This window comes from Mus caroli, unplaced genomic scaffold (assembly GCF_978045245.1).
Source record: "Mus caroli unplaced genomic scaffold, Mus_caroli_1 scaffold_7, whole genome shotgun sequence".
Taxonomy (NCBI): Eukaryota; Metazoa; Chordata; class Mammalia; order Rodentia; family Muridae; genus Mus; species Mus caroli.
This window is the reverse complement of record NW_028227262.1, coordinates 39527485-39671663: the sequence shown is the minus strand read 5'-3', so window position 1 is coordinate 39671663 and position 144179 is coordinate 39527485. Positions and strand designations below refer to the sequence as shown.

The following is a 144179-nucleotide window of genomic DNA, read 5'->3' as shown; positions in this document are numbered from 1 at the left end:
AATGAGGAGGAGTTTGTCACATTGCTGTTAGTAAAGGACAGGGTGTTCAAATATAGAAAGCTATGATTCCTGGCCTATTTCTCTAAGTGTAGAAGTAGAGATTGGTTGTAGCATAGGCTGGGCAGGAGGGGGAGAATGAAGGGGAGGAGGAGGAGGAGAAGGAAGGGGAGGAGGAAGAGCAACATGAAGAAGATCAGGATGAGGAGGAGGGATTTGACGTCAGCTGAAGAAGTATGGGTTTCATTGCTGGGGTAGGCTTGGGTGTGAGCATGTGATGTCTGCAGGCTGAGTATAACTTCCACAAGGTCTAGTGAAAGACCAGCACTGCCAAATCTCTTGTGCTCCCATTTCCCATCACTATATTCTATGTGAATTGTACTTTTATTTTATTTTTTACATCAATAAACAAAGAACCCATCAACTGTCCCTGAGTGCAGCCACTTCCCAGCATATGAACACTCCTTTCTCCCCTAGCCTGAAATTCAAGCATCTTTGTTATTGCCTAGACAACACATAGGTTTACTTTAGCTTGTAGTCTTTGCCTGTTTTTCCCCTTACAGTTTAGGAAATGGATGGCAGTTCTTGAAGTGTGTAGTATAGATTGTGTGTCTGATTTACTTAGTTTTCCCAGAGACATACAATATAAACACAGTAAGAAATTCCGTTCTCTAACCCACGCCCCACCCCAGAAAAGACAAAAAGAGAAAACAGCAAAAGCCCTTCATCCTAGATGTCAGGAGGATTATTGTGTCAGGGTGTCTGTGGAACTCTGTTGCTTATAGAAATACAAGACTGCTTGGTTTACCCTCTGGGTTATTCTGAGGCCCAATGTTTCAGCTTTCTCTATGTTCTTAGAGATTGTACCACATTTACAACAATTGCACATCAAACACTTCGCTTTAAAATTGTGCATTTTAAGTGTATGAATGCTCATTATATTTTGCAGAGGATAAATAGCTAGAGTGATGAATAGCTGAAAGATCATTGTATTTTTTTCCTATCTTTATAATCACTGAAGTAGAACACATATAACGGAAAGGGGATAGGTCACCATATATACAGATGAGTGAATTAATCAATAATTGTCGCACATATGTGCCTAAACTCCAGCTGAAGGAACAGACCATTACCAGGAACATACCAGGGCTCTCTGGGGTCCCTGACCCCCGCTGTTCCACCTCCCTCGGAGATGATGAGTACAGGTGAATTTTGCCTCATTCACTGCTTCATTTGTCAGACATACCTGTGTTGAGTGCGTTTATTCAAATCACTGTCCCACAGTTTATTGATGAGCAGATTGTAATGTGTTTGCACCAATCACAGTGAATGACCATTAGGGATGTTTTTCTTTGTTTCGCCAATATAAGATGCTGCTCAGAGCATTATTGGTTACAGCAGATGTGGTTTGTACATTTAGTCTCATTGTCTTTATGTCATAATTCTTCAGGGAAGCAGCATGTGTGTGTGTGTGTGTGTGTGTGTGTGTGTGTGTGTGTGTCTGTCTGTCTCTCTCCCTCCCTCTCTCTGTATGTTTCATGCCTAAGAAATTTATCCACATTATGAATCAAATGGATCTGGCAGATATCTACAGAACATTCTATCCTAAAACAAAAGGATATACCTTCTTTTCAGCACCTCATGGTACCTTCTCCAAAATTGACCACATAATTGGTCACAAAACAGGCCTCAACAGATACAAAAATATTGAAATTGTCCCATGCATCCTATCAGATCACCATGGACTAAGGCTGATCTTCAATAACAAAATAAATAATAGAAAGCCAACCTTCACGTGGAAACTGAACAACACTCTTCTCAATGATACCTTGGTCAAGGAAGGAATAAAGAAAGAAATTAAGGACTTTTTAGAGTTCAATGAAAATGAAGCCACAACATACCCAAACTTATGGGACGCAATGAAAGCATTTCTAAGAGGAAAACTCATAGCTCTGAGTGCCTCCAAAAGGAAACTAGAGAGAGCACACATTAGCAGCTTGACAACATACCTAAAAGCACTAGAACAAAAGGAAGCAAATTCACCCAAGAGGAGTAGACGGCAGGAAATAATCAAACTCAGGGGCGAAATCAACCAAGTGGAAACAAGAAGAACTATTCAAAGAATCAACCAATCAAGGAGCTGGTTCTTTGAGAAAATCAACAAGATAGATAAACCCTTAGCCAGACTCACTAGAGGGCACAGGGAAAGCATCCTAATTAACAAAATCAGAAATGAAAAAGGAGACATAACAACAGATCCTGAAGACATCCAAAACACCATCAGGTCCTTCTACCAAAGGCTATACTCAACAAAACTGGAGAACCTGGATGAAATGGAGAAGTTCCTAGACAGATACCAGGTACCAAAGTTGAATCAAGATCAGGTTAATGATCTAAACAGCCCTATATCCCCCAAAGAAATAGAAGCAGTCATTAATAGTCTCCCAACTAAAAAAAGCCCAGGACCAGATGGGTTTAGTGCAGAGTTCTATCAGACCTTCAAAGAAGATCTAATCCCAGTTCTTCACAAACTATTCCACAAAATAGAAACAGAAGGTACTCTACCCAACTCATTCTATGAAGCCACAATTACTCTGATACCTAAACCGCAAAGAGACCCAACAAAGATAGAAAACTTCAGACCAATATCCCTTATGAATATTGATGCAAAAATCCTCAATAAAGTTCTTGCTAACCGAATCGAAGAACACATCAAAACAATCATCCATCCTGACCAAGTAGGTTTCATCCCAGGGATGCAGGGATGGTTCAATATACGGTAATCCATCAACGTAATCCAGTATATAAACAAACTCAAAGACAAAAACCACATGGTCATCTCGTTAGATGCGGAAAAAGCATTTGACAAGATCCAACACCCATTCATGATAAAAGTCTTGGAAAGATCAGGAATTCAAGACCCATACTTAAACATGATAAAAGAAATCTACAGCAAATCAGTAGCCAACATCAAAGTAAATGTTGAGAAGCTTGAAGCAATCCCTCTAAAATCAGGGACTAGACAAGGCTGTCCACTTTCTCCATACCTATTCAACATTGTACTTGAAGTCCTAGCCAGAGCAATTCGACAACAAAAGGAGATCAAAGGGATACAAATTGGAAAAGATGAAGTCAAAATATCACTTTTTGCAGATGATATGATAGTATATATAAGTGACCCTAAAAATTCCACCAGAGAACTCCTAAGCCTGATAAACAGCTTCGGTGAAGTAGCTGGATATAAAATTAACTCAAACAAATCAATGGCCTTTCTCTACACAAAGAATAAACAGGCTGAGAAAGAAATTAGGGAAACAACACCCTTCTCAATAGTCACAAATAATATAAAATATCTTGGCGTGACTCTAACTAAGGAAGTGAAAGATCTGTATAATAAAAACTTCAAGTCTCTGAAGAAAGAAATTATAGAAGATCTCAGAAGATGGAAAGATCTCCCATGCTCATGGATTGGCAGGATCAACATTGTAAAAATGGCTCTCTTGCCAAAAGCAATCTATAGATTCAATGCAATCCCCATCAAAACTCCAAATCAATTCTTCAAAGAATTAGAAAGTGCAATCTGCAAATTCATCTGGAATAACAAAAAACCTAGGATAGCAAAAACTCTTCTCAAGGATAAAAGAACCTCTGGTGAAATCACCATGCCGGACCTAAAGCTTTACTACAGAGCAATTGTGATAAAAACTGCATGGTACTGGTATAGTGACAGACAAATAGACCAATGGAATAGAATTGAAGACCCAGAAATGAACCCACACAGCTACGGTCACTTGATCTTCGACAAGGGAGCTAAAAACATCCAGTTGAAGAAAGACAGCATTTTCAACAAATGGTGCTGGCACAACTGGTTGTTAACATGTAGAAGAATGCGAATTGATCCATTCCTATCTCCTTGTACTAAGGTCAAGTCTAAGTGGATCAAGGAACTTCACATAAAACCAGAGACACTGAAACTTATAGAGGAGAAAGTGGGGAAAAGCCTTGAAGATATGGGCACAGGGGAAAAATTCTTGAATAGAACAGTAATGGCTTGTGCTGTAAGATCGAGAATTGACAAGTGGGACCTCATGAAACTGCAAAGCTTCTGCAAGGCTAAAGACACCATCAATAAGACAAAAAAAACCACCAACAGATTGGGAAAGGATCTTCACCTATCCTAAATCAGATAAGGGACTAATATCCAATATATATAAAGAACTCAAGAAGGTGGACTCCAGAAAGTCAAATAACCCCATTAAAAAATGGGGCTCAGAACTGAACAAAGAATTCTCACCTGAGGAATACCGAATGGCTGAGAAGCACCTGAAAAAATGTTCAACATCCTTAATCATCAGGGAAATGCAAATCAAAACAACCCTGAGATTCCACCTCACACCAGTCAGAATGGCTAAGATCAAAAATTCAGGTGACAGCAGATGCTGGTGAGGATGTGTCGAAAGAGGAACACTCCTCCATTGTTGGTGGGATTGCAAGCTTGTACAACCACTCTGGAAATCAGTCTGGCGGTTCCTTAGAAAATTGGACATAGTACTACTGTAGGATCCAGCAATACCTCTTCTAGGCATATATCCAGAAGATGTCCCAACCGGTAAGAAGGACACATGCTCCACTATGTTCATAGCAGCCCTATTTATAATAGCCAGAAGCTGGAAACAACCCAGATGTCCCTCAACAGAGGAATGGATACAGAAATTATGGTACATTTACACAATGGAGTACTACTCAGCTATTAAAAAGAATGAATTTATGAAATCCCTAACCAAATGGATGGACCTTGAGGGCATCATCTTGAGTGAAGTAACACAATCACAAAAGAACTCACACAATATGTATTCACTGATAAGTGGATATTAGCCCAAAACGTAGGATACCCAAGATATAAGATACAATTTGATAAACGCATGAAACTCAAGAAGAATGAAGACCGAAGTGTGGACACTGTGCCCCTTCTTAGAATTGGGAACAAAACACCCAGGGAAGCAGTTACAGAGACAAAGTTCGTAGCTGTGATGAAAGGATGGACCATTTAGAGACTGCCGTATCCAGGGATCCATCCCATAAGCAGCTTCTAAACGCTGACACCATTGCATACACTAGCAAGATTTTGCTGAAAGGACCCAAATATAGCTGTCTCTTGTGAGACAATGTCGGGGCCTAGCAAACACAGGAGTGGATGTTCACAGTCAGCTATTGGATGTATCACAGGGCTCCCAATGGAGAAGCTAGAGAAAGTACCCAAGGAGCTAAAGGGATCTGCAACCCTGTTGGTGGAACAACATGATGTACTAACCAGAACCCCGGAGCTCTTGTCTCTAGCTGCATATGTATCGAAAGATGGCCTAGTTGGCCATCACTGGAAAGAGAGGCCCATTGGACTTGCAAACTTTATATGCCCCAATATAGGGGAATGCCAGGGCCAAAAGAATGGGAATGGGTGTGTAGGGAAGTGGGGGGCACTATGTGGGACTTTTGGGATAGCCTTGGAAATGTAACTGAGGAAAATATGTAATAAAAATATTAAAAATTAAAAAAAAAGAAATTTATCCATGATATTATGGAGGTGCAGTTCTGAAGTTTGCAAGAAAGGACATCAGGCTGGAGCCCTGGAAAGACTTGAATCCTAGTTCAAAAATCCCTGCTGCATCTTAGAGGAGATCAGCCTTTTTTTGTTAAGATATTTAGTCAGATACTGTGGGTTTACTTCTGATGAGTCAGAGGCAGAAACAGGATGATCTTGAGTTAGATGCTAGCTTGTGATACATAGTAAATTCTAGTCTTCCCTGGACCCATTAGTGAGACCTTATCTCAAAAAACCACAGGGCTGAGGATGCAGAGCAGACACACACACACACACACACACACACACACACACACACCTAAAAGTCAGAAGCCGAGAGACAAACCTATTTAGTGAGGTCCATCTTTGTTAAAAAGAGCAATCTGTTCTGTTCCAAGCTGACCAATGCATATGTTAATCTTATCCAAAGTAAGTTATTAGAGACAAAACAAGTAAGCTAACTTTCAACCAACTAGTTGGCCACCTTGGTTCTGTCAAGTTAATAACCATTAGTTATCACAGTAACTTACTATCTGCTATATGACCTCGCCTATACTGGTGGTGGGGGAATGGTTCAGTAGTGTGGGAGTGCTTTGAAATGTAGTTTATTGCTAAAAGATTCGAGGTATGTTTAGGCCATCAATGGAGAGGAATTCCCATTGAAGAACTAGTTAATAACTATTCTCAATAGCAGAGGGCATGCCTTACTACACTGTGGAGAGCTACATTAAGCATTTGGCTGCATCAGGAGCACAGGGGAAATATAGAAAATATTATAGTTATTTTTTTTCATAAAGAAATAGGTGAGGCAGGACAAGAAATTCCATGATTGGTTAGTTTGGGTGATTCCAGGGGTGTTGGGGGGCCACAGAGTTAGTGTTAAGTTGTTTGATTTCTAGGCTGAGGGTAATGAGGGCAGGTAGTAGTATATAAGTTTATAAGAGCTAATAAAGGAGGTGTGTGGGTCTGGCATCTGGATGGATGGATTTGCATTGGCTGAGCATGCTCCTAGTTGTTCCCTGTTGGTAGAATTAGTCAGCTGTGGGAAGTGCAGTCACAAGATCTGAATACAGAAAAAAAGAGAGGGTGCTATAACAGTAGGGTGGTGATTGCAAGAGTTTTGGAACAGGACTCAGGCGATCTAGAGTGACAATCATGACATCTTGTCTTAGTCACACCCACTTTCTCAATGGAGAAGCAGAGGCTCATGTTACTAGTATTAAAAAACAGAACGGAGGCTTAATTTTGAATCTCTTTGAGTCAACATTCTCAACCTTTATGTTTTCCTCCTCTCAAGGCTGTTCAATATACTTTATTTCTGCCTTTCTAACTCCAGAAGGTTATTAGACGATAATGAATTTATATAAGTGAATATTCTCTGTGACCAATGAAGAACTAGAGAAGTAGAAGTTAAATTTTTATGAGCATATATTGCAGAAGTGCTGCTGTGATTCAACACAGATATATAAATTCATCTCCTAGGATCTTAGAACCACAAGGTATATTTGAGGATCATTGCTCCTTGGCTTTGTTCTCAAATAGGTGAGAGCTGAAATTTCCTGTCTTCTCAAAAGCAGCCAGGCTAGATAGCTTTGTGCATTATTACTGTGATGGTCAAAAGCTCAACTGATGAATATTTAAGAAGAAAATCTCAGTCAATGGATGCTTATTTCACAATGACTTTGCAAGTAAGTTACTTTTCTATTGTTCCTAACAATACACCCATGATCTGATGGATTTGAACAAACATTCAAGGTATCCCCAGTTTACCCAAAAGATATGATTCACACTGAGATGAGTTCAGTGTATGCTACTCAGATCAGCCTAACTGGTGTAGCTAATTAGCAGTCTCACAGTTCAGAGGTTTTTGACATAGAAATTAGGGAGGAGAGTCCTAGGCTATAGGCAAGCAACAAGTACTGTGCTGCTTAGCTGCAAATGAACTGGGTGAGCTTGGCTAGTGACTTGAAAATTTAGAGCATACCCTTTTTTTTCCCACTTGCAAAACCAGACTGTTAGGTTAAATTATGCTTTCAGTTCCTTTTGGACAAACAGGCAACATTCAATGATTTAGAATTTGGATGGTTAATGGCATGTTGACAGAGGTGCAAAGTACATATAAGTAGCCAGGAATCTGGATGTCTTTGATGCCCCATAGTTAATAAAACAGAAGAAGATTTACACGAATAGCTGCACTCATTGCTCTCTCTCCTGCCAGCTATCTGCTGATTCCACTTCCTTGGTTAGCCCCGGGTTACTATAAATTAAACTGACTGCATTTTCCTGGGAATAGGGATCTGTAAATCAACATGAGAGGAGAGAAGCTCTGTCAAGAGAGCCTTTCATGGGATACTGTAACCATTGGAAAGACAACACATTATTTGGCAACTCCTTCTAAATATTAGTTTATGCCCCAGTGGTTGTTTCCTTAATAACTCAAATCTGTCAATAAAACAAAGCTTACGTGGCTTGGATAGTCTCCTTACCTTTTTGGCTTGCTAGAAACACTCACTGTTTTCTGTCCTCTCTACTGAAACTTCCTTTCTATACTGCCATAATTAAAGGAGCAAGCCCATTTCCTAGAAAATTAGATCATGAAGCACACTTCCCACAAAGATTTAAAAAAAAACCAAGGAGATAATTCTGCCTGATATAAGGTCATACATTAGTACCTGCTTTGGTAGTCAAGTCTTTACAGTTCCATATGGCTGGCCCATGGCTGGTGGGTGGATGTTTCTTTCAGCCCTAGAGCTTAATCTGGCATGCTTCCATGCTTGCAGATAGTCAATATTTTTGCTTTAATTATATAGTCAGAAATATGGAAGTCAGATCCGTGTTAGCTGGAATATCCACACTGAACTAGAAGAATGACGTAGTCTGTGCCAATCTAAGCTGGTGTGCTGAGCTTAAGGATTTACTGGAGCTCAAGCCATTTTCTCATTAAAACAGGAGCTAGAAAAGGCAGCTTAGAGACAGAGCCCTTTCTTGCTTAGAAGGTTCCCCTAACTCCCCTAGTTTGATCCCAGAACTGTTACTCCCAAGCCCCAATCCAAAATAAAACTGCAGTAGGGACTAATGTTTCCACACAATTCTAAATCCTGCCTTCATCCAAGCTAAATAAGGTCCTGGAAGAACTGTATCTGCACTGACTTTCCAGAAGCTTCCTAGGTTGCCTTACCAAAAGAAGAGAAAAGTAACAGGCTCCCCAGCACGCCTTTCCAAGCCACAAAGCCTCAGTGGATAATTGCTATGGCCCAGGCGCACTCAGCAGCTCTGAAGTCATTTTAATGAGAATGAGCCACCCCTGACAATTATAAGGGTGACAGACATAATCACCTCTCAGTAGGCAAAATGTACTGGATTAGGCAGTTCATTATAGCAATGCAACGGAGGCTTGTTGTAAGAGAGCTCTCAGCATAGGATGTAAGTGCTGTTGATTATGTATCAGCTGCTTCTGAGCATGTCAGGGTGGCTCAGCTATGGTGAAGGCCACATGATGCCAAGAAACCCAGAGGGAAAGGAGTCCGTTAGGAGGCATTTTCTGAGTAGATAGAACACTGGCGTAGTCAATCCACCAAGAATGACTCAAGTTGGGAAATGAGACCATACGTTCTAAATTGACAAAAAAACAAAAACAAAAAAAACAAAAACAAAAGCCAAAAACCAATAGATGGAGATTCATTTTCTTTTCTCTGACTTGTATTTGTGACAGAGAGTTTAAGTTTTCGAGGTGACATTAAATAGAGGGACCTAGTGCATCCTGTTTGGAGGAAAAAGCGAGGTCTTGTGAGAAAGACTTCATAGGTGGTTAGCATAGGTTTGTCAGCCACGGAATTTGTATATGGAGACCATAGATGATGCTGGATATGCCTTACACAGGCTTTTGTCATTACTTTTGTGCCCAATGCACACAAAAGTGATTACCTGTGAGCATACTCTCTTTGTGAAAACGGTAGTGGGTGTTGCCTTACTTGTGTATCCAAGTCAAAGTGTTGGGGAATATGTTGGAAGCCCTTACAGAGAACTTGAAACACTGGTCATGCTCTCTCTGATGGTGTTATCTGTTCTCTGCTCTCTTAAAGTGCCCTGGTTGACTCAGACCTTACCGCATTGCTAACTTGCTCAATGATGCAGTTCAAGCGGAACTTCTCGTCTGCATCCCAATTCTCTACATGGTTTCAGGTTTGCTTTTTAAGTAAACTTAATATAAAAGGTGAGGTTCCCTGACAGCAAGACAGATTTTTAAACCACACTGTCATAAAGTAGTAACTGTCCCCACTTCCTCTTCTAATATCACAGAGGACGATAGTTCACCATGATAACGCGTGTCTGGTTGCTTCATGGGAAAACTGGGGTTAGAGAGATTCTTTCTTCTTAATGCTCATCAGAGTGCATAGTAAATTGCTGAGTGACTTAGGCTAACTCTGGGTTATGTTGCAGTAGCTTGTAAATGAGACCACAGTTGAATGCTGGCTAGGTAATTCTCTTAGGAGACATTCTCAGATGAGTGACTCAGGGGGAAGCTGAAGTGAATGGTAGGGTTAGCAGCTGAAGTTTAAGTATCAGCAGCCAGTGTTCCCTGCAGAGTGATGATGCAGATATGATGGGTGGGTGGTGATGGAGAAATCTGGAAGCAGCATAAATAGGCCCAGAACAGGTGGTAAATGTATCTGCAGGCAAGGTTTTTGTTAAACATATGTGCTGGAAGTAAAATAGGAAGTGGGGAATTGCATATCAGAAAATATGCTGTTTGAGTGCTAATATTTCAGTCTCTCATGTTTGGCATCCTCTCACCCTAGAAAATCTTGAAAGATTCTGCACAGTCGGTATGCCTGGGACATGACTGGTACCTGTCCTGCTGTAGGAAATGTAGAGTCAGGTACATCTGATTGTACAAAATAACAGGAAATGGAAGTGTATCTTGGTTGTAGTGTGTTCTGCAGGTTCTGGCTCCTGAATATAATTCCAAGCCCCCCACCCCCAGCAAGAAAAGATAAGTGGTGGTGTGCCCACCTTTCTTTATAACCATGAATGTTTGTGGAATGTAGTTCTCATTAAGTCCTGGTATTTGGAAGTCAGTTTGGCAGACTTTCATAGAATTGATGATCTAGGGTCTTTTCTTTTAAAACCAAGACATATAGGAATAAAAATATGAAAGATGTACTTTGAAGGATACAGTTCTTCAAACTGTTGTGCTTTTAGATGGGGAGCAGGGCATGGATATAGCATTTTGGTTCAGATATGTCTGTCATATCATTTGAGCAGTCTCTCACCTCCCCAGCTCCAGGTTTCCCTGATCTGGAAATGGGATGCTGATAGTCCCTGGGTCTCAAATATGATGTGAAGGTTAAATGAAGACACAGCACTTGGCATGGTACCTGACATGCAGCAAGGCTCAATAATGGCAGCTATTATAACTTTATCTCTTCATGTATAAAATGGGCCTTTAGTTTCTTATCTTTTGTTCCAGCAAATATGTATGGAAGATCTACTGAGAGGTAAAGATGATGCTGATACTGGGAACAAAATATGCAGTACAAATCTTAGCCCAACCCAGCTTTGATCCGGTCAAGCAGGAAGACCCTGGATTGGAAAACTTTTGTTCATCTGTTTCTGATGGTATTTTAGGTTATGTGATCCTAAGAGTGGGCTTGTTACAGCAACCTGTCTCATCCATTATGGCAGAAAAGCAGCCTGTGGGGAATGTGTACATGAATAGACATAGCTGTGTTCCAGTAAAGTTTTACTTGCTCAGAGAGCCAGAATTGTTCCACACCCATCATTTTATGATCCTTGTGATAGCTAGTAGTAGAAACTAATTGCTTTTGTTTACTGAGCACTTACCATGTACTTACTTTTCATTAAATTAACTTTTAGTTTTGAGTTAGCATGAGGTATTAGATGTCCTTAGGACAATTTCAAGCAAAGTGTGTTTTAGAAGATGCTATTCAGCACATCACCTCCTCCAGCTCCTCTTTTCTTTGTTCCCTGGTAGCCTCCCCTAGCTCATATTTGCTCCTCCCTACCTCTTGCTCACCATCTTTTTCTTATTCATACAATTTAGAAGATAAGCTAGGGTTTACATAGGAAAGATAACATACAGTATCTATCATTTTGCATTTGAGTCACCTTACTTACTATGGTGCTTTTAAGAGCTGTCCATTTTCCAGCAAATTTCATTGGACTGTTCTTTACCACAGATTAAAATTCTATTGTGTGTATGTGCCTCATTTTCATTATCCACTCGTTTATTGATGGGCATCTACACTGGTCCCATTTTCTTGCTGTGAATGAATAGAACAGCCATAAACATGAATGTACGAGTATCTGTGTGATAGGCTATGAAATTCTTTGGGTATATGCCCAGGAATGTAAAGTTGTTACCATGTATTTTCTTGCTTGCTTATTTAACAAACACTTAAATAGCAGTTAACAGGAGCCTGGCAATGTTCAAATCACTTCATATGCATTGACTCATTTAACATGTTCTATAACGATCAAAGGAGACCAGTGTTGCTGCTGTTGTACAAAATGGTAGTGGTACTTATATCCCTTTTGTTTTATAGAAGAACCAAAGTCATTCAGAGCTTGAACAAGACAGGTAGTGTTGAGATTTGAAACAAAACAATGTGCATCCTGAGTCAGGATTAACCATTACACGACACTGCCACTCACATACTATCAGGTACAAACTCAGATAAGTGAGTCCAGTAAGGAGATGTCAGCAAAGTCTGCTACCTAGATTGCTGTAGCCTGCAAAGGATTGAAATTGTGACAGGTAATGAAAGGCTTGGTGTTTTTCCTTCTGTCTGATGCAGCCACCATCGCCTGCTTCAAGAGAAGTTCAGCTTTAGATTTGAACTGAAGAATAGAAGCAGCCCGAGGAGGACTTGTCTGCAAGCCTCAGAAAGGGGAGATAAGACTGAGGCCACTTGCCATCAGTTTGCCTTTATATGTCTTTGAACTTGAGTAGTTTAAACATTGGTCCTGATGTAAGGTCTGGTCCTAAGTCATTCAAAGGCATGAGGGCATTGTATCTGCAGAAAAATCATTGGAAGCGAGCACTCATAATTAGAAGTCTGATGGAGCAACAGAGAAGGAGTAGAGAGACTAACCCATATCCCATAGTTGAAAGTGGATGAATCAGGATTTGAACTTGGTTTCTGTCATTCTGATGCATGTTATTCTTGACCATGTCGGCAAGGATTAGGGCACATACATCATTCCCCAGGGCACACTATGTTTTCTTTAGTTGATCAGATTAGAGAATAAGTGAGAAGACACATTAATCCAGACATACTTGATAAGAAGATGGCTTTGCCTTATCCAGACACTGCCAATGAAACAGAAAGGATTTAAGAAAACAGTAGTATGCCCATCCTGGTCATTAAGGCTTCTGAAAAATAATGACTGCCCAGAGGTATCATTACTTGGAACATCAGCTTAGTGTCTCTTTAAAAACAGTGATAATTTTTATGCTTTGCCATAAATGATCACTTAAGCAGCTTGAAATGACAACAGGCCACAGTATCCCTGTGCTTGTGGGCATTGTGCTTTGTGGCTAAACTTGCTCTTGAGATGGTATGTGCATCTGTGCTGAAAACTTTTCATTAACTCTTCTGTGCTTCAATAAATTGTGGATCTATTGGTTGCCAGTGCAGAGAGACCATCCCTGAAGTCATATAAACACAATCAACAAAATCTGACTCAATAGGTTGCATTTATATAGGCATGTTTGTAAAAACAACAATTTAGGAGACAAAGGCTATCAACTTGAGAGTGGAGGGAGGAGACTGAGAAGGAGATGGTACCTGGAAGAGGCTGGAGTAAGGAAAGAGATTGGCGGAAGTAATATAAGTCTACGTCAATTAAAAATATAAGAAACTACAAATTGTGGCCTCTCAAAGGCTTATCCCTGGTAGGGGCAAAGAAAGCACAGGAAATGCTTATGCCAGGTGAAAAAAGAGTATGAATGAGGTCTGAGTTTGTTTCAGAACCACATGGGTTTTAAACCATGAGGGTTGAGTTTTATCACCCAAGAGATAGTTGCCTCAGTTTGGGTTTCTATTGTTGTGATAAAACATCATGACCAAAAGTGATTCAGAGAGGAAAGGGTTTATTTTAGTTCTAGCTTCCACAATACACTCTACTATCCTGGGAAGCCAAGACAGGAACTCAATACAGCAATGTGGAGGCAAGAACTGATGCAGAGACCATGGGGGAGTGCTGCTTACTGGTTTGCTCCCCAAAGGATAGGTTGCCCATGGATAGCACTATTCATAACGATCTGGGCTCTTCCACATCAATTACTAAGTAAGAGAATACACTACATGCTGGCCTACATGCCAACCTGGTAAAGGCATCTTCCTCTATTACTTTGGCTTGTGTCAAGTTGACATAGAGCAGCACCAAACATTGTTTGGAAACATGATCTTTGTAGTTGTTACAAAGATGTAAGTTTAGAAGATGCCATATTGGGTGTAAGGCAAACCCGTACTCTAATATGAATGGTTGTTCTTATTAGAAGAGGAGAGAAGTACATAGAGGCAAAGACAGCCATGTGCTGGTGTCTGAGGAACCAATGCAGCTATAATCCAAGAGTCAGGGATGTATCCTCTGGGTTGTAGATACCTTACTCTTAGATTTCTAGCTTCCATTAGCTTAGATTTTTAGTGTGCCTAAGCAACCCTGTCTGATGGCTCATGATAGCAACCTAACAAAACCCTACCTTTGTATGATTTCTGAGAAGGAAAGCAGCATGCCTTTGTCCAGATGATGAATTGAAAGTATTAGCTTGCTTGTCTTTCCTTACTTGTTTGCTTCCCATTCAGACAGAAGATAATGTTATATGGCAGTTAACAGAAAAGCTCAGGAATCAGACAAATACACAAATGAATTTTATCTGACACTTCAATATTGGGTGTATTTCGTCCATACTCAGCTCTGTTATTTGGTTCTGTGCCTTAGGCTGAACTTTTGTTGCCTCCATTTTATGGGTGAGGGAGGATCCTGAGCACAGAAAACTCTGCTATTGGGCAGATAGTTGTATAATTAGACACTAGATATTTTGGCTTGAGTGACTTTGCTAGTAAGTACAACAGAATGATACTCAAGGCTCAATGTTGCTAATCGCTAACTGATGAGGACCAAAATAGTTCCAGAATATCCTAAATGTTCCACCAAAAAGAATTTGGCCATATATGTAGAGGAGGAAACACAGTTATTCATCAAAACTCTTAAGTTTCTTTCTGGAGGCACTTAGAACCATGAATTTTCCTCTTACTACTGCTTTCATTGATTCCCTTAAGTTTTGGTAAGATGTGACTTCATTTTCATTAAATTCTAAAATGCCTTAATTTCTTTCTTTATTTCTTCCTTGACTAAGTTATCATTCAGTAGAGTGTTGTTTAGCTTCCATGCGTATGTGTGCTTTCTGTTGTTTTTGTTGGTATTTAAGAACAGCCTTAGTCCATGGTGATCTGATAGGGTGCATGTGATTATTTCAATCTTGGTATCTGTTGCCTTCTGGTATCTGTTGAGGCCTGTTTTGTAACCAATTATATGGTCAATTTTGGAGAAGGTACCTTGAGGTGCTGAGAAGAAGGTATAGCCTTTTGCTTCAGGATGAAATGCTCTGTAGATATCTGCTAGATCCTCTTGGTTCATAACTTCTGTTAGTTAAATTGTGTCTCTGTTTAGTTTTTGTTTCCATGATCTGTCCATTGCTGAGAGTTGGGGTATTGAAGTCTCCCACTATCACTGTGTGGAGTGCGATGTGTGCTTTGAGCTTTAGTAAAGTTTCTTTTATGAATGTTGGTGCCCTTGCATTTGGAGCATAGATGTCCAGAATTGAGAGTTCATCTTCGTAGATTTTTCCTTTGACTAGTATGAAGTGTCCTTCCTTATATATATATTTTTTATAACTTTTGGTTAAGAGTTGATTTTATTTGATATTAGAATGGCTACTTCACCTTGTTTCTTGGGATCATTTGCTTGGAAAATTGTTTTTCCAACCCTTTTCTCTGAGGTAGTGTCTGTCTTTGTTACTGAGGTGTGCTTCCTGTATGCAGCAAAATGCTGGGTCCTGATTACATATATAGTCTGTTAGTTTATGTCTCTTTTAGGGAATTGAGTCTATTGATGCTAAGAGATATTAAGAAAAAGTGATTGTTACTTCCTGTTATTTAGAGGTGGAATTATGTTTGAGTGGCTATCTTCTTTTGGGTTTGTTGAAAGATTACTTTCTTGCTTCATCTAGGGTATAGTTTTCCTCCTTGTGTTGGTGTTTTCCATCTATTTTCCTTTATTGGTCTGGATTTTCAGGGAGATATTGTGTAAATTTGGTTTTGTCATGGAATATCTTGATTTCTTCATCCTTGTTAATTGAGAATTTTGCTAGGTATAGCAGCCTGGGCTGGCATTTGTGTTCTTTTAGGGTCTGTATGACATTTGCTCAGGATCTTCTAACTTTCGTAGCCTCTGGTGAGAAGTTTGGTGTAATTCTGATAGGTCTGCCTTTATATGTTACCTGACTTTTCCCACTCACTGCTTTTAATATTCTTTCTTTGTTTTGTGCATTTGATGTTTTGATTATTATGTGGGAGGAATTTTTTTTCTGATATATTTGGAGTTCTGTAGGCTTCTTGTATGTTTATGGGCATCTCTTTCTTTAGGTTAGGCCAATTTTCTTCTATAACTTTGTTGAAGATGTTTACTGCCCATTTATGTTGGGAATTTTCATTCTCTTCTATACCTATTATCCTTAGGTTTCATCTTCTTATTGCATCCTGGATTTCCTGGATTGTCTCCCTTTGTGATTTCTTTGTTGTTTCTATTTCCATTTTTAGATCTTGGATGATTTTGTTCATTTCCTCTGCCTGTTTGATTGTGTTTTTCTGCAATTCTTTAAGGGATTTTTGTGTTTCCCCTTTAAAGGCTTCTACCTGTTTACTTGTGTTCTCTTGTATTTCTTTAAAGGAATTATTTATATCCTTCTTAAAGTCCTCTGTAACTATCATGAGAAGTGATTTTAGATCCAAATCTTGCTTTTCTGGTGTGATGGTATATCCAGGACTTGCTATGGTGGGAGAATTGGGTTTTGATGATGCCAAGTAACCTTGGTTTCTGTTGCTTATGTTCTTATGCTTGCCTCCCACCATCTGATTATCTCTAGTGCTTCCTGACCTTCTGGTTGTGTAAGAACTCCTCAGAGTTCAGCTATCTTTGTGATCCTATGATTCTGGGACCCTGGGATCCTGAGATCCTGGGTGTGTCAGAGCTCCTGGGAGTCAAGCTGCCTGTGGAACCCTGAGATCCTGGTATGACTAAAGTCCTGGGTTCCTGTGATACTGTGATTATGTGGACCTGTGTCTGTTTGAGCTTCTGGGTGTGGAACTTTTTCTGGGTGTTGATGGACTGACTACAGAATTAGTGCCCAAGGTCTGCTCAGGGTGCTGGCCCACGGGGAATACTCTTATCTTTTAAATACTGACCCTTCTGCTTATCAGGGACACATGGAGACAATGTTTGACTCTAAAAATTAGTTTTAGATGACATAATACTTGTCTCCATTTGTGGGGTAGTATGCAGTGTTTGAAAAATGTTTATATTGAGCAATGATCAACTCAATGGAGTTAGCATTTTTATTATTTTCATGGATAGCCTCTCTTCTAGCTGTTTGGAAATACAAATTTTGTCTTGTACTATGGTTATCTTCTGGTGCAGTGGAAAGGCAGCTTAATTCTTTCCTATTGTTGATTAATGTTAGCTTCTCAACCGCTTCCCTTTTTTTCTCTCCTCCCTTCTCTCCTTAACTTCCATTTGTTCCCACTCTATTACTACTTCTACCATCTTTAACAAGTCTGATTATGAGTGAGATTTTGTGGCATTTTTCCAGAAGTTCTGAGGTATGTCACTTATAATTTGCTAGGTTTATTCATGTTGTTATAAATGATAGAACTTCATCTTTTAAAATGGCAGAATAGTATTATTTATTCTATTACATATAGTAGTATATGTGGAGCCAAGTCATGTTTTCTTGACCCATTAATCTGCTGATGAATATTCAAAAATGAATTTTTAAATGCAGTTAACAAATGATGCTCAAAGGCAGTTGATTTAGGCATAGAACCAAAGAAATAGTAGTATGAATAATAGAAAGCATGGGGGTTATGCTTATTATATCTTAGTTATAGTCCTCTTGCTGTGATAAAACACTATGACCAGGGCAATTTATAGAAAGAAAGGCTTATTTGGCCTTGCAGCTTCAAGGGGCAGTAAGAGTCCATCATGGCAGTAACACATGTCAGGAATATACTAGAGAGCTCATACCTTCAAATGCAATCACAAAGCAGAGAAAGGGAACTATAGCTAGGCAAGACTGTTTTACTCCCCAAATCCATCTCCAGTGATAAACTTCATTCAGAAAGTCCACATCTCCTTATCAACTGGGGATCAAGTACTCAAATGCACAAACCTATGGGACTTCTCTTTCCTAGTTCCACATTATATCACAGGAGCTCTACTTTTTAGGTCATGAAACTTGAGTCGGTGGCCATAGTTGATGACTGTTTTGTAGCTCATGCTCAACATTACCAGTACTGATGCATTTTTCTTATAACTAGAGGAGGAGGAGAGAAGAAAAGATAGAGAGAAGGGTAGGGGAGAGAAGGAAGAGGAGGGTGCATGGAGGGACACTAAAGATGGCATGTTGACAGCCTCAGCTTTAAACCCTAAGTCTACCTCTTACACAGTGTGTTTGGATAGCCCATTTTACTTTCCTGAGCTTCAGATTCTCCACTCTATACAAAGGAACTTTAATAACTGCTCTACAAGTTTTTGGAAGCATCTAATCACGATACAACATTGTCACTGTGATAAATGAACATGTTATTAGTCTAGTTTTCTGTTGATGTGATAAACACTTTGACAAGAGCAACCTAGTGAGGAAAGGGTTTATTTGGCATACAGTTGCAGGTCATAGTCTATCAATGAGGGAAGCCAAGAAAGGGGAACTCAAGTCAGGTTGCTGGAAGCAGTAACTATGGCATGATGCTGCTTATTGGCTTGCTTTCTGCTTTATGTTCAGTTTCTTTATTATGTATCCCAGAACACCTGTCTAAGGTCAGTGCTACCCACAATGGGCTGAGATCTCCCACATCAATCATCAGTTAAGACAATCTTTCACAGATATGGCAATAGACCAGTCCAATCTTGGCAATCCCTTAGTTCGAACTCCTGCAGATGATTCTAGGCTGTCAATTTGGCAGCTAACACTAACCACAGCAGACATCGATAATGGATCTAGAACATCCTACAGTCCCATGTAATTAATATTATATATTAATGTTTTTGGACTTTGGCTTCTGTTTAGGTTGAAGGCAGGGACATACTGTTTTTTTTTTTTAATGTGAGATTGAAAATGTCCAGTAAATATCAAGGTTGACAAATTCATCCTCTTCCTTTCTTCTCTGTTAGGACCTTTGATGCCCATTGGCCCAGGAACCCAGTTTCCTTGACTTTCCTATGCTTTGGGGTTCTATAACTGCTAGGCTCCTTGCCTTGGAGTCTTGTTTTGCAAACATGGTTTCCTCATTGCTTGCTGTCTAGTTCGAAAGCACCATGATAAATGAATCCTATCTGGTGTTGAAATGATGGATAATGTTTGGAAGCACTACCATATTGGCATCTCAACACGAGTCTTGTGGAAAAAGACTTGAAAGATAAGCATGGTTTGTCTTCTGGTAGAAATCTCAGCCCAGTGGCAGGTTGGAATGAGGAAGGGGTGATATATTTATTGGTCAAGAAACCTTTTCAAAACCTGTAAATCGTCCTTCTGACAGGTAGTTTCTGTCTCAGGTCTTGCATAAGACAGGCTCTGTGGGCTCATAATGGACACCTGGGAAGTAATTTACTGATGGTTCAGATACCTTCACTGAATAATGGGTCTTGTTATCTAGGTCTACATCTGTTCTTTATTTTGCTCATGAGAGTTGATATCCAAGGGGTCTACAACAATTCCAGGTAGAGGATTGGTGCCATTTATTTACTAGAACCCACTCAACTCTGAATACTCAGTTCCCTAGGACGAGGGTACACACTGAATTCCTCAGTAAGAGAACACTTGTGTGTGTGTGGGTATATATATATATATATATATATATATATATGTGGGTATATATATATACATATATATGTATATATATATATGTATATATATATATGTCATTAGGCCTTCCTTGCTGTTATAATATAGATGCATAGAATCATTACCTTTTCTCTCAAAGGAAAAAATAATACTTTATTTATAGGTTTTTTTTTGAGAACCTTCTATGCTCTAAGTGCTGTTTTAAATACTAGGGCCAGAATAATAGATAGGAAGACAGACCTGGCCCTCTTCTTCATGGGTCACATAGTCTAGCTTAGTGCGCTTCAGGGTAGCAGATGCACCAACAGCATCATATAGGGGATTTGTTAGATATAGATATATAGAGTAGCTCTTCTCAGACCTACTGAGTCAGAAACTCTGGAATAGGACTCCATATTTGTAGTTGAAAAAGCCATCCAGGCTCTCCTGATGCATAATTAAGTTTGGGAACTAATGGCCTAGTAGGGAAAAATTTGTCATGGTTGATTAAAAATACAATGTGAGGCAATGGGTACTGGTTAGTCTTCCCATGCATAAGACCCTGAGTTTGATCCATCGAATTGTATAAACTGTGCAAATGCACCCATAATCCAGTTCTTGGGAAGTAGAGTCAGGAGGATCAGAAATTCAAGGTCATCCTCACATAACAAATTTGAGGGTAGCATGCACTTCATGGAACCCTGTATCAAAATAAAAGTGCAATTTTATCATAGGAGACAGAGCTATAGAAACACACAGTTGGGAGGAACTCATGAAAAGTCTGGCTGAGGAAGGTGCATCTGAGCTGTTGTCTGAAGGCTGAAGAGAAATGGAGAAAATGTTCTATAGGTAGAGGTAGTACTCATGGAGCCAGCAAAAGACCTGACTTGAAATTTGTTCATTTAGTCATTGTGAATCTGAAAAGATTATTCTTCTGTCTGAACTTAATTCAACTTAATTCAATGAACTAGCTCCACATTTCCCAAAGACTGCAGTTATTCACTAATTAAAAGAAATCAACTATACATGGCATTTAAAGTATGCAATGCATATATGGTTAGAAAGAACTGAAACAAGGACAGAGCATCCAAGGCTTGTTTTGACTGTTTCTTTTAGCTTTTGGCTCATGGAAGGAATGGACTCTTCCACTTCGTTGTTTTTACCTGTAAGATGACGAGAGAGAGAGAGAGAGAGAGAGAGAGAGAGAGAGAGAGAGAGAGAGAGAGAGAGAGAGAGAGAGATAACTTCTATTCATTTAGTATTTGGTTCCATGATTCAGAATTAGCTATAAATATCATCATATCACTGTTTGCTTTTTAAAAAAAGTACATTTATATTCATTTATTTCAATAGCTAAATCTGTAAGTTGCCTACTGGTAACTTTAATACAGCCTTCCCACTCTTTTCTTTAAAATTAGAGCCATGAGTTTATCCCACAAGAATATATTATTTGCTCTAATGAGCTGGTAATTATTAGGCAATGAAATGGCTAACCAAAAGTATATTATTAAGAGAGGTCGCTGTGTAGATTTCTTTTTGTCATGCGATTAGAAATGTTACTTAGATTTCAGAAATGCATAGGAAGTCACATGCTGAGGACTAGGAATATACAGCCATATCCTTCCATCTTATGATGAAATTATTCTTAAACCCTTTCACAGAAAGCATTAGGATCCTAACTCTGTGGGCTGGAGTTTAAAACTAAGTACACAGTACACTCTATAGTTATTAATCAGAGCTGGTTCCCCCAGGGTAGTTGAAAATGCTTCTCTCAAGCTGTCTTTGACAGCTGTATGCCTCAGATGACCATCTCAACTTACCTTGCTTTTTCTCTACTAGACAAAATTTTCACCATGAGAGTACTAATCTGATTGACAGGGAGTTTTACATGAAAAGTTGGATGGATTATACATCCAGAATAAGAATGAGGTTTTACTATTCTCAACAGTAAAAGAACCTCTGGTGGAATCACCATGCCTGACCTCAAGCTGTACTACAGAGCAATTGTTTTAAAAACTGCATGGTACTGGCACAGTGACAGACAGGTAGATCAATGGAATAGAATTGAAGACCCAGAAATGAACCCACACACCTTGGTCACTTGATCTTTGACAAGGGAGCTAAAACCATCCAGTGGAAAAAAGACAACATTTTCAACCAATGGTGTTGGCACAACTGGTGGTTATCATGTAGAAGAATGCAAATCGATCCATTCTTATCTCCTTGTACAAAGATCAAGTCTAAGTGGATCAAAGAACTCCACATAAAACCAGAGACACTGAAACTTATAGAGGAGAAAGTGGGGAAAAGCCTCGAAGATATGGGCACAGGGGAAAAATTCGTAAACAGAACAGCAATGGCCTGTGCTGTAAGATCAAGAATGGAGAAATGAGACCTTATAAAATTGCAAAGCTTCTGTAGGGCAAAAGATACTGTCAATAAGACAAAAAGGCCACCAATAGATTGGGAAAGAATTTTTACCAATCCTAAATCTGATAGGGGATGAATATCCAATATATACAAAGAGGTCAAGAAGCTGAACTCCAGAAATTCAAATAACCCCATTAAAAATGGGGTACAGAGCTAAACAAAGAATTCTCACCTGAGGAATACCGAATGACTGAGAAGCACCTGAAAAAATGTTCAACATCCTTATTCATCAGGGAAATGCAAATCAAAACAACCCTGAGATTCCACCTCAAACCTATCAGAATGGCTAAGATAAAAAATTCAGGTGACAGCAGATGCTGGCGAGGATATGGAGAAAGAGGAACACTTCTCCATTGCTGGTGGGATTGCAAGCTTGTACAACCACTCTGGAAGTCAGTCTGGCGGTTCCTCAGAAAATTGGACATAGCACTACCAGAAGATCCAGCAATACCTCTCCTGGGCATATACCCAGAAGATGTTCCAACTGGTAATAAGGGCACATGCTCCACTATGTTCATAGCAGCCTTATTTATAATAGCCAGAAGCTGGAAAGATGTCCCCCAACAGAGGAATGGATACAGAAAATGTGGTACATTTACACAATGGAGTACTACTCAGCTATTAAAAACAATGGATTTATGAAATTCTTCGGCAAATGCATGGATTTGGAGGATATCATCCTTAGTGAGGTAACCCAATCACAAAAGAACTCACTTGATATGTATTCACTGATAAGTGGATATTAGTCCAGAAACAGAATACCCAAGATACAATTTGCAAAAAACAGAGAATCAAGAAGAAGGAAGTCCAAAGTGTGAATACTTCATCCCTCCTTAGAATAGGGAACAAAATACCCATGGAAGGAGTTACAGAGACAAAGTTTTGAGCTGAGACGGAAGGATGGACCATCCAGAGACTGCCCCATATCATAATCAACCACTAAACGCAGACACTATTGCATACGCCAGCAAGATTTTGCTGATAGGTCCCTGATATAGCTGTCTCTTGTGAGACTATGCCAGTGCCTGACAAATACAGAAGTGGATGCTCATAGTCATCTATAGGATGGAACACAGGGCCCCCAATGGAGCAGCTAGAGAAAGTACCCAAGGAGCTGAAGGGGTCTGCAACCCTATAGGACAAACAACAATAATGAACTAATCAGTACCCCCAGAGCTCGTGTCTCTAACTGCATATATAGCAGAAGGTGGCCTAGTCGGCCATCACTGGGAAGAGAGGCCCCTTGGTCTTGCAAACTTTATATGCCCCAGTACAGGGGAACACCAGGACCAATAAGAGGAAGTGGGTGGGTTGGGAAGCAGGGCGCGGGGGAGGATCTGGGTGTCTGTTGGGATAGCATTTGAAATGTAAATGAAGAAAATATCCAATAAAATTTGTTAAAAAAGAGAATGAGGTTTTAGTTAAACTGTGTTGAGATCATTGCATAGCTCCCTTTGAGTTGTTTGGTCTGAAACTCCTGAAACAATATTAGCCATTGTTGTTGCCCTTTATTGCCTCCAAGAATTTGAAGGGCAAGCACTTCATGGCTGAAGACACTACATACCTAGGACACAAGATCAGAGGAACTGAGCTAGAATTGACCTGAAAGTTACTCCCTGAAGGCTAATTGTTATAGTCTTTGAAGGTGCTATGCAAACTTCCAAGAGAGAAAAATAATCAGTAGTCTTATCCAGGTATAATCCCTATAAACCACTACAATAAACAAAACAGCAAAAGATATACTGAAAGGGGAAATAGTGGCACTTACCCTGGGAGATAATCAACAGCTGTCTCTTTTGATTTAAAGCCCAGTCGATAGAAAATCCATGCCTGGTACTAGAAGTCTAGTCACCTACCTACTGCTGGAGGAGTGCAGACCCTAGAGGAGAATCTCTTGCTGCCAATTTCCTAAACCATTTTAAAATCTAACTATTTTACAGATGCTTATACACATCTGTTCTTACCAATGAGTACAGGTCGCACTCCTCATCCAAGAAGCTTCTTCTTGCAACAGATGGAGATCATTACAAAGTTATACAATTGATAGAAATGCAGGGAATCAGTATCTGTGTGGTGGCCAAATCCAGGTGGCATATGTACCTATATCCAAGGCTCAGGAGATATTGCAGAAGAGTGGGTGGAAAAAGTTTTTAAAAGCCAGGAGACTAAGATATATTCTGTGACATGGCACATTCTATATATGACAAGTGTGGTGGTGTGAATGAGAATGGCCCCTGTAGATAGCCTCATATATTTGAATGCTTGGTGCTCAATTAGTAGAATTGTTTGGCAAGTATTAGGAGGTGTGGCATTGTTGGAGGAAGTGTGACATTGAGGGTTGTCTGTGAGACAGTTTGTAAGGCTGTCTTTTATACTACAGCCACACTCATCTGCTTCCCACCATGATTATTATGGACTAACCATACACAACTATAAATAAGTCCCCAGTTAAATGCTTTAAAAAGTATACAATATATTCTTCTCTCATGTAATACATTCCAACCACAGTAAGAGTTGCTTTGGTCATGGTGTCCCTTTACAGCCCTCGAATAGTAACTCAGACATTAAGGAAGCTGCACTCATGAACTCTCATGAAATGGCTGCCTAATGAGTAGGTGCATAATGATAACACCAGCCAACATGCCAATATGTTTGGAGGGTATTTCATAAGGCTCCACCCCTAAGTGAAGAACTATAGGAAATCAGTGCCTCCCAAGAGAGGGAGAGTTGGTTTTCTCCATGGTTGAGACTCCTAATAGATTACCCAATTTCAAGTATTCAGCCCAGAACACATGCATATATGAGCAACAGTACATGGGCTTAATTGGTTGTGTGTGTATGCCTATGATAATTAAAGAAGAAGAGGTCATGAATTTGAGAAGGATTGTGGGACAGGGGGGTTTGGGGAGATAAGGAGTCGTAGAAAAGATGTAAGTATAGTGGTTATGTATAAAATTATCAAAAAACATAAAAGAAAACCCGTGTTGATGCCAATTTTGCTGTATCTTTAGTTGCTTTGTAGATAGGAGACTGTGTTCTGGAGATGTTTGTTCTGCAATACAGAAAACTTGGTGCTGAATGCAGACATTCGTGATGATTAATTTTGTCCTGAGAGATTTTAGTCTTTGGTTTTGGTAATCTCTGAACTGCCACTGCTACATTTATGATTTGAAATGAGTCCTAAAAGGCTCATTTGACTAGGTTTTCAGGTGATGAGATTTCAGGAAGTGATCCCATTCTGACGGCTCTAACCTAACCCTGGATGCATGCTTTGGTGGAGTCATTATGTAGTGATGCCATTGAGAGTGAGGTTCAGTTGGAGGAAGTCAGCCTTGAGGAGTTGTCCTAGGAAGATGTCCTTTGTCCCAATATCTTCCTTGTTATTCTTCTTCATTCCTTGTTGCTATGAGATAGTGGCTCTTTTTTTCCAATCACACTCCTGTACAATGGTGTCAATGATGTCCTGTCTCATTACAAATCTGAAAGCTAAAGTCCCAGCTAGCTGTGAATGACAACTTCTGCAACTATCAGACAGGATGTATCCTCTAAACTGCTTTTAAAGGTGTTTTTTTTTTCAGCAATCAAAAGTTTGACTAACATAGGCTTTTATTATATCCCTTTAATATTCTGTCTCAAGAAATGATTCACATAAGAAATTGCCACATGGTTTTTCTTCTGGAAACAGCTACCTTTCCTCCAGGTTCAGTTGTCTGTTCTGTAACTGACAACTGTTTTATCCGTTTTTATTTGCTTTTATTTATGTATCCTTCCCCATTCTCCACTGCTTATTCCCAGAGGACAGCATCCGCTTGTGATTACTTTTGGAATGATAATACTTACATACTTGAAAATGCTGACGTTGAGCCCAGGGCTTTGTATTTCCTTTGTTCCCTTTCCTACCTCTATGATAATATGGCCAGTAAAATACTATGGCCCTACCAATAAGTGTGACTTCCTCTTGAGAGATGCAAAGAGACCTCTGTTTACTACAGATAAAGGACACACTCACAGACGAAAGAAAGGATTCCATTTAAATCCAACTTAGAGAACCACCAGTGAAGTGTCCTGGGGTTGCTAACAGGAACCTGGATTTGCAGTTATCTGGGAAGAACCTTGGGCAACATACAGACAGCTGCATGTCTAAAGATCTCATGGAAGTATCCATCTTTGTATTGTCCTACCCACATCGCTGAGTGACTTGTGAAAAGCTGTGAGACTCACGTAGGTAATGCATGGTATTTTACCAAAGAGTACCAGCCTTTTGAATTGTTTGCTTATTCTGTGACTTAGGCAGGAAGATGACCCTCACAAATCTCTCCTGCGTCTTTTGAGACTTCTCCCTTCCTCCATGTGTGAATGTTAACAACATGACTTTTTTTTAAGGGTTTTATGTGGGTCATCATGGCTATTCATATTCAAGATAGCAATGATCTTGTCCAACCTGAAGGAAACAGCTGCCCACCACTCCATGTCTGTCTCCAGCTTTTACATTCTACTTCTTCTCCTCCTTCTCCTCTTCCTTCCTTCTCCTCCTTCTTCTTCCTCCTTCCTCCTTCTCTTCCTCCTTCCTCTTCCTCCTTCTCTCTCCTCTTTCTTCTTCTGTATTCCCTAGTCTTTTCGAGGAGATTTAAATGTGTGATTTTTTTCTTTAATATATGGCCTAGTATTAGGTCATTAGGCAATAATATAAACCATAATGAAAGACAAAGTTTTTCTTATCAATTTGACAAATAATGGCTGCCTGTAGCTACTTCCACACACTGTAAAAAACAAGTGTAAATGTAAGTATTTTAAAGACAATTTTATAAGCACACTAACACCCCACAGTAGGGCCTATTTCCCAGTGGTTGAATTTATAATTCCAAACATGATTCCCGCAGTTTTCCTTAAATACAATGGGAAAAATCATTTGTTCCATCTACATCATGTGATTATTGAAGAACATTTGCCTGGCATGTTTATATCCAGGGTCCATAGTTGAACAGAACCATTGGCAACCAACTTGCTTAGCACGTTTCTCTACTAGGAATGCTAGGTATTAGGAAGGTAGTTTTAGCTCAGTCCCAGACTAAGTTCCCCATGTTCTGACACAAGACTGTATAGCATCCTTAGGAAAAGAGACTTATCAACTAATCATGCCATTCAACCAATAGTAATCTAAATAGTTTGTATTGTGTGGGGGATTTCATAGGCCTCACTGGTAAACAAGGTAATCTACCACTGGCCCAGGAATTTACACTGAACACATCTACAGCTTCTAACCACACATGAGTCTTTCAACATTCAAACTCTCCTCAGTCGCATTTGCTGTTCTAGATGTCTCTCAAATCTTTAAAATGCTCATTATACCATCCAGATAAGAAAATATTATTACAGAGGGTAGCCAGAATCATCTCCCTTCTACAGCTACCATTCCAAGCAAGTAAGAGTTGATCCTGAGTTCCTGAAGCTAAGAGCATATATAGAAAAAAAAGGCATCAAGGTCCAATACATTATGAGAGCAACCCAGTGCTTACATCAACAGTTCCATGGAAGGAGTGATACTGGGTTCAGTGACACGGGTTGGGGACAACACTTTATACAGCCCCTCAGAGTATTTTCTATAATATCTGGCTGTAGAATATGCTTTGGTCCGAGTGACTAAGATCTCACCCTTACTGGTTTGTATTTTGCTTAACCGTGCATGAATGCCCTTACAGTTTTCACCTTGAAGCAAAACTCTAACAGTGCTCAGGTGTATCCCAGAGACTATATTCCCTGGCAGCCCACTTCCTGAAGGGGAGAAATGTATAAAGTATACTTTTTGGGGTACTTTTCGGGTGGGTAATTGGCTGCCCCTAGGACAAGCTTAGTGTTTTTTCACTTGGCACATTCTACGTCCATATCGCTACCCTGCTGTCTTTATCGTGGCACTTTAATGAGTTTCTGTAAATTAAGATACTCTTGATTTTATCTTCCAGAACCCAAGGGCTCTGGACACTAGTGGGCCAAAAGGGAAACAAAAATCCATAGCTTGTTTTGGAACTTCCAGTCGCCCATCATAGTCTTCCCCTGCCGGCGACCTTCAACACTTGGCTAGAAGAGGAAATGAGGCGGTTCCACCTCACAGGCTCTCCTTCTTTCCGAAGAGGGCAATGGAGGAAATCTCCTGCAGTTTCTTATCACTCATGCCTCTGTTGAACTGTCATCATGCTTTAAAGCCTTTCAGAAGTTCACAAGCATGCCGTTGGGCTTCTTGCCAGGTTACCCCTAGAATTCTCTTTATACAAATCTTGTATTTGTTTTGTTTAATTGTATTTGCCTTTTAACTTTAAAAAAAATGCACTATTATCTTTTCAATATCTTCTAGAGTTTTTTTTTTTTAAGGTAACAAAGAAATGAGTTCTTCTAAGGTAACATACAAAGCATTTTCTCACACATATGTCATTATACTTTGTTTTAATTTCTCTTCCTCTGTGTTCTTTCCTTGTCTCCTCCATCTTTTCTGTTTGTTCCCTTTCCTCCCCCATATAATTTCCCCTTCTGCTTTCATGTCATATGTATTCCATTCCTCTCTTTTATTCCCACTTGTTATCTCTTTTCCTCTACCATGATTCCTTTTCTAATTCCATGATACATACATACATACACACACACACACACACACACACACACACACACACACACTGCACATATGAGAAAATGTGAAAATTTTCATTCAGAGTCTGGTTTGTTTGCATAAAATAATTTCCACTTCCATTCATTTACCTATTTTCTTGCAGATGTCATGTTTTCATTTCGTTTTATGGCTGAATAAAATTCCATTGTACATATGTACCATATATTTTTTTCCATGCATCTGTTGCTGGGTTCTAGGATGTCTCCATTTACAAGCAAGTGTAAATAGTGCAGCTAAAGACATGCAAGTGTCTCTGCTGTTTGTTGATTTACAACCTTTTGTGTATATACCCAGAGTGGGGCCATGGGGCACTTCTATTTTGCATTTATCAAGAAAGCCTCATAATAACTCCCATAGTGGCTGCACCAGTTTATATTTCTACCAAGAGTGAATAATAATCCTCCACATTCTATGCCGTATTTATTGTTTCTTAATGCTAGCTATTCTGACTGGGGTAAGGTAGACTCTCCAAAGAATTTTAATTTGCATTCTGGAATATCCAAGGATTCTGAATGCTTTCCTAAATATTTATGTATGTTTACATTTCTTGTTTTGAGACCTGTCTGTACAACTCATCAGCCCCTCTACTGATTAGATGATTTGATTTTGGAAGTTTAATCTTTGCAGTTCTTATGTTCTAGATATCAGCACCTGTCTGATGTGTAGTTGGGCAGCATTTTCTTCCCATTTCACAGTCTGTCTCTCATTCTGTTGAATCATTTCCTTTGATGTGCAGCAGATTTTAAATTTTGTATCATCGTATTTGTCAAATTTGGGTATTTTTGTGTGTTATTGGATTCATTTTCAGAAAGTCCTTGCCATACATGTGTCTTGAGGAAGTTTCTCTATGTTGTTCTCTAGCAGATCCCAAAGTGTCAAGTCTTAAGCTAAGGTGTTTGATCCATTTTGAATAGACTTTGATACAGAGTGAAAAGTATGCATCAATTTTACTTTTCAATGTATATAAGTTTGGTTTACTCAATAGTTTTTGATCAGTAGTCTATCTTACTTGCTAATGTATATTTTAAAATCTTTGTTGTAAGTTAAGAGGCTGTATTTACTTCTTGGTGCATTATCCTATTCAATTAGTCTCTCTCTCTCTCTCTCTCTCTCTCTCTCTCTCTCTCTCTCTCTCTCTCTCTCTCTCTCTCTCCCTCCCTCCCTCCCTCCCTCCCCCCTCTTTGTATGATAAACATGGCTTTTTTTTTTATTACTCTGGCTCTGTAGTATAATTTGAGAGCAGGTATGCAGACACTTTTTATATTGATATTTCTCCTTAGGATTTGACTATTTTGGGTTGCTTATGCTTCTAAATAAATTTATGATTTTTTTCAGTTCTGCGAATGATGTCATTAGAATTTTTATTAGAAGTATATTAACACAAAGATCATTTTTGATATTATAACCATTTCTCGTACATCAATTCAGCAAGTTTCTGTGTACGGCAGTTTCTTCTATTTTCTAGTGTCTTCTTCAATTTCTTTCTTAAAAATAAAAAAAGGAAGAAAGAACAATCTCTTTGCCATTACCCAAACATAAAAAATAAAATGTTGCAGCAGTTTCTTCTTTTTTTGATTTTTTAATTAAATGTTTTCTTTATTTACATTGCAAATTTTATCCCCTTTCCTCATTTCCCCTCCAAAACTCCCCTATCCCATGCCCCCTCCCCTTGCTCACCAACCCACCCCTTCCTGCTTCCCTGTCCTGGCATTCTCCTACACTGGGGCATTGAGCCTTCACAGGACCAAGGGTCTCATCTCTCATTGATGTCCCACAAGGCCATCCTCTGCTACATATGCAGCTGGAGACATGGGTCCCTCTATGTGTACTATCCATTATCTGGGGCTATTGGTTGGTTCCTATTGTTCTTCCTATGGGGCTGCAAATATAAGAAATAAAATGTTGTAGTAGTTTCTTTCTGGGTTCTCACAAGTTGGAGGCTGTCAGAGATAAACATGTGGGAGAAGAAGTCTGTTGTATTTGCTGACTCCTGTCTTTCCTGTGGTTCATTATGATGCTTGATTCTGTGTTAGATACTCATTTGGTAAGTTCTTAGAGAATCTTTACTTTAGTAGCTTTTGGTTTTGCACACAAGGGGCCTCTGTTGGCCATACTTAGCTTTGTAGTCATATTTTACCTCCAGAGTGCTCCATGGTCATAACCTCAGGAGTGGTAAATGTCCTAGTCCCAAGACATGTTCTAAATGCATTGTGGATGTTGAGAATAATTAATGTCATGAGATCTTACAGGTGATATCTTATTTTCAAGATCTCCTGAATATTACTCACTTTGTGATATTAGGTAGACTGTTAGATGTTCAAACTTGTCCTGTTCCACAGTAGTAAGTGACAAATAGGTTCCAGGCATCTGTTGACTTCAGATTGATGGCTATCACACTCTAGGGTTATGCTCATTTATGAGATCTGCTCCAGCCACTGAGAGAGTGACCATTTTCCCCAATACATTGCCTTGCCTGAGGCCTCCTGTTCTGTGTATTTTTCTCTCGAGAACTGTCTCAAAGGGCTCTTTCTCATAGTAGGTCTCTGGAAGTTTAAATTTAGGTTCCATGGCTTGTAGTTGTTTCCACTTCATAGTCCTCCAGTGTGGCTCAGCTTTGAGCAGGGACATTCCTCTCAGGATTTCACTCAGCAAGCATCCTTCATCACAGACTGAGAGAATGAGATTCTCTTCTCACTGCTCCACCAGAGGACTCACAGAATCACCAAAACCTGCAATTGCATTTGAGGTTTGTGGGGCTATGTGCTTGCCCTGAGAGCTGAATTGGAAGTTGTTTCCATTCCCTTTTTCTGCCGCCAGGGAGCCATGCTGCTAGACCTGTTTAGCTTATCTCCACTGAATTGCTCATATTTCTTTCTCTGTACTTTTTAGGTGTACTTTTGACTACTTTGCAGATTTACAAAACTTCCTCTGTCTTTGTAACAAGTTCCATTTTCTCTTATTTCATTTCTTTTATTTACTGGGTCACATGCAGGAAGTTTCTAGTCTTTTTTTTTTTAAACCCATAACCTACATCTTTGCTTTTGAGCGACTCAAATTGGCTTCTGATTTCCCGTTTTACCCCTATTACTTCTAGAGCATTCTCTCTCTTCTTCACTCTTCCTGGCAGATTGGATGCTGGAGGATGTTCTATCAGAGGTCTACATATAGTTGTAACTACTTGATGCGAGCAACTTCCCTGTGGGCAGACAACTCAGCTATAATCTTGTCACATATAGCAGGGACCAGGGAACTATTACCATAGCCATCCCCCAGAGGAAGGTAGCACACCTGAATTTCTCCCACAGATATTCACAGTCTTTTCATCTGGACAGAAAATTGAGTCTTTTTTATATGTCTTATGACTCATAGTGGTACCATATACCTGTCATCACAGCAGAGGCCCACTATGCATCTTATAAGGATTATGACTATATTAATACTTTCAATATTGTGATGATAAAACATCATGGCCAAGGCAACTTATAGGAAAAAGGGTCTATTTTTGGATTATGCTTCCAGATGGTCAAAAGTCTATCACAGCAGGGAATTATGGCAGCGGGTGGTAGACATAATGGCAGTAAGAACTGACAGCTCACATCTTGAAACACAGGAAGCAAAGAAATCAAGCTATAAATGATAGAGTCCTTAAATTCTCAAAGCCTATCTTCAGTGATGTATTTTTTAACAAGGCAATACTTCCTAATCATCTCCAAATAGTGCTACCGATCTAGCGCCAAGTATTCAAATCCCAAAGCCTATGGGGTGGGGGACATTTCTATTCTAACTATTACAATGACTGCAAGAGATTTCTGCCATCGATGTTCCATTCCACACTCATCTTTGATTGTGTCAGTCCCTGTTTGGCTGCCAGTTTGTTGTGTGACTTTCCTTAGACATATGTGTATGTATGTATGTATGTATGTATGTATGTATGTATGTATGTATATAAATCTATATCTATATATTCAGTACCTATTCTATCCAAGTACAATTTCATGAACTAGTGATCTTATTGGGATACATGAGGCCATTATTCAAGGACACCTATAACACCAAGGAGTTCTCTGGGTAACTTATACTTAACTCCAGCATTGAAGAATCTCACTTGCAACATGAATGAATCATAAACAACTGCATCATTAAACATACACCTGACCATTGTATGGGCAGCTACACTACTGAAGAATTTCAACTTGTGAATCATTTACCTCTCTTTTTTTTCTTTTACATGTAATGCATTATATTTCATGCCATCCCTTTATAATGGCACTACAATGCCTGGCAATATGCGCTACGAATGATGAGGTTTATATATTTAGGACCAAAAAGAGACTTATGTAATAACGTGTGCCAACCAACTGCATTGTAAGTACATAATTTTGAGAAAGAGTGGGCATTAGAACAGGTCTATTTTGGTTGTATAAATTCACACATAAATATCTTTTTTTGTATTAACACATGTATGTTTTTAATTTTTTTCTTTTAAGAACACCATTTAATTGGGGCTGGCTCACAGGTTCAGAGGTTCAGTCTATTATCATCAAGGCAGGAATATTGCAGCATCCAGGCAGGCATGGTACAGGAGGAGCTGAGAGTTCTACATCTTCATCTGAAGTCTGCTAGCAGAATACTGGTTTCCAGGCAGCTAGGAAAAGGGTCTTGAAGCCCACACCCACAGTGACACACACACACAGTGGCATAGAAGTGTTTTATGGGTTGGGGACAAGTAGGCAGGCTCCTTGTTTCCTTTTGCCTCCTCTTTCAAGGGATTCTTGTTATTTTTAACAAAATTTCAGTTGTTCAATTTTACCAATGAAGACCTGGGAGCTAGACGCTGTGGTGAAAGCCTGCTATCTAAGAGAGGCAGAGAAAGCACCCACATGACTTTCCTCCTCAGCCAATGTCCCCAAAAGAAGCTCTCCTTCATGCTGTCTCAAAATTCCTTCAAAGTAAATGTCTCTCCCCTCTACTTCCTGTGCAGCTGTATCTATCCATCCTCCTCAATTTGTCTTATTCTCCTTTTCCCCCCTTTGTTTACATACTGTCAACTGGTTGCTTGCTCTGCCTCTTGACTTGTGGTTGACTTTCAATGTGTATCTGTTTAGTTTCTGTTTCCAGGATCTGTCCATTGATGAGAGTGGGGTGTTGAAGTCTCCCACTATTATTGTGTGCAGTGCAATGTATGGTTTGAGCTTTACTATAGTTTCTTTAATGAATGTAGATGCCCTTTTATTTGGAGCATAGATATTCAGAATTGAGAGCTTATCTTGGAAAATTTTTACCTTTGATGAATATGAAGTACCCCGGGATACAAGATGGCAATCTCTCCTGAGTCCCAGGGTCAGAGCCCTCCCTGAAGGCAGACTCTCCTCTGGCAGAGAAAGTGCACAGAGGTCTGGGTCCCAGCTCTGTCTCCTGGCTGAGGATGAAGGCCCTAAGGGACCCTGTCCAAGAAGCTCTGTTACTTTTGTAACCTGCACGCTCTCCTGTGTGGTCTCCTGAGAGACCCCGGGATACAAGATCATCATTTACCAGTTATCATGCCTTAAAAAGTAGAGAAATATTCCTATATGATATTCTGTTATATTCATAGATTGGTGCTTCATCCAATTGTCATCAAAGAAACTACTTCTCGCACCAGATGAGAGCAGATGCAGAGACCTACAGTCAGATGTTATATGGAGACAGAATCTAAATTGGAAGTCTCTATTGGGTCCTTCCCTCAGATATTAGGGAACCCTGTTGAAGAGGGATAGGAAAGACTGCAGGAGAATACCAGGAGAGATGGAGGATACCAGGAGAACACTAAGAAGGGCTCATATGGGCTCCCAAGGACTGAATCAGCAAGCTTGGTGCCTGCATGGGTCTGTACCAGATCCTCTGGATAGATGATATGGTTGTTAGCTTGGTGTTTTTTTCTTTTTTTGTGAGACTCCTAGCAGTGGGAGCAAGTATGTGTCTGACTCTTTTGCCTGCCTTGAGACACTCTTCCTCTTATTGAGTTGCCTTTTTCAGCATTAATATGATGGCTTTTGCCTTGTCCTATAGCATCTTGTTTTGTCCTGTGTGTCTGTTAACTTTTGGAGGTCTGCCTTTTCTGAAGAAGAATCAGAGAGGAAGTAGATCTGGTGTGGTGGTGGTATGGGAGTGATGTGGAAGGGGAGCTAGGAGGAGTACAGGGAGGGGAATCTGTGGTTGGGATGTATTGTATGAGAGAAGAACTTATTTTTAAGTAAAAGTAGTGGGAGAATCTGAAGAGGATCCTGCTATGTGTTATGAGCCTTGAGACCTTCCTTCTTTACCCAGAAGGGAATAATAACAGGCCCAGTCCCAGGAGAGCCTCCTTTGGGTGATCCTATCTGCTCCATTTCAAGAAGGCAATGGTTCTGTCCAACCAGAAGATTATATCTATATCTATATCATCTATATCTATATCTGTATCTGTGTATATATATATATATATATATATATATATATATATATATATATATGAATGAATTGGGATTGAACTCAGGGCCTCATGTGCATAAGGCAAACACTCTACCAACTGAAACTGAGATGCAATGCTTTCCTTAGTGACACAAATCTAGTTAGTGCTGGGACCAACATTCAAATTACACATTATATGTAGGATTCATCACAAACTGATAGACTGGGAAAGGTGATTACCAGCATGCTAAGTGGCATGCACTTGTACACAGTGCAACATCTCTGAGACATCCTTTTGAGGTAAAGGATGTGACTTCCTGATTCCCTGAATTAATCCTGAGCTTTGTTGTTATCCTAGCCATGTTTCCTTGGCAGTCATCTCGGACAGGTGTGCGCTTTTTTTTTTTTTTCTTCTTGTTATCTGTGTTTTGAGGTTGGCTATATCTTATTTCCAATCTGACAACAGATCTCATAAGAATGCACTGAAGTACTGGAAGCATTTTGCCACCATTAATCTTCATGGGTAAAGAGGCTCAGTTTTGGGGAATAAAACTGGGAAGAAGCAGTCAAAGGAGTACACCATTCTGTTGTACTTTTTTTATATGTTGTTCTATCCTATTTCATCCTCTGAATATCCCTTGACTTTCATGTGTGAATCACCATGTTAAATACTGAAAATCAGCTAGGATTATGTGAAATGTAGGCTCTTCCTTTTCAAGCTTTTTGTCTGCCAGGGAGATACATTTAAGACAAAATAAAATTACAACGCAGATAGTTGTGAATGGAGTGTAGCAGGAAGTAGAGACACTTGAATTCCTATGGAAGGACAGAGAGGGCTTCAACCATAATCAGAGAACACTTGAAAGGATGATTTTCTCTTTCTCTCTCTCTTTCTCTCTCTCTTTCTCTCTCTCTCTTAAAAAAGTTATTTGTTTAATTTACATCCCAATCTCAGTTTTCTCTTCCTCCTCTCCTTCCAGTCACTCCCTCTCCCCATCCATCCTCTTTCCCCTTCACCTCAGAAAAGGGGGCATCCCATGGATATCAGCCAGCCTTGGCATATTAAGTTGCAATAAGATTAGGTATACCTTCTCTTATTGAGGCTAGACAAGGCAACCCAGTTAGGGGAAAGGGATCCAAAGATAGGGAACATAGTCAGAAACAGACCCTGCTCCCACTTGAGGAGTCCCACATGAAGACTTAGCTACACACTGTTACACATGTGCAGTGGGCCTAGGTCCATCACATGCATTCTCTCTGATAGTTTAGTTTCTATGAGACCCTATTGGCTCAGGTTAGTTGATTCTGTAGGTTTTCTAATAGTGTCCTGGACTCCTCTGGCTCCTTCAACCCTTCTTTTTCGGAAGGATATCCAAGTCCTACTTAATGTTTGGTTGTGGGTCTCTACATCCATTTCCATCAGTTGCTGGGTGAAGCCTCTTTTGTGACAGTTATGCTAAGACTGCAAGAATCACAGAATATCATTAATGGTGTCAGGGATGGGATTCCTCTCGTAGAATGAATCTCAAGCTGGACCAGTCATTGGTTAGCCATTGGAGAAAAGGGATTCCTTTTTTTAGCTGAAGTGTGGGAAATAATCATTAGTATGGGCAAGTCTATTTTGGCAAGCCAGTGATAGGAAGCTCCTTAAAATCAGTTTCAAGTTGTGCTTCTGCCCTCTCTACCATCTCCTCAAAAGATGTAGATTGCTTATGCTGAGATGGCCAAATTTGGTAAAATGAAGGAAGGTTGTATTGTCTTAAAGTAAGACTCTTGTTTTATTATGTACTGGGGCACTGTATAAGGCAATGCTTGTAATGGGGGCAAGTTTTATACTCAGAATTCCATTAGATTCATGGAGCACAAAGTGATTTGAATGATCCTACTCCCTCCAAAATTAATGTAGAACTTTATCCTCAGTGCAGTGTTTAAGGCACTGGCCTTGGGATGTGATTATATTGAGAGTTTTCTCACCTTGGAAGTGGGATTAACACTCTTACAAAAGGGGTTTGTGGCTAAAGGGGGTGCTCTCTTACTCTTGCACCCATCTTCTATGAGGGCACATTGTTCTGCAGCTGTGGAGAAGATAGCAACAAAGAGTCATCTTGGGAGGAGAAACACCAGGTATCACACATTTATAGTACCATGATCTTAGGATTTCATATTTCTAGAGCTGGAGAAAATAAATGTATGTCATTTATAAGTAACCCTTACTGTGGTAGATTTGTTTAAAGAACAGCATGATTGGACTATGGTATCTAGGAAGATTGAAGGATAGAAAATTTATAGAGTATCACACTAGCTATCATACTCATATCTGCCTGGACCAATCCAGCTATCATCAAAGCACAGTCTAATTGTAGCATAATTAACTTCATTTCTTTCATTATTCCCTCATCTTTCTGTTTCTACAGTGCCCAAAGCTGATTACTGATCTGTTTTTAAGACTCTCCTAACATCCTTTCCCAGGCTCATAGGGGCAAACTCACCCATCATTTCTTTTACTTGAAGGTTTTTGTGTTTTCTCACTAACTCAAACTAAAACTAATTCTCTCAGTGTCTGATTAAAAGTTAGTTTAGACAGTAGTCATTGAAATAAAGTAGATATCATTTAGATAACTACCTTCAAACTTTACAATTTTCAATTTCTTTCTTTATACGTGTGTGTGGTGTGTGTCCAGTGCAGAGACTCAAGCTTTTTACGGAACACCTCCTACTTAATAAGGGAGTCATCCCCATCAGAAGTTTAAAAAGTAACAATGAGATACCAGCAAGCTCTCACTCCAATTTTTACATTTGGTGTTGACAAGTAAGTCACTCACAATGAAAATATAATTATTTCATTTTTCTGTAGAGTTGGAATGTGTGTTAAAAGAGATATTCAGTGAAATAAGAGAGAAAAAGGGAAGAAGGGAAAGGAAAGAATGAACCAAGAAGCAAATATAGTTATCTTTTTTAATTGCAAGTATACTTTGAGTCATTGTAAGGACTCCTTATCTTTCAATAACTAGTCTATGCCCGTTTATTAGCTGTGTGATGATGTAGAAGTTACATAATCTCTCTTTACTTTGGTTGGTTACCACCTTAGTGAGTCACTGTGGAAAATAAAAGACTTAGTATCTAAGCAACTAAGAACAGAATAACTACTTTATAAGCATAAGCCATTATGTATCATTTACCATTTATGCTTTTTCTTTTTCACTATGGAGTTTCACTCCACAGTCCAGACTTGAGACTCACTATGTAGCTGTTGAGTTTGTGGCAAGCTTCCTGAATGTTGATAATGTGGGAATGAGCCTCTCCATCCATGGTGTGTGTGTGTGTGTGTGTGTGTGTGACTATGTGCTTGTGAATGATGTCCGTGTGAGTGGGGGCATGGATGTGCCATGGTGTGTGTGTATGGGCCAGAAGCCAACTCTTCAGGAGTGGTTTCTTGTTCTCTACTTTGTTGTGAGGCAGAGTGTCTATTATTTCTGCCATTTCACCACATTCTCCACTCTAGCTGGTCTACAAGTTTCCAGGAACTTACCACATTTCTGCTGCCCATCTCACTGTAGAAGTGTTAGAATTATAGATGTGCATTATTACATGCCTTTTATTTATTTGTTTTTAAACATGGATTTCCAGAGATCTGAGCTCAAATATCAGTTTTTTTTAAATTATTTTTTTATTAGGATTTTCCTCATTTACATTTTCAATGCTATCCCAAAAGTCCCCCATCCCCACCCCCCCATCCCCTACCCACCCACTCCCCCTCTTTGGCCCTGGGGTTCCCCTGTACTGGGGCATATAAAGTTTGCCTGTCCAATGGGCCTCTCTTTCTAGTGATGGCCGACTAGGCCATCTTTTGATACATATGAAGCTAGAGTCAAGAACTCTGGGGTACTGGTTAGTTCATAATGTTGTTCCACCTATAGGGTTGCAGATCCCTTTAGCTCCTTGGGTACTTTCTCTAGCTCCTCAATTGGGGCCCTGTGATCCATCAAATAGCTGACTGTGAGCCTCCACTTATGTGTTTGCTAGGCCCTGGCATAGCCTCACAAGAGCCAGCTATATCTGGGTCCTTTCAGCAAAATCTTGCTAGTGTATGCAATGGTGTCAGCGTTTGGAAGCTGATAATGGGATGGATCCCTGCATATGGCAATCACTAGATGGTCCATCCTTTCGTCACAGCTCCAAATTTTGTCTCTGTAACTCCTTCCATGGGTGTTTTGTTCCCATTTCTAGGAAGGGGCAAAGTGCCCACACTTTGGTCTTCGTTCTTCTTGAATTTCATGCGTTTAGCAAATTGTATCTTATATCTTGGGTATCCTAAGTTTCTGGGCTAATATCCACTTATCAGTGAGTACATATTGTGCGAGTTACTTTATGATTGGGTTACCTCACTCAGGATGATGCCCTCCAGGTCTAACCATTTGCCTAGGAATTTCATAAATTCATTCTTTTTAATAGCTGAGTAGTACTCCATTGTGTAAATGTACCACATTTTCTGTATCCATTCCTCTGTTGAGGGGCATCTTGGTTCTTTCCAGCTTCTGGCTATGATAAATAAGGCTGCTATGAACATAGTGGAGCATGTGTCCTTTTTACTGGTTGGTACATCTTCTGGATATATGCCCAGGAGAGGTATTGCGGGATCCTCCAGTAGTACTATGTCCAATTTTCTGAGGATCCGCCAGACTGATTTCCAGAGTGGTTGTACAAGCTTGCAATCCCACCAACAATGGAGGAGTGTTCCTCTTTCTCCACATCCTTGCCAGCATCTGCTGTCACCTGAATTTTTGATCTTAGCCATTCTGACTGGAGTGAAGTGGAATCTCAGGGTTGTTTTGATTCGCATTTCCCTGATGATTAAGGATGTTGAACATTTTTTCAGGTGCTTCTCAGCCATTCGGTATTCCTCAGGTGAGAATTCTTTGTTCAGCTCTGAGCCCCATTTTTTAATGGGGATTTAATGATTTTCTAAAGTCCACCTTCTTGAGTTCTTTATATATATTGGATATTAATCCCCTATCTGATTTGGGATATGTAAAGATCCTTTCCCAATCTGTTGGTGGCCTTTTTGTCTTATTGACGGTGTCTTTTGCCTTGCAGAAGCTTTGCAATTTTATGAGGTCCCATTTATCGATTCTAGATCTTACAGCACAAGCCATTGCTGTTCTATTCAGGAATTTTTCCCCTGTGCCCATATCTTCGAGGCTTTTCCCTACTTTCTCCTCTATAAGTTTCAGTGTCTCTGGTTTTATGTGGAGTTCCTTAATCCACTTAGATTTGACCTTAGTACAAGGAGATAGAAATGGATCAATTCGCATTTTTCTACATGATAACCGCCAGTTGTGCCAGCACCATTTGTTGAAAATTGCTGTCTTTTTTCCACTGGATGGTTTTAGCTCCCTTGTCAAAGATCAAGTGACCATAGGTGTGTGGGTTCATCTCTGGGTCTTCAATTTTGTTCCATTGGTCTACTTGTCTGTTCCTATACCAATACCATGCAGTTTTTATCACAATTGCTCTGTAGTACAGCTTTAGGTCTGGCATGGTGATTCCACCAGAGGTTCTTTTATCCTTGAGAAGAGTTTTTGCTATCCTAGGATTTTTGTTATTCCAGATGAATCTGCTGATTGCCCTTTCTAATTTGTTGCAGAATTGATTTGGAATTTTGATGGGGATTGCATTGAATCTGTAGATTGCTTTTGGCAAGATAGCCATTTTTACAATGTTGATCCTGCCAATCCATGAGCTTGGGAGATCTTTCCATCTTCTGAGATCTTCTTTAATTTCTTTCTTCAGAGACTTGAAGTTCTTATCATACAGATCTTTCACTTCCTTAGTTAGAGTCACGCCAAGGTATTTTATATTATTTGTGACTATTGAGAAGGGTGTTGTTTCCCTAATTTCTTTCTCAGCCTGTTTATCCTTTATGTAGAGAAAGGCCATTGAGTTGTTTGAGTTAATTTTATATCCAGCTACTTCATTGAAGCTGTTTATCAGGCTTAGGAGTTCTCTGGTGGAATTTTTGGGTCACTTATATATACTATCATATCATCTGCAAAAAGTGACATTTTGACTTCTTCCTTTCCAATTTGTATCCCCTTGATCTCCTTTTGTTGTCTAATTGCTCTGGCTAGGACTTCAAGTACAATGTTGAATAGGTAGGGAGAGTGTGTACAGCCTTGTCTAGTCCCTGATTTTAGTGGGATTGCTTCCAACTTCTCACCATTTACTTTGATGTTAGCTGTAGATTGCTTTTATCATGTTTAGGTATGGGCCTTGAATTCCTGATCTTTCCAAGACTTTTGTCATGAATGGGTGTTGGATTTTGTCAAATGCTTTCTCAGCATCTAATGAGATGATCATGTGGTTTTTGTCTTTGAGTTTGTTTATATACTGGATTACTTTGATGGATTTCCGTATATTGAACCATCCTTGCATCCCTGGGATGAAACGTACTTGGTCAGGATGGATGATTGTTTTGATGTGTTCTTGGATTCGGTTAGCAAGAACTTTATTGAGGATTTTTGCATCGGTATTCATAAGGGAAATTGGTCTGAAGTCCTCTACTTTGTTGGATCTTTCTGTGGTTTAGGTATCAGAGTAATTGTGGCTTCATAGAATAAGTTGGGTAGAGTACCTTCCGTTTCTATTTTGTGGACTAGTTTGTGAAGAACTGGAATTAGGTCTTCTTTGAAGGTCTGATAGAACTCTGCACTAAACCCATCTGGTCCTGGGCTTTTTTTGGTTGGGAGACTATTAATGATTGCTTCTATTTCTTTAGGGGATATAGGACTGTTTAGATCATTAACCTGATCTTGATTTAGCTTTGGTACCTGGTATCTGTCTAGAAACTTGTCTATTTCATCCATGTTTTCCAGTTTTGTTGAGTATAGCCTTTTGTAGAAGGATCTGATGGTGTTTTGGATTTCTTCAGGATCTGTTGTTATGTTTCCCTTTTCATTTCTGATTTTGTTAATTAGAATGCTTTCCCTGTGCCCTCTAGTGAGTCTGGCTAAGGGTTTATCTATCTTGTTGATTTTCTCAAAGAACCAGCTCCTTGATTGGTTGATTCTTTGAATAGTTCTTGTTTCCACTTGGTTGATTTCACCCCTGAGTTTGATTATTTCCTGCTCAAATATCAGTTTTGTGTGGCAAGTTCTTTTATTTACTGAGCCATTTTTCCAGGTCTACCATACCTGGCTTTCTGTAAATTATAAGAAAACAAAAGACCTTCATTTTCCTATTTATACTTTTTTATCCTCTTTCGCTACAACTAAGGCTTTAATAAAGTAAGAGAGTTATATAAAATAATAATAGAATACATTACAGATTTAGGAGTATATTAATTTTTAGAAAGTTGCTTTAGGCTAGCTTAAGGTATGATTGTAAGATGTGTTGTTGTATAGCACATAATAAAATGTGGATTTTTTATATATTATTATTGCATATTTTTAATAGAAAGTTTTACATCGAATTTCATAGCAAATGATTCTTTATATTTGGACAAATCTTCACATATCATCATAAATCATTTTAATTTTGCTTCCCATTTCAGAGCATTGTAGGCATATTAAGAAATACTTTTTTTAATAGAGGAACAAAATAAAGTATTCAGGAGACAGATGGATCTGTAAGATATTGTCTTAAGGAAATAACTGAGACTCTGAAGGACAAAAACCATTTGTCTCTCTCATATGTGGATCATAGCTTACAGGGTTTACATGTGGATATGTAAGTGGATGAGTGTGAATATAAGCTTTTATACTATGATCAATGCCATGGGAGGGGTGAAAGTGGCATTTGGAGCAGAGGTAGAAATCAATGAGACATATGTGAGGTGAGCAGTGGAAGGAGGCTATGAGGGGCGAGAAGCTTAAGAAGGTGAGGCAAAGTGAGAAAGAGAATTAGGAAAAGCACATTGTTTGAAAATGCCATAACAAAACATAATACTATATATGCTAATTTAAAATAAAAATTAAGATGCTGTTTAAAAAAGACTCTTATTAAAGTGTGATAATTTGTCTGGCAGTATTAAATTTATGTAAGAAAGATTTTAACTTATGGGGTTTATCCTGAGCTTTTGTCCCCGCCGGCAAGAACACACTCAGGACAACCGGAATCTTCTGCAGCAAAGCTTTATTACTTACGTCTCAGGAAGATCTCGACCCCAGAAAATGGAGTCCGTTATATAGCACTCAGCCATGACGTTTTAGCACCTGATGTGGCGTGACAGCTCTTGATTCGTTGCTCGCTCATCACACCACTATTACACCCCGAGAATGGGCAGTGACTAGGAGTGAGTTCACTCTCGCACTTGCGCACAAGGCTTGTTTACTAGTTTGTCACAGCGGAGGCCAGCGCCATCTTATAATGGTGATTGCTCGCGGCACGCGCACGGCTCTCCACAGCGATTGCTCGCTGCACGCTGCACGGCTTTCCACATCTCCCCCTTTTTATTTTATTAAATTGAGGCTGGACTAGGTCTGTGTAATTATGCCCATCCGCTGTGGCTCCTGTCTTAGGTCGTTCCTCCAATGTCACAGCCTTTTCTTGTCATAGGGTAACCCTATCGCCACTGGGCCCCGTGTCTTAGGATGATCTGTGCATGAGGAAAGTTGCCCGTCCCTGGATACCGCAGTGCTATGTGACAGTAACTACTAAATGACCTAGGGCGAACTCTACAAAAGAGGCCAGCCACCAATGTCAACTAATTTTTGAGCATAGATAGCCAGATTTCGGGGGAGGCGCCTTGCTCAATGGCAGCAAGTGCTTGAGCTATCACAACCTTGTCACGTGTTTGTTGGGTTCTGAGCTTGCAAACCAACCAGAGCATGAACACAAGTCCACAGCAGGTGGCAACGCCAAATAAACCCACCCTCACCCATTCCTTAAAATAAGAAAATGCAGATGAAAACCAGGAGGAGAGGCCCTCTGTCAATGACAGGTCCACTCGCGTTGAGTTGATCTTTAAAACTGCCACCCTCAGGGCCTCAAGAGTCTCATCGAATCCCTCAGACCAATTTCCTGCAAGATACAAGGAAAGCTGTCTAGACAGATTAGCTGCATAAGTAAAATTTTCATATTGGACACTGGTAATACACAGGGCTTCCAGTTTTCTTTCACAACCCAACTGGGCCATCTGGTATAGAACTCCTATCTGTTCTTCTGCCAGGTCAAGGCGCTGATTTAATATCATCAGCCCTCCCTTTAACTTGGTACTAGCAGAAGTTTGGACAGTGATGGCATCAGCCAGATCTGCTGAAAGCTGATTTAATTTTGTTCAATTTAATTGAACCGTACTAACCATAGCATACCCTGCAGCTGTAGCAGCAGCTGCACTGGCTGAAATTGCTATGATCACGGCAGCAGTAATTCCAAAATCTCTTTTTTGTCGAAACAGGGATAAAGTGGAGGGTGTTTCCACCGGAACCGGGATCCAACGTGGGATCCGTGCTACCATGGCACGGGTGTTCTTTGTTATGTCCCAACATTGAGAAATCCAACAAGAATCATTGGAACAGACTTCAAATGAATCATTTGAAAGAATAAACAAGAAAGGGGGGTAAACACAGACTGGGGTAGATGGATAATTAATCTGGTTTACCAAAGTTTTATTGAACCCAGTGATCTCTACACTGGTATTAGTATATCCATAAGAATCCTGGGAGGCAGCATGTATTCCCCAATACTGAGCAAATCTTGAGATGCCATTAAAAGAAGCCTTTCCAACTGCTCCTCCCTGGATAAAGATCAAAGGATTGAGTTCTGTACAACTGCCATTGACTCCACAAAGCACCCACTTGTGAAAGGGATGCATTCTAAAGTCCTGTATGAAAAGTCCCTTTTTCATAACAAATTCCTTCTCTGGATCATCTATCATGTTGGGAGAAAAGGAAAAGGTTTTACTCTGATCTGCCCAACGAGTGATGGAGGATTGACAATCAGACCAAGGCAATATCAGCCCTTCATCTTCCAAGCTACAATGAGGGGCTATTTTTGGTTGGTGGGGACGTTCTTTGTCTGAAAAGTTAGGTGGTAGAAATGTACCATTAACCCAAATTGCCTCCTGCCAAAAGGTCCGATTTGTAAAGGTTATATCTGCATTGGAAGTATCTTGGGTTGTGCTTACCCAACCTCCTCGGTGCTCATTAAACTTCCCCAAAGCTCGAGCTGTGAGGTTGATACATTTTCCTGGTCCATTCATTTGAAAACATAAAGAACCCTGTTCTAATAAAGAGCGATTTTCCCCTAATGGTGCTCGGGTGGGATCATAGGGTAGATATGGCAAATCTAATGTTTTATTAGTAGTAAAGAATTTTGGAAAAACTATAGCATTATGGCGAACTGGCATTGGTTTAGGGAAAGTCGAAAGAATGGCCCATCTCTGTTCGCCCCTCATACTAGGAACCTGAGACAAGTTCAGCATTGTCAGGATCAGGAGCAGTCCTTGGGAGGTCAGCATCTTCTGCACCATCCTTGATGAATATCTTGCGGGTGAGTCGTTCCGGCAGCCAAAATGGGTTGTCTTCACTCTGTGGAAAAACACAAACAGCTCCCCTGGATCTTATCAAAATAGGATCCGGGCCTTTCCACAGACCAGTTAAGACATCCTTCCATTTGACCATTTCTTTTGGTCTATCAGGGTCTGAGCTATGTCGATCAGCTGCAGAGCGACCTTGGTCGTCAAGATTCAAAAAATTGAGTGTAAAGAGTGCCATAGATACAGCTACTCTTGGCACTGAGGGCAGAGTCTCATCAACTCCCCTTTTTTGTTTTATGAGATAAGACTTAAGTGTACGGTGAGCACGTTCCACAATGCCTTGTCCTTGAGGATTATAAGGAAGGCCAGTCAAGTGAGTGACATCCATTTGATGACAAAATTGCTGAAATTTAGTAGAGGTATATGCTGGCCCATTATCAGTTTTAAGAATTGTGGGCTTGCCCCAAGCACTCCATGCTTCTAAACAGTGCTGTATAACATGAGAGGCTTTCTCACCTGTTAAAGGTGTAGCAAACATAACACCAGAGCAGGTGTCAATGGAAACATGTAAATATTGATTTCTTCCAAAGGAGGAAATATGAGTGACATCCATTTGCCAGACCTGTAATGGTCTGATGCCTCGGGGATTTACCCCTACATGAGGAGTAGGCAGAAATTGACAACAGTTTTGACATTGGGTGACAACGTCACGAGCTTCTTTCCTAGTTAAAGTGAAACGGCGGCGTAATGTCTCAGCCGTCACGTGGAAGCGTTTATGAAACTCCCTTGCAGCCTCTGACTGCGAGGACAGAGCAGCAGCCACGATTCTAGTAGCTTTGTCTGCCAAGTCATTTCCATGAGACATGGGGCCAGGAAGGCCAGAATGAGCCCTAACATGAGTAATATACACAAGATGTCTTCTATGTAACAAGGCTGACTGAATTTGCTGAAAAATGTGAGCAAGCTTGCTAGAGGGTCTAATTAAGCCAGCAACTTCAAGCATATTAACTGCATTGACCACATATGAAGAATCAGATACAATATTGAGTGGTCCCGGAAAAGTTTCAAGGACTTCTAGAACTACCAAACACTCTACAATCTGGGGTGATGTCTCATTATATTGTTTAGATGTTACTTGGCCATTTACTACATATGCACCTATGCCAGATTTGGATCCATCTGTATACACTACTACCCCATCCGGAAGTGGGTGTTTGGCTGTTATTACTGGAAACACTATGGCTTGGCTTAAGGCAAATTGTAAAATTGGATGTTTTGGATAATGATTATCAATTTGTCCTGAATAAGAGGCAACCAAGACTGCCCAATCGTTAGTTGTTGCTGCCAGGGTTTGAACTTGAGCAGAAGTATAAGGTACGATTAGCATATGAGGTTCTTTCCCAAAATAAGTAATAGCTGCTTTTATCCCCCTAAGTGCAAGTTGAGCAATTGCATTAGGATACCACTCAATGATTTTTGCAGGGGAAGCATTAGGATGGACCCACAATAAGGGTCCTTTTTGCCATAAGACTGCTGTTGGTAACTGTGCAGTTTTTAATATGCACAATTCAAATGATTTTGACTCCTCAATGCGTTGTAATTGAGCATCTTGTAAGGCCTTTTCTATCGTTTGTAAAGCTTGACATGCAGCTGGGGTAAGTGCTCTGTGGGAGGAGATGTGGGTATCTCCCTCTAACATGTCAAATAAGGGCTTTAATTCTGCTGATGGAATTTTCAAAAATGGTCTTAGCCAATTAATATCTCCTAGCAATTTTTGGAAATCATTCAAGGTATGTAGTTGATCTTTGCGAATCTCTAATTTTTGAGGAACAATTTTGTCAGGATAAATGAGTGACCCTAGGAAGGCTCCCATTCGAGCAACTTGCACCTTTTCAGTGGCCACCTGCAATCCCCATTGCCCTAACGTTTTTATTAATATAGGGTATGCATCTTGCAATAATTGTGACTTTTTATGGCAAATCAAAATGTCATCCATATAAATTATCACCTGTAATGATGGAAAATGCTCTCTAACTGACTTAAGTGCCAATTGCACATACAGTTGACACATGGTGGGACTATTCGCCATCCCCTGAGGTAGGACCTTCCATTGGTATCTTTGATCCGGTTCTAAATGATTAATGGCTGGGATGGTAAATGCAAATCTTTGCCTATCTTGAGGGCATAAAGGTATAGAGAAAAAGCAATCTTTAATATCTATAATTATAATTTCCCAATTTTTGGGTAAGGCAGAAAGCAATGGTAGCCCTCCCTGAACTGGTCCAAATAGACGCATTTGTGCATTAATAGCTCTAAGATCATGTAATAAGCGCCATTTGCCAGATTTTTTTCTTAATTAGGAAAATAGGTGTATTCCAGGGTGAGGTAGAGGGCTCTAAATGACCCAAGCGTAGCTGTTCAGAAATTAGTTTTGTAGCTGCTTCTAACTTTTCAGAGGAGAGAGGCCATTGAGGAACCCATACAACTTCCTCTGTAAGCCATGGTATGGGCATGGAGCCCTCAACGGCCCCTAGAAAAAACCCAAACCTTGTCTCCCATTATTACCTTTTTGAGGGATAGGTTCAAGTTTACCCTGCTCTCCTTTCCCTAATCCCCTTCCTTCTTTATAGCCCATTTTCTTCATTATTTGAACAGCTTGTGGCGAGTATTCATTAGTCAAAGTCAGTCCTAGTGCCTGTAAAATGTCTCTCCCCCAGAGATTTACTGGGAGTGGTAAAACATAGGGAGTGAATCGTCCTGTTTGACCTTCAGGAGCTGTCCAGCTCAAAGAACGGGAACTAATAGTGGGACAGGACTGATAACCTAAACCTTGCAAAGAACGTGATGACTGAGTAACGGGCCAAGTTTTTGGCCACCATTGGGAAGACAGGATACTTTTATCTGCTCCTGTGTTTAAAATCCCTTTAAATTGTTTTCCTTCTATAACTAATTCTAAGAATGGCCTGGAGTCAAGAGGCATCACTAAGTAAGCAGAATCATTTCCAGTAGAACCAATCCCTCTGGTAGCTCGAGGGACACCAGAGGAAGGAAAACAGCCATGTAGGCTTGGCAAAATTATTAACTGAGCTATTCTATCCCCTTGTGAAATAGAAAAGACACCCTGAGGACAGGAACAGAGAACTTGAAGTTCCCCTTCATAGTCTTGATCTACGACTCCAGGGTGAACAATAAGACCTTGTAAGGTAAGGGAGGCCCGGCCCAATATTAGGCCAACACTCCCGGATGTCAGAGGTCCTTTATAGTCAGTAGGAATAGGCTGTACCCCCATTTGGGGCATTAGCATGAATCGGGTGGTGGTACGGAGGTCCAACCCAGCTGATCCTTCTGTTGCCCTGCGGACTGTGGGGTCCACCTTTTGCCTGTCGAGGTCCCATATGTTTTCGGGCCCTGAGACCTGAGGGCCCTGTACTGGTTTTTTGGAATGGTCTCATTATCTACTGCTTGAGGGAATCCTGGCTGCAGGGGCCTGCCTCGAATGTCCCTGACTGAACGACAATCTCTAGCCCAATGATATCCTTTTCCACACTTAGTACACAGTCCTGGTGCTCTCCTTTTGACAAGGGCTCTACAGTCCTTTTTTAAGTGTCCCGGTTTGCCACAATTATAGCAGAGTTTGAACTCAGCCATGTCAGGGTGTTTTTGCCCTTGTAGAATGGCAGCTGCTAAACCTGCATTAGTGAGTGGCCCTCCAAGCTCACGGCAAACCTTCAACCAATCCTGCAGTCCCTTGCTCTTTCTAGGTGTAATAGCCGCCCTGCATTCCTGGGTAGCCTGTTCATAGATCAACTGTTCAATTAAAGGCATAGCTGTTTCTGGATCCCCAAAAATTCTCCCTGCCGCTTCTGTCATTCTAGCCACAAAATCTGAGAATGACTCCTGTGCGCCCTGGGTGATCTTGGTCAAATGCCCACTTGCCTCTCCCTTCTTAGAGAGTGCCTTCCATGCCTTAACTGCAGCAGCTGAGATATGAGCATAAGCTCCCCAATGGTAATTTGTCTGGTTATTAGCGTGTTGTCCCTGACCTGTAAGCAACTCAAAAGTCCATGTTCCTTGGTCCCCTTCAACATTGGCATTGGCCCTTGCCTGTGCTTGGCAGGAGTCTTGCCACAAAGCTTTCCATTCTAAATACATTCCCATGTTAGGAGATGCGGCTTTTACTATGGTCATCCAATCGCCAGGGGTCATTGCCAGAGTCGCAAGCCTTTCGACTTGGGCTACAGTAAAGTTGGCATTGACTCCATAGTTACGAACTGACTCTGCTAATTCTTTAATCTGTATATACTCCACTGGGGCATGAACGCGTCCACCCTCTGCGCCTTCAAAGACTGGGAACACTTGCTGCACTTTTCTCTGTTCCTCTTTTGAAATGAATGAGTCTGATTGATATCTCTGTACGTAGGGCGGAGGTGTACTAGGACCCAGAGGTTGCGGATCTGAAGATCGCATAGTGATTTGACATTTGTCTCTAGCTACTTTTGCTTTCTTTATGTTATTCTGTAACTGATTAGCTTGTCTTTCATCTGGCTGGTATCTTTCTTCCTCTAAGTCTGTCTCCTCAGAGGAGCTAAGTTCCTTATCCAATTCTGAGCTACTGACAGCTAGTGCCTTAAACTCATCTAATGGCGGGTAGAGGCTCCTTTCCTTATGTGCCTCTCCAGTTCTTTCTCTCTTCTTCTCTCCCTTTCCATCCCTTTTTCTAATCTCTCCCAAGGCATTCTTTCCTTTATATCTCTTTTCCTCGGGCTCAAGGCCCATGGAAAGGCCTAAATTCTTCAGTGCACCTTGTTTCGTCCCAACTTTCAATCTCTCTCCCCACTCTGCCTCTGATAGACTGTCTTGAATTTCGTCCAAAATCTTCTGCCCTGCTTCTACCATCTGCTCACAATCCTCATCTGTTAAGCATGATCTCACCAATTTCCATAACGGCATGACCCCTGCTTTAAGTTTGCCGTTCTGCTGTTCCCTAACTAGATCTCCTTTCAGTTTGTCCCAAGAAGTGACAGTTAACGAACCTGAGCAAGCATACCATGGTGCCACACGGTCTACCTCCCTGACAAATGCCTCTATACTCTTAGTGGCGATTTTTAGGCCACACTGCTTCAGGACCGACCTTAACGCCACTACTACAGAGTGAGAAATTCCCATACTGCCGCTATCCAGTCCTGACCGTGACTGAAACTAATCACTGTCCTGGCACTGTCCAGGTGCTGTACGAGCCTGACTGCGACTGGGAACCAGTCAGCAGTTCCAGCGGTGGAAGCAAAACGAAACTGAAAGGGAAAGTGCGATCGCCGTGCAAACAATCAAAAGGGCATCTAACTCTGGAGAAATTTCAAGACAATACTTACCTTGCAGAGCTGTAGTGTCCTGCAGTTCTGATTCCGCCCCGCGAACGAGGGATCTTCCTTGCACCGGTGTGATGGTAGTTCCCGGGTCTTCGGGTCTTCGGCGCCACTTATCCCGAGCTTTTGTCCCCGCCGGCAAGAACACACTCAGGACAACCGGAATCTTCTGCAGCAAAGCTTTATTGCTTACTTCCCAGGAAGATCTCAACCTCAGAAAATGGAGTCCGTTATATAGCACTCAGCCATGACGTTTCAGCACCTGATGTGGCGTGACAGCTCTTGATTCGTTGCTCGCTCATCACACCACTATTACACCCCGAGAATGGGCAGTGACTAGGAGTGAGTTCACTCTCGCACTTGCGCACAAGGCTTGTTTACTAGTTTGTCACAGCAGAGGCCAGCGCCATCTTATAATGGTGATTGCTCGCGGCACGCGCACGGCTCTCCACAGCGATTGCTCGCTGCATGCTGCACGCTGCACGGCTTTCCACAGGGTTTGTTAAAGATTAAATTGCCTTGATTTGCACAATCTGTAGGTCTGATTATTTTCTTTCTTTCTTTCTTTCTTTCTTTCTTTCTTTCTTTCTTTCTTTCTTTCTTTCTTTCTTTCTTTCTTTCTTTCTCTCTCTCTCTCTCTCTCTCTCCCTCCCTCCCTCCCTCCCTCCCTCCCTCCCTCCCTCCCTCCCTCCCTCCCTCCCTCCCTCCCTCCCTCCTTTCTTTCTTTCTTTCTTTCTTTCTTTCTTTCTTTCTTTCTTTCTTTCTTTCTTTCTTTCTTTCTTCTTTATTTTTATTTTTTATTTTTTAGTTTCAATGACAAATGCAAATACTAGTGATAACCTCATTATTAATAGATTTTGTTCTAGGATAAGAAAGGAAACAATTGATATCCTGAGCCCTTGAATGTCTGGTAGGTTTTAGCACTACATTTAGGAATATTTTAGTGAAATGTGCCTCAACATGCTGCAGAAAACAAACTGATTTTAGGAAGGGGATGGGGAAAGACTTTTGAATGTTTTCTCTCTCATTTTAAACTTAGGAAGCAAACTCTGCATGTATTTGATAAAAGATTTGGGTTGAATTAGCAGCACTCAGCTCTAATGGGTGGGATTTTTCATGTAACAGTTCTTGTCAGTTCTGAAAGGCAAATAATCTCCTTATTAAAGTCTTTGGCAGTTATAACAGCTACAAAAGTTTTCTGAATAAAAAAAGATGTATAATTTCTTTCTTTTCTATCTTTTCTCCCCCCCTCTCTTTTTTTTTTAACTTTTTATTTATTGAGTTTCACATCATGCACCCCAACCCCACTCAGCTCCTTGTCTCTTTGCATTTACCCTTTGCCCTTGCAACCTCCCCATGCAAAAGAAAACAAAAAAATGAAAAAGAAACAAAAACAACAACCACAAAATTTCAACATAGAAGCTGTAGTGTGTCACACAATATTTACTTTCAAATATTCATTTCAATGATTCCTTGGTCAGGTTTAAGGCCTCTGACTTCTGCTACACTCTCAGTACTGGATCCTTACCAAGACTACTCTTGGATATTCTGTTGTTACCCTGTGTCATGGGGATCTGGCAGCTTAAAGTATGTAATTACACAAGGAGGAAGGCAGCCCATAAATTTATTATTACTGTCATTAATTAAGTTATTTATTTACTTTATATCCCTATTGCAGCTTCTACTACTCCCTCCTTGTCACTTCCCCTCTACCAACTTCTCTTCAAAAAGGGCAGGCATCCCATTGATATCAACTAGCCTTGGCATATCAAGTTGCATAAGATTAGGTGCATCTTCTCCTATTGAGGCTAGATAAAGCAAAAATAGTTGAAGGAGAGGAATCCAGAGGTAGGAATGTATTTTGAGATACTCTCTGCTCCTGCTTTAGGTGTCCCACATGAAGACTCAGCTCTATAACTGTTATATATGTGCAGAGGGCCTAGGTCCATCGCATTCATGGTCTCTGGTTGACAGCTCAGTCTCGATGAGCTTCCTTGGGCCCAAGTTAGTTGATTCTGTAGGTTTTTTTGTGGTGTTCTTGACCCCACTGGCTCCCTCAATCCTTCCTCCCAACTCCCACAGGATTCCTCAAGTTCCACTTAATGTTCAGTTATGTAATGAAGCCTCTATGATGACATTTGTACTAGGCTCCTGTCTGCAAGTATAGATAGATATCATTAATAGCATCAGGGGTGGTTCTCAAGCTGTGCCAGTCATTGATTGTCATGTCCTTCAAATTCTGTTCCATCATTTACCCCTGAACATTTTGTAGGTAAGATAAATTGTAGGTCTAAGGTTTTGTGGCTGGGTTGGTGTCCCAATCTTTCCATTGGAAGTCTTGGTTCTGCCTTAGGTCTCTGGGTTATCCAGCCCCTGGTTCCTGGCCCTACAGGCAGTGTCAGGTGTGGGCTCCCTCTCATGGCATGGGTTTCAAGCTGGTCCTGACATTTGATGGCCACTGTCATAATTTCTGCACCACCTTTACCCCAGTACCTCTTGTAGGCAGGACAGCTGTAGTCAAAGTTTATATAGCTGGATTGCTGTCCCAACCCTTCTACTAAAAGTCTCGTGCAAGGGACATCTTGGTTGTTTCCAGTTTCTGGCTATTATGAATAAAGTGACTACGAACGTAGTTGAACAAGTGTCCTTGTGGGATGGTGGAACATCTTTTACGTAAATGCCAAGGAGTGGTATATCTGGGTTTTGGGGTAAACATCTACACTCAATTTTCAGGGAAACCACCAAATTGCTTTTCAAGTGGTTGTACAAGTTTGCACTCCCATCAACAATACTCTGAAGCCTCACCATCATGTGCTGTCACATTCTGAGGAGTGTAAGATGGAATCTCCAATCATTTTGATTTACATTTCCCTGATGACTAAGATGTTGAACATTTCTTTAAGTGCTTCTCAGCTATTAGAGATTCCTCTGTTTGTAATTGTTTGTTTAGTTCGGTGCTCCACTTTTTAATTGGCTTGTTTGGGTTGTTGGTGTCTAATTTCTTGAGTCCTTTATGTATTTGTTTATTAGTCCTCTGTCAGATGTAGGGCTGGTGAAGATATTTTCCTATTCTGTAAGCTGCTGATTTTTTCTTTTTTGTGGTGTCCTTTAATGTAGAAACTTTTCAGTTTCATAAAGTCACATTTATTAATTGTTGATCTTAGTACCTGAGCTACTAGTGGTCTGTTCACGAAGTTGTCTCTTATGCCAATGCTTTTAAGTCATTCCCTACTTTCTCTTCTACTAGATTTAGTGTATCCAGTTTTTTTTTTTTTGTTGTTGTTGTTGTTGAGTTCTTTGATCCACTGGACTTAAGTTTTGTTCAGGGTAATAGATATGGGTCCATTTCATTATTTTACATGTAGACATCCAGTTAGACCAGCGCCTATTGTTCAAGATGCTTTAGTTTGCCCATTGGATAGTTTTGGCAAAAATCTAATTTCCATAGGTGTGTGGAATTACTTCTGGTTCTTTGATTCAATTTCATTGATCAACCTGTATGATTTTATGTCCATACCATGTGGTTTTTATTACTACTGCTTATACTATAGCTTGAGATCAGGGATGGTGATACCTCCAGAATTCCCTTTATTGTATAGGATTATTTTAGCTATGCTGTTTTTGTTTTGTTTTGTTTTCTCATATGAAGTTGAGTATTGCTCTTTGAAGGTCTGTAAAGAATTGTGTTGGAACTCAATGGGAATTGTGTTGAATCCATAGATTTATTTTGGCAGGATGGGTATTGTTATTATATTAATCTTACTGGCATATGAATATAGGAGATCTTTTTATCTTCTGAATTCTTCAATTTCTTTCTTCAAAGATTTGAAATTCTTGTCAAACAGGTCTTTTGCTAGCTTGGTAAGAGTTACATGAAGATATTTTATATTATTTGTGGCTTTTGTGTAGGGTCTTGTTTCCCTAACTTCTCTCTCAGCCTGCTAATCATTTGTATATAGAAGGGCTACTGAATATTTTTTAGTTAATTTGGTAATTAGTCACTTTGTTGAAGGAGTTTATTAGCTGTAGGAGTTCTGTGGTAGTTTTTAGGCTACTTAAGCATACAATTATTATCTGTGAATAGCAATGCATTGTCTTACTCCTCGACAATTTGTATCCCCTTGATCTTTATTGCTCTAGCCAAAACTTAAAGTACTACAGCTTTAGGGAGAGCCTCAGCTACAGTTGTTGGAGGTCTGACATGTAAACTTAGCTGCACTTCTGCTAAATATATCTCAGACCTTGTTGAAGCCCCCGTGTGTTCTTTGATTGGTAACTCAGTCTCTGAGAACACCCAGAGTTCCAGGTTAATTGACTGTGTTAGTCCTCCTGTGGGGTTCCCATCCCCCTCAGCGCCTTCAATCCTTCCTCCAACTCTTCAGAAAGAGTCTTTGACCTCCATCCAATGTTTGAGTCAGCTGCTGGGTAGAGCTCCTCAGAGGCCAGTTATTGCTAGGCTCCTCTCTGCAAGCATAACAGAGTATCTTTAATAGTGCCAGGGATTGGTGCTTGCCCATGGAATGGGTCTCAAATTGGGCCAGTTATTGGTTGACCACTCCCTTAGTCTCTACTCCATGTTTGTCCTGGCGAACAAATTTTGGGTTGAAAGTTTTGTGGGTTGGTTGGTGTCCTTATCCCTTTACTAGGGGTTCTGCCTGGCTACAAGAGGTGGCCTCTTCAGGTTCCAGGTCCCCACTATTAGGCATCTTGGCTAAGGTCACTGCATTGACTCCTGGGAGCTTCTCACATCTCAGTTCTCTGGGACTTCCTAAAGACTCTCAGTCCATTTTGATCCAATTGAAAATGTTGGATGCTTCTTCCTTTGAAATATGTTTATTGATAGGGGCTGGAGAGCTTCCTTAGTGGCTAACAGAACTCACTACCCTTCCAGAGGATCTGAGTTCCTATCTAAGCATCCACATTAGGTGACTTGTTGCCTCTGCTTGCCTATGGGAACATTGTATGAATATTGTGCACATCAGACAAGGGGGTACATATGTACATAAATATAAGTACTCCTTAAAAATATGCTTATTAAAGATACAACTTTCACTTGGCCAGTTTGAAGTGTCCAACTATATTATTTTGTATTTTATACAGTATTCATTCAGAATACTGTATAAAATGTGGTGAATCAGAGGAGGTTAGTTAGGTAGCCATGCATGAAACTGTGACGAGTTTTTTTTTTCCCCCAATAAATACTATGTTCATTTACAAAGCACAGCAGTGTCAATTTAAATTAGAAATGATACCGACATGAGTGAGGCAGGATTCATCTTATTCCTTTATTTTAGGATTTGGGCTCTTCTCCATAGTCCATATGGAGGAGATGTATCTTGATAGACGTCAGGTCCATGGTTAAGTAAGATTATGAAGTATTTGCCATTTTGTTCGAGGTTTATTTCATTTAGCATACTACCCTTTCACTTTACACATATTGTTGCAAACCACTAGATTTCCTCCTTTTAAATATCAGAGAGAGAGAGAGAGAGAGAGAGAGAGAGAGAGAGAGAGAGAGAGAGAGAGAGAGAAAATGGATGTTTTTTGTGGGACTTTTGATCCACTCATACGTTAGTTATGTAGATTATTTAGAAAAAAATTCTTAATAAATATTATTATTTTGAATAATGTGATGGTAGGCATGGGAGTCAAGTATCTCTTTGAAATATTATTCTTTATTTTTCTTTGTTTTTGTATGTGTGTGCATGTGTGTACATGTACACATGTGTACCATGGATGTATCCAGGGTCAGGAGACAACTGATCTCTCTTTCCACTATGTGGGTCCAGAAATTGAACTCAGGTCACTAGGTGTGGTAGCAGGTACCTTTGTCTGTTAAACCAGCCAGCCAGCTTTCTGATACTGTTTTTGATTGCTTTTGTATATACGCAGGAGTGGTGCTGCTGCTAATTTAGATTTTTGAGGAGCCTCCATACTAATTTCCATAATGGTTCTGTATCAAGGCTCCTGTCACTCCACGTCCTGCCTGTAAAGGGAGCTCTGGTTTTCCATCTTCCCACGGGGAGATGTTAACAGTCTCTGTGATTGCTATTAAAATTAATTAGAAGGAAAACATGTAAATCACTTAGCATTCTGACATACACAAAGGATACACTTGATATGTGAAAGAATTCTAATAGCATACTAAGTTACTATTTTGATTTAATGGAAACTATTTCTTTTTTTTTTCTTTTCTAATATAGCCTAGTATTTAGCTTTAGTTTAGTGTGTGCTATTTTTTCACCTTTTATTTTTTTTTAATTTTTAATATTTTTATTACATATTTTCCTCAATTACATTTCCAATGCTATCCCAAAAATCCCCCATACTGCCCCCCACTTCCCTACCCACCCTTTCCCATTCTTTTGGCTCTGGCATTCCCCTATATTGGGGCATATAAAGTTTGCAAGTCCAATGGGCCTCTCTTTCCATTGATGGCCGACTAGGCCATCTTTCGATACATATGCAGCTAGAGACAAGAGCTCCGGGGTTCGGGTTAGTACATCATGTTGTTCAAACAATAGGGTTGCAGATCCCTTTAGCTCCTTGGGTACTTTCGCTAGCTTCTCCATTGGGAGCCCTGTGATACATCCAATAGCTGACTGTGAACATCCACTCCTGTGTTTGCTAGGCCCCGGCATCGTCTAACAAGAGACAGCTATATTTGGGTCCTTTCAGCAAAATCTTGCTAGTGTATGCAATGGTGTCAGCATTTAGAACCTGATTATGGGATGGATCCCTGGATATGGCAGTCTCTAAATGGTCCATCCTTTCATCACAGCTACGAACTTTGTCTCTGTAACTCCTTCCCTGGGTGTTTTGTTCCCAATTCTAAGAAGGTGCACAGTGTCCACACTTTGGTCTTCATTCTTCTTGAGTTTCATGCGTTTAGCAAATTGTATCTTATATCTTGGGTATCCTAAGTTTCTGGGCTAATATCCACTTATCAGTGAATACATATTGTGTGAGTTCTTTGGTGATTGTGTTACTTCACTCAAGATGATGCCCTCCAGGTCCACCCATTTGGCTAGGAATTTCATAAATTCATTCTTTTTAATAGCTGAGTAGTACTCCATTGTGTAAATGTACCATAATTTCTGTATCCATTCCTCTGTTGAGGGACATCTGGGTTCTTTCCAGCTTCTGGCTATTATAAATAGGGCTGCTATGAACATAGTGGAGCATGTGTCCATTTTACCGGTTGGGACATCTTCTGGATATATGCCCAGGAGAGGTATTGCTGGATCCTCCGGTAGTACTATGTCCAATTTTCCGAGGAACCGCCAGACTGATTTCCAGAGTGGTTGTACAAGCTTGCAATCCCACCAACAATGGAGGAGTGTTCCTCTTTCTCCACATCCTCGCCAGCATCTGCTGTCACCTGAATTTTTGATCTTAGCCATTCTGACTGGTGTGAGGTGGAATCTCAGGGTTGTTTTGATTTGCATTTCCCTGATGATTAAGGATGTTGAACATTTTTTCAGGTGTTTCTCTGCCATTCGGTATTCCTCAGGTGAGAATTCTTTGTTCAGTTCTGAGCCCCATTTTTTAATGGGGTTATTAGATTTTCTGGAGTCCACCTTCTTGAGTTCTTTATATATATTGGATATTAGTCCCTTATCTGATTTAGGATAGGTGAAGATACTTTCCCAATCTATTGGTGGTTTTTTTGTCTTATTGATGGTGTCTTTAGCCTTGCAGAAGCTTTGCAGTTTCAAGAGGTCCCACTTGTCAATTCTCGATCTTACAGCACAAGCCATTACTGTTCTATTCAGGATTTTTTCCCCTGTGCCCATATCTTCAAGGCTTTTCCCCACTTTCTCCTCTATAAGTTTCAGTGTCTCTGGTTTTATGTGAAGTTCCATGATCCACTTAGACTTGACCTTAGTGCAAGGAGATAGGAATGGATCGATTCCCATTTTTCTACATGTTAACAACCAGTTGTGCCAGCACCATTTGTTGAAAATGCTGTCTTTCTTCCACTGGATGTTTTTAGCTCCCTTGTCGAAGATCAAGTAACCGTAGGTGTGTGGGTTCATTTCTGGGTCTTCAATTCTATTCCATTGGTCTATTTGTCTGTCACTATTCCAGTACCATGCAGTTTTTATCACAATTGCTCTGTAGTAAAGCTTTAGGTCCGGCATGGTGATTCCACCAGAGGTTCTTTTATCCTTGAGAAGAGTTTTTGCTATCCTAGGTTTTTTGTTATTCCAGATGAATTTGCAGATTGCACTTTCTAATTCTTTGAAGAATTGATTTGGAATTTTGATGGGGATTGCATTGAATCTGTAGATTGCTTTTGGCAAGATAGCCATTTTTACAATGTTGATCCTGCCAATCCATGAGCATGGGAGATCTTTCCATCTTCTGAGATCTTCTATAATTTCTTTCTTCAGAGACTTGAAGTTTTTATTATACAGATCTTTCACTTCCTTAGTTAGAGTCACGCCAAGATATTTTATATTATTTGTGACTATTGAGAAGGGTGTTGTTTCCCTAATTTCTTTCTCAGCCTGTTTATTCTTTGTGTAGAGAAAGGCCATTGATTTGTTTTAGTTAATTTTATATCCAGCTACTTCACCGAAGCTGTTTATCAGGCTTAGGAGTTCTCTGGTGGAATTTTTAGGGTCACTTATATATACTATCATATCATCTGCAAAAAGTGATATTTTGACTTCATCTTTTCCAATTTGTATCCCTTTGATCTCCTTTTGTTGTCGAATTGCTCTGGCTAGGACTTCAAGTACAATGTTGAATAGGTATGGAGAAAGTGGACAGCCTTGTCTAGTCCCTGATTTTAGAGGGATTGCTTCAAGCTTCTCACCATTTACTTTGATGTTGGCTACTGGTTTGCTGTAGATTGCTTTTATCATGTTTAGGTATGGGCCTTGAATTCCTGATCTTTCCAAGACTTTTATCATGAATGGGTGTTGGATCTTGTCAAATGCCTTTTCCACATCTAACGAGATGACCATGTGGTTTTTGTCTTTGAGTTTGTTTATATACTGGACTACGTTGATGGATTTCCGTATATTGAACCATCCCTGCATCCCTGGGATGAAACGTACTTGGTCAGGATGGATGATTGTTTGATGTGTTCTTGGATTCGGTTAGCAAGAAATTTATTGAGGATTTTTGCATCAATATTCATAAGGGATATTGGTCTGAAGTTTTCTATCGTTGTTGGGTCTTTTTGTGGTTTAGGTATCAGAGTAATTGTGGCTTCATAGAATGAGTTGGGTAGAGTACCTTCTGTTTCTATTTTGTGGAATAGTTTGTGAAGAACTGGGATTAGATCTTCTTTGAAGGTCTGATAGAACTCTGCACTAAACCCATCTGGTCCTGGGCTTTTTTTAGTTGGGAGACTATTAATGACTGCTTCTATTTCTTTGGGGGATATAGGGCTGTTTAGATCATTAACCTGATCTTCATTCAACTTTGGTACCTGTATCTGTCTAGGAACTTCTCCATTTCATCCAGGTTCTCCAGTTTTGTTGAGTATAGCCTTTGGTAGAAGGATCTGATGGTGTTTTGGATGTCTTCAGGATCTGTTGTTATGTCTCCTTTTTCATTTCTGATTTTGTTAATTAGGATGCTTTCCCTGTGCCCTCTAGTGAGTCTGGCTAAGGGTTTATCTATCTTGTTGATTTTCTCAAAGAACCAGCTCCTTGATTGGTTGATTCTTTGAATAGTTCTTCTTGTTTCCACTTGGTTGATTTCGCCCCTGAGTTTGATTATTTCCTGCCGTCTACTCCTCTTGGGTGAATTTGCTTCCTTTTGTTCTAGTGCTTTTAGGTATTTTGTCAAGCTGCTAATGTGTGCTCTCTCTAGTTTCCTTTTGGAGGCACTCAGAGCTATGAGTTTTCCTCTTAGAAATGCTTTCATTGCATCCCATAAGTTTGGGTATGTTGTGGCTTCATTTTCATTGAACTCTAAAAAGTCCTTAATTTCTTTCTTTATTCCTTCCTTGACCAAGGTATCATTGAGAAGAGTGTTGTTCAGTTTCCACGTGAAGGTTGGCTTTCTATTATTTGTTTTGTTATTGAAGATCAGCCTTAGTCCATGGTGATCTGATAGGATGCATGGGACAATTTCAATATTTTTGTATCTGTTGAGGCCTGTTTTGTGACCAATTATGTGGTCAATTTTGGAGAAGGTACCTTGAGGTGCTGAGAAGAAGGTATATCCTTTTGTTTTAGGATAGAATGTTCTGTAGATATCTGCCAGATCCATTTGATTCATAATTTCTCTTAGTTTCACTGTGTCCCTGTTTAGTTTCTGTTTCCATGATCTGTCCATTGGTGAAAGTGGTGTGTTGAAGTCTCCCACTATTATTGTATGAGGTGCAATGTGTGCTTTGAGATTTACTAAAGTTTCTTTAATGAATGTGGCTGCCTTTGTATTTGGAGCATAGATATTCAGGATTGATAGTTCCTCTTGGAGGATTTTACCTTTGATGAGTATGAAGTGTCCCTCCCTGTCTTTTTTGATGACTTTGGGTTGGACGTCAATCTTATCAGATATTAGAATGGCTACTCCAGCTTGTTTCTTCATACCATTTGCTTGGAAAATTGTTTTCCAGCCTTTCATTCTGAGGTAGTGTCTATCTTTTTCTCTGAGATGAGTTTCCTGTAAGCAGCAAAATGTTGGGTCTTGTTTGTGTAGCCAGTTTGTTAGTCTATGTCTTTTTATCGGGGAGTTGAGTCCATTGATATTAAGAGATATTAAGGAGAAGTAATTGTTGTTTCCTGTTATTTTTGTTGTTAAAGTTGGCATTCTGTTCTTGTGGCTGTCTTCTTTTAGGTTTGTTGAGGGATTACCTTCTTGTTGTTTCTAGGGCATGGTTCCTGTCCTTGTATTGTTTTTTTCTGTTATTATCCTTTGAAGTGCTGGATTCGTGGAGAGATAATGTGTGAATTTGGTTTTGTCGTGGAATACTTTGGTTTCTCCATCTATGTTAATTGAGAGTTTGGCTGGGTATAGTAGCCTGGGCTGAAATTTGTGTTCTTTTAGTGTCTGTATAACATCCATCCAGGATCTTCTGGCTTTCATAGTCTCTGGTGAAAAATCTGGTGTATTTCTGATAGGCTTGCCTTTATATGTTACTTGGCCTTTTTCTCTTACTGCTTTTAGTATTCTATCTTTATTTAGAGCATTTGTTGTTCTGATTATTATGTGTCGGGAGGTATTTCTTTTCTGGTCCAGTCTATTTGGTGTTCTGTAGGCTTCTTGTATGTTCATGGGCATCTCTTTCTTTAGATTTGGGAAGTTTTCTTCTATAATTTTGTTGAAGATGTTTGCTGGTCCTTTGAGTTGAAAATCTTCATTCTCATCCACTCCTATTATCCGTAGGTTTGGTCTTCTCATTGTGTCCTGTATTTCTTGGATGTTTTGAGTTAGGATCTTTTTGCATTTTACATTTTTCTTGATTGTTGTGCCGATGTTCTCTATGGAATCTTCTGCACCTGAGATTCTCTCTTCCATCTCTTGTATTCTGTTGCTGATGCTGGTATTTATGGTTCCAGATTTCTTTCCTAGGGTTTCTATCTCCAGTGTTGCCTCATTTTGGGTTTTCTTTATTGTGTCTACTTCCCTTTTTAGGTCTAGTATGGTTTTGTTCATTTCCATCATCTGTTTGGATGTGTTTTCCTGTTTTTCATTAAGGACTTCTACCTGTTTGATTTTGTTATCCTGTTTTTCTTTAAGGATTTGTAACTCTTTAGCAGTGTTCTCCTGCAATTCTTTAAGGGATTTTTGTGCTTCCTCTTTAGTGTCTTCTACCTGTTTAGCAGTGTTCTCCTGTATTTCTTTAAGTGTGTTATTAAAGTCCTTCTTGAAGTCCTCTACCATCATCAGGAGATATGCTTTTAGATCCGTGTCTAGCTTTTCCGGTGTGTTGGGGTGCCCTGGACTGGGCGAAGTGGGAGTGCTGGGTTCTGATGATGGTGAGTGGTCTTGGTTTCTGTTAGTAAGATTATTACGTTTACCTTTCGCCATCTGGTAATCTCTGGGGTTAGTTGTTGTCGTTGTCACTGTTTAAAGATTGGAGCAGAAGCTGTGTTCCACTCACCAGCAGTCTCAAAATCCTGTGGCGGGGGTCGTGGGTAGCTGGCGGTACCCCGGTGCTGGTCCAGCTGGAAGAGGCCTGTGGTCCTACTCAGGCCGGTTTTCTGCTTCCCTAACTAATGCAGTCTCTGGTTCCGCGCGCAATTGGATTGGAGCAGAAGCTGTGTTCCACTCTCCAGATGTCTTAAGATCCTGTGGCCGGAAACTATTTCTTAGAATGGAATAATAGTGTGAGAGGGAAGAAGTAAGGTTGTATTAATGAAAAATCAGTAGAAATATAATCAACTAATTCCAGAGCCAGTATATTTGTTAGCCTCACAGAGCAGACATGCAGGGAAATGACAAGAAGAGAAAGCCACAGGGCGGAACCAACTGCAATCATGGGGTGAGGGAAAGACAGTAAAGAAATATGCTGAGGGAGACAAAAGCTTTCATCAAGGTTATACTAGATAGTGTTGCTGCTAGCTACCCTACCTGTGGAAGCTCCTGCTCATGAAAATCATAATTTGAAAGATGATGCCCAAATGAGGAAATGTTAATAAAAGGAGAATCAAACCTGGTTTAATTATCTCTGCCTGTGACAAAGGCCTTGAACATGTAAGGCAAAACCCTATTGGACTGTTGTGGGGAATCTTTTGAGTTATAAACAGTAGAACTATACTGACGCTGTTGTATAGTTTGAGTTCCCCAGGAGACCTCTTCTTTCTTGACTTGCTAACTTCATTCATAAATAGCACAGACTTCTGTACTTTCTATTCTATTTACTGGTGGTGTTACTATTGCTTAAAGACTGTGAAGGCTAGGAGGATTTAAGACAATCCCAGAGGGCTGTTCCTTAGTGTTTTCTTATTATTCCCCCTTCCCCACTGCTTAAGAAGGAGGAGCAAGCAATAAAGTCCCCAAATCTGAGTCAAAACTTCATACTTGAATTATATATATGGTGGTGGAAGGTTTTGGAGTCTTCAGTCGTTTCAGTCATTAAACTTTCTAAAACATTCATTGTGTGCATGGGGCAGCCCCAGCACTTCTTTTTTGGATCTTCTTGAGGTAGCAGAGGGGGAAGAGCCTTGGTGGGGGCAAGACTTGGTCTTGTGAGATACTTAGGGTTGTTGTTTAATAATAAAATGTTTACTTATCTTAAATCTAAGTCACTTTGCTACTGTAGGTGACCTGCCTGAGTTCCTTTGAGGCCAGAAAGTACAGTCTCTGACATTTAACACCTCACTACAGGGGATTAAGTAAGAGAATAATTACTAAAGTGTTTTCCCTCCTGTCCAGATGCCTCTCATTTGTCAGGCTAGGGGGAGGTTAGAGCAATAAAGTTCTATTGAACCAGGAGAAAAGTCATGCTCACAGAAGAAAAACTTTTACAGAAGCAATATGAATAAAATCACATAAATTAATGCTTACATACCCATATGTCTCCATTCAAACCAGTTGGGTTCAGCTACATACTTATCTCATAATTACATACTTACACTCATACATTCATACTTGCATATGCATATGAACAAGAGACCAAGTGCCAGTGCAGAAAGAACTCACTTATTCTGGATGAAAAATGAGCTCTAATCTTTATCGCATAGAGAAAGAAAAAGCTTCTACCATTTTATTTCCAAATGAATTAAACCCAAGTCTGTAAGAAGAAAGCTTTGTCCTCTGTAGTATGACTAAGCCTGCCTTGCTATTAAGAGAAGACCTGTTCTGTCCTATTGTAAGGAGAAGCCTGCCTGGTTCTGCTCTCTCTGCAGCTTCTTTTTGTCCCCCTTTCCCTCTGCATTCTGCATATTGGTCTCTCTCTCTCTCTTTAAGTTGCCTTATAATTTTTAAGTTATTCTTTCTATAATCTTGCTCTCTCCTTGTGCTCTGATGTGTCAGTGATAATGCTCTTACTCTCAATGCCTTTACTGTCAATGCCTTTACTCCCAGTGCTATGCCATGTTCCCAATGCTATGCAGTGTAGCCATTCCTAGTTTTTTGTACCTTTTTCTAAAAGAATAGATTAGGTGGTTTATCCAAGCATCCCCCCCCATTTTTTTTAAACAAAAGTTCACTAGAAGTTCAAATCATAAATTGAATAAGAAATTTACAACAAAGAATGTTTACATGCATGTCCATTAAAAGCTAACATTCATTATCTGTCAGTAGCGCAACAGGTTCATTGAAAGTTAAAAACAATAATTTTTGTGACTAAATTATTGGTGAAGTTTCATACAGATAAACCCATCAATATTTTATCTTCTGTCCTTGCACTTATAGTAAATCCTTAGTTCCCCTTTTTACGATGTTTGGCTAATTGTTTTACAACCTCTTGGAATGTGTTCTAAGTTGTAGATGCCTGCTTGATAGCTCAGAATCAGTTAACTAATGACACTTGAACACTATCAGTGTTCTCATTGCAGTTTTAACATCATAAAGGACTTAGTAGTAGTCCTATTTTAAAAGAACTTAATAATTAGTAACATAATTTTAGGAATTCCTATAGACTCATCATTAATAATTAAGAAATCATCTATTTGTTTATATATCATCACTACAAGACAGTACATCTTTGCTGTTCTGCAGAAATTTGCTCAGAATGGTGAACTAATGCCTATATATATATATATATATATATATATATATATACACATATATATATAACAGGAAAAGCATATTAATGGCAGGAATCTTTCCTCAGATGAAATTTCCTCGGTCTTGCCTAAAGAAGCAAATCTGTCATTAACTTTGACTGTCCATCTCAGGAAGATCATCTGCTAGTTTTTAGTTTCTCTTTGGTGACTTCTGGCATTTCATTCTGGTGAAGAGAGGTAGACTTGTCTTTTTAGCCTTTTCTGGTCTGAAATCCATATGCCCTGCATTTGAGAGATCAGCACCTTGACCTTGTTTCCTGCCCATCTTCCTACTTTAATCTTAGAAACATATTTTATATTCACAATCCTGTCTTCTCAGGTTTAATTTACCAAGAACATAGCAATAATGTTGAAATATTGCCACGGCCAAAGCATGAAGCCAAAGGACAAGATATCACTGCCCCAGCCTTAACTCATAATTTTTCTTGCCATTTAACAAAAAGCTAAAATATCTGCAGGTAGCTTATGTTCTGCTCATTTTAGCGTATAGATGTAAAGCACTCAGAAATATACATGAGATATCTAATACCTATATAATACCTGGTGAAATCACTAAAAGTGACCTTTCCTGATTCAGTGGATTAATCCATGCTTTGGACCAGTTCTGATGCCTGCCTTTCTGTGGTTTTTATTTCTCTACTCAAATCCTAGCTTATCCCCAGGCCTGACACCCTCTGCTGTGCTATATTAGATATCATACAGTAGGATGACCTGAACTTAGGGAAGGAAGTTAGCTGAAATGAAGCTTGCCTGGGCTGGGTGGCTAGCTTTCCAGAAACAATGCCTTGAAGTAGAAGACCAGGAAATGTTTTTGTGCTTTGTTGGTCAGCTCTCAGTTACTGTCATAAATATATGACACAATCAACTTATTAAGAGGAAGATTTGTTTTAGCTCCAAGCTTTGGTTTCTTGCTTTTCAGGCTTGTGATGATGGAGCACATAGTGGGAGCTTGTGGTCGAGAGAAACTTACCTGGGGGTCAGGAAACAGTTGGAGAAAGAAAAGAGTGGAGTCTCATAAGTGCCTCCAGAGAACTCAGCCAAGACTTCTGTGAAACTTTTCACCCCCTTCCAATACTGCTCACTGAGAATCAAACCTTTAACACTTGCCTATACCTATATAATACCTGGTGAAATCACTAAAAGTCATTTCCTTTTCAGTGACTTGCCTTTTCAGGGACAGTTAAGTGCAAAGTAGAATGCTCTGTGCTGGGCCTTATGTTGAAAAATTTGTAAGGCCTCCATGGTCATGGATTAGAAAAAGAAGCTGTGTCCGCGCATACTATTCTTCCCAAGGTATATGGGAGGCGTTTGTGAGTAAAGCAGGAGCAACAGAGATGCTTGGTGAGCACAGGGGATGTGATTCTGTTGTGAATTAGTATGTGGTGTTTTATTACCTCCCTTAGCAGGCAGTTTCCATCACCTCATTTCTAGCAGACGAGACAAGGAAAGAGCTAGTACCTGGAAGACTTGTGTCTCCTCCTCTTGTAATTTTAGAAAGTTATATCACAGGTGAGTCATATTTGAATTCTGTTAATGTGTTTTTACCAGTGTTATTTGCATACAAAATAACTCTATTATAGGGTGAGTGTATTTAAGTAATAACTAATGAACCCTTCACCCAACTAGATCCTGCACATTCTTCTCCAAGGTCTAGCCAGATAAGCATGCCTGATCCTCCCATCCACAAACTCTCCCTAACCCCCAGATGTACTTCACAGTTCATCTTGACCCAGGATTCATGTCTTTTACATTAGCCACTCTCTTGTGTCCACCTGACTTCATTTCACCTGAGCCATTTGCAACCTCTAGGCATAACCCACCCCTTATCCTCTTATCTTCTTCTACAAAAAAGTCTATATTCATTGACTGCATCACAAAAATCAAATAATATGAAAGAACAAAACAGCTCCTTTTGAAAAAAAATCAATTCTGTATAAATGCTTGCCAAAGAATATGGAAAAAAACATAGGCAAGAGACATAATGCAGGGCACTGTGAAAAGATCAAATCACTGATTTATAAGCATAGGTGGAAGTGAATAATACCAAGTTAATGACAAAGACAATATCTTCAATAAGCTCATGAAAGAAAATGTTTCCAAACTAAGGAAAGACAGACCATACAGATACAAGAAACTTGCACAACAAACAGACAAGACCAAAAAAGAAAATCCCTATGGCATAAAGTAGACAAAACACTATGTATATGAAAGAAAGAAAGTGTTCAGAAAATTGTGAGAGAAAAACAAGCAAGTCATATAAAAAGGAGAACCACGTCAGAATAAGAGCTGATTTCTCAAGAGAAACTTTGAAGAGCCTAGAACAACGCATCTCAAGTCCTAAAAGACTTGTACCCAATTTCATTCATATATATGTATTTCTGTCCCACTTTTTCTAATAGATAGGCCATCTAGACATACAATAGAGAGAGAAAAAGCAGAGTTAAAAAAATTGCAAATTAAATGGACTTAGCAGATATCTACAGAACATCCCACCTAAACACGAAAGAATACAAATTCTACTCAGCAGCTGAGGAAAGTTTCCATAAGAGATATCAAATCCTGGGATGCAGAACAAATTTTTATAAATTCAAGAAGATTGAAATAACTTTGTATATTCTATCTGGCATTTTTGCAGTAACATAAAATCAACAGCATACAAATATCTAATAAATATATAAACTCATTGAGATTAACCAGCTTCTTACTGAACAATGAATGGGTCAAAGAAGAAACCAAAATAGAAATATAACATTTCTTAGAACTCAATGAAAATAAAAATATAACACTACAGTCCTTTGAGACACACTGAAAGTAGTCCAAAGAGAGAAATTGGTAGTTATAATTTCTATATTAAAAAGTCAGATAAAGCACAACTAAATGACTTAATGATGGAACTGTAACATTTGGAAAAAAACCCCAAGAAACCAAACCCAAACCCAATCAATGACAAGAAATGATAAAAATCAGAGCACAAATGATTGCAATTAAAACACAGAAAACAGTATAAAGAATAAAGGAATCTAAGACTTAGCTCTTTGAGAAAATAAACAAAATTGACAGACTCTTGTCATATCTAACTAAAAGAAACAAAAAGTTTAAATTAACAGACTCAGAGACAAATGGGGAAACATTACAACAGACACCACAGAAATCCAGAGTACTTTAAATGGACTACCTTAAAAATCTTTACTTCATTAAGTTATAAAATTAAAAAAAAGAAATGGTTGAATTTCTAGATTCAGCAAAACCAACAAAAGTAAACCAAGAAGTAAACCATTTTAACTAGACCTATAGTAAATGAGGAGATTGAAATGGTAATAAAAGCCTTCTAACAGAAAAATCTGTGTGAGATAGATTTGAAGTAGAATGCTTTCAGATCTCAATCTTTCTTAGTCAAGAGAAAAACAGCAGACATACTCACAAACTCCTATGAAGCCATTATCCTTCAATACAATGAAACAAGGAAAGAAAACTGGAGACCAATATGTATCCCTAATGAACAACAGAAAAATACTCAATAGAATACTGGCAAACAGACATAGATCAAAAAAATTGTCCACCTCAACCAAGTTGACATTATCCATGAAATGCACCCCCACCACCAGAGCGAGCTTTACTGTGCTGCTCAGGTGAAGTGTGGGGCCTGCTCCCCAGAATGTTGGAGCTAGCAAGTGGGTATGTCAATAGCTTTTTAAAAACACACTAACAACAAACATGCAGAGAAAGAGATCATAGACACACTCCCATTCATAATAATCTCAAAGAAAATATAATACCTAGAGATAAGCCTAACCAGAGAGGTGAAGGAACTTTATAATAAAATTTAAAATTCTGAATAAAGAGATAAAGACACACACACACACACACACACACACACACACACACGTAAAGACATTCCATGCTCATAGACTAGTAATATTAATATTGTGAAAATGACCATTTCCTTAAAAACATTAATATATTTAATGAATTCCAATCAAACTCCTGGTCTAATTCTTTATGGAAATAGAAAAACCTACTGTAAAATTCATATGGAACCAGAAAAGTTCCTTGAAAGCCAAAATAATCCTGAGTAAAAAGAACAATGATGAAGTGTTTATGATTCTGCAGCTCAAGATAAACTGGGGACAAAGTAATAGGAAAAAATATGGGTCAAGCATAAAACCAGACATATAGACCAATAGAACAAAAGCAAAGACACAAACATGAGTACCTGCAATTTCAGCCACTTAATATTTGACAATGATGCCAGCTGTAGAAAGGGAAACCTATCTACCAAATGATAATGGGAAACTGGTTACTTGCAGTAGTGTGAAATTGGACCTGCATCTATTACTGTGCACAAAAACTAACTACAAATGAATTAAAGACCTAAACGTGAAAGCTGAAATCCTCAGCCTGCTAGCAAAACAGGCAGTGTAGGAAAGGACTATCATACGAGAGGAATACTTTGAGGAATTGCCTAGATCAGAGTAGACTACGAGTATGTGTTCTAAGGACTGTGTTGATTACTATTTGATGCAAGAGAGCCCAGTTAACTATGGGTGTCACCAGCACTTGGCCGGTATAAGTGTTTGTGCTGTATAAGAAAGCTAGATTAGGATGAGCTTGCAAGCAACTGAGACCAGTGTTCCCACACAGTTCTGAGCTCAGGTAACTGATGTAGGTTCTTACCTGATTTCCCTCACTAATGGACTGTAACCTGGAGATAGAAGATGAAATAAATTCTTTCCTAGTATAAGTTGCTTTTGGCTAAGTCTGGTTTTCTAGAATCACATCTTGTATTATATTCGTTATTCCAAGTATTGTTTCTTATACAGAACTTAGCTCAGGCTGATATGATAATCTAAACCCAGATTAATTTATTCTCTTCTGGTACTAATCACAGACTGAATTATTTATGAGGGGATAATTTCAAAATCTGGATTTTGCACCTTCCTGACAAAATTAGAACTACAGTTTGTGAACGGCACAGGGGAAGGAAATCTCTTCCAAATTAGATCCTCCTCCATGTTTGCATGTGGAAACTAGGCACTATTTTGTCTTTCAGCTTTTAGAAAAATAAAGTTAATTTTAGAGTTACAGAAAAAAATTTACAAAGATAGTACCAAGAGTTGATATAGTCCCCACACCAGTTTCCTCTCTCCTAAATTTGTATTTTGGTAAGTTTGTCACATTTAGTAAATGAATATATTAAATATTAGCCAAAGTTTATACTCTGTCCAGGTTTCTTCTTTCTTCTTCTTCTTCTTCTTCTTCTTCTTCTTCTTCTTCTTCTTCTTCTTCTTCTTCTTCTTCTTCTTCTTCTTCTTCTTCCTCCTCCTCCTCCTCCTCCTCCTCCTCCTCCTCCTTCTTCCTCTTCCTCCTCCTCCTCCTCCTCCTCCTCCTCCTCCTTTCTGTTTCTGGACCCCATCCAGAATACTATATTGCATTTCATCATTGTTCCTCAATGAGGTGACAGTTTCTCAGACTTTCTTTGTTAGGTTATTTTGTAGGATAGACTTCAGTTGCAATTTGACTGATGTATTTCGCATGATTGTTCTTGGGCCTTGGGTTCAGAGAGCAAATTCATAGAGGCAGAGTGCTATCCACACCATACCACATTCAAGTTCATATTGCCAACATGACATGCTACTGTGATTTTGAGTAGCTGGTTGGAGAAGTGTCCATAGGTTTTTCTATTGTAAGAACGCTTTGCTCTGTTCCCATCTTCCATGCATCATTTTGGAAATTAGTCACTCTGTGTGCCCCACACTTGAGGGTGACAAGTTATGTTCTTTTTCCTTTCAGGTCTGTCATTTGGCTGACAAATGGTTTCACATGAACCTTCTTTGATTTCAGAAAATTGCCTGACCTGAAGAGACTAGGTCTTAAGATTATCTTATTTGATCATTTTCAATCTAGATACTTTATGTTAAAACTATGGTGTTTTTGGTCTAAGGATTGATATTTTGTGACTAAATGTGACACTTTATATGTATTAATATTTTATGATGAAAATTAATTTTCCTTTCATTTCCTTTTGTGATTTTGCTAGCTGTTATGTTGAGATTTAGGACTTTCCACTTGCTTGGCCTTTGAAGACTGTGAGCATTTTGTCTTTGCCTTATGTGCCTGGTTACTTTGCACTGCCTTTGCTACTCTATGTCTTTATCCTCATTAGGAAGATCCTTTGGGTTTTTTTTTTTTTTTTTTTTTTTTTTAGGAGATTTCATCCTTTTGCAGAAGTTACCTCTGTGTTCTTTTTTTTTTTGTTTCTCATTTTTTTTTTAGATTTATTTTTTTATTATATGTAAGTACACTGTAGGTGTCTTCAGACACTCCAGAAGAGGGCGCCAGATCTCGTTACGGATGGTTGTGAGCCACCATGTGGTTGCTGGGATTTGAACTCTGGACCTTCGGAAGAGCAGTCAGAGCAGTCGGGTGCTCTTACCCACTGAGCCATCTCACCAGCCCCACCTCTGTGTTCTTAACTTGCAGAAAGAGAGCAATAGATTGGGTTAGAAAGAAAGATAAGCAGTTGTCATTGGTATGGTGATTAAAATGCACATTTCTGATTAGATTTGTTTGCATTGACCTAGATTTCTTGGCAGTGATGCCCAGGAATCAGCATTGCATTAAGTATTCTTAAGTGTACTCCAAAGTGTCAGGACCACACCATTAGCTAATGTCTGGAAAGAGTACAAATTACAAAAACCTATCTGGCATGCTCTTTTGCAGAAAGCTTTCTCTGAGATCAAAGACTTCTCTTCTGTGCCAGAAACTACTCCAAAAGCTTGAGCCCAAGTGAGTTGTCAATATAATTTTTCTTTGATTATCTCCATCATTTACTTTCCTCAACTATCTCCTAGTAGAGAAGAATTATCCCATTGGACAGGAAGAAAATCTCTGGGGTGGGTATTATGGAGGCTGTGAAGGCAGGAAGGTCAGATTGCTAGGGGCATTGTTTGAAAATGTTCTTCAAAATTGTGGTAACTGGGAGGGTGTTGGGGAGTCAGTGGTAGAGACATCGGGTATGGAGAAAGTCAAAGAGGTAGGCACAGGTCAAATTCATGGGAGGGACATGTGATTTAGCCTATAAACAAACTATATATTACAAGGTTATTAAAAGACCAGGTAGACACATTTTTAGGAAAGTGGTGTAAGTTAGCAAATCCAAGCAATTACTGAGAGTTTTGTTTAAAACATACATCAGGTCACTCATTAATAAGTATTTGTCTTGATGTAAATTTTTTATGTGTTCATTATAAAAGGAGTCATTTTGATTTAAGAGTTTCAAATGCCTTACAGAGATCCTAGATATCAATTTTGACAGTGTTTTTGTTTTACCATTATTAATTTTTTAAGATTCATTTTTATTTATGTGTGTGTCTGTGTGTGTGTATACTAGATATCTGCAGATGTCTGTGAAATCCAGAAGAGAACATTGGATCTATTATGTGCTGCAGATGTGAAGCTGGGAACAAAACTCAGGTCTTCTAGAAGAATAACAAGTGTTTTAACCACAGGTTCATCTGTTCAGACCTGTGTTTAACATCATTTCTATATTAGATATTTAAGTTCTTAATTAATGTACATTTATTTTAAACAGCATTTTAAGCAGTATTAAGGATTCACAAGATCTTAGATCTTCATCTTCCAGGAATTTGTACTTTTGGGGGGAAGAAGGAATCAAGGTGCATAAAATTACAGAGTACTAATAAAATACAATTGGGTGTCAGACATCTTCTGTTTCCATAGGTATAGTAGAAGATGGCTTTATAACCAAGCTGAAGTGGGTTTGGTCTAATACTGCTTGTGTTATAATGTTAATTTCGGTCAGCCAAACTGATAACAAGAGTGTTTGAACTGAAGACACTAAGGGACCTTGCCCCCAATTGGCTCTGATTGGTAAATAAAGATGCCAGTGGCCAATGGATGGTCAGGACAGACAGAGGCAGGACTTTTAGGATTTCTAGGCTTGGGGAGAGGAGAAGAAGAAGAGAATTGCAGTGAGAGGGGTATAGGATGGACTAGCCATGACAGAGTTTGGGTAAATGGTTCTAGTGGCCACTTCCCCAATTGGGTCTGGGGTAGAAAAGATGAAATATAGATTTAAAAGATGTTAACTCCAGAATACCAGAGGGGAGTGTTTGCTAGCCCCGAGAAGGATTAGAAGTGCCCAGCCATTCACTAAGGTAGTTAAGGCGTATCAAAATGAACTGGTGTGTGTATGTGTACATGTGTGCACATGTGTCTTTCTTTTTTTTCCTGAAAGCCATTGAATTAAGTTTATTATGGATAATATGGAATATTCTAATCATCTTTCTTTTATTTTTATTTTTTGTTTTATTAGATATTTTCTTTTATTTTAAAAAAGATTTATTTACTTATTATGTGTAAGTACACTGGAACTGTCTTCAGACTCTTTTTCTTCTCGCCCCGGCCCTGTTCACTCACTGTAGCTGTCTTCAGACTCCCTAGAAGAGGGCATTAGATCTCATTACAGATGGTTGTGAGCCATCATGTGGTTGCTGGGATTTGAATTCACGACCTTCAGAAAAACAGTCAGAGCTCTTAACCACTGAGCCATCTCTCCAGCCTGATACTTTTTTTTAAATTTACATGTCAAATGTTATCCTCTTTCCTGGTTTCCCCTCTGAAAACCCCCTCTCCCCTCCCTTCTCCGCTGCTCCTCAACTCACTCACTCCAGCTTCATGTCCCTGGCATTCCCCTACACTGGGGCATAGAGCCTTAGTACACGTGTCTTTCATTCATGATTCCAAACAGCTCTTATGTGGTATGTGAGCATGACCCATTTGGAGTACATAGTGGCCTAACTAACTAGCAGCTGATCTAGGGATTGACTTCAGAAAGTGAATTTGAAGTGTGGGAAAAGGAAACAAGTAATTTACATGTCAATATTGTCAAAGATTAATAATGTAATACAAATATGCATTGGTCTGTTGCAGTGGTTGCTTCTCAATTTGGGTGTCACTGTGAGTTGTTTATGGTGAGCTATACAAGAAAGCATGAAACATGAGCTTGGGGTCAGATGGCAAAGGACCATCACAACTAGAATGTATATTTCATTGAAGGTCAACAGGGGTCTTTAAGATTTTGAGCATATGGGTGATATGATCAGAGTTATTTTGTAGCCATGTTTGTTAGTTATAATTTGCTGGGAGGATAGGCAGTGGTACTCAGTATAGCAGGATGCATTAAGGCAGTCTTTGGATAGTGCAAGCATGAACAGAGCCTGAAAAGGCAACCACCAGTGCTTACATAGAAAAGCAATGGCCAAAAAGATTTTGCAGAAGAATAATCTGAACCCTCATCCAACTACATGCTGAGGGCTTTGCATGATCTCCACTGTGTGTCTTACTCTAATAGGGAGTTTGCAGTGAGGAAACTAAAGTCCAGAGAAGTTTCATGTCTAAACATCTATAGCTTTTGAGCAAAGGGTATAGAGCTGCAATATCTAACATGCCAGCCATTAACCATATAAAGCTATATTAATTAAAATTGATTCAAATTCAATATTTGAGAGTTAGATCATTTCTTTTATGGTATATTTCAAGAGTTTAGAAGCCTTATGTAATGGAGGATGATATATTAACAGAATATTCCTCATGGGGCTGGAGAGATGGCTCAGTGATCCAGAGAACTTGCTGCTCTTCCAGATGACCTGAGCTCAGTTTCCAGCACCCACATAGAATGAACCACAACTGCCTGTAATTTCAGTTACAGGGGTGTGTGACACCCTTTTCTGGCCTTTGTGGGTGAGTGTCCACAAGTGCATGGCACACACACACACACACACACTCACTCACACAAATAAATTTTTAAAAAGTAAAGCATTCTCAATATTTCAGAAGATTCTACTGAACAGGTTTGTGAATAGTTTTCGATTTTGAACCTATGTCCTGAATTCCCTTTTCATCCTACTATTGGCATCCCCCACCAAATTAAACACCAAAAAAGTAAAACTGCTAGTCAATAAATATTCTACAGAACTGAATGGAGTTTTCAAAAGTAGAAACAGATGGATAATGAATATTTTAAAAGGCATTCAACATCATTAGCTATCAAGTCAAGGCAAGTTTTAAAAATTGAAATAGATTCTTCACTCACACAATATATCCTGATCACAGTTTCTGCTCCTTCCAACCGCCCCCCCCAGCTTCCTATATCTCCCCCTCTCCCTCCAGTCCTCCCAGCTTCCTCCATCTTCCCCTCTCCCTCAAATCATCTTCCCCACTGTTTCCCCTCAGAAAGAGGAGGCATCCAAGAGACAACAACCAAAACAACAAAACAAGACACAATAAGACAAGGCAAAAGCCCTCGTATCAGGACTGTACATACCAACCCAGTAGGAGCAAAAGAGTCCCAAGAGCAGGCCAAAGAGTCAGAAACACACTCACTCCCACTGTTAGGAGTCCCACAGAACACAAGCTGAAAGCTATAACAGCTATGCAGAATAAAGACCCTCAAAGCCATGGTGCTCTGTTTCTGTGAGCTCATATGGGCCCCACTTAATTGATTTAGTGGGCTGCGTTCTTCTGGAGTCTTACATGCCCTCTGACTCCTACAATAAGGAAAGCCAAATTAATATAGTATTGAGATTTCATCTTACCTCAGTTAGACTGATTATTAGCTAAAACAACAAGAAAAAGAACAACAACTGTAGCAGCAGCAGCAGCAGCAACAGCAACAGCAGCAACAACAACAACAACAACAACAACTGCTGACAAGAACCTATGGAAAGGTCTTAAAGAAATCCCTTATTCACTTCTCTGGGTATATAAACCTGTGTAACCACAGTGGAAATCAGTATGTCGGTTTTTAAAAATTGCAAACACTTTCTGACCCAGTCATAACTTTCTTGCACATGTTTCCAAAGGACTTTATATTTTCCTCCAGAGATATATCCTCAGCAATGTTTATTGCTAATCCATTTACAATAGTTAGGAAGTAGAATCAGTTTGGAAATACATTAACAGGTGAATAGATAATAAGAAAGTTTGCATTTGCACAGTGGAGTTTTATTCATTTGTACGAAAACATGAGATTTTTAGGAAGGCATATGGCTCTCAGAATTATATTAACTGAGGTAACTGATAATAAAAAAGATAAATACTGCATGCTCTCTAACATAAAGATCCTCACTTTTAATTTCTGCTTGTTTCTTTAAAGTGAATATGGATACAGGTTATTGTTTTAGTTACTTTTCTGTAGTTGTGATAAAACACTATGACCCCAGCAACTTATAGAAGAAAGAATTTACTTTGGCTTATAATTCCAGACAGCCAAGCATCCATTATGGCAAGGAGGCATGACAGTAAGCAACAGTCATGGTGGAAAGAGCAGGAAGCTGAGAGATTACATCTTTAATCATAAACACAAAACAGAGAGAATGAACTGCAAGTGGGACTAGGTTATGTTCTCTCAAACTCTGCTCCCTGATCCCAGTGGCATCCTTCCTGCTGCAAGGCTGAACCTTCTGAACCTCCCCAAACAGCATAGCAACAGGGGACAAGTGAACAGATACTTGAGACTATGGAGGTCATTCTCATTACAATCACAACAGCTGTGAAACTAGAAAGGCCACCACAACATGGAAAAAAGAGGCCTATGGCAAGCTGGAGAGTGTACTAGAACATGTAATATGAGTGCAGAAAGGGGACTACAGGGAGTGGAAGGGTTTGAAGAAGAAAGGTAGTGGGATAGGAAGAAGTGCAACAAAAATAAATTATACATGAAAACGGCATAATGATACACTGTTTGAACAGCAAGTACTGGCCCCTAAGAATCCCTTGATGCATGCTTAGATATAGATGCATGAGGAGAGAGAAGCAGTGTAGGTTTAGTGCAGAATTTAATGGGTTCTCTATCAATGAATTTGTGAAATTTATTAAAAATATACTATTCCAAGTTTTCTTTTCAAGTCAGTGAGTTAAGCTAATCTAAATTTTATTGGAAGAAAATAAGCTGGTATTAATTGAGGACAGTATAACTCTATAATGATAATAATATCATGTTTCTTGGGAGATACCAGTTGCAGTCTGCTTGCAGTTCGGGCCCTTAGTACTAATTTGCAGATCCCTCTTGGCAACTTTGCAGCTTAATGAGATGGCATAGTCATGGTTACAGGTCTGCTTTCTCCAAGAGGCTCTTTAGCTTGGTTTTTCACTTTTGAATGGACTACAAAAATGTGTACTCATCAAATGAATGTCTCTTTACCCTGGGCACAATATTGCTAAATCAAGAACACCAATTATATTGCTATGTGATATAGGGACTGGGATAATGTTGAATTTCCAAGACATTAGTTTTTCTGATTTCAAATGAAAATGGAGAGTTTTGCTTCTATTAGCCAACTTCAGCTATTAGGATAGTGATCTTACGTTTCATGTTTCCTATGAACATCAGCATTTATGCAAAATGTTTATCAAGAATTTATTTTTTGTATACAGTATGCATATAGGCATGTAGGTATATGTTTACATGTGTGCATATGTGTGTGGAGGCCATCAGGTATCTTTGTGCATTGCTTTCTACTCTATACATTGAGAAAGGGTCTATGTAGAACCAAGAGCTCTCTTTCCAGTTACTTCAGATCGACATCTGGATGGAGGATTCCAGGTCTGCCTATGTACACTGGAATTCTAAGTGGGCCACGGTATGGGTGCAGGTTGCATGGCAAACCCTTCACCCTATGAACTAGATTTCTCCCCTTCCTCATACCAACTGCTAATATTAAGTTTCAAGGCGTCTGATTTCTCCTAATTTGTACAGGATAATCATTTAAGATTTAGGAATTTATGAGATTATATTATGAAATACTGGCTTATTATTTATTTATGTATTTATTTATTTTCCTTTTGACAGTCTTATTTTAGCTGTTCAAAGTATAACTCCTAGGCATAGGTTTCTTCTTTTTCTCAGTCCAAGTGTTCTAACAAGGTCAATGAAGAGACCATGTGAACAGAATCTTCTCCTTATGGGAGCTTTATAAAGTTTCCCAAGAAGCGTTACTCACTCCACACATTGTGATTATGACCATGCGTAAGCTCTCACTGGTTGAGTGATAGACTGTTGTTGAGCATTTACCAAATATTGATTTGTTTGGTGACAATGAATTGTGTTCATGTGAAAACTGGTTGTTATTTTGTCTTGGTCTGTTTCCGGTTCTCCACAAGGTTCAAATTTTTAACAGGGGAAATTTATTCAGAGTGGGCTTAGGTGTCCCTGATTTCAGGACAAAAGCAGTCTGGGGATTTTTTTTTCTTAGCAAGTGATTGTTTAGAAATGTTTAGACAAATGCTTTTGTGTAGTTGTGATCCACACATGTGGTTTCTCTTTCAATGATTTCAGTTGTCATTCCGCGGTAGCCCAGAAGCATTAAGTAGAAAGTTCTCAGAAATAAACAGTTTATAAATTTTGTGTTTGAGACAGTGTCTCACCATGCATCCAAGGAAGTTGCTATGTAGACCAGGCTGGCTTTGAACTCACAGATATCTGCCTGCCTCTGCTTTTTCAGTGCAGGGATTACAAATGTGGACATCTGCCCCTGGCTTTCTTACCTGGCTTCTGGGGATAGAACTTGGGTTACTGTACTTGTAAGGCAAACAGTGTGTTTCCTGAATCATCCCACCAGACATCAATATAGTCTTGTCATGGTGCTACTAGATTACTATTGTTGCTAATCTCTTCTCATGGCTAATTTATAAACCAGACACTTAAAAAGATATACTTACTTTTATGTGTATGGGTGTTTTTCCCACATTCATGTCTGTGTACCACATTCATGCATGGTACATGCAGAGGCCATAAGAGGGCATTGGATCTCCTGGAACTGGACTTTCAGATGGTTTTGACTTTTCATGTAGGTACTGGCAATTGAACCCAGTTCCTATAGGATAGCAGCTAGTGAACTTAACCAATGAGCCACTTCTCATAAGGTATCCAGCCACGTAATTGCACACGTATAATTTCAGTGCTTTGGAGCTAAAACATCAGAAACCTAAGCCCAGGATTGAATGCATAGTGATACTTCTCAATCAACTACTACCAACTAAATGCTCTTCGTCATAGGTATATATGTGTGTAAATGAAAAACATAGTTTTGTTAGTGTTCAGTAAAAGTTAGTTTAGTGGTATTGGCAGTTTCAGGCATTAGAACATCATCTTAGCAAGTATAATATACATAATGGGGAGTTATTCTCCATTCAGAGACCCAGCATGAAGTATTTTAAACATTTTTGATTTGTTCTTGAGAACTTCAAGGGACAAAGGACCTTACTTGACCCTAAACGTTTGTTTTAATTTTGATAGAGTCAGGTGAAGAATTATATTCTTACTGCTTGCTGATTCTGTTAGTCAGCTTTGCATTACTGTAGTGAGCTATCGAGGCAATTAACTTATAAGGAGAAAACGTTTATTCATGTCATAGTTCTGGAGGTTTCTGTCCAAGATGAGATGATCTCATTACTTTAGGCCTCTGGTGAGGGTGCCAGATGGCAAGAGTGGGAGCATGTGCCAGTGCAAACTGCTCACAGTGTGAGCTGCAATGCAGACTGACAGAGCTCACAAACCAGGGCTACTCTCTCTGTCCAGGGATTGACCAAAGGGGCTCCAATAAATTATCACTTCTGAAGGTCCACAGCACCTCCCAAGGATAACACATTGGAAGCAAGCCTTTAGCACATGGTTGTTTTGGGCACAGTAACCATATTTAAACCATAGTGCTAACCCAAAGGGACAACCCCAAAGATGAACTGCCATTCTGAGTGGTACCCGGGGTATAGGATGCTCTTTGGTTTATCAAAGGTATTTTTCAACTGTCACCAAAACTGACACTGTCACCTTGAAAAGAGGACAGTTTTCCTGTAAAGATAACAAACAGTTCTTCGCAGATGCCTATAAATGTAATTTACTGTGCATAAAAATATAATACCAAAGTGTGGTAGTTTACATCTGTAAGGGTGAGGCAGGAGGATTGTGAGTTAGAATTCAGCTTAGGCTATGCAGTGAGTTTAAGGTCAGCCTGTGTTACAAGAGTAAAAGCCTGTATCAACAAAACAAAAATACAAAAACATGGAGCATGGGGAAGGGGCATCATGAAGACCAAAGTATAATGAAACATAAATGTGAAAATGCCATCTTGGTCCTCAATACTTGCATGCCCATCTACAAAAGATTTTGCATTAAACACTAGCTCTCTCACTCGCTGATCTATCAATTTCCCCCATACCCAGAGGCTAATAGTAGTAACATTAATAAAATTAAACTATTGAAATATCACTTAAATTATTAAAACATCATTAGTATAATTTCATGTGTACGGGTGTTCTGCTTGCATGTATGTATGTATACTGCATGTATTCAGTGCCCACAGATGTCAGACAAGAGTGTCACATGTCCAGAAACTGGACTTATGGGTGGTAAGCCATGATGTGTGTACTAAGAAGCAAACTTGGGTCCCTGCAATAGTATCAAATGCTCTTAACCATACCTCCATACCCAAACTCTACTTTAAATCTTAAGCATGGGCTGAAAATAGCATTTTGCTTATTCTGATATGAATTTGTCAGTTAGAACTGCTGCAACAATACCACAAACTGGGTTGCTTAGTGAAAGTACATAATTTCTTCTCAGTTATGGATTGAAGACTGAGATGGAGATATCTGAATGGTTAGTTTCTAATATGGCCTTTTTATTTGGTTGTAGGTGGCTGTCTTCTCACTGTGTTTTGGCCTGTTTTGTGTATATCTCTGGTTCACTTTCTCTTCATAGGGGATTATTGCTATATAATTTTATTCAAACTTAATTACTTTCTTTTTTTTCATTTTTTTTAATTTTTAATATTTTTATTACATATTTTCCTCAGTTACATTTCCAATGCTATCCCAAAAGTCCCCCATAGCGCCCCCCACTTCCCTACCCACCCATTTCCATTCTTTTGGCCCTGGCATTCCCCTATATTGGGGCATATAAAGTTTGCAAGTCCAATGGGCCTCTCTTTCCAATGAGGGCCGACTAGGCCATCTTTCAATACATATGCAGCTAGAGACAAGAGCTCCGGGGTTCTGGTTAGTACATCATGTTGTTCCAACAATAGGGTTGCAGATCCCTTTAGCTCCTTGGGTACTTTCTCTAGCTTCTCCATTGGGAGCCCTGTGATACATCCAATAGCTGACTGTGAACATCCACTCCTGTGTTTGCTAGGCCCCGGCATCATCTCACAAGAGACAGCTATATTTGGGTCCTTTCAGCAAAATCTTGCTAGTGTATGCAATGGTGTCAGCGTTTAGAAGCTGCTTATGGGAAGGATCCCTGGATACGGCAGTCTCTAAATGGTCCATCCTTTCATCACAGCTACGAACTTTGTCTCTGTAACTCCTTCCCTGGGTGTTTTGTTCCCAATTCTAAGAAGGGGCACAGTGTCCACACTTTGGTCTTCATTCTTCTTGAGTTTCATGCGTTTAGTAAATTGTATCTTATATCTTGGGTATCCTAAGTTTTGGGCTAATATCCACTTATCAGTGAATACATATTGTGTGAGTTCTTTTGTGATTGTGTTACTTCACTCAAGATGATGCCCTCCAGGTCCATCCATTTGGCTAGGAATTTCATAAATTCATTCTTTTTAATAGCTGAGTAGTAGTCCATTGTGTAAATGTACCATAATTTCTGTATTCATTCCTCTGTTGAGGGACATCTGGGTTCTTTCCAGCTTCTGGCTATTATAAATAGGGCTGCTATGAACAGAGTGGAGCATGTGTCCTTTTTACCGGTTGGGACATCTTCTGGATATATGCCCAGGAGAGGTATTGCTGGATCCTCCGGTAGTACTATGTCCAATTTTCTGAGGAACCGCCAGACTGATTTCCAGAGTGGTTGTACAAGCTTGCAATCCCACCAACAATGGAGGAGTGTTCCTCTTTCTCCACATCCTCGCGAGCATCTGCTGTCACCTGAATTTTTGATCTTAGCCATTCTGACTGGTGTGAGGTGGAATCTCAGTGTTGTTTTGATTTGCATTTCCCTGATGATTAAGGATGTTGAACATTTTTTCAGGTGCTTCTCTGCCATTCGGTATTCCTCAGGTGAGAATTCTTTGTTCAGTTCTGAGCCCCATTTTTTAATGGGGTTATTTGACTTTCTGGAGTCCACCTTCTTGAGTTCTTTATATATATTGGATATTAGTCCCTTATCTGATTTAGGATAGGTGAAGATCCTTTCCCAATTTGTTGGTGGTTTTTTTGTCTTATTGATGGTGTCTTTAGCCTTGCAGAAGCTTTGCAGTTTCATGAGGTCCCACTTGTCAATTCTCGATCTTACAGCACAAGCCATTACTGTTCTATTCAAGAATTTTTCCCCTGTGCCCATATGTTCAAGGCTTTTCCCCACTTTCTCCTCTATAAGTTTCAGTGTCTCTGGTTTTATGTGAAGTTCTTTGATCCACTTAGACTTGACCTTAGTACAAGGAGATAGGAATGGATCGATTCGCATTCTTCTACATGTTAACAACCAGTTGTGCCAGCACCATTTGTTGAAAATGCTGTCTTTCTTCCACTGGATGTTTTTAGCACCCTTGTCGAAGATCAAGTGACCGTAGGTGTGTGGGTTCATTTCTGGGTCTTCAATTCTATTCGATTGGTCTATTTGTCTGTCACTATACCAGTACCATTGCAGTTTTTATCATAATTGCTCTGTAGTAAAGCTTTAGGTCCGGCATGGTGATTCCACCAGAGGTTCTTTTATCCTTGAGAAGAGTTTTTGCTATCCTAGGTTTTTTGTTATTCCAGATGAATTTGCAGATTGCACTTTCTAATTCGTTGCAGAATTGATTTGGAATTTTGATGGGGATTGCATTGAATCTGTAGATTGCTTTTGGCAAGATAGCCATTTTTACAATGTTGATCCTGCCAATCCATGAGCATGAGAGATCTTTCCATCTTCTGAGATCTTCTATAATTTCTTTCTTCAGAGACTTGAAATTTTTATTATACAGATCTTTCACTTCCTTAGTTAGAGTCACACCAAGATATTTTATATTATTTGTGACTATTGAGAAGGGTGTTGCTTCCCTAATTTCTTTCTCAGCCTGTTTATTCTTTGTGTAGAGAAAGGCCATTGATTTGTTTTAGTTAATTTTATATCCAGCTACTTCACCGAAGCTGTTTATCAGGCTTAGGAGTTCTCTGGTGGAATTTTTAGGGTCACTTATATATACTATCATATCATCTGCAAAAAGTGATATTTTGACTTCATCTTTTACAATTTGTATCCCTTTGATCTCCTTTTGTTGTCGAATTGCTCTGGCTAGGACTTCAAGTACAATGTTGAATAGGTATGGAGAAAGTGGACAGCCTTGTCTAGTCCCTGATTTTAGAGGGATTGCTTCAAGCTTCTGACCATTTACTTTGATGTTGGCTACTGGTTTGCTGTAGATTGCTTTTATCATGTTTAGGTATGGGCCTTGAATTCCTGATCTTTCCAAGACTTTTATCATGAATGGGTGTTGGATCTTGTCAAATGCCTTTTCCATATCTAACGAGATGACCATGTGGTTTTTGTCTTTGAGTTTGTTTATATACTGGACTACGTTGATGGATTTCCGTATATTGAGCCATCCCTGCATCCCTGGGATGAAACGTACTTAGTCAGGATGGATGATTGTTTGATGTGTTCTTGGATTCGGTTAGCAAGAAATTTATTGAGGATTTTTGCATCAATATTCATAAGGGATATTGGTCTGAAGTTTTCTATCGTTGTTGGGTCTTTTTGTGGTTTAGATATCAGAGTAATTGTGGTTTCATAGAATGAGTTGGGTAGAGTACCTTCTGTTTCTATTTTGTGGAATACTTTGTGAAGAACTGGGATTAGATCTTCTTTGAAGGTCTGATAGAACTCTGCACTAAACCCATCTGGTCCTGGGCTTTTTTTAGTTGGGAGACTATTAATGACTGCTTCTATTTCTTTGGGGGATATAGGGCTGTTTAGATCATTAACCTGATCTTGATTCAACTTTGGTACCCGGTATCTGTCTAGGAACTTCTCCATTTCATCCAGGTTCTCCATTTTTGTTGAGTATAGCCTTTGGTAGAAGGATCTGATGGTGTTTTGGATGTCTTCAGGATCTGTTGTTATGTCTCCTTTTTCATTTCTGATTTTGTTAATTAGGATGCTTTCCCTGTGCCCTCTAGTGAGTCTGGCTAAGGGTTTATCTATCTTGTTGATTTTCTCAAAGAACCAGCTCCTTGATTGGTTGATTCTTTGAATAGTTCTTCTTGTTTCCACTTGGTTGATTTTGCCCCTGAGTTTGATTATTTCCTGCAGTCTACTCCTCTTGGGTGAATTCGCTTCCTTTTGTTCTAGTGCTTTTAGGTATGTTGTCAAGCTGCTAATGTGTGCTCTCTCTAGTTTCCTTTTGGAGGCACTCAGAGGTATGAGTTTTCCTCTTAGAAATGCTTTCATTGCGTCCCATAAATTTGGGTATGTTGTGGCTTCATTTTCATTGAATTCTAAAAAGTCCTTAATTTCTTTCTTTATTCCTTCCTTGACCAAGGTATCATTGAGAAGAGTGTTGTTCAGTTTCCACGTGAAGGTTGACTTTCTATTATTTATTTTGTTATTGAAGATCAGCCTTAGTCCATGGTGATCTGATAGGATGCATGGGACAATTTCAATATTTTTGTATCTGTTGAGGCCTGTTTTGTGACCAATTATGTGGTCAGTTTTGGAGAAGGTACCATGAGGTGCTGAGAAGAAGGTATATCCTTTTGTCTTAGGATAGAATGTTCTGTAGATATCTGCCAGATCCATTTGATTCATAATTTCTGTTAGTTTCACTGTGTCCCTGTTTTGTTTCTGTTTCCATGATCTGTCCATTGGTGAAAGTGGTGTGTTGAAGTCTCCCACTATTATTGTATGAGGTGCAATGTGTGCTTTGAGATTTACTAAAGTTTCTTTAATGAATGTGGCTGCCTTTGTATTTGGAGCATAGATATTCAGGATTGATAGTTCTTCTTGGAGGATTTTACCTTTGATGAATATGAAGTGTCCCTCCCTGTCTTTTTTAATGACTTTGGGTTGGAAGTCAATCTTATCAGATATTAGAATGGCTACTCCAGCTTTTTTCTTCATACCATTTGCTTGGAAAATTGTTTTCCAGCCTTTCATTCTGAGGTAGTGTCTATCTTTTTCTCTGAGATGAGTTTCCTGTAAGCAGCAAAATGTTGGGTCTTGTTTGTGTAGCCAGTTTGTTAGTCTATGTCTTTTTATCGGGGAGTTGCGTCCATTGATATTAAGAGATATTAAGGAAAAGTAATTGTTGTTTCCTGTTATTTTTGTTGTTAAAGTTGGCATTCTGTTCTTGTGGCTGTCTTCTTTTAGGTTTGTTGAGGGATTACCTTCTTGTTGTTTCTAGGGCATGGTTCCTGTCCTTGTATTGGTTTTTTTCTGTTATTATCCTTTGAAGGGCTGGATTGGTGGAGAGATAATGTGTGAATTTGGTTTTGTCGTGGAATACTTTGGTTTCTCCATCTATGTTAATTGAGAGTTTGGCTGGGTATAGTAGCCTGGGATGGAATTTGTGTTCTTTTAGTGTCTGTATAACATCCGTCCAGGATCTTCTGGCTTTCATTGTCTCTGGTGAGAAATCTAGTGTAATTCTGATAGGCTTGCCTTTATATGTTACTTGGCCTTTTTCTCTTACTGCTTTTAGTATTCTGTCTTTATTTAGAGCATTTGTTGTTCTGATTATTATGTGTCGGGAGGTATTTCTTTTCTGGTCCAGTCTATTTGGAGTTCTGTAGGCTTCTTGTATGTTCATGGGCATCTCTTTCTTTAGATTTGGGAAGTTTTCTTCTATAATTTTGTTGAAGATGTTTGCTGGTCCTTTGAGTTGAAAATCTTCATTCTCATCCACTCCTATTATCCGTAGGTTTGGTCTTCTCATTGTGTCCTGGATTTCTTGGATGTTTTGAGTTAGGATCTTTTTGCATTTTACATTTTCCTTGATTGTTGTGCCGATGTTCTCTATGGAATCTTCTGCACCTGAGATTCTCTCTTCCATCTCTTGTATTCTGTTGCTGATGCTGGTATCTATGGTTCCAGATTTCTTTCCTAGGGTTTCTATCTCCAGTGTTGCCTCATTTTGTGTTTTCTTTATTGTGTCTACTTCCCTTTTTAGGTCTAGTATGGTTTTGTTCAATTCCATCATCTGTTTGGATGTGTTTTCCTGTTTTTCTGTAAGGACTTCTACCCGTTTGATTAGGTTATCCTGTTTTTCTTTAAGGATTTGTAACTCTTTAGCAGTGTTCTCCTGCAATTCTTTAAGGGATTTTTGTGCTTCCTCTTTACTGTCTTCTACCTGTTTACCAGTGTTCCTTTGTATTTCTTTAAGTGTGTTATTAAAGTCCTTCTTGAAGTCCTCTACCATCATCAGGAGATATGCTTTTAGATCCGTGTCTAGATTTTCCAGTGTGTTGCGGTGCCCTGGACTGGGCGAAGTGGGAGTGCTGGGTTCTGATGATGGTGAGTGGTCTTGGTTTCTGTTAGTAAGATTATTACGTTTACCTTTCACCATCTGGTAATCTCTGGGGTTAGTTGTTGTCATTGTCACTGTTTAAAGATTGGAGCAGAAGCTGTGTTCCGCTCACCAGCAGTCTCAAAATCCTGTGGCGGGGTCGTGGGTAGCTGGCGGGTGTCAGCCGACCCTGTGCTCTAGCTATCCCGGTGCTGGTCTGGCCGGAAGAGGCCTGTGGTCCTACTTAGGCCGGTTTTCTGCTTCCCTATCTAATGCAGTCTCAGGTCCCACGTGCAATTGGATTGGAGCAGAAGCTGTGTTCCACTCACCAGAAGTCTTAAGATCCTGTGGCGGGTGTTGTGGGTAGCTGGTGAGTGTCAGTCGACCCTTCGCCCTAGCTACCCCGGCGCTTTTCTGACCGGAGAGGCTTGTGGCCCTACTGAGGCCGGATTTCTGCCTCCCCAACCAAAGCAGTCTCAGGTCCCGCGTGATTGGACTGGAGCAGAAGCTGTGTTCCACTCACCAGCAGTCTCAAAATCCTTTGGCGGGGGTCCTGGGTAGCTGGCGGGTGTCAGCCGACCCTGCGCTCTAGCTACCCTGGTGCTGGTCCGGCCGGAAGAGCCTTAATTACTTTCTTAAAAGGATGGACCATTTAGAGACTGCTGTATCCAGGGATCCGTCCCATAATCAGCTTCTAAACGCTGACACCATTGCATACACTAGCAAGATTTTGCTGAAAGGACCCAAATATAGCTGTCTCTTGTGAGACGATGCCGGGGCCTAGCAAACACAGGAGTGGATGTTCACAGTCAGCTATTGGATGTATCACAGGGCTCCCAATGGAGAAGCTAGAGAAAGTACCCAAGGAGCTAAAGGGATCTGCAACCCTATTGTTGGAACAACATGATGTACTAACCAGAACCCTGGAGTTCTTTTCTCTAGCTGCATATGTATCGAAAGATGGCCTAGTCGGCCATCATTGGAAAGAGAGGCCCATTGGACTTGCAAACTTTATATGCCCCAATATAGGGGAATGCCAGGGCCAAAAGAATGGGAATGGGTGGGTAGGGAAGTGGGGGGCGCTATGGGGGACTTTTGGGATAGTATTGGAAATGTAATTGAGGAAAATATGTAATAAAAATATTTAAAAAAAAAAAAAAAAGAAAGTATACCTTCATCCAAGGAATATAGCAGCCTATAGAATGTAAAGAAATCTTTACAAATTGTACATCTGATTAACTATATGTAATATTAGGATATGTATAATATCTATATTTTAATAAAATATACAAATATATAAAATATATAAAAAGCAAAACTAAAAGTCAAGGAAATAATTTAATTAAGATGGGTTACAGAACTAAACAAAGAGTTCTCAAAAGATGAAGCACAAATGGCTGAGACACATTTTTTAAATGTTCAGAGTTATTATCCATCATAAAAAAAAGTTTTTTCAAATATAGCAATGTTAGAGATTAAGATATATTTATATATTCTAATATTTGGGATATAATTCAGTGCATAATAGGTTGTCTTGAGGATTGGATGAGGTAATATTTATGAAATGCTCACTCCTGATCTGACACACAATGAACTCTTATAAATAAAGCACTTTATTTAACTGAGTGCTTGCTATATGCCAACCACCATTTTAGGTGTTGAGTGGTATTATATTAAAAAAATGTATAAAAATTTACTGTACTAGCTTTACTGTTATAATTGGTTGTCAGCAGAGAAAATGCTAACCAATCAATCCAAAGAGTGCAACCAAACACAGAGGCCATATCTAATGGATCAATCCTTAGTGTGCTTCCCACTCTTACAAGTAACTCACTCCCAATATAGTAAAAGATTTTGTGAGGAGCTTAATTGATGAGTAAATTCATTATGACACAGCCTTCATGATGTAACTCCCTCTTGAGAGCCTACTGGATCCTACTGCTTATTATTGTCACACTGGCAGTTACAGTCCAACATATGTTTATGAGGGCACAAATCAGAGCAGAGACAAACCAGACATTGTCTTCATTATTTATTTACAAGGAGTCCTGGATTAGTTTAAAGTAAGGCTAAAATACTTAGCTGTCAAAGGATGGCCTTTCTATCAGAGGAAAATGCCAGGTGAATGGCTGTTCTTGGTAACTTTTCTTTCAACCCTTCCTTTGTGCTTTCTTCACTGAGCACAGTAAAACTAAACACCAAGAAAGATTTGTGTAGGAAGTGTGGTAGAAGAAGACAGTACCTGATTCTTTTCCATTCCATGCAGCCACCATGGCTTACTGTCATAAATACCCTTAATCTGAGGATTTACATAAGAGTCAGTAGGTACCTATGAGATGGTACCTATGAGAAAGTACTTATGAGCTAGTACCTATGAGTAGGTACCTATATGAGAACTGTATGATGCTCTCTCTAAACTCTTCTCACCTGTGCTCTGAGAATGCTCCTAAATTGATCACTTTGCCCTTCCTTTCTTGGATAGGAACTTATTTCTCTCTTAAAACATTGCTTTGGGTAACCATTAGTAATGATAATCAGCAATTGTCATATAAGATGATATCGTTTGGGTTTTCTTGTCCTAGAATTTTGAAAAAATTGTTAACCATGTACTTAAACTAATAACTTTATATTTTACCTTCTCCTCTTGCTTATGAGGGTGGAGAATAGAAAGGATTCACAAAAGGCCTTGCTCAAGAGTGGATCTAATTGGTACTATGTCCCACTGGAGTCAGAGACTAGATGAATTTCATGCCTGTTGACTTAAAGAAGATGCATCAAAGTCAAGGAACTTGCATATAAACAACTATATTCCCAGGCACAAGTATATATTGAATGACCTTATATGTGGTTATCAAATTTCATTGCTTCCCTCTTAAGTTCACATATTTCTAATGTTCCCAAATCTTCTTTGGCCTTGTGATTCTCAGATTCTCTAGGATGCTGTCCTTTGCCCTGTCTATCTCATATAAGGATTGGTCCCTAAGCCTGTTTAGTCTGTATCTTATGCACTTCACATCTTATCATCCTGTGCTGATGGAAATGTTTTCTATTTCCAGAAATAATCCTTGCTTTCCTGAGGTCATGGAATAATTCTTACAAGTAGAAGTTCTATTGTTAGTTTGTGGCTAATGAAAGCTAGGCTTCATAATGTTAATTCCGAAGACATGGAAAGACACAGATACATTATATTGGTTACTTAAGGTAGGATTTTTCCCCCATTGGTGTGCTGAGAAGACCTGTAGAAAGACTAGGAAGAAACCTGAGGCAGGCAGATTTTAACATTATTAGGCTTCATAAGACAGAATTAGTAATTGATACCATTTATTGGATACATTATGTGTTGGGCTGTGTGCTGGAAGTCTTTAGTGTTTTTTAAATTTCCTAAAGAAGTTTGTGAATGAGGAATGCTTTCCTCCTCATTTCTTAAGATGAGAAAATAGAGGCCCAACGACTTCAGAAAATCTGCTCAAAATTTGTAACCAATAAGTAGGCGAGCTTAAAATCAGGCCGAGGTGTATCTAAACCTAGTGATAAGCTATAATGAATATATTTTCTTTTAGATTTTAGGAACCCCCTAAGATTTTACTATCTATATATGCACTTATAATCTCAAAGAGGAAGACACCAGAGATAGCATTTTCCAAATATAATCTCAGGAACTATATTTACCTCTCAAACCCTCTTAGAGGACTGCTATTCTAAGAAATATGTCTTGGGATAAGTAGAAATAAGATTTTTATGATTCTACAGCTTTATCTTTATTAATAAGCTTTTATAACCATGGTGCCATTTAATTCTCATAAGCTTGGCACAAGGTACATTAGCTATTATTATAGTTATTTCACAAAGGGTAAAATTTATAGTGTTCCAAGTTCAATCATTTTCTCAAGCCTTGCATTAAACCATGGAAGAGAGGAGAATGAAATATAGTAAATTAAGAAAGACATAAGAGATCATGAGATAATTCTTACCAATTTTATTGCTGATTATGAGAATGTGGTAAAGATTGTCTTTTGATAGCAATAATCAGCCTTAATTATCCTAAAAATGAACTTGGATATCTGTCCAGTATTTCTATTTTTGAGAGTTCTGTCAGGATGTTTAAGGATGTTTATGGTAGAGAAGGGAACGGATCCATCAGCAGATTGGAAATATGCAGTAGAACGTTCCAGTTAACACAGAGTAAAGGAATAGACAGAATATTCCTGCAAGCAATCAGAGAAATCAAGGAAAAGGTCAACTCAACATAGCAAAGTAGAAAAACTTATATACAATAAACAATTGCAAGGAAGTCATAGAATATGTTTTGTTTATGATACTAGTTGATAATGAGCTCACTACCAGGCAGTGTTCAGATAAAAACAAACAAACAAACAAACAAAAAAACCAAAAAAACCAAACTAAAAGCCAAATCAAATCAAACCAACCAACCAACCAAACCAAACCAAACCAAACCAAACCAAACCAAACCAAACCAAACCAAACCAAACCAAACCAAAAACCAAAACCCAAAAACCAAACCAAAACAAAACCCAACACACCTTAATAGACTAGGCTAAAAACACACACACTCAGAGGAAGGAGGGGAAACTATGGTTAGGATGTAATATAAGAGAAAAAAATAAATTAAAAAAGGAAGAAAAACCACACAGCCATTAAGCAATAGAGTATAAAATAATAAAAAGGAATGAGAGGGAAGAGGAAAACAAATATATATTAATATCTTTGGTGGAATTTGACATTTAAAGTACTAAATGATTAAGGATACTTGCCACCTAATAAAGGAGAATATTTACCAAGAAAATATACTTACCACAAACTTATATGTCATCTGATATTTCAAGCCAAATGAATTGGACAGGCAGAGAATACTTAACCAACATTAGGATAGTTCAGAAAAGTCCATTTAAAGCTGCACTGATTTGGGGCTCAGGGCATCATCAGTGATTAGGAACGCTTGCTGTTCTGGCCAAGGAACCAGGTACCATTCCCAGTATCCACCAAGAAACTAACAATCAGATCTAACTCCAGCCCTAGGTAATCTGACATTCTCTCCTGGCTTCAGCAAGTAGCACACATACATGGTACACAGAAATACAAGCAGGCAAAACACCCACATATTCATACAATGTTACTCTTTAATAGATATTTAGCCCCTTAAATAACAAAGCTATAGTTTTCCCTTAGTTTTTGAAATAGCTACAAAATGTGACCTGTATTTGACCACAAAAATCAAATTTCATAGGACTGTGAAAACATTCTAGGCACAAGTAAGAAATTTTAACAAAAAATAAAATATGACCAGGAATTTAGTGCCTTGACAATTAAGAAATGGACTTAAAGATAATTTTTGGAATAACATTTTAAAAGTCAAAGTAACAGCTATAAGGAAAATAAGAAAATACCTACATACACTCATACATGTGGTTTATAATAAAGTATTTAAACAGAGGGGAAATTGTAGCTTTATTGCCTTCATTATTTCAGAAGTAAAGGCCAACTACTGGTCTTTCTTCTTCCTTTTTTAAAAAAATATATTTTATTTTATTTTATTTTATTTTATTTTATTTTATTTTATTTTATTTTATGTGTATGGGTATTTTACCTTACATGTTTGTCTATTTACCATGTGCATGCAGAAACCATAAGAAGGCAATGGATCCCTGGATCTGGAGTTAAGGATGGTTGTAAGCCACTAAGTAGGTGCTGGGAATTGAAACTGGGTTCACTGGAAGAGCAGTCAGTACTCTTAACCACTGAACCATCTATCCAACCCATGTGGTCTTTTTGAAAAAAACAATGAAGTGCTAAAATGCTTATAAGCTAAATGGAAATTAAAAGAAGAGTGAAACAAACAAACAAAAAGTGATAGAAAAGAAAACAAATCACAAATTTAGAATGTTAAAATATCTTTGAATATATTGTAAACTTAGCCGAGAAGAAGATGGCCAATGAGAACCACCCAACCTTCCTTTGTGTCTCCATGAAACTGAGGCAGAATGTCAGCTTAGTGGCTACTGAAGTGGTGAGACACATACAAAGGCTAAGGGAGTGATCATAGGTGGTAGACAGGTAAAATCCAGTAGTGCTGAATTTTGGATGTGCAAGGGAAACGAGAGACTCTCACAGAGGGCACTAAATAGAGTGCTGGGGTGGTGAGAGAATTATTGCTGGTAGAACCACGGAGAAGGCCCTGTAGCCCTCAGTTAGGCTTACAACTGTCACAGCTGACATATTTCAAAAATAACGTGTTATGTTACAAAGCAGCAAAGTACAAGCAACGAACTCTGGAGAAGGATCTGCCTGTCTTCCCATCTTTCTTAGTAGTATGTCACAGAGAATCCATTCTGAGACTTGCTCATGTCTCAAGCCTCGGAGGTAGGTGAAGAAGATATTATACATTTATACCTTTACTGACTAACACCTTCCACTGACTGAGCCAGTGACCCTTCTGAGGGCCAGAGTAGATTTACAAAGCAGGTAGAGGCAACGTGGACTCAGACTTGCAGGTTCCTCTCATGGGTTGTGAAGTATGACAAAACCAGTCGGGGAACATTTATGGAGGAGTGTTGTTTGAAGTCCAGATCTAGGCAATCTTAGTGTGAAGGAAATGCTGCATACCAAGAAAACCCCTAAAATTTAAAATGTGGAAATAAAAAAGTTACAACAAAGGAAAGAATTCTCATGAAAGGCATTCTCTCCAACAGATGAGCAGAGTTCAATATGTAAGCAAAATAAATATGCAAATGGGCCAACATAGCTGGGCCAACAAACCTGCTATGTCAGAAGAACCCAGCTGAGTGGATTAAATGTTAGCAACGAATAATACAAAATCCTAGTTTTAGAAATTATTGCTTATCTCAATGATCCTTCAGTCAACAGATCAACAAATTAAGAACATCAAATTCAGGAAGTGGATAAAAAGGTCAACAAACTGAATAAAATATTGAGCAAGAAAATTGTGATTTTGCAATACAGAACACAAAACAACACAAAAAGCCCAAGTTCAATTTCCCGCACCCATGTTGGGCAGCTCACAATCATCCATAACTATAGCTCCATGGAATGTGATGCCTCTCAGTACCTTCATGGAAGTGATAACAAAGTATTGAATGGTACATTTCAAATCCTGAGAGTAAATAGCTTTTCCCCAAATACTATTATTGCCAGTAAAATTATCTTTTATAAGTCATCAGAGAATAAAGACCTTTCATGATAAGCACAAAGGAAAGCAATTCATGAGCAATAAGTCAACATTGTAGAAGATACAATGGGATCTTGTACACAAAAGGAATTGAATACACAAAGGAACAGAGACCATTACAATTGTGAGATACCAAGAAAAAGTAAACCTTAGAAGAGGAGGGGGAAAGAATCAAACTATTCTATTCAGTAAAAGAAGATATTTAGATCACCGATGAAGAAAAGAACAAGTCAGTATTAAATCAACAAGAAAAATAAAGAAAAATTCAGGAATCAAGAGACAGCAAACTTGTCTCTCCATGACACTGTCTCAACTCTCCAATTAAAATGCATGACTTTTTGATTAGATTGAGAAATAAGAGCTACTTTTTTTTTGTCTTTTACTGAGTAGAATATCGCTTCCTAGTCTTTCTCTCTCTCTCTGTCTGCCTCTCTCTCTCTCCCTCCCCCCCACATACACATAAGGTTTACTTTTTCTTGATATCTTATAATTGTAATGGCAAATGTAAGATACATGCATTATAGATAGAAACACAAACTAGCTATCTGGAGAGATTGCTCAATGTGTAAAGTACTTACCCTGCTTACAAAGTTATCTAGCAAAGAATGAGGGTATGAATCATTCCCCAGAACTTGCTTTTTAAAACGTCAAGCATTGTGATCCACATGCTTGTGTACCTATCACTGGAAGCAGATCAGGCAAGTCCCTGGGGTCACTGATTGGCCAGCTTTGCTGGCTTAGCAAGTTTCAGGCCAGTGAGAGATTCTGTGTTCAAAACAAGTGTGATAGGATGGCATTTGAGAGAATGAGACCTGAAGTTGTCCTCTGAGATCCACAGGCATACCCTCACACATGTGAACCTTTGCACATATCCACAGCCCTCTCATTCCCACCCCAGACTGAAGATGAGAGTTTTGAGAATGTCCATCAAGTAGAAGCTATAAGATATCAGAAGTAGCCATGCTCACAAAATAGATGTCAAGATAAAATTAGAGGAGTTATGAGTGACTATACATTAACAGGTGGATTGGTGCATCATGGAGATGAATAAAGGCCAGCAACATGGCTTAGTGAGTAAAGACACTTGGCATAAGGCCTGCGGACCTGAGTTTGATCCTCAGAACCTTCACGGTAAAAGGTGAAATATAATTCTCATAAGTTGTGTTTTACCCTCCACAAATGTGCCGTCCCACATGACCATCAATCCACACAGAAATAGGCAAATGTATAAATAAATAAAAGTAAAATAACAAAACAACAATAAAGCCTAAACGATTTGCACATTCAGAAAGGGAGATATTTGACAAACCATTCTGGAAGGGTGGGGTTTAGAATAGGGCTTGAAAACCATAAATCAAGACCTGCTGAAAAGCTCCAATTTTTAAAGTCATTCTTACACCTTCATGACATCACTAATCTAATAATAAAAGATATTTTTGCATTGATTGAAAAAAACCCAAGGCTGACAAACAATATTATTTGACCGAAAGAAGAGAGAACATAACTAAATTAATAAACTAATAAGATTTGTTGCAAAAAAGAGTAACATTACCACAGATCACAGTAAACTCATTCAGGGAGTCTTTAAAAAATTATATTCAGATAAATTTGAAAATTTAAACCAAATGAATAACTTGTAACTAGAATTAAACAAAAGAGCTACAAAGAACCTTTTGAAGCAATAGAAATCTACAAAACTGAAGCTGAATAACCACCAATGCTTTCTACTAGACCTTTTAAGAAAACTACTGTAATCCTCCTTAGCTTATTTCATAAAATAGAGGAATGCCACCAACATTTTGTATGAAGCTAGTGTTACCCCAGTACTAAGAATACAACAGGAGAACACCCAAAACACCATTATCCAATTTACCTGAAGAACATAGACAGAAAATCCAAATTAAAATGCTATAATACTCACTAACTGGATTCAGCATGCATTTAAGAGATCACAGACCAACCATCTTGAAATTACTTTTGCTCCAGGAATATAACGGTGACTCAAAATATGCAGATAAATAGATGTTATGGACTACATAAATAGAGTCAAGAGTAAAAGTCACATGATCACTTCAATAGATACAGAAAATACTTTTGATAGAAAACAGTCCTTTAACACTAAAAATGTACTTCAGCAAGGGTGTGTAAGGAACACATAAAGCCAATATTATAATATTATATAGGGGAAAATTAAAAGAATTTCCTCTATAATAAGAAGTTAGACCAGCGTGTCTACTCTTTATCCATTTTTAATATGGTGCTTTGCTACTTTGCCAGAGCAATAAGGAAGAGAAAGGGAAACAATGGATGAAATGCAGGTGAAGAAGTCAAGTTATCTTTACCAATAGATGATATGATTCTACTGTGAGGTGAGCCTACCACATGGACACTCTTAATGCCCCAAATTGTCTTTAATATCATTTGGCATATTCATGGGGAACTTGCACAATCCATGCAGTTTTGAACCTTAGAGCCCTTTGTCTCTTACGTTTCATGGCCAGGATCTGCTGGAAAATCATACCAGATCAGCTGGTGGGTATAAAAGACAATTTCAAGGAGAATAAGGAGATTCCGAGGTTTTTTTCAGAATGATAGATTTCGAGTTTTCAAACTATACAGATCATTGGTTGAAAAAGAGACATAACCCATGACAGAGATAGAAGTAGAACCTTTGGGTCTTGGGGCCACCTTCCTTAGAGTGAGGATGGGGAAATGCCCCCCAGTCCCCCGAGTCCCTATAGCCAAATGTGTGGAGGAGAAACAGGGCCTGAGGTAGAAGGGACTTTTTATTCCCCCACAACACTGCCAGGGAAATAATTGGCCCTCCCTAGGTATGGCTAGTCAACACACTGGGGCATATGGTGAGGAAAAGCAAATTTCCTCTGGCAGGTCTGAGAGAACAGGCAGAGCTTTGGATTTCTCTATGCAAGTTGGAGGAAACAAGAGGCTTTGGCTCCCCCAAAAGAAAACATGTAAATAAACAAGGTTGGGTGGGTCTTGCACCAGAAAAAGCTATTACTCAGAATAGGGAAATGGTTTAGGATGGCTCGGGTCCAGATAACATGAACTGTCTGGGCATTCAGAGATCCTTCACTAGGCCACACGACTCCAAAAGGGCAAAGCAATTTCACAGGCCTGTAGTTTTCTAGGCAAAAGACAAAATATTTCTCTTTACCTGGAAACCTTTCTTCAAGTGATTTAACATGGACTTTGATGGTGTCTTGGCTCGCTACTCCTTCCATTTCAGATGTTTCCCCAATCAATAGAACTGATAGAAACACACAGTGACAGATAGATCAGAAGATAATAAAGACAAACAGAGGTAACAATACACAGTCCTAAGCCAGAGGGTCCAGTGTTGTCTCATGTAGGTCCCAGACACTGGAACTAGGACTGCATCAAGTTTTTCCTAAATGTTATATTCAGAAGAAGGCCAAACAAACTTATCACTGAAGTGACAGAGTCAGGTGACTTTCTGTAGTTTTCCATTTTAGGGTGGCTATATCAGGAGCCTCAGAGGCACCAGGTTTAGAGGTGGGAGACACTTGTGGGACATCAGAATATTTCATGATGAGTTCGATCGGTAGCGGGAGCAGAGAGAGGACCCCTGATAGCCCTGAGAACCCCACCACCGCCACAGGCCTAGTCACCATCACACCTGGAAGGAGCTACAGCTGTCGCCTTCAGCCCCATCACTGCAACCATGAGCAGCGAGGCCGAGACTCGTCCCCCCTCATGTCGTAGGGCTCCTCCACGCAATTTTCAGCAAAATTACCAGAATAGTGAAAGTGGGGAAAAGAAAGAGGGATCAGACAGCGCTCCTGAAAGCTATGCCCAACACCAGCCCTACCACAGGCAAAGGTTCCCACCTTACTACCTGCTGAGACCACAGTATTCCAACCCCCCTGTGCAAGGAGAAATGATGGAGGGTGCTGACAACCAGGGTGCAGGAGAGCAAGGTAGACCAGTGAGAGAGAATATGAATTGGGGTTACAGACCATGATTCCGAAGGGGCCCTCCTCGCCAAAGACAGCCTAAAGAGGATGGCAATGAAGAGGACAAAGAAAATCAAGGCGATGATAACCCAAGGTCAGCAGCCACTTCAACTTCGCAGAGAGAACCCTAAACCACAAGGTGGCAAAGAGACAAAAGCAGCTGATCCACCCTCTGAGAATTCCTCTGCTCCCTAGGCTGAGCAGGGCGTGGCTGAGTAAATGCGTGCTTACCATCTCTACCATCATCCGGTTTGGTCATCCAACAGGAAGAAATGAATATGAAATTCCAGCAATAAGAAATGAACAAAGATTGGAGCTGAAGACCTTAAGTGCTTGCTTTTTGCCTGCTGACCTGATAACATTAGAACTATCTGCATTATCTATGCAGCATGGGGTTTTAATTATTTTTACCTAAAGATGTCTCTTTTTGCTAATGATAAATGTGTCTTTTAAGAAAAAACAAAAGGCCTGGTTTTTCTCAATAGACCTTTAATAGTTTTAAAATTGTTTCATATCTGGTCAAGTTGAGATTTTTAAGAACTTCATTTTTAATTTGTAATAAAGTTTACAACTTGATTTTTAAAAAAATGTCAACAAACTGCAAGCACCTGTTAATAAAGGTCTTAAAAACATCTCATGATAAGCAGCCTCTAGAACTATCTATCTTCTGTACTATCCAGAGCAGAATCGAAGACCCCTGGTGTCCTGACATCTCAGTCTTCAGGGATGTCACTGGGGCCTCCAGAATGTTGTGAGGTAAGCCTACCAGAGACTACCACAGAGACACTTTTTTTTTTTGGTTGTTCTTTTTTTTTTTTTTTATTACATCTTTTCCTCAATTACATTTCCAATGCTATCCCAAAAGTCCCCCATACCCTCCCCCCTACTTCCCTACCCACCCATTCCCATTTTTTTTTGGCCCTGGCTTTCCCCTGTACTGGGGCATATAAAGTTTGCATGTCCAATGGGCCTCTCTTTCCAGTGATGGCCGAATAGGCCATCTTTTGATACATATGCAGCTAGAGTCAAGAGCTCCGGGGTACTGGTTAGTTCATAATGTTGTTCCACCCATAGGGTTTCGGATCCCTTCAGCTCCTTCGGTACTTTAAAACCAAAACAAAAGTCTTTATTGCTGACTGGCAGGTGTAGAGGAACTTGCTCACATCATGCATCATTGAGCCTTACAGCCCTTTGTGTTTTCTGAAAAGACAAAAAAAAATATGCCATGGTTGTCACATATCAGTTAACAAGAAGCATAAGTATAGAAGCCAAAAAAGAAAAGAACAAAAGGCCAACAAACAAAGTTAATACATTTAAGGGTTTTCCTGTAACTATGGACTATGTCTTTGATAGGCTATGTCTTTGTTCCCATTTTGGCAGGTGTTGGGGCATATGTTCTAGGTTTTAAGGTCAGAATGGTGCTGCTAACATAGTGTCAGTTGTACTAAAGTCTGGGGACCTCTTACAGTTGTTCACTTAATAGCTCATGAATTCAGATTCAGGAAACACTCAGGTTTGGCAAACATAGGAAAAGCAGCAGGATAGATGATCAACATATAAAATTAGTATCTTTTCTATGTAGCCCTTATATACTCACTGAACAAGAATTAATATAAATAATATAATTTATAATAAATACCAAAACAAAATACTTACAAATAAATTTAAACAGGGCAGTGAAAGACCTCCACAGTGAAAACCACAAAACACTGATGAAAGTAATTGAAGTAGACACAAAAAAGATGGAAAGACTTTCTGTGTTCCTGGATTGAAAGAATTAATCTTATTAAAGCGGCTGTACTGCCCTAAGCCATTTGCAGGCAAATATAATCCCCACTGAATTACCAATGGCTTAATCACATCCTTCACAGAACCAGAAAGAACAATTGTAAAGTTCACATGGAAGTACAAGATAGCCAAAGCAACTGAATGAAAAGAACAAAAGCTAAAGGAATCAAAAAATTCTTGATTTCAAACAATGTACTCCAGAGCCCCATTGGTAACTCGAAATAGTATCATTTGGGTATAGAAAGTCACATGGATTAGTAGAGCAGAGTACGGGATTGAGATATGAATTCTCACGTCCACAGCCAGCCTATTCTCAACAAAAAGCAAAGAATATACATTGCTGAAGTTTTCAAACAAATGGTGCTGAGAAAACTAATATACACATGCAGAAGGCAAAACAAACTTCTCTCTCATTCTCGATCATTCTTCTCAAGATGTACCAAAAACTCAGAGACTGAATGTTAAGACCTAAAATACTGGTAGAAAACATGGGGCAATAAGATATTCACATAAGCCTTGTTTTTGTGGCTATGACTTCCAAGCCACAAACAATTAAAACATTAAGATTATTTTAATCAAACTGATAAGAATTCTGCACAACATATGAAACAGAAGATTGAAGAAATAACCTGTAGGATAGGAGAACATGTCTTCTGCTCATTGTCTAATAGAAGGTTAATATCCAAAATACTCAAGGACTCAAAATCTGTTTAATCACACTTAAATAGTCAACACACTCACACTTACGCTCAAACACAGAGATATCCATTAGAGCCATATAATCACACACTCTCACCCTGCCACTAAGCACACTGACACAGACACACTCACACTTTCAAAGACACTGAAACACTCTCTCAAATACACACCTTCACTTTCATACACTCTCAGATTGACACACATCCACAGTGCACCCAGACATACTCACATACGAGATATTCATATATGCAGTATTCTCTCACATATACACTCAAACATTCTCACGCTAAGACACATTCACATTCACAGACACTCATACACTGATGTGTTAACATGCACACACAGAATCATATCCATAACTTTCACACACATATTCACCCAGTCACATGTAGGAACAGTACAGCTAAAATTTCTTCCCTGAAGAGATAAACAATGTATAGCCCTTCTCCTATGGTCTCAACTGTAAACAGGTACAATCTCCAACTTTTACTCTGGGAAAGCAATGCCATTTTAGCCTTACTTATAGAGCAGTAGGTGAGGGGATATGAGTATGGATAGGAGTGGCTTAAAAGCAGTCACATTGGGAAGTCTGTATCCTGTATACATGGATGGTGGCTCTCCTACTGCTGTGTAGTTGGATTATCCTCTCTTAACCCTTCTCCTCCTATGTAGTTGAGAACCTTCCTAAGGCCTTGTGCTTTTAAGGGAGAATTGCATACAACTGGTTGATAGGAGTGGCTGATTCTTGAGCAAGAGCCCCATGAATCTCTCCAGAACTCCTTTTATAAATGTGAACAATCCCAGCTGTGATGTTCTTTTTATAGGCAGACATAGCTGATGTGTTGAAGATGGTGGCAGTCTGACTTATAGGATAGTCTAATACCAACAATACACACTCACAATAGTATGAGGTTGTAGACACTTAGGCATAAAGATAGGAATGCTGATTCTATCTGTGGATGAGTGCTTTCTTTGAAATCTGTGTTAGAGCTGAATTGGCATTGTGACAGTAAAGGTGTGGAACTCTTCAGAGGAGATATGGCCATTAGAGTTCCTCCATCATGAATGTGTTAATGCAGACATTGTGGGAAAGAGTCAGCTGTTGCAGATATTAAGCTCCCTTTTCTGTTGTGCCTTTTATGTGCTATGAGTGCTTCAGCATCATGCTTCTTATAAGACACTGGTGTAGTATTTCTATACGTTTTAGCCTCCAGAACCACTGGACAAATAAATTGAATTTTTTTTTTTTAATAAATCACCTAACTTCTTACTTGTTTTAGTTGACTTCTTTTGGTATGATAAACAGCCTGACCAAAACCAACTAGGGGGAAGAAAAAGATTATTTCATCTTGTAACTTCCAGGTCATAATTCATCATTGAGGAAAATCTGGGAAAGAACTCAAGCAGGAACCGCCCATGAGGCATTACATTGTACTGGTTACATGATTGTTCCCTGGCTTGCTCAGATAGTTTTCTTGAACAGCTCATGACCATCAGTCTATGGACAGGAATACCCACAGTGGTCTGGACCTTCCTTCATCAATTAATAATTTAAAAAATGCCTTACAGGCATGATTACAAACCAATCTGATAGGGTCAATCATCCATTTGAGACTCTCTCAGATAACTAAGTTGACAGCTGAAGCTAACTAGAAGACTAATATAAAGTACCCAGTCGATGAAGACAAAGGACTAAGGACACTGGGAAGAGGCTCGATTCCCTGGAATGGTGAAAGAAGTAGTGAAAGTGTTTATAACTAGCAGGGGATGGGCTGTGGCATAATTGAGAGAGTGGGGGTTTGAATCAGACACATCAAAGATGAAGTCTTGATTCTCCTAAATAATAATTGTGGCGTGTGGAGTAAGCCAGTTAACTTGTTTTGGAACTTTGGTTTGTCTCTGAAACAATGGTAATAGTGGCCATCTTAAGGTTTGGTGTTGAAGGTTTAAGACATAGCATAATGTTCAGCAGAAGTATTAAGTACTCAAAGGAAGCCAGTGAGGGTTTGTATGGAGACCAGAAGGAGGGTAGCTGGAGCTAAGTTGTCTTTAATAATAGAAAAACAGCATAGAGGATGAGCTGCAATGATGCAGTTTTGAGAGGATGGAGTGTTGCAGAGATCAGCCTAATTTAAATCTGATTGCAGGGCTAAGTACATTTTCTAAAGCAGGGGAGGCTTCTAGCAACCCGCCTACATTTTACAGCACTGCTGGGCATCTGTGCAGGTCATTTATAGTTTTTACGAGTCTTGATAGATTCGGAACGCTTTGGTTTGCGCTTGAATACAAAATGCACCCCCTCCAAGAAGTGCCGTGAAATACGACTGGAGAAATCCCTGATATTGTTTATACTGCGGCGGGGATGTGGAACATGACGAATGAGAGTAATAGCTAGTAACCAATATTAGATCATGATGACAAGGAAATTCATTGTGGGGAACTTTCCTATAAAGAACGGATAGTACCATCAATCCATTCTCACAGTCAGAAAGTTACTTTTTGAGAAATTATCCCTTCCACTTCTCCTTTGCCTTCTCATGGTGCTATGATTTGATTTAATACCTTCTTCTCGATGCCTGCTTTTGCGGAAAGTGCCTTTCACGTTTCCAATGCTGTGACACTCATTGATGATCATTAATTCAGAGTGCTTGGGCCTGCTGCAGTTTTTATTAGGCATTGTGATAAATTTTGTATTTGTGTATTTTTTTTGATGGCGTTGTTTGCCTATGAATTAAGCATGTGTTTCACAGTGGCTTTTGGCTATGGGTTCTCGCTAGTGCAATGTAAGAGCTTTAAAATGGACTCCATCTAGCTTTGACCTCCTGTGCCCCATTTATTTGTAGGGCATTGCATGGCATTGGAAATGCAGTCTAGTAGGCAGTTATATTTTCCTTTTCTCTTTCTTTGATTTTCATGATTTTTCTTTGCTTTTTGATTGGAGACAATCTTTTCCCCGGTCACAGAGATTGCTTTATAGATTGGTGTTTTCACTCATTCGCTCAACAATATTTACGGAATTTCTACTGCATGTTAGGTACAGCTTTTTATTGTGGATATGATAGTGAGAAAAATAGAATCTTTGTGCTTATAGAATTTATTTTCTAGTTGAGGAAAGCAATCAAAGAGTGAATGAGGAGAAGTAAGATGTCAGGCAATCACAGCTGCATTCTTTTTTTTTTTTTTTCGAGACAGGGTTTCTCTGTGTAGCCCTGGCTGTCCTGGAACTCACTCTGTAGACCAGGCTGGCCTCGAACTCAGAAATCCGCCTGCCTCTGCCTCCCAAGTGCTGGGATTATAGGCATGATCCACCACTGCCCAGCTAGCAGCTGCATTTTTTAACCACAGGACTCTGTTGTTGATCAAAGGAGTGAGGAATGTCCTTCCTTATCCTATCAACTGTGGACTTGGCCATATGACTTGTTGGCTTGTAGGATATTAAAAGATGTGGCAGTACACAGAACGTTTAGTATCCTTTTGTAGTTTCTTTTTAAAAACTTTTTATTGATTGTGAGTTTCACATCATGCACCCCAATCCTATTCATCTTCTCACTGCTCTATATCTGCCCTTGAAACTTTTCCTAAAACAAACAAACAAACAAACAAACAAACAAACAAACAAACAAATCTCATGATTGAAGCTGCAGGACTTCATGGTGTTTCACATCCATCCAAACATCTTTACTTGCTATATTCATTGCAGTGAGTCATTGGTCTGGTTTGAGGCCTCTGGCTTCTACTATTATATCTATACTGGATTCTCATTGGGGCTCCTCTTAGATATGCTGTTGTTGCCCTGTGTCATGGAGATTCCGCAGCTTTGATTATGGAGCATCAGTCCCTTCATTATACATAGATGGGGTAGATGTTGGGGTGGGCCAACTCAAATCCCTAGGTCTGGGCCTGGGTAATTGCTGAGTTGGTTAGCCCACCAGCTCTTCCATACTCACACCATCAGGGCCAGATCTCCAGCACTGTCTTGGCTAGCTTATTTAAGTGCTAAGGTCAGAAAATGGTAGAACCAGGTCTCTTGCTCTCATACCCTCAGAGACAGCTCCCCAGGCCCCACTGCCACCAAGGCCAGTTCTCCTGTTCCTCTCAGATGAGGTACAGGGTTCTATTTTCTGAGTTCTGCAGCTGTCAAGGATTGGGGCCAGCTCTACACAGCCCTTGGACATCAATATGGTTCTAGGTGGTAGCACAGACCAGGGACATCTGCATGGCCTTTGGTGGTAACATGGCCCACAGACATCAACAGACATCTGCTGCTGTGTGGCCAAGGACTCAGACATGGTTAGCAGCAGCACACTTCAGGTGTCCAGACTGTGGCAACAGGACCTAGGATGGGGCCTGAGAGAGGCATGGAGTCAAGTGATGAATTCCAGGAATCAGACTCCGGAGACCAACATCAGGATGCAGATCTGAGTTTATTGTACAGCCTATAAACATATATACAGAGTTTGAAAGAATCCCAAACCCCTAAATCCTCTACCAATTGAATCTTGTCACATCATCATGGTGCTCCAATGAAAGCCCCGCCTGATGAGGTAACTCAGAAGAAGGAAGTGGTGGGCATTGTCACCTGTTAGGGTTTACATGAAGGGGGTGGGGAGGGAAATGGTCACTCCTGGCCCCGGCCTTGGTTCCTTTTTGCTATCTCACTGAAACCATCTTAGATCTAAAGCTGTGTACGGCAGATTAGTACTCTCTGAGGAGTCTCAGGAGCCTGTGATGCCTCTTTCTCCATCCCACTCTTTCCTTCACAAGGTTGACTTCCAGATTTCCCACAATAGGCTACCCACATCAAGCTGTTCCTCTTCATCCTGTGTCTCCAGTTCAGCCTCTTTTCATTTCATAGTGCTCAAACCATTCTGCATCTCTTTCTGTACTGATTTTCCACCACATACGTGCACATTATAGTGGCACTTTCTGTGGTTGGGCCATGTGGCAGGTGGTCCTGTAGGCTTCTGCTATAGTCCCTTTTAAACAAGATTTTTGTTAATTTTTTGAGAATTCATTGCAGTGTATTTTGAAGATATTTTATGGTACCTGTCCCAACTTATCCCATAACCACCCTCTTCATTTTTCTACCTCAAACTTTAAGATTATTCCACTCCCTTACTTCTTGCTTTTTCTCTTTTCTTTCCCCCTTGAATCTAGCTTGGGTTGCCTAGCTTGTCCTGGGAGGGGGGCCCATTTTGGTGTGTAGTTGACATGCCAACGATCATATCATTAAGAAAACCAGGATTCCCACAGAAGAGCGAGTGAAAAGATTGTAAGAGTCAGAGGGGATGGAGAACACCAGAAGAACATGGCCCAATGAATCAACAAAGCAGGGCTCATATGAGCTCTCAGAGACTGAAGCAGCAAATATAATGCCTGGATAGATCTGCACCAGGCCCTCCGTGTATATGTTATGGCTGTTTGCTTGGTGCATTTGTGGGATTCCTAATTGTGGGAATGAGTGAGTCTTTGACTCCTTTTGCCTGCTCTTGGGGCTCTTCTCCTCTTGTAGTGTCACCTTGTCCAGCTTCAATATGAAGGCTTTGCCTTGCCTTACTGTATTTTGTTTTGCCATGTTTGGTTGTTGTCTCTTGAAGTCCTGCCCTTTTCTTAGCCAAACAAAGGGGAATGGTATCTGGTTGGATGACAACAGACTGATCTATGGATGAGTAGCAGCTATACCTGGGAATCCAGCCCAGTCTATTCCAGCCAAGCTCAGTAAAATGTCACACTACTTGTAGACCTAGGAATAAGAAACGAACACGTATTTTGGTGACCCACTGTATTTAAGGCATATTTATTACCCAATGGCATTGCAACAAAAGCTGACAAATATTCTCAGTAAATACAATAGTCTGAAAAGGACATTTTCTGTACAAGACATTGAGGTGAGAAGCAAAAGAAATAGCTTCCAGTCTGTGCATTTTCAGAGGAAAATAGTAAGAAAAGGCAAATTAACAATGATGACAAAGACAGATGTACTTGAGAATAAAAGTTATTAGTGTGTAAGTAAATGTTCATGAGAAATAAAATAAATTGCTCATAAAAATAAAGTAAAATGGTGTAGGGTAAGGCTATTCTGAGAGTCTTAGGTCTGGATGTGGTTGAAGATGATTTCTTTAACCACACTGGTGAGTGTTTAATTTTATCAGCCTGCAAGACCAGGCAAATAATTTATTTTATAGCAACTGAATCTGTCTTGGTAGGCCCAAGTGACTGCCCAAGAATCTACCTTAACTGCAGTTTGCAAACATTTCATTCAAAATCAGAGTTGTAGCTTGGCATGGTAGCACAGGCAAGCAATCCAGTGCTTTAGGAGGCTCAGGAGGGAGGATGCTGAGCCCAAGGCCAGCTCTATCTAAATTATTTTTGTGTGGCTGTGGCCAAAATGTGTGGGACTTAAGAGAGGAAGGTTTTCTTGGGGCCCACGTTTGGAGGGAACAGCACATCATGCCAGGGAAGTTTGTGATCATTTGAAGGCGTTGGATGTGGTGGGCTGTTACAGCTCTATGAATTAGGAAGCAGGGAACTAGATGAAAGTGAGGCCTTACCTACAACCCTCAAGGTCTGTCCTCAAGGCCCTGCCTCTGCCATATAAGTTTCATCTTCAAATGATACCACAATCTCCCCAAACATCAGTAGCTGGGACCAAGTGTGCAAACACATGAGCCTGTGGGGGACATTTTATATTCAGTCGTAGCACTGTCTCAAAAACGGTTTTAGAGTTATGCAGCTAAGGATGTGGGAGAGAGCTTATCTAGCATACACAAGGCCTATGGTTTAATGCCCAGAACCATAGAGAACAGAAATAGACTAAATGAACAAACAAACTACCCCTCCCCCCAAAACAACCCATTCAAAAAACAAAACCAGAGATATCCCAAAGAAGGCAGAAAACCTGAAGAAGAAATGCCAACTCTATGAACAAGAAAGTATTTCATTTTTAAAAATAGTTCTGGATCTCTCTCCATCTAGTCTTGAAGTTCAAATGCTGGCCAGGCAGTCTGTTTAGGGGCTGAGTTGGGGTGCTATGAGGTTGTTGTGCTACCTACTGCACTAAGGAAGCAGGTAGCCTTTTAAAAACTTCATTTACTTTCTAAACGGGTATTGGAAATAGCATACACATATATCATACACCATTGTGTTACCATTTACCCATATCTTCAAACCAACTCATGTTTTCCTTGTTTCCTAAATCTAAGGTCCAGAATTGTAAGAAGTGTGTGTGTGTGTGTGTGTGTGTGCGCGTGCGCACACACACATGCATGTGTGTATATACTCATCTATATTTATATATTTATATGAGTGTATTTGACATTATGTTCTTTTTAGAGAACTCTGACTGGTACAGATGGCAAAGTCACAGAAAGAAGTGGCCTGGCTTTTGAAGTTATCAGGTAGATGAAAGCAAGTTGTAGATCAGATTGCCTTCCTGTGTGATAGTCAGCTTCCTGTTGCCTTGAGAAAACATCTGAGATAATCAGCCTATAAGGAAGGAAATCTCTTTTGGCTCACAGATTCAGAGGTTTTATCATCAGCAACAGCAACATCAGATCAGGGAGCCTATTCTAGAATACAACTGCTAGCATGAAGCAAAGAGAGGAGGAGAGGCAATGGTCTCAATGTCCCTTCCAAGGCATATTCCCAGTGATATCACTTCCTTTCATTAGGCCCCTCTTAATGGTTGCTAATATACCACAGCCTGGCAGTCAAGTCTCAGGGACATGTTAGCTTCTGCCAGGGACATCAACATGGCTCTCTGGCTGCTGTAGGACATGGACATCCACATGAGCCTCAGGCTGACTGGGCAGCATATCCAGGGCCTGAAGTGGAATGCAATCTCTAGACTGTTGCACACCACTCTTAGCCCTCCTGAGCATGTCCCCCCATCTACCACAGGCTTCTCTCATACCTGTCGCCACTGTTACATCTCTAGTTCCACCTCTCCACTGCTCATTCACAGTTCACTCACTTTCTCACCTCTCCATTGAATATTCCTTATCACAGTGGCACTGGAAAATGCAGTGTGTCACCATATACAAAAATATACATATATATTTGCCCCAGACATCTTTGCATGCACATATTCATTGCAACAAGTCACTGGTCTGGGTCACGGTTTCTGGTTTTTGAAGCGTCATGAACACTGGACCATTGCTGAGACTCATTGCAAACATTCTGCTATTGCTCAGAGTCAGGGTGATGTTGTAGCTAGGCAGGGCAACCAAGGCAGGTTCTGTACAAACTCCTGGCTGCTGCACACCTTCCTGCCCTCGATGTCTGTCACCCCAAGGCTAGCAAGGCTTGGCTTTTGCACTTGCTGCCCTGATTCTCTCTCTCTCTCCTCCCCCCACGCCTGGCAACAGCACCATCAGTAGCATAGGCTGCAGCTTCAGTGGTTCAATGCTAGGGACTGGCTGGTGGATCTAGGACTGGCCCTATTTAGTTATATGTTTCCACAGCAGCTCCAGGCCACAACACAACTCTTTGTCCTTGGTGCTGGCTGCCCAGATGCTCTGCTCACCATGCATGACTGTTGAGCTTGTAGGCTGCCTTGAGGTACTCTCTCCCTCCCAGGAGGGTAAGCAGTACAGGCTGCAGGGGTGACAGTTTCATAGTGGAGGTTTTCCCTACTCAGCAATCACAAGTATCTTCAGGAGCTTCAGGCCACTGTACACCAAGGCTGCCTTGGTACCAGGCACCAGGCATGACCACTGTACCTGTAGGTTGCAGGCAGAGCTGCTGCCGTTCATTTTTCATCTCCTAGAAAAACAAGTAGTTCAGGCTACAGCTGTAGTCAATGTATTGCATTCTTTTTAACTGAGGGGTTGGAGAAATGGCTCAGTGATTAAGAGCGCTTGCTGCTTTTCCAAGTACTAGGGTTGATTTCCAGCATCCACATGGCAGCAGGGTGAGCACTGCACATATATAGAATACTTACAGACATACAAATGTCCTTGGTTACTGTAACTGATAAGTGTGCCACACATTTGGAAGACCAATTCTGCTGCTTGTGGACTGAGAAAATGCCAGGAGAATGAGATGTCCTTTCCTGTCCTTAGATCCTTGCTGATGGTCAATTTGAGTATTCTTTTTTTTTTCTTTTATAACATTTATCACCTGTAGTTGAAATGTCACTAACCTTGAAATGCTACTAAATCCTGTCAGCATTTATTTGATCCTCAGGAGAACAGTCAAAACACACTCTGTCATTAATAACAAGGCATGAGTGACGGGTCAAGCAGGGCATAGACCTCCCCGTGTGCTTTCAAAGTGGCAAGTTACTTAGTTGAACGTGTCCATCACCATCCTTCAAAGCTCATTTGTGTCATTGCCGAGTTGGGGTCATCACCCATGACCCAGAAAGTCCAGGGGAAGCCCCAGAAGAACTTTCTCAATCTGCCCTGCAGTATCCTCTGTCTTCATTTTGCTACTTCATTTCAATAAAGTACCCAAGTAGAAGAGTAAAGAACTGGGCATATCTCTATGTAATATACATGGCATATTAGTTAGGGCGAGTAATGTAGACTGCTATAACATAAAACTCCTTTTTAGTGCCCTTGGTTAGGGGGCAGTCTCCTGCTTTTGCAATCACTTTTGATGTTATATTGCCTTGATGCCATTTGCTCTAAGCAGGTGGGCGGGAAATAGAGGATCATGCATGGGAGGTTGTATTTTTATGTTTTTTAGTGATTCCGTGGTAAGCATTTTGCCAAGTCCTCTCTTTTGACAAATTTGGGCACACGACCAAGAGCTTTTTAGACTGTATCATGAGTCCTCCCTCCAGTTCCCTGTTTTGTGAAGGGTTTCTGGCATTGTCTAAGTCCTGTGGGATCTTTTCCCAGCTGCCCTGTTGTTCAAGAGGCCTCTCCAACGTTTTATTCTCATTACAAGGCCCCATTGGGCTGGGCCTTGGCAGAGTCAGTCATGGTATGGAAAGTGCTTGTTTATTTTATTAGAAACAATTTTCTGTAGTGTGATTTCCCTTGTAGTCCTGGGAAGAAAACCCAGGGCTTTGTATATACTAGGCAGATAATTTAACACAGGGCTCCATTCTTAATTTCAGGAGTATGTCAAGAGCTTAGCATAGGTCCATTACAATATGCTTCTACCTAAAGATGGGACCATGCTGCAAATCTCTATGTATATATATATGTCCTAGCATGTCTTTATCATGGAAATGAGTTATTTGTTGGTAGCTTGTGTGGAATCGAATACGTGGTGTGGAAAGTCATATGGATGTCTATTTATCCAGTAGGCTTTTTAAATTTTAGAATTCATCAAAGTTCAAGATTCTGAGAGTGCCCTGAGGTTTAAAAGCGTTTGTTTTTTTCATACCTACACTAGTTGGTATTTCCTCAGTCACCAGTACTGCTTGGCCTCAAGTGATGCCCCTGTGCTGAGATGTAAAGAAATAAAGCACAGAGTGCATTTGCTGTTCGGTATCTCTTTCCAGAATGGTACCTCCTTTCCTCCTTTTTCTTTTCAGTCTCTTTTTCCTTAACCATCAAACCATTGATTCTCTTGCTAGGAGGTAAATAGCCAGGGACACGGGGGCCGAGGATTAGCTGAGTGCTTAGCTGTGTGATTTGTACCAGGTTTGTCAGTGCTTGTTCTACGTATGGAGTTCTGTTTATGTCTTTAATCTGTTTACTCCCCTTACGTGCTGCTTGTTCAAATTAAGTGAGTCAACACGTGTAAAGCCCTTTCCTGCAGCCTGATAGATGCTCCTTTCCTCACACTGAAAGCTTTCTTGGCTGGCATTAGTCTTAGTTACGTCATTGCTTTGTCATCTTCCCAAAGATTCATAGTGCCCATAGTAGTCGCTCTCAGAGTAAATCCAGAGGCTGGAATTTCCCTCCCAGAAAGTCCATTTCCGGTGCTGGAGCAGATTACCTGAGGCTAGAGTTTATACAGAGCAGAGATTAATTTTCCAGTTCTGGGGGCTTTCAATCTAAGGTTGAACAGTGTCAAGGGGCAGGGATACTTTCACCACATCGTCCTATAAGAAAGATAGCAAGAGATAAGAAAATGTAATAAATAGTTTCCTTCAGTTGCTGTGACAAAACAATGAGACCAAGCAACACGGGGAGAAGTGGTTAACTTTAGCTCCTAGTTCTAGGTTAAGGCCATTATACCAGTTAAGTCACAGAGGCAAGGACTTGGGGGAAATTGACCACATCCATATGCAGGATTACAGTTCAATGACTGCATGCACGGTACTGGTACTGCTCAGTTCATTTTGCTGTAACTCTCAGGGGGCTCGTTTTCCCACTTTAATTAATTCAATTAAGATAATCCCCTATAGACATGCCCACGGGCATACAGTCTAGGCAGTGCCTCACAGAATCTCTCCAGGTTGTAGCGAGTTGACAATTGAAACTATGACAACACTCCCGTTCTCATGGTGACTACCCTTGGGACATACAGCTATAGTACTTTCTCATTGGGAAAATGTGATGATGATAATAACAATAATTATGAGGTCAGGACCAGGCTTAATGATGCATTCCTGTAATCCCAGCGTCTCAGCACTTTAAAGGATGATTGCAAGTTCCAGACCAGGCTGTGCTACATAATAATCCTGAATCTTCCCCTCCTCTAATCAATGAAATAGTAAATATTCATTATGTAAGGTTAACTGTAGGGTTGGTGGGTCTTTATCTGTATCACTGGTGTGAACAGCCACTCGGAGAAGCAGAACCCAAGGAGTTTGACTGCACTTATCCCATGCCTCCACTGGGGCGAGTGTGGGGCTGTAGGGAAGCCCAGGGATGGGAAAGCAGAGTCTGAAGTCTGAGGTATGGGAAAGCCAGAGCTGGCTAGAGGGTCCCCGGGCTGGGGCCAGGGGTGGGGTGGGAGAAAGGGGAGCTCTAGCTAGTTCCAGCAGGGAAAGTCCTTGGCTTGATGCTGGCAGACTTAGTGGTGGTTATGACTGGGAGTGGAGAGAGGCCTTCTACAGGAGACTAGACTGTGGTTCTGTGGGCTAAGGCCTTCTCCATGGCTCCCCATGGCAGATCTCAATGAAAAGAGCCAGTCCGTGTCATGGTGGAAAGTGAATGCTTAAAACCATACCCCAGTTCTCAGGGTGCACCTGAGATTATATGCCTTTCGCAGGGAGGAATGTTTGGGAAAGAAAGCTTATTGGCTATGCCCTCCAGGCTCTTTAGGCACCTCATTAGCAGGGAGAACTCTGTCTTGAGTCTACGTGACCACAGGTCAAGTCTCTTTTCCTATTGTCTTGCCTGAGATGTTAGGGATGCCTCATTTATACGTGGCAGGGCTTGGGGCATGCCCTTGAGTGACTGATGGCCACAAATCTAAGAGACTATGTGTAGCTACTTGAAAGGTGTCTGGTGCTGGGTGCAGACAAAGCTTCTACTGTTCCTTCAGGGTCTCTGGGGCTTCAAGCCTTTTGCTTGGCCTTACCAGGCTAACTCTCAGGGTCCACAGCCCTGCCATTAACTATATATCACGATCTGCACAAGTCCTTAAAAAGGGTACCATCTACTCTCCATAACTCTATCAATTCAGAATTATGGGTGTGTACATATCATAGATGAGAACACGAAGACTGATGACTATGTAGCTTATCCAGGGCTCTATAGAGAGCAGACAAAATAAGGGTTCTCAAGCTGACTTTTTAGATGTATTTGTTCTATGGCTCTTTTGCCTGCCTGTGAGTCTGTCTGTATACCATACACGTGCAGTATCCATGGAAGCCAGAAGAGGGAGTTGAATCGTCTGAAACTGGAGTCAGTGCTATGTCGTCCTAGGAGCTGAATCCAGGATATCTGCAAGAGCAACAAGCACTCTTAACCCATGAGTCTTCTCTAGCCATAGTTAAGGCATAATCCCCTGCCTGCTTGGCTGCCTGCTCTTAACTGCGTTTGGTGCCCTCATGGAACAGGTAGTACTTATAAAGAAGTTCTTGGTCTCTTAAAAGCCATTTCAGCTTTTTGTACTCTTGGCTATCATTTCAGCTCTTGGCTATCAGTGTTTAGCATTTACAATACAAAGTCAAGGGACTAAAGTTACTCTAGAACTATCCAGCTGAGTGTATTAATAATTTACACGGTGTTGTAAAGCTGGAACATAGGGGTGAGTATTGAAGCAGCCCAGGTAAGGAACCCGAGAAGCACTCAGGTCTTTAGGAGCAAAATCTAGGTACAGAAATCCCTGCACTGGGTGTGGGATTGAAGCTTGCTGCTGGCTGGCTAGTGTTCAGACTCTGGGAATTGTCTTATATCAGATATTTAGCCCACTTAGAAATCCCGCTGTGTGTGCATGCCTATGTGTTTGCATGTGCGTGTGAGTGTGTGTATGCCTCTGTTTATGTGTTTCCATGAGCCTGTGTGTGCGTGCATGTGTGCACATATGTGTGTTCTTTTACAGTACCTCCAACATCTCCCAGTGGAGGTCCAATCATGTAGAGGCCAGTCAAAAATGCACCTGGAAAGTTGCTGATTTCCAGCTTTGCATTGCAGAGCAGAATGAAGAAGGTAGACCTGAGCTGAGAGGATGGGACAGTACAGGGACGAGTACCATTTCCAGGATTAGAGTGAAGGTTCAGTCTGGTCCACCAGGACACAGTGGAAAAACGTGTTTTGGGGTGTCCATGGGCTGCTGTCTGAGAAGTGATCAGACCTGGCCTGTGTAAATGAAGACAGATATACTTCCTCACAGCAAGCAGTGTGCATTCAGATAACTTTTGTGTGTCTGTGTGTGTGTGTGTGCGCGCGCGCGCATGTGTAAACGATTGGCATGAATTTTGGGCCCGAGGCCAACTACAGTCTTTCAATCTCCAACAGTCGCCTTCTGTGTGATCTTAAAAAAGGAAGGCACATCACCCTTCAGGGTCACTTCCAGGAGTCACTAACGCTATTGAGACTTTTTTTCCTTTTAGCCACACATCGTTTTAGTCGAAGTGTAAGAAAATCTGTCGCTGCCCCGCCACCATGTCTAATTTCCTGGGAGACTTTACTTCTCCTTGAATTACCCATTTATTCTTGTGAGAAAGCGCTTTGGGGTGGAGGAAGAGCCAGGCATCCTGTAGAGGAGAAGAGAGAGCCTGCAATTTGAAATGCTGAGTGGCAATTTCGCTTTAGCTAGGGTTGTCACCGGACTGATGGATGGTCCCCCTGTAGCATACTAGTGATGTTAAAATCTCCCTCAGGCTTCAGTCTAGCATGCGTCACCCATATACATATAGGAACGCTAGGTGGCGCTGTGGTGTCAAAGGATCGAAGGAGAGGGAGAACCTTGTGGAAGAGAGAATTTATGGAAAAAGCAGGGGACTGGCAAAAAGCAAGGGGCTTGGAGAAGCAGGGGAAAATGAATGTGCATTCTCATTCAATGCCCTTCCAGTTCAGGTGAACATTTCCCCTTTTAGATCTGGGCATGCATAGGAAATCTAATTACGGATGCGAACTACATTTGATGCTTCCAAATCAAATCGTGCCATGTATTAGAGGCATCCAGCTGACTGCGGGTGCCAGTGCATCCTAGCAGTAGAAGCCTGGCTTTTCTCCTCTCTCTGTTTTTGTCTCACTTTTCTTTTTTTCCCTCTCCACCTTTCCCACGCTCTTTCATCTTAATTGCGCCGCTTCCTTCTCTCTAACATCCATCCAGTTCGGTTTAGTAACTTTGGAATTCGTTTACTGATAGTGTAGAGTTCTGTTTCCAGTAATATCTTGAGAAAGAGGGTGGTAAAATAACATCCTTTATTCCACAGGCATTATATGAACAGTAACTGAGTACCTACTGGGTGCTGGGAGCTAAACTAGGCACTTTCACATTCGTTTATCTCAGTGGAATTTATGTTCTGCGGGATTCGGCCTATGTCACTAGTAAGACAGAAATCAGAGCTTTAAGAAGTACCTGTTGCCCTACATGTCTTCATTGCTGCTTCAGAGACTGAAAATTGCTGCATTATCCCTGGAGTTTACATGGTTTCCTCTGATGTTTCTGTGGTTCTGGAGTTAGTCTCTCTCTCTCTCTCTTTCTCTCTCTCTCTCTCTCTCTCTCTCTCTGTCTTTCTTTCATTGGATATTTTCTTTATTTACATTTCAAATGTTTTGCGGTTTCCCCGCCTCCTGGAAACCGCCTATCCCATCCTTTCCCCCATACCCTGCTTCTATGAAGGTGTTACTCCACCTCCCTAACCACTCCCACCTCCCCACCCCCGATTCCCCTACACTGGGGCATCTATTGAGTCTTCATAGGAACAAGGACCTGTCTTCCCATTGATGCACGACAAGGTCATCCTCTGCTACATATGCAGCTGGAGCCATGTGTACACCTTGGTTGATGGCTTATTCCCTGGGAGCTCTCGGGAGGGGGGCTGGTTGGTTGATATTGTTGTTCTTCCTATGGGGTTACAAACCCCTTCAGATCTCGAGTCCTTTCTCTAACTCCTCTATTGGGGACCCCACGCTTAGAGCATCTGCCTCTGTATTTGTGAGGCTCTGGAAGGGCCTATCAGGAGACAGCTATAGCAGGCTCCTGTCAGCATGCAGTTCTTGGCATCCACAATAGTGTCTGTTGTTTGAAGACTGTATATGGGATGAATCCCCACGTGAGGCAGTCTCTGGATGGCCTTTCCTTCAGTCTCTGCTCCATACTTTATCTCCATATTTGCTCCTGTGAGTATTTTGTTCTCCTTCTAAGAAGGACCAAAGTACCTACACTTTGGTCTTCCTTCTTCTTGAGCTTCATGTGGTCTGTGAATTGTACCTTGGGTATTTGGAGCTTTGGGGCTAATATCCACTTATCAGTGAGTGCACAGGAGTCGGGCTTTCCTGAGATCCGGGTTCTCTCTCCCACTTCCAGTCCTGTGATAGTCCCTCAGTTCCTCAGCATTGTGTTATTCTTTGTGAGAAAATGGGGGCAGCTTTTCTTACCTCACAGTGTCATCTTGAAAAGTAAATGAGAACGTGGATGTCAACATGGAGAATGACAACTGGCACACAGCAAGCCCAGGAGATGTGAGCTTCCGTCATCGTCCTCCCGATCTTCCAACCGTCAAAGAGAAAAACAACTCCTCCCTTTTGCAGATGTGGAATAGTAGTTTGCGTACTTCCCTTGCCCCCAGATAGGTCTCTGAGGATCGTGCCGGGTCGAGAGGGAGCACTTTATTCTCACTAACAGTCATCAGGAAGGATTTCATGGCAGAGCCCATGTGAGTACTTGGATGCTTCAGGAAATCAGAAGAAACTTCTGAGGCCAAGAGGATCATGTACTCTGAAGCGAATCAGATGAAACCTGCATCCTGGCTCTTGTTAATTTCACACATGCATATTTTTAAAACCACTTTAGTGGGCCTACGTAATCCATGGTTATTTGGGGAGGGGCATAGAGCCATTTGGAGCTCTACTTTGAGATCTCTTGCAGGCTGTGGATTCTCTGTCAGATACCATAAGACAATTTAAAGAGTTTAGCAGGTGCTCTGAATGCTCTGTGTAGATCTAATTACCTTGCAGGGCTCTCCTTCTCCCCTATCCCAGCTGCTGTGGGTGCTGGTGCCAATGGCTTATAACTAGTCCTTCTTTCCTGATTGTCCTTGACCTGTGGCAGTGTCCCCCATTCACAAACACAGGAATTGTCATCGGCCATGACTGACAACTGCAGAGTAGCCCTCTCCAGTTCTTCATAGTCCAAGTTATGCTATACTTTACACTTTTTGAGCACTCCTTGGCTTTAGACAGAGATTAACCTAGGATGCATTTGAACCTTTCCCCTGGACTGCAGACCCTTCCTCTTATCTCTGAGAATATTTGATATTGCATAAAATACTTGCACAAGAATCCCCATCTCAGATGCTGCTCCAGAGGACCAGATCTGATAGAGGGGGACATAGGTGAAGCAAGATACTAAAATAGGCCACAGAACATAAGCGTGAGGACAAGGGAGGATGGGCAGCTCTTCCGTTCCCTCTGTCTCTGCTTTCTCCTCACACTGTTAGCTGGTGGCACTCCAGTTAGTTCCATATGTTTGGTATCTGTTTTAGAAGGATCTCACTGGTAGGGAAGGGCGTATCCAGTCACCTTGGGGTAATCTGATTTCACAACAAAGTCAGTGCCAGGTGAAGGTCTGTTAATGGGAAAGGCACAGTCGTCCAGGATGCTCCTCTTGTGCTCTAGGAAGGTTTCTACACAGAGATGATGCTTACTTAAGGCTGCTGAGGAGGAGTGATTAACTCACTAGGGCCAGGAGGCCCATATTCTAGCAAGCAGTTTCTTATGAATGGGGTAGGTAGATAAGAAAGTGCACAATCACGTTTTGGTGTTTACTTTAGCAGCCCATAGCCTATTCTAATTATTCTGAAATAATTATCTCTGGCACACAGCTGGGCTTGTCTTCCCATGACTTGTGAGTCTTTCAGGCACACATGAATACATCAAGAAGGTTGAAAGGAAGGGCTGGAGCCAAATGACACATAAAGAGGCTCAATGGGAGAGGCTCAGTAAATGACAAATTTTGGGCCTTTGAGGCCATTGAGGACATTGATTAGAGACATTATGTCTTTTTGTCAGACGCAAACAGTCCCAGCTATGGAGATGAGAAATGAATGAGCCTCAAGGATACCTGGGAGTGAGAGCCGTCAGTGCCAGGTGAAGGTCTGTTAATGGGAAAGGCATAGTCGTCCAGGATGCTCCTTCTAGACTTGTGGTCAAGAGCAAAGGTTTAGATAAAGGCACATAAATTGGAATCTGTATTCTGTCTCTGTTTTTTTTTCCAGTTCCTGAGACAAAAGCATTTTACCTTTCAAAGTATCAAAGACACATGAATTGCAATCTATATTCTGTCCCTGTTTTTTCCAGTTCCTCTGAGAAAAGCGTTTTATCTTTCAGAGTACCAATGTCCTTATAGGCATTATAAAATTAGAGAACATCTTCCTGGTGTTGTATTATCTTCTTCCCAAGTGTATACTGAAGTTTTGGCAAGGGGCAATCTTTGCCCATACATCTCCTTTGTTAGACATTACTAATCAATCTCAACCTCTTCTATAGTTGAGTCTTAATTAGAATCCTATCCCCCAACAGTGGTCTTCCATGAAATCACACACACACACACACACACACACACACACAGACACACACATATATATATATGTATATGACACACACATATATGTGACACTAAATGGAGTGAGCATGGTGTATTAGTATATGTATGCATTTGTATACATGTAATAATAATAATTAAAGAAAAAGAGGCCATTATTTTGAGAGGGAACAATGAGGTCATGGGACAGAGAAGACGGAAGAAATAGAAGGGGTAAATAATGTATATTTTAAGTTAAAACATACAGAATGACATTCCAAATATCATTAAGGATTGGATTATTTTAGGTAACACTGCTTACTCAATGCTCTGCAGACAGTTACAAATGTAGTCTGTAAAGCTGGAACTGCTTTTGATAGGGATGATAGAAGCCATGATACACCCCCCACCCATCTCAAGGTGCATGATGAATAAGTTAGTTGTGCAATTCTGAGGGACAGGAAGATCCACCATCTGCTATGCTGTAAGCCAACAGTGAGCACGAGTATGCTCACCGGTGATATTCTCACTCCGTCTGTCTGATTCTTTCACCAGGCCTCACCCTAACATATGAATATCTATATGGATATATTTGTTCCATGATCATGCTCTAGTGAATGTATTTATATATTTTCAAATGTTATGCCTTCTTGTCTAAAATATTGCTCTTATGATTTGATCTATTCCTCTGCTTGGACTCTAATTTAGGTCAATTACATTTGTTGAATATCTGTTCTATGTTAGGTGCTTATAGTCTCTGTCTCTTTAGAGTTAATAACATGGTAGAGATGAGCAGATATGATCTTATTATTATTAATTATCATACACATAACATGATATTGCTAGGTTGCTAATCATATACATAATATAATATTGAGATATTACTAATTCTGTTAATGCCTCCACAAACTTTTTTCTAGATATATACACTGCTTTATAGAGACATTGGTTGTATGCTGAGCTGAGCCTATAAGGAGGAGAAGGATTCTTTCAGTGGAAAATTATTTATAGTTTGTGTGGAGGCATGGACTTGTATAGGAGCATGGCTTGCTTGAGGTTAGGATGCCCAGAAAAAGTGAGTGCTTTGATACTTAATTTTACATACATATTGTCTTGACTGGGCCACAGAATTTCCAGGTTCACTGGTGTGTGTGTGTGTGTGTGTGTGTGTGTGTGTGTGTGTGTGTGTGTGCTTGACAGAGAGAGAGGTCGGGGAGGAGAGAGAGAGATTATGTTTGACTTTAGCATTCTAACCAGCTCTGTCAGTAGAGTAGATTGTCCTCCCAAGTGAGTAGGCATTACCTAATCTACTGAAGGCCTGGTTGGGCATAATGAAAGCTGGTGAAAGGGGCCATGCATCTCCTTTCATTCTTACGGATGAGACAGCCCATCTCCTTTTACCCAGACACTGGAATTTGTACTATTATTCCTCTTGACCTAAGCTGAATTACACCATTGATTTTCAGAGTAGCAGATGGGTTTCTCCTGCTTCATAATTGCATATGTCATTTATTTATAATAAATCTTAAGGTATGTATGTATGTATGTATGTATGCATGCTTGTGTAATATCTGTCTTTGTATGTATCATTTGTCTATCTATACAATGTATTTTCTATTTATTATCTATTACTTATCTACCTACTGTTAGCATTTTGTCTATGTGCCGCTCCACAGTTACCTGACAACAGCCAGATATGCCTGACTCACTATAAAAGGGGCTGCTTGCCTCCTCTTCTTTCTTTTCCTTCCTTCCTTCCTTCCTTCCTTCCTTCCTTCCTTCCTTCCTTCCTTCCTTCCTTCCTTCCTTTCTTTCTTTCTTTCTTTCTTTCTTTCTTTCTTTCTTTCTTTCTTTCTTTCTTTCTTTCTTTCTTTCTTTCTTTCTTTCTTTCTTCTTTCTTTCCTTCTTGCTCCTGCTCTGTCCTCTTGTCTCTTCCTCCTCTCTCCCCATCCCCCTCCCCCTCTCTCTCCACAAGCTTATGGCTGGCCTCTGCTAATTCTCTCTGTCTCTGTGTGTGTCTCTCTCTGTCTCTCTGTCTCTCTGTCTCTCTCTGTCTCTCTCTCTCTCTCTCCCTGTCTGTCTCCCTCTCTCCCTTTTTCTGTCTCTATTACCCTCTTAACTCCCCTCCCCATGCCCTGAATAAACTCTATTCTATACTGCACCATCATATGGCTGGTCCCTCAGGAGGAAGGGATGCCTCAGCATGGGCACCCCCTTTTCCCACACCTGACCACACACCCACCAAACATAGTCTCTCCCCTTTTATTTTTATAAAACATAACACCTACTATCTCTCTATAATCTGTCAATCTATCTATATCATCTATTTATCTATCGTTATTATCTTTACCTGCCTACTTGCCTCTACTCTATCTGCTCACCTATCCTTCTTATCTACTTCCTATATACTCACCCATCCTTCAAACATCTCTCACCTATCTATCATGGAATTTGTTCTCTGATGGACCCTGAGTAATACAGCAGAAAGGAAAATGGAGTTGTAAACATTTTGTTCATGACAAAATGTTCTGTCAGAAACTGTAGATGTCAAGTCCTTGCCATTTGATGAGTGAGTCACCCGCTCCACACCTGTTTGCCAGCTCTTTTTGTGAACCTCTGACTCAGCATCACAACAGGAGCGTAGGAGCAAGGAGCCAGGTTTGACGCCACTCAGGTTGCCTGCATGGCAGATGCTGTGTTTCTTCTATAGCCCTTTGAGCTTTTCTTTATAGTGCACATAGGTAAGAGTTCTAACAGGCAACTTGTGCTTTGATTTTCCTGTGGGCTGCTTTGATGATTTGAGCACACTTGACCCAGTGTGAAAACTAATGACTCCTCAGAACAGTCATTATCCAGTATTTTCTCTGAATGGTTTATAACTCCTATAGATTCTTACTCCTTAGGCTAGCCTACAGGTACTCCTAGAATCCTCTGGCTGTTTTAGTTTCTAGTTCCATGTGGTAGTAACTCACTTTTTTCTGAGTAGTTTTGTTTTTCTATGTCATTCTCTGATTTCTCACTTGATTCTAGGATTCTGTTTCCAATAAACAATTTGGGCCTTGTCTCTCTGTGTGTTTGCTTATATGCAAATTTCTGTATGTGTGTGCATGTGATCGCAGACCAGAAGATAACAACCTTGGATGTTCTTCCTCAGGAGCTGTCCAGCTTGTTTGTTTGTTTGTTTGTTTGTTTGTTTGTTTTTTTAGATAGGGTCTCGCATTGGCCTGAAACTCACTTACTAGCAAAGGCCGACTGGCCAGGGATCTGCCATCTCCACCCCCTCAGTGCTGAGATTAGAGGCTCATACCACCCACTACACTAGCTCTACGTGGGTCTTGGGGACCAAATTCAGGTCCTTAGTCTTGCATCATATGTGCTTTACTGGCTGAACTATCTGCTCTTCTTAAGACATGACTTCCTGGCTATGACTTCAGCATTCAGGAGACTAAGACCTGAAGAGTGCCATGAATTTAAGGACATCCTGAGCTACATAGTAAGGTCCAGGCCAGAATGGGCTACAGAATGAGAGAATAGTTTGTGTTACCAAATAAGGCTAACTGGCCTTTCTACCATTCTACCTTAAAATAACTTGAGTCAGAACCAGATTCTCAATCTTGAAATCTCTTTCTAGACACTATCAGTCGACCAGTTGCACAGAATATGCTAATTTCATAACCATCTGTCTATGAAACAACAAGAAGGATCCTGGTAGCATGTGCTGTGTCATGGTATAGGTACTTACAAAGGGCGCTTGTTCGGTTGACAGTTGTCTTACTAAAGCAATAGTAAGTCCTCTGCTAGCTTCACTGTTGTACAAGTCAAGTTTCCTTTTGTTAAAGAAAATGAAGAAGCAAACGGTTTACTAAAGTATGTTGGCTCATTGGAATAGAGGAACTTGTGTTTGATTTCCAGAAAGGATACAAATTCCAGGGACAGGAAAGGTTAGGTTAGAGATGAGACTATTATGTAATTTGTATGTGAGGCACACATTTCTTTTTTGTTATTGTTGTTGTTGTGCACAGTGAATTTTAATCTCATGTGTTGTGTCAGGAAGTGTTTGTGAACCCCCAAAGATCACCAAGGAGCTGATTCCAAGGAAATCACATTAGAGTCTTTTTGTTACAAGCTCCCAGACAACTATGACATAGCAGTATGAGAAGGTAGATCCCTGAGTCTTGTTTCAGGCAAGCATTTTTAGAGGCAAGCAAATAAGAAAGGGGGTTTCTAGTTTGACACGCATTCGATTGGGGGTCCTTTATGGTCTTTAACATAATTGGCTGGTTCTGGGTGCCAAACCATGAAAACTTAACTTCTGTTTTCCTCCTGATTGGTGGTTGTTAGGAGGGGAAGTGTCAGAGGCAGGCTTATAAACTGGAGGTGCAGATTTTTTGGCGAGTAACTTGGAAACGGATGCTAGGTACAGGTTTGTCAGTTAATCCAAGTTCAACCTTAGATCAGGTTCTGTAAGATGGAGTCTGATCCCAAAATATCTAGTCTCTCTCAAGGATCTAGGCCAGGATAGGTTAAAAAGTAAAGAATGGTCACTTGATATGCACTCACTGATAAGTGGATATTAGCCCAGAAACTTAGAATACCCAAGATACAATTTGCAAAACACAAGAAAATCAAGAAGAACGAAAACCAAAGTGTGGATACTTCATTCCTCCTTAGAATAGGGAACAAAACACCCATGGAAGGAGTTACGGAGAAAGTTTGGAGCTAAGACGAAAGGATGGACCATCCAGAGACCAACCCACTTGGGGATCCATCCCATAATCAGCCACCAAACCCAGACACTATTGCATATGCCAGCAAGATTTTGCTGAAAGGACCCTGATAAAGCTGTCTCTTGTGAGGCTATGCCAGTGCCTGGCAAATACAGATGTGGATGCTCACAGTCATCTATTGTATGTAACACCAGGCCCCTAATGAAGGAGCTAGAGAAAGTACCCAAGGAGCTGAAGGGGTCTGCAACCCTATAGGAGGAACAACTATATGAACTAATGAGTACCCCCAGGGCTCATGTTTCTAGCTGCATATGTAGCAGAAGATGGCCTAGTCGGCCATCATTGGGAAGAGAAGCCCCTTGGTCTTGCAAACTTTATATACTCCAGTACAGGGAAATGCCAGGGCCAAGAAGTGGGAGTGGGTGGGTAGGGGAGCAGGGTGTGGGGGGGTATAGGGAACTTTCGGGATAGCATTTAAAATGTAAATAAAGAAAATATCTTAAAAAAAGTAAAGAATGTTCAGTTTAATCTGGGAAGGGAGGAGTGTGATTGACGTTTGCAAAAGCAGCGTGCCAATGTATTTACATAAATTATCTGATTTAATCTTCTGTAGCTTTCTTGGAGATAAATAGAATTATTCTACTTTGGCTTTTGGGAAATGGAATCTAGCAAGAATGCTGGTTGAAAGTTGGGAATTAAACCCTAGTGTATTTAAGTCTACCTGTCTATGTTAGGTCCACTTCATGCGGGTGATTCCCCTTAATACTTTTAAGAATGTGTTTTTAGGTAGATATATGTATTAGATACTTGTTACAATGACAGGAAGTCTGAGGGAAACAACTGCAATAGAGGAAGGGATTATTTCAGCTGACTGTTTAAGTGCACTAGTCTGTTGTGATTGAAGGTGAAATGGAAACTTAAGGGTTCTTTGGAAAGTCAGTTATGTCAGATGGTGAACAAGAAGGAGTGTTTTCTCGAAGCGGACACAAGTGAAAGGAGGTTTTGCTAGAGTAGACACATAAAGGAATGTTTTGCTGAAGTGGACACAGGTGAAAAGATGTTTCGCTAAGGCTAATTGAAGGAACATTTTGCTGAAGCAGACACAAATCAAAGGATGTTTTCCTAAAGCAAACATGTGAAAGGCCATGTGATGAAGGCTTCTTCATTAACAACACACATATATTGGTCTGCCTTATATTGTGTAGTTGAGCTCCATTTGTCCTGACTCCATAGAGAGAGTCACCCCCCTGCCCCCCCCCCCCCCCCCGTAATCCTTCTGGTGGTGTGCTGGCAGCTTCTTGCCTCTTCCACAGACTCAGGCCAATTGTCAGAGTGATATCAGCTGGTACAAACGCATGTGGAGTTTTACTAAGTCAGACTCACGTGCTGAGGCAAGACACGTGGTGAGGCAAGACCCATGGAGGGCACAAGACGTTTGGAGGGAGTATAAATAGGACTCAAAGGACTGTGAGGGGGGCTTGCTTATAGACCTAGCTCTGCAATGTTTCTTGGTCTTGAGTCTTTGCTGATCTTCACTTCGTTAAGAGAGGCACATCTGAGACCTTCTGGTGTTCCTGGTGGTCCTGATCCCTCCTGCTGACTCATGCCGACTCAGCTGAGGCCTTGCTGTTCCTGCTAGGTTGTACCACCACTGCTGCTATCCTGACACGGCTGAACTGGACTGCTGGTATATCCAGGAAGTGTTCTCAAGTGGATCAAGCTGCTGCCACTGACCTGTGAACTGAACTGCTGACTTCCTGACGACACAGATGGGATTTGCCTCAAAGAACCATCTCAAAGTCCCTATATCATAATAACCTTTCTCCCCCATGTCATAATAACCTTCCCCCCATTACCTCTGGTGGGTAGTAGTCTAGAAGATAGGTTAAAGCATTTAAGAACCATCATTAAATGTAGGGCTTTGAAAAAAATTTAAGCCTACAGGAAGGCCATGGTAGAACAGAGTGACTCCCTTCATAGCTGTATGCAAGTAAAGACAGAATGGGGTCTAGAACAAATAGCCACTGAGAACATAGCTCCAGAAACCTATTTTATCCACCTAGGCCCCATCTCTTAAAATTTCTAGAACTTTCCAAAATATCATTGCAATTGGAATAACCATTCAATACAGGTGCCTGGAGGGGGTATTTCATATTCAAACCACAATAGTACTCCTCATTGTTAAAATGCAATATCATGTTTTGGTATAGGACAAAAATGCTTGAACCTGTGGCATTTACTTCCATTAGTTTAGTATATAAATTAGAAACTGAATTATGTGCTTTGGGGAGCACAGAGGATGCCATTGTAAACATACCACATCTGTTCCCAGGTATCATGCAGTGCACAATCTGTGTAATAAGATTCAAGTATGTCCATAGTGGGAAGCACTGTGACTTAAACAAATAGTGTGAGAGTGGAAGGAGTTTGAACTAGATGCACTGAACAGAAGAGCTATTATAGCAGTGGCCTGCATGGCAAGGATCTGGGGAAAGGTTCCAGACAGAAGGGAAAGAGCTTTCTATATAGATTTTAGACTAAGGTTAAGGCCAGTGTGGCCATAGCCATGTCCACAGGGCAGAGTCAGGAGATTTAGCAGCACAGAGAACAGCACTTTAATCTTAAAGGCTAAAGTAAGAAGTCTGGAGTTTCTTCTAAATACAAAGAGGAACTATTGAAGTGTTTTTTTTTTTTATTTTTTTATTTTTCTGGAAAGGAAAGGTGATTTGTATTTTAAGAGAGGGGTTGATAAACTCTGTTAAGGCCTGGATGGTAAATATTTCAGGCTCACCATTTTGCTTTAGTGTAAAAACAGCCCCTGGGAATGCTAAATGAATGTGTTTCAATTAAACCTTGTTTACAAAACCCGGTGGCTGACTCGGGTTTTAAAATGCTGCTTTGACTACTGTGTAAAATTACAGGGGCAAAAAAGACGGAATGCCGAGACCACTAGGGAAGATGCTGTAGTCATTCTGGTAAAAGATAATGGTAGAATTGCACCATGGTGGAACTAGATGAGATGGGGAGAGAACCGATTTGGAATGTATTTTGGGAGGGGAACTGGGTGTAAGAGAGGTGACCCAGGGTGATTGGTACCATTTGCTGTGGTAGTAAGCATCAAGGAAGAAGCTGTTCTTGCTTCTAAGTGGAATCCAGACCTGCTTTTAGCATCCGTCGTTGGGATTTTGCTTGTGTTTGTTTTTTAAATGGAGAAATCTGTTAGAAATCCCAACTTTCAAGTGAATGGACTTTGAACAGGACTATATAGAAATGTTTTTGGACTTCTTTAGTGGGAAGTACAAATAAGAGAGCATGTCACATGATACTCTGATTCCATAACACTTAGGCATGGGTCAGTTGCCAGCCTCCACCATCTGGGAGCCTTTGGAATGAAGGTATCTAAGTAACTTAGAGGTATATGTTTCACAGGAGGAGGGGTAGTATAACACTCTTCTTAAAACAGATGTTTGATTGCATGATAGACAATAGTTATTAAATATCCTTTTATGCCTTGTTAGAAGTCATGGTTTTGGTGTATGTGTCTGTGTGAGTGTATGATACATGAATGGGTATCTGTGGAGGCTGGGAGGGTGCATCAGATCTCCCAGAATTGGAGTTGCAGGAGATTATGAGCTACGAGTTCTGGGTGATGGGACTTGAACTTGTGTCCTCTAGAAAAACAGCAAGATAGTGTTCTTAACAATGAGACATCTCTCCAGTCCTCAATGTATGAGATTCTTATAGAGAGTTTATGCACTTAAAAAACCATTAATTTTTAAGCATCTTTTTGGGTCTGGTCATGAAACGTATTTTACATTCAAACTGACTATCTCTCTGGGACTTGGGTATTCGATTTTTGGGGTCTTAGAAACATGCACAACATTGAGGTAGGTTTCTTAACTGGCAAGGCAACCTGAGTGTTCCTATCCCATGACCCTCATGTTTTAGGTGCTTAGTAAAGAATTGTTGAGAGAAGAAACTTTCATTAGAATCATACCTCTGGGAATTATGAATCAGGCCCTCAAATATTTTCATAATATTTCTACATGAGAAAGAATGAAAGAAGAAATAAAAAAAACATTTCTACACAAGTTATGAATCTGCCTAATTGTTTGGACTTCCATTTGTTTTGAGCAGATAATACATTCACACCAATTCTAACAATAAAAAGTTTAAGGCTTCATGAGCAAAAATATCGTCTCTTACTGAGTCTCTCTTTTTGATTCTCCTTGTTTCCCTAAAGTAAAGGCAATACATTCTTTTATGTCCTTCCATAGAGATTTTAATGCATCTATAAACAGATAGAATAGACTTTCCCCTCTTCTCATTCAATTGGTAGCATTTTATGCATTGCTGTCACCATATTAAAGTTAAAGAACTCAACAGTACATCTTGTAGATCTTTCTGGTTTAGTACATAAGAGAAATAGCTGCATGCCTATTACTACCCTTCATTCCTTCATCTTTGAGGGAATTGTACTTTGCTGGATTGTAAAATAACTAGGTAAGGTCCAGATGTGCTTAGACTGTCTCTGGTTTTTTTTTATAAATGACAGTTGAGAGTATAAATGAAAAAGGGCCATGGAGGTAGGGCCATTTTGTTAAAGTTAAGCTGTGTTTGACCCTTCTCTTGGCAAATTTTCTCAAAACATGGAATTCATTACAAGTCCATATGTAGGCTTTAGTCTTTATTATTTTAAAATTTCAGTTCTTATTACTTTATTTTATTAAGAGTCTCTCTTTAATGTTCTCATTTCCATTCTTTCCCCCCCAGAAGCTCTGATGCCCCCAACACGTGTCCAATTATTCTGAATGTTGTACCTGAGTCACAGTCACATGCCATTGTAGGAACTGTAGTATTTGACTGTAAGCCTCAGCTTCAACATCATATTGGCTTGGTGTAGTTGGGCCTGAAGCATGCCCCATTTAAAGGTTTGTCTCTCAGCTTGAGTTGTTATTGGCTGAAACTAAGTAGGGCCTATTCTGAGGAGTTCTTAGTTACTAGGGATGTGCCCTCAAAGGTTGTCTTGGGACTCTGGTATGCTTCTGTTTTTATTTATTTTTTCTTTTCTTTTTGGTTGTCAGCCATGGATTGATTGGCTCTGCTCCTAATCTTTTTCCTGCTGCAGTCTTCTCTCTCATGTAAGGCAAGAGAATCAATCAGTTATGAACTGAAACCTCTAAAAATACAAGCTGAAACAAACCATTATCTTATTTATTTATTTATTTATTTAATTACTTTTATTTTTTTTTTACAGTCCAGTCATTACCCTTTCCTGGTCCACCCTCCCACAGTTTCACATCCCATTCCTTCTTCCCATTGTTTCCAAGAGGATGTCCCCTCCCCCTGTTATGTCTTCCCACTTCCTGGGGCCTCAAGTCTCTTGAGGGTTAGGTGCATCTTTTCTCACTGAAGTCAGACCAGGCAGTCCTCTGCAGTATGTGTTGGGGTCCTTGTACCAGGTAGTGTATGCTGCCTGGTCGGTGGCTCAGAGTCTGAGAGGTCTCAGGGGTATGAGTTAGTTGAGACTGCTGGTTTTCCTATGAAAGACAGGGTCTCACTGTGTAGCACTGGCTAACCTGAAACTTGCTACACAAACCAGGCTGGCCTGGAACTCATCAGGGATGGCTTTCCTCTGAAAGATGTGGACTGTCACACCCTGTTTTAGCACAGACTTTTGTAGTGATGGAAAACTAACATTCTTCTTCAGATATTTTATGCTTATAATCTCTCTTGCCTGTAATCATGTAATTTTTGTAGAACAGTTGATATTTTTTTATAGTTAACATACATAGTTAGGCAGAGTTTTCTATGCATCACTCTAGGAGGTGACATTCATGTAGCTGTCCACACATTACTATGTACAAATGAAATGTTGCATACAAAAAATATGTAGCATATTAATGCATTCATATACTATTATAATTATCGACAATGTATATTAGGATATATGAGTCATAATGGGCATAGTGGTACATGTCTAGAATCCAGAGGCTCAAGCAGAAGGATCATGAGTCTTTGGCCAAGCTGTATTATATAGAGAGTTCTAGTTAGCTATTTTTTGTGTGTGGTGTTAGAACTGAACCCAGGACCTTGCACATAGGATGTTCTAGCACTCTGAATTATGGAGTGGAGTGAGACCCTGTCTCATACCACCCATCAACAAACCAAAATGAAAAGTCGTAATGAATTTGTTATGTAAATCTTCTTGCAGTTGCTTGTCATGTGTGTTGGGAAATGGCAACTTTTCCTTTTCATTTACCCAAACACTAAATGAAGACTAATGGCCCTTGGCTCTTTTAAAAAAGGGGATTCAAGCAAGATGGGAATTGATGTGACACACTTTGGAACTGTCATGTATTATCATAGTTACTAAGTTCTGAGTACAGACATAGTCAAGATGTGCTGTTGTTGCACATCTTGTGATACATCTGTGATAAATGATGAACTATATTATTCTTAAACTATTTCTAATGCCTAAGTTCTTTCTAAGCTCTACTTTTCTTTCTTGAGATTACCATGGATCAAGTTAATTCTGTGTTTTTGTCTTCCTGTACATCAGTTTGTCAAATTGTAGGTGCCATGATATCTTATTAAGTACTGAGTAAATTCTGCAAGTACCTGCCTTTTAGGAATGTATCAGTTTTGTTTATTGGTGATACATAGGAATGGCACACAGAGTCATATCTCAGCAAGTCTTCCATTTGAGTTCAATCCCAAAGGCTGAGTAGGGTATTTCAATAGAAGAATACTAGGGACATTTTAGGCAAACCTCTGTAGCTCTTTGTCAGAAGGCATGAGCAGTGTGCTGTAGTTGGAGAGAGATAATGGCAGAAGAGAGAATAAGCCTAAGGAGCTGAGCTAGTTCAGATGATAAAGGCTGTGAATACTGCACTATACAGTTTGAAAGTTTTCTGAGACTTTTCAGGATCTATTGCAGGGTTTTAGGTCACAGCATCAGAAAATGAGATAGCCTACTGCCATGGTAGCTTTCAGAGGACTGGATACTTCTAAGGGCTTGGCTGCCAGGATGCCAGAGAGAAAAGCTGAGCTTCTAAACTAATGCAATGGCAGTGGACACAAAGGGAGGTCTTTTGAAAGAAGTCAGTTCTAAGGAAAAAGAATCCATAAGCTTCGGTGACATTTCACATACATTAAAAAGAAGTTAAGTGCCCGGATAGGTTCTCCAAAATGCACTTTGGATCCTTAGGTTCTTCTCCCTCATTAGAATGAGTACATTATTTTCAGTTCTAATGTCAGAATTTACTTCTATGTGCCTTGTGGTAACTTGCCATTTTTTTCCACCTTTTAAAGACACTTGGATGGATCACACCCACAGGTTCTCAGAAAATTTTAAGTGTATGATTGAAAAGTCAAGTACAGAATGTAATTCCAATAAAAATGCCAATAAAGATATTTTATGGAGTTAGGTAGGTTGTTATTGAAGTTTCTATGGAAAACATGTGTAGGTGGAAAAATAGTGGAAAATAAAAGAATGTTTTGATAGAATGTAGAGAAATACCCTTAAGTAGATGGGGCTTCTTAAAGGAGCACACAGTTCATCTGAAGTAGCTGTTGATAGCCAAAGCTGGACCAAGGTAGTTCCAAAAGAAAGGTAATGTTTAATTAGGACCTATATAATAAATATTTGTGAGTTTGTACTTCTAGATGTAAATACTTAACTAATTGCTCCCATAGAAAAAGAATGGCTGTTGTGAAGAAGGAAGACCAAAGTGTGGATGCTTCGTTCCTTCTTAGAATGGGGAACAAAATACCCATGGAAGGAATTACAGAGACAAAGTTTGGAGCTGAGACAGAAGGAAGGACCATCCAGAGACTGCCACACCTGGGGATCCATCCAATATGCAACCACCAAACCCAGACACTATTGCATATCCCAGAAAGATTTTACTGACAGGACCTTGATATAGCTGTCTCTTGTGATGCTATGCCAGTGCCTGGAAAATACAGAAGTGGATGCTCACAGCCAGCTATTGGATGGAACACGGGGCCCCCAATGAAGGAGCTAGAGAAAGTACCAAAGGAGCTAAAGGGGTCTGCAACCCTATAGGAGGAACAATAATATGAACTAACCAGTACCCCCCCCCCAGAGCTGTGTCTCTAGTTGCATATGTAGCAGAGGATGACCTAGTTGGCCATTAATAGGAGGAGAGGCCCTTGGTCTTGTGAAGTTCTTATGCCCCAGTACAGGGGAATGCCCGGGCCAGGAGGTAGGAGTGGGCAGGCTGGGGAGCGGTATCTCAAAAGGGCTCTCAAAAGGGCGGTGAGAGGGTATGGGAAACTTTTGGGATAGCATTTGAAATGTAAATGAAGAAAATATCTAATAAAAAAGAAAAAAAATGGCTTTTCCTATGCAGTAGAGTTACAGTTATGTGGAAGGCAGAAAGGAAACAGTCACTAGATACTCATCCCCAAATAAGCATTGCAGACACTATCCACCAGTGCACACTAAAATTAGTAATGAAAGTTAGAATCAGAGGGCTTTTATAATTTCAAAATAACTATTTAAGATATTTAATAACTATAAAGAGAAGCATTAATACTTTACCATAGATAAAAAACAGACCAATTTACCTAGAAAGTAAGATAAGCACAAGACAACACCTTATGTCTTTCTAAAATGTCTCACTGAGAAACACTTACAATATTTTATCTGGTTTCTATAAATTCAGTCTAGTCCTGAAACAATGGTATGTAAATTTGAACAGAAGGACATGCAGAAAAAACAAACAAACAAACAAACAAACAACAAACAAACAAAAACCTGTGACTGACCAATTGTCTTGGAAAATGCCATATCCTGAGAAGCAAGAATGCTCCTGAAATACTGTCGACTCCAGAAGTCCAAAGGGAACAAAAGTGGGGGCTAAATTAAATATAATGTGAGCTGCTGAAAGGTCCCCAGACACAAAATATATTAGTAGACAAACTAGTAGAATTCAAATAAGTTTCTTGTCTTGGTTAATATTTTTGTACCATTATCTTAGTTTTGACAAGAGTTAAATAGATTTTCCCCTCCTTTAAGATGTCTCTTTTGTATCCCAGTCTGGCCTTGAAGTTTCTAAGGAGCCTTGAATTTCTGATTCTCCTATGTCTCCCTCCTAGTGCTGTGGTTAGAGGTATGTGGTAGGCACCACACCTGGGAATTTTATATTAGAGTTTTATAAACAGTTGGCATGAAGAGAAACTGGATGAGCACAAGATGGTAACTATGTACTATTGCTACAGTTTTTCTCTAAAGTCAAGTAACTTCCGTTTCATTTTCCTTTCATCTTTAATTGAATTTACCAGATACCTTTTAACTAAGAAACCAATGGGCATAGGAAGTAGAGAAGATTTGCATCTTTGCCAATTCCTTTAAATTTGCAGGATAGTTGAAAGAGATACTGCCTACACCCAGTTATACTGTCAATTTGGGTTGCCACAGCATAATATCACAGACTGAGTTTGCATAGGGAGAAACTGACATGAAGAATCTGGCTGGGTTCCAGAAACAAGTTCTGACAAATAAGGCCGAGCTCTGCTTTTTTCTTCCAAGGATGAATGGATAGATTAAATGGTGACACTTACTTGGTGGGAGTGCAACTATATGCAGTGTTGCAAAACTCCTCTGATTCCCCTCCCCATCCCCCCTGCTACAAGTGGACTGTGAAAAAGAGAGGCAGAGATGGCACTAACTGAAACACCTGGGAAACAAGGCCTAGCTTACCTTTTTTTTTTTTCTTTTTTCTTTCCCTCAAACCGCCTTACATTGTCACAAGACTTTGGTTCCATTTAGAAGCCCTGTAAGAGCTGATTTATTAATTTCCCTTTTTGTCCTCACTGCTCTTAGTGACTTTTGAGACCTTCCTTCAGTCATCCCAGAGGTTATCACTTTCAAATGTAACCTGATTGTTGAAGGTGTGGGAAGTACCTTTCCGTAAGGAGCAGGGGTGTGAACAAAGGTTAGGTGCTACTCCATTTGGTTGATAGTTTAAAAACCAGAGTTGTTCTTCTGCTCTGTTCTGAGCCCTGTCCATTTTTATGGACAAAAACTGGTACTGAGAGCGATGGTTCCCCAGGGTCCTTCTCCTTCTCCTCCCTTCACTTCTTCTATGAGAATATAATTTCATTGGACCTTTGTGCTGTATACTTGCCAAAGCTTCGTTCCAACCCCCCATTTTGAATCCCTTTCTGTTTTAAATAGACTAGCTTTGTTTTTTGTGGATGTTGGCACACATAGACTTGAACCTGGGTGAGTTTACTGAGCTGGGAGGAACCCAGTCTGACTGGAGTGTTGAGAATATGACAGGCAGGAGGACCAGCAAGTTCATAGCTGAGTTTAGACAGAAATGAAGTCTGAAGGAAGAAGGCGACAAAGGATGCACAAGCCAGAAAGCTTGCATTTTTATCTAAAGACAATTCAGAAAATTTCAGTAAGAAATCTAATATCTTTATAGCAATTAACTAAGGACTGGGTCCCACAAAAGGTTTAAGCTACTGGATTTATTTTTAAAAATTCTCTATCATAGGCTAATGATTAAACATATAATTTTCAACGAACAAGTGTCAATATAGGTAAAGATATTAAAAAAAGAACATTTGTACTATTTTCCAAAAACAGAGGCAAATATTCTTAACTTTAAAACACACTTAAATATTTATGTTGGTTTATCCTTTCAAATTAACATACTGCCCATGCCTGTGAATATTTTAATAAAATAAATGATTTTAATAAATTCAGAATGGAACAATAGAACAGTTTCCACAGATTCCCCCTCTGAAATTGACCTAAGAGAGCTTGAAGCTTGTATTTATTTGTTGTGCATTTGTTATGGGTAGATAATAAACAAATGCTAGCAGAGGTAAGTAATCATGACATAATTGTCCAATTATATTATAGCATAACTATTTAAAAACCATAATCTCAATGTGAAACAAGAGAGTCACATCTAAATGTAATCTAATATGTTAACTAAAGTCCTATAGTCCAGAATTTTCATTGTACCTCAAAATAAATTCATCATGTACTTTATCTTAAAAAAAGAAGTCCACATTATAATGTAGAATCATCTACCCGTGTATCAACATTGGTTCTGTATAGATCTGATCTTTAAAACAGAGTGTATTATACAGCAACTTGGACAGCATTAGCCTTTTCATTGCTGTGGCAAAATACTGAGAGAATCAGCTTACACTAGGAAGTGTTTGTCTTGGCTTCAGGTTTCACACAGTTAGGTTCAAAGTTGTTGGCTAAGTTCCTTGTGGGTCTGTAGTGAGGTGGTGGGAACATATGGTAGCAGCCATTTACCTTATGGTGGGCAGGAAGCAGAGAGAAGGGACTGGGGACTGGGTAGGAATTTCAAAGCCATGTCCCTAGTGATTTATTTTTGTAGTTAGTTGCCACCTCCCAAATACTTCTACTACCTGGGGACCAAATATTTAACACACAAAACTGTGGGGAACATTTCTTATTCCAACCACAACTGGGCCCATTTAGCAGATGATCGGTTTTTAAGCCCTGAGCATGATTTGGGAGGACATTGGTTTTAGTTCTCAATTTTTGCTCTGAAGTTTATTTATTCGCACTATTACTTTTCTCCTAGGCCTTGTCTTTGCCGCCAGGTTTCTGTTTGCTATATCATGTTCCAAAAGCAACCTAACGTTGGCAGGAGATAGGGAACATGGGGCTGAGTGAGATTTGAAGGGAAAAAAACCCTATGCATTTCTACCTAGAAGTCTTGCTTGAGGCAGATTTAGAGCTGGGTTTTAGTATCTAATTAACCATTCCTGTATTAAAAGAGGATTTTAAAAGATGCTTCAAGAAAACGCCTACAATGAAGGTGGCTTTTCCTGTAGCTTATTCCTGCCCTATAACTTTAGGCTATAACATAATGGGATTTATTTTGGAAGTGGGAAAATGTTAATACTCAACTATGCTGCTTTTATGGCTGAAAATATTGTGTTAAGTTTAACATCCTTACATGGCTGCTAAAATATTAGAACCATTGAAAAGTAGAATTTCATGTAATTAAAAAAGATTTATGGTCATTTCTGGAGGGATCGGGAAAGCATAGCCTAAGAGACAGACAGAAAAAAGGTTCAACATTCTCGGGTTGAGGGTGTGGCTCCATAGTAGACCATGTGCCTAACACAGGCTAGCACAAACCCTGAGTTCAGTCCTCAGCACAGTAAAGAAGACAAAGAACAAAACCAATCTCTTTGCTTTGCTTTAGCTATGTGAATAATGACACGTCCCTCAGCTTCTCTGAACTTCTGGAAGCAAGGATTAAGAAGATTAATTAGCTGGTTAAGAATTTCTGAAGAGGATTCATCAGAGACAACCCAACTTGAGACCCATCCGATGTGGGGAGCCAATCCCTGACACTATTTCATGATATGCTGCTATGTTTGCATATAGGAGCCTAACATAACTGTCTTTTGAGAGACTTTATCCAGCAGCTGATAGAAACAGATGCAGAAACCTACAGCCAAACATCAGGCAGAGCTTGTAGAGTCTTGTGGAAGAGTTGAGGATAGAATTCAGTAAGCAGGAGGGATCAAGTACACTATAAGAAGACCACAGAGTCAACTAACCTGGGTCCTGGGGGTCTCACAGAGGCTGAACCACCAACAGAAGAGCATACATAGGACCCCTGCACATTTTTAGCAGATGTGTAGCTTGGTCTTCATGTGGGACCCATAACAATTTTGGAGCAGGGCTATCTATGACTCAGTCTCCTGCTATTGGATCCCCTTTCTCTACCTGGACTGTCTGGTTGGGCCTCAGCAGGAGAGAATGTGCCTAGGCTTCTTGGAACTAAATGTCTCAGAGTGAGGTAATAGCCAAGGGGAGGGATTAACAGGGGGAGGGATTTGTAAGGGTAGGGCTGGGAGGAGAGCAGAGAGAAGGTCTGTGATCAGGATATAAAGTGAATAAAAAACAAATTATTGAGAATTAAAAAGAATTTCTGAAGAGGATGGTATTAGCAAATATGAGAGGGGGAAAGAAGGCCAACTGGAGTGTGATGATTATAACAGAAAGACACAATACAATTATGAAAGTGTTACAGTGAAATTCCCTATTATGCATAACTAATATTCTAATAAAATATGAAAAATAAGAGCAAAAAGAAATTTGCAAGAATCTATTTCATACTAGTTATTACTTCAGATATAAACTTAATCTGTGCACCTATAATTCATAGCTCATCAGGAAGGTAGATGAGAAACAAATTATAAACAATTATTTTCTTATAGTTTGATGAGATTCTGAAACGTGTTGAGATTCAGTTTAATGGTGAATGTGTATGCCAAATTTTCAAAAATGTTCAGTCAATCATACAGACAGACAGACAGACAGAACCCCCCCCACACACACACACAGGTGGGGGAAGGGAGAGAGAGAAAGAGAGAGAGAGAGAGAGAGAGAGAGAGAGAGAGAGAGAGAGATGTCTAAACAGTAGAATGTCTTTTGAGTATAATATTTCTAGTGATTATTATTAGTTAATACCACTGCTGTGCTGAGGTCTTTTAAAAGGAATGTAGAATTGCTGCTGAGATTGAATTGGATGTGAGAGATACCTTGAACAAATAGGTAAGCCCTCTGGTAATATATTCAGTTTTTAGTGGTTGCTTCTGACCATCCCAGTTCCTATTTACACGCATGGGTGATTAATCAGATACAGAAAGGTTTCTGCTTAAGGAATTTTCATTACATTCTTAGATGAATTCCAGTCAACGCTAATGAGTGTGATCAAGTGGAAGTAATAGAACCCCTTCCCAGAGAATTGAAACATCAACTAGAAGGATACTATTAATATTAGCTATACGTATACTGAACCCAGGGATGGTAGCCCAGCCTCAGAGGGCCTGGAAACAGGTGTTGGAAGGTATCAGTAACCTAAGGAGTTCTCTTTGTTTTCCTTCTCTTTCCTCTTTGTTTCTGTCCTGCACAACTATACAGATGGAGAGTGCCCCTCTCTCCCTTTTCTGTCTCTAGATTATGGGAATTTCCAGATAACTCTAGGCCATCATGAACTCTGCTTTCCTAGCAGGGCCAAACTCATCACTGAGCAGGGGCTTTCCCACACCCAGTCCCTATAGCTCAGATGCTGAGATGCGGGACCCTGTGACTCCAGGCATCTGCTACTTCTGTTTTGTTTTGTTTTGTTTTGTTTTAATTTTATTTTTTAAGGCTGTATAGTTCAATGGTTCTCATTGTGTGGGTCACAGGGGTTGCCTAGGCCCATTGCAAAACATATTTATATTATGATTCATAACAGTATCAAAATTACAGTTATGAATTATAAATGAATATAATTTTATGGCCCGCATCACTACAATATGAAGAACTGTATTAAAGGGTCCTAGCATGAGAGAGGTTGAAATCCATCGGTGTAGTGGCAACAGCAGCAGAGCAAAGCAGGCATACGTTACCAGGATGTGAGTAGGATGAACAGAAACAGTATTTGTGTTGTTTGGCACGGCGCCAGGAATGCAGCAGACATCTATTAGAGCAAGCTATTATTGCTACCGTTCGTATTTTTCAAATAATTTCAGACTTTGTAAGAGACACTTTGTTCTCAGAACCGTTGGGAGCATTTTAGGGAGTTAAGAACAAAGCTTATTCTGGACTCACCTCTGAAGTTACGTTTGAAAGTTTGAGTCCGGATGTTTTCTGGTTAGTACAGCATCTATCAGCCCTGGAAACATGGCTCCCATAATTAAATTTGCTAAACTCTTTTCTTTATCACTCTGTTGAAGCTCACCAGATGGAAAGAAGGAAAATAAGAAAGCTTATCATTACTCAGGATTAAAAAAATGTATTCAAGCTAGCGTCTTAGATGTTTCTCAACTTCTAATGCACAAAATAGGCATTAATAGTAATATAATCATTGGTACCAGTTGAAGTCTGCAGTTATTAAAGCAGTAATAAAAAGAAAGTCATCATAGCTGTACATGATTTCCCCCACATTTTAATAGGCCTTTGCCTCTCTGAGTAATTAAGGCATTCCCATTCAATTCTCAGATGAATAATTTAATGCAAATGCATTTTAAGTCAGTATACACTCTGCCTGAAAATGTTTTTGTGTTTTTTTATTTCTCCTACTTTCTAAAGTCATTTGACTGTATTTAAAAATTTTTCAGAAGATCTAGTATTTCTGTATTAAAATAACTAAAAATAGGCAAAATGATCTTCAGGAAATTAGGCAGAAATAGTTTATTTTTATTTAGCATCTTACGTGTAAAAAAATAATGGACTTCAGTGTGATATTTTTAGACACACACATAATGTCACACTTCTCTCCGCCATTTTCCCCCTGGACCCTCCTCTGCTTTCTAGAGATGCCCATTCTCTCATTTCCTTCTACCTTTATGCCCCTCCCCCAAATAGTTTCTAGTTACAGGATTGTTGTGGTTTGAGTCAGGGAAACCTTCTTAGTAGCTTATCCAGTTCCAAGAGATCGGCCCCAAGTACATGCATATGAGCAATATTAAACAGACCCAGGAAAAGAGTAAGAGGCCACGAATTTGTACTGGAATCAGGGATACATGGGAGGATTTGGAGAAGGAAATGTAAATATAATACTCATGTGTGAAATTATGAAAAACAAAAGCAACAATGAAAGCTAGAGCCCCAGCTAGTGAAGGAGTATTGAATACTGTGAGTGGGTATAGCTGAGTGATATAAAGGCTTATACTTCACTGCAGCGTGGAACTGAACGGGCAAGAGTTTCATCAGCAGAGGATCATGGAGTGATGTGGCATAGAGGACTGTGTAGATCGCCAGGTGGAGATATCATACTGAAGAGCAGAACTGAGAAGACTTCAGAGGGACGTTGCATTGGCTATTTTTCTGTTGCTTTAGTAAAATGTTATGATCAAGAAAACTCATAATAGGAGGGATTCATATGGAGTTATTGTTCCACGGGGATAAAAGTTGATCATCTTTATGGTGGGGAGGCATAGGACCAGGCATGTATGTGAGCTGGAGCATGAAGGTGAGCTCACATCCCCAACCACAAGCATGAAGCAGAGAGCAAGCTGGAAATGACATTTTATTTTTAATCCGAGGTCTGTCTTCAGTGATGTACCTCTACCAGGAAGGCTGTACCATTTAAACCTTCCCTAAGACTACCATAAAATGGGGACTGAATGTTCAAATGCCCCAAACTATGGGGTCCATTTCTCATTCAAACTATCACAGGTACAAAGGTGGTGTCTTCAAATACCTTGTAAATCTGAGTTCAGAGTTTTCTGAATGTTTTGTGTTTTTCCTTGTGTGATTCCCTTTTTACCCATGATTTTAGTCTTTGTTTGTTCTAGTAGGGACAGTGGGATCCTGTCCTGAAAGAACACAGACTTAGGATAATTATTGCAGTTGGTTCAGGCTCAGCCAACCAACTTGACTTCTTTCTTTGGTCACCTCACTGATTTATTATTATTATTATTATTATTATTATTATTTATTGTGTTTGCATGATATATATGGCATGTGTGTATATATGTGTGTGTACATATATCATAGTATGCACGTAGGAATCAGAGGACAACTGTATGTGTCAGCTCTCACCATGTGCCTTGTTTGAGGCAGTCTCTTATGATTCATACTGTCTATGCTACTATGCTAGCTTTGGGGAGTTTTCCTGTATCTACCACCCATTTTCATGAAGATATACTGAGATCACAAATGCCTGTCATGGCATTTTATGTAAGTTCTCTCAACCTGATGTCCAGTCTTCATGCTTATTCAGCAAATGCTTGTCCACTGGGCTATCTCCCTGCCCACCACTAATTATGTTAATGTGGCAGCCTTCTTTAAAATAAACTTCGGCGTTACTAGGAAGATGCTGTTTATTTTTCCCACTGGAAACCTGTACCATGGAGGACGATAGTCTGGAGCTTCCGGCAGCTATCCTTAGCATCCTTACCTTTCACTTAGCAGAGTCAACAGTGAATCTGAGATGGAGAAGAGCAGTATAGTGGGGTGGTGTCCTAGTTACTGTTCTATTGCTGTGAGGAGACATCATGACCAAGGAAGCAATTAGTTGAGACTTTGTTTCTAGAGTCAAAGTGCAAGTCCATAAGCATCATGGTGGGAAGCACAGTGGCAGGCAGGCAGGCAGGCAGGCAGGCAGGCAGGCAGGCAGGCAGGCAGGCAGGCAAGCACCATGCTGGAACAGTGGCTGAGAGCTCACATCTGATCTGTAAGTTAAAGACAGACAGAAAGAGAGAACAAGACTGGGCATGACTACGCATGTCATGGGCTTTCTAAATATCATAATTCATCCCACAGTGACACACCTCCTCTAAAAAGGCTACCGGCTCTAATCCTTCTCTAACAGTTCCACTAACTGGGACCAAGGATTCAAACATCTGATGCATGGGGGCAATTGCTATTCAAACCACCACAGGCAGGATCCTGGTAATATTGTCTAAAACTTTAATCATGTTTTGTGTAAAGGTAGAAGAAAAAACTACCATTTTCTGAAGTATGAGGGCTTTTTTTTTGTTGGGGCTGTTGTTAGATTTTTTTCTGTCTTTGCAGTGATGGGCATACAAATGTACACCTCAGGGAATTTCCAAGGTGCAGCTTTCTGAAATTTGCTTAAATGGGGTGCTGACACTGCTTGTTGACTATTATCAATACCCAGAGTGTTCTGTTTTGCTAGAGTGACTTGGGCCCCATCTTGTTCTACGCAATTCATCATTGCTAATGTGAAGGAATTCCCTCTTCCTCATTTGTACATTTTTCCCCTAGCAGACGTTCTCTGACTTCTTTAAATTCTCAACTGTTCCCTGCTTATTTTGTCACTCATTAGTAGAGAAAATTCCATGTAATGTTCCTAATTATATGCTGTTTCCTTAGACAAAGGTGTTAGTTATATGATGAATCCTAACCCTTAGCTCCAGCACCTAAGTTAGTGTTACAGTCTCCTTCTGACATATAGGATGCTTTATAGAGCACCCCCCATATCTCCCAAGCTTCAGTACAAACTAAGGTTTCTTATAAACAAAACAGTACTTTCCTACCCCTAGGGCAAAAATCTAATGTGGCAAGGAATTTTTATCAATTGGGCTACTGATAAAATTGAAGCCCAACTTTAAGAGAGAAATTAGTTGTAGGCTACTATGTTTTATTTTTTCCAAAGATGAGTACTGTTAGCCTTGTTAAACTGCCTTTGGTTTAAAAAATGTAGCTGTGATACATACATGCCATTGGAGAGTTACCAGGGAGTCGGTTGTTTAGTCATTTGATTATTTATGTACCTATGCATCCTATGAGCTTAATTTAAGGGTCTCTTTCAGTGGAGGATTTCCCTGGATTGTGGATGTTTTAAATAAAGTCCCTACCACACAACTCATGTTTCCTAGGTGATTTATCCTGAAACTACAAGCTCCATAGGAACAGAGGCTAAATCTATCTTATTGGCTGAAATACCCTCAAATCCAAGGCCAGAGCCTAAGAAATAATCAGAGCTCAGTAATTATTTTTTGGATGGTGCTACATGTCTTTTAAAAGATAGAAAAGAACAGATCCCCGGGGAACTACTGATAAAGACGCTCAAAAGAGTTAGGACTTCAAAGTGGTTGCTGTCTCCATGCAAACACACCACGCTGAAAGAATATCTGATGTGCTTTTCTATTTGCTTTTGATACTTCATAGTCTCTGCTTTTGCTTTGGAATTAGAAGAGAGGAGGCTTATGCTTGTGTTGGTAGCAAGTGTTTGGGAAGGCTTCAGAGAACTGCTAGAGAGGTACTCTTGCGAGTGAATTCTTCTTTTATCAAAATTTCAGTACTCGCCTCTAAAGGAAAAGGATGAGAATGACATTTCAGCTTGGGGCAGAGTGACTCAAGTCAGGTCATGAGCCTCCTGACTCACCCCATGCAGGTTTATATTTAAATTAAACACAGATGTTGATGTCATGGAAATAATGGAATGAGTTTGCAAGAGATGGTTACTATTTGAATGTGGGAGTTGAATGAAGTCAGCTGCATTTAGAGGTTCTGTGTCATTTATTACCTTCACCCAATCTTTGGCCTTTCAGTTTGAGGCACGGCAGAGATAAACTATTAGAGAGGTTATCTATCAGCTATCCATCTAACCATGAGTCACTCATACAGTTACCCATCCACACTTCTGGGACTGGGACCAACTTTATGTTTCTCTCAGGTTTTAGGTAAGACACTCATCCAAGGCACAGGTATAAAAAGTTAGGGTACAAAAAAGGAGAAAAGAGAATTGTTGCTGTCAAAAAGCACAGTTTAGCACTATTATGGATCTTCAATATTTGTGTCAAAAAAATAAGATACACAAATTACCCGTCCTTGATTTGTCTTCTTGTTAGGATCAATTTGCTCAGATTACTGACAGACTTCTTGTTTGTGACATGGCAACACTTGTTCCTGAAGCCATGTAACTGTAAAGTGTTGGCAGTTCTGTGTTTCAGTTTTCAAACCTGTTGAAGTTAATGCCAGTACAACTATCTTAGATTATTGTGAAGATTAAATGAGGTAATAAATACATCAGACTTGAAGGTTAGGGTCTAAAGTCTAGGATCCAACATGTTTTTTCTTAGTCATTGAGTGTTTTAATGCCCACTTCATACCACATAGTTTGATGATAATAAAAGTGCAACAAAACTGTCTTATTTATGGAACTTCTAGTCTAATGAGACACACAATCAAAGCCAAACCAATATAAAAAAGAATGATTATATAATATAAAAAGGAACCTAGAGAACAAAGTAGGAGAAAGTTTTCCATCAATTCTGAGGACGGAGCAATTACACTTTGCTAATAGATTTTTCAAGTTTACATGTATAATACATTGTTTTAAAGGAAACTCTAGCTGTCAATACACTTTCCCATTAATAGTTTATTTCTTTTTATAAGAAAAAATTTTAGATTAACTACTCAAGCTTAGATTTAACAGTTTTCTTGACCAAATTTAGATGCAAATAGGGATTAATTTAACATTGAAAAAGATTTATCACATGGTATACACTCATACAGAAAAACGCACACACAGAGACAGACATACACACAGACAAACACACAGAGATAGATCACACAAAGATACACACAGATACACAGATACAGAAAAGACACACATACATATACACATACATATATACATATGTACATACAGATAGACAGACATAGACACACAGATAAACATACATACAGACACACCGAAATAGATACACAAAGTCACACGTGGACATACCCTAAGAGAGCAGGAAACCAAAACAAAATATCAGATGATTCTACCTCAGACTACAGCACTTGTACATAGAAATGTCAGTAACCAGCAAAATGAAATTAAAAAGAAACTCATGTATAAATCGGCATTTTATAAAATAAAACCTAAAATAGCCAATGGGTACATGAAAATGTGACTGATATCAGTAGTTATCTGGAAATATATATAAAAACCACAGTA

At 39.9% G+C, this 144179-nt stretch overlaps 1 pseudogene; it reads left to right on the top strand.

Annotated features, from left to right (window-relative positions):
• The first annotated feature begins 98178 nt into the window (after positions 1-98178).
• Positions 98179-98689, top strand: LOC110295740 (Y-box-binding protein 1 pseudogene; annotated as a pseudogene).
• Positions 98690-144179: the final 45490 nt, after the last annotated feature.